Here is a 144179-nt window from a genome sequence, read left to right on the forward strand (position 1 = left end):
AGGCCTCCCAGCTTACGCAGTAATGCCGTAGACCCTACCTATTCTCCAGCTCTGTCTTTCCTCCTAGGCTGTGCGCTCTCCAGAGGTAGAACTATCCTTGGTTCACGGTTCCATTATTTCATTTGCTTTTTAAATTACATCCCCTTAGTTTAAAGAATTACAAAAAGCTTCCTGACGGCATTTGTTTTCTACCTTGGCAAATATGTATTTTTGTATTTTATTTGTAGTTAGATATAGCGCTTTATGCCAAGGCGCTGTACAATAAAAAATGGTACATCCAAAGTCGGTATGGGAAAAAACAATAAAGTCATGATGAGGAAAGAAAATGTTCTTTAAGGCGGGTTGGAAATAGAGGGTAAAAAGAAAGAGAGGGAAGAGCTAGTGGGAGCACATTCCAATGGAGAGGGGCTGAAAGAGTGAAGGAGTGGGACTGGGCACAAGGGGGTAGAGGGGCAGTAAGAGAATGAGGGATTGTGAGTGCAGAGAGCAGGACGAGGAATAGAGGGAGACTGGCAAAGAGCGATAAGGAGGAGAAAGGATAGTAGCCGTTCTGAGAAACAGACATAGAAAATGAAACTTACGTCGAGGATCAAGCCCTGTCCGTTTGACACCAAAGCCCCTGCTATATTGCCTCTTAACTACTGCTGTGATAAATATAAGACTGATCGAACAAGGTTTGAGGCCAAGAGTGCGATAACAGCGTATCCACCTGTGTCTAGTGCAAACGAGCAGGGTTGGGAATGGCAAAAGATCTTTCTCCCAAGGCAGTGTCATGCCTCCAAGTGAGGCCTAAGGCTTCTCAGCTGGAACACCAAAGGACACCAACACCTGTTTTCTGAAGCCGGCTCTCTGCCCCTAGGTTTAGGGCACAACATTATCATGTGTCAAGCGACATGGCTGACTGATAACGTTTACATCCAGGGCTTTGTTGTGCATCAGTCTTTGGCAAACAAGGGACCGTTTGGGGGTCTGTTGATCGGTGTTAAACACGCCATGGGGTCCGAGATGCTTATCAGTACCAATGATGATACTGTGAGGGTGGTTGAAGTCAGCTGGTGCGCAGAGGGAAGCATGAAACATATACTGCTAATAAATGTTCATGACCCCCCCAGGGGGATCTTGCACACATGACATTTTCACATGTATTGATGAAGTATGGGTAGACTGGGGAGTGGGACCAGATCATGATCAGATCCTCTTGGGAGGATATTTAAATGCTCATTGCAAGGACAGGAATCACTGCCCACTGTTTGAGAACATCTGCCCCACATCTAAACTTCTGCAGCAAAGTGAAAATGCACACTACGGGTTAATTTCCTCAGGGAATGGGAAATTGTAATGATTAATGGGGGGGAGTCACTGGGGACATGCCTGGTGTATGGACCTGGAGGAGTGGCCAAAAAAGGGGAACCCTGGACTATTTCTTCGGCAGCAATGCTAGCTTAGAATGCATCTGTCCAATGGAGATAGCTTGGAATCCCCACAGTGACCACTACCCCCTTAATGGTGACAGTGCAGCTACCGGTGCTGTCGCTCACTAAGTCCAACACTATTGGCTTTATACCTAGCCATTCAGGCAACCGAATCCAGTGGACCCGGCTAGCATAGATAGTGCTATGGAAGCAGTAACTAACCTTGGCAGAGATGATTGGCAAGCCTTCGCAGCCTCTAGCTCAGAAGAGATGGAGAAGAGGTTCAAAGCCCTTACCACCGATGGAGCATCTGTTGGCCGGAGAAGAGGACAGACTGTGGGAAAAGGCACAGAAAAACCATCTGACGCGGCTAATCGTGACTCTAAACGCCATATGCGCAAAGAGGTTAGGACAGTGAGAAGACTTGCTGCCCCTGGACCACTGCTTCATGCTGAAATAAATAAAATTAAGAACACATCTTCGGTGAGGGTGGCACTGGAGGAGCTCGATGTTAAACGCTGAATGGCAACACATGATAGGAGCCCTTAGTAGCGGAAACACAAGAACCATGTGGCAAGTGTTGGGCGCTGCCAAGGGTACTCAAGAAAAATTGATTTTAAACCCCATTGGTGAGACTACATGGTTGCACTACATGGGTGAAAAAATGAATCCGAAGGTAATGACACCACCGGCCCGAGTCTCAGAGAATCGTGAACCGTGGTCACTAGGTATCCCCACTGAGGCAATAATATAACCTCGGCAATAAATAACCTAAAGGCATCTAGGATACTAGGTCCTAATGGACTGGAAAATGCAGTCCTTAAGAGAGACCCTGAAGACTGGGTGCCTTGGGTAAAAAAGCCTTATTTGGTAGGGTCTGATATGAGCAAGCCATTCCGACCACATGAAGGCCGTCTATCCTGGTGCCTGTCTACAAGAAAGGAGACCGGACCAGGCCTAAAAATGATAGGCTTCCCTCCATGTTGGATGTAACTGGCAAGCGGTTTGCAGGCTTTGCACTAAGGGAGACCAAGGCCTGGGCTGCGTCAGAGAACATCATGTATTATTTACAGACGGGCTTCCGACCACGATCTGCAGCCACGCATAACATGCGACTACTGGACCGGCTTATATTAGAAGCAGCACAAAAAGATGCCCCTCATCTATACATAACCTTCGTTGACTTCAGGTTGGCATTTTGTCTTGTGAACAGAGCCAGGCTCTGGAGTAAAAAGGAGGGCATGGGATGTCCTTGGTGGCTCCTGGATATAATTGAGAAACTACACGAAGAGACAGGAGCTCGAGTTCGACTAGACAATGACGGGGGTTGTCTTATTTGATCAAGTTTAGCAGGGGAGTTAAGTAGTGTTGGGTGCTGGCTGCCCCGCTATTTAACATGTACATTACGGACCTCCATGCAAGGTTGTTGGCCGCTTCTAACTGCCCACCCAAGATTGGTCAAACGAGGATCATGAGCATGTTATATGCGGACAACCTCGTAATATTTGACCATACACTCAGTGGCTGTAAATCCATGTTGAACCGCTTGGCTGAATATGCAAGGGAGAATGACCTTGAAATTAATATAGATAAAACCAAGAGCATATTAATATCTGGGGAAAAGGGTAATCAGAATGAGATTAGTGTCATGTGTGGATCATTACCCTTACGTCGGGCTGGAAATGAGTGCAGGGCCCACGTATCCCTATATTATTGCAAATAAAAAGAAGAAAGCAGCACAGCTGACCCACCTCTTTCCCACCTTTGCCCATCAAACGGCAGGACATTCCCTTGAAGGGATTTGGGCCATCTACAGACAGTGTTTCTGCCCGGCTGTCCTATATGGATTAGAGGCGCTGCGGATAACAACCTAAGATGGCTTAATTGCCTTGAAGGGACATTTTGGAGAAAGCTGCTGAGATTAAGGCCTTCTGTCCCTATGGATGTTGTCCACTTGGAGTTGGGACTGATCTCGTCGGGAGGACGGGTCAAAAGGAAAAAGGCCAAGATGGCACCTGTATGCCCCCTATTAAACATTTTGGGGACAAACTGTGGGAGAAGAGGCGGTTTTATTAGTAAAATGTTCGACGATCTGGCGATGTCTACTTTCCATGCTATTAACTGGTGCCCAAACAGGAATATAATGAGTGGATATCAAAATTTGGAACTATCATTCAAAGCGAAATTCGATCTCTTTGATTGGAATAAAAACTGTGCACATATTTCCACCCTAAAAAGTTTAAGCAACGTAACAAATGTGGTACATAGTTATAAAAGACCTATATCACAATCTATAAGTGCGATGGTTTATGCTGCGACTTCGAATAAATGAACTGCAGTTGCTGTCCATTCTGGGCCCACAATGGAAAATACCTTTGGAAGGTAGACACTGCCAAGTTTTGTATGAAAAGCGAATTCTTGGAAAAATCTAAGCATTTGTTTACGGAGTGCTCAACGTTATGCACTGTATGTGTGCACATAAGAGCCCTCCGTCTACAACTATTATTCAATCAAATCTGTCGCATGTTGGGCCTATTGTTTAAACTCTCCTTCAGTGTCAGTGCACATTGCATTGCTTAGTAAAGATGTCATCTAGTGACACAGTTCCCCCTAGAAATCATAAGTAACGAAAAAACAGCATTGTTTAAAACAAATGTCTGGGTTGGTTTCAACCAAATGATTTTTTGTCCTATTGTCTTCTGTTTAGTGTGATTATGATAGCTATACCTTGTCATCCCCACAAATCTATATCTAAAATACAACAAATGAAATAGACAGCAGACAGTAATACACGGAGGGGAAAGTTAGAAATTTTGGATGGACGGGATTTATGCATTTTTAGTAGATTTTATTTCTTAGCTTTCGGTATTTGTTTTTAATGTTAAGATGTTTTCTTTTATCGCTATGTTTTTAATTGTGTGTTTTAGTGTCACTGATGAGCCACAGATTATACTAAAGAACATGTTCTAAATAGATGTGTGTATCTCGAACAGTCCGATCAAAGATTTCTATTTATGAATATATGTTTTTAGTGATTTGTCGGGATGGACTCTAGCTCCATGCGTTTTTCATTATTCTTGGCAATGTGCAGTCTAGCCAAAAAAGCCACAAGATCGTTCCAGATTCAAACCATTCATGTCTAGCCTTGCCCCTCCCGTACCTCTCCTCTGATGCTCACTCACACATACGCCCCCGCCACCCTGCACCCTCTGCCATCCCACCATCCCCCACCATACGCCACCCCGTAATCCCACTCTCCCGCCAACCCACTCTCCCCTTCATTCAACTTCCCCCGCCATACCACTCCCCCCACCAACCCACTCACCTGCCATCACACTCCTTCTGACATCCCACTCCCATCCCACTCCCCCACCATACCACCCCCCACAATCCCACTCCCCCACTCCCCCACTATTCCACTCCCCCCACCATCCCACTCCCCCTGCCATCACACTCCCCCACCATACCACCCACCACCATCCCACTCCCCTGCCATCCCAAGCCTCCCGCCATCCCACTCCCCCTGCCATTCCACTACCCCCACCAACCCACTCCCTCACCATACCACACCTTCTGACATCCCACTCCCTCTACCATCTCACTCCCCCACCATACTACCCACCACCATCCCACTCCCCCCACCATCCCACTCCCCCCACCATCCCACTCCCCCCGCCATCCCACTCCCCCCGCCATCCCACTCCCCCTGCCATCACACTCCTTCCGACATCCCACTCCCCCGTCATCCCACTCCCCCTGCCATCACACTCCTTCCGACGACATCCCACTCCCTCTGCCATCCCACTCCCCCACCATACCACCCACCACCATGCCACTCCCCTGCCATCCCAGGCCCACCACCATCCCACTCCCCCACCATCCCACTCCCCCACCATCCCACTCCCCCGCCATCCCAAGCCCCCGTCATCCCACTCCCCCTGCCATTCTACTCCTTACGACATTCCACTCCCTCCACAATCCCACTACCCCCACCAACCCACTCCCTCTCCATACTACCCTGCCAACCCTCTCTCCCCATCATTCCACTCCCCCGCTATTCCACTCCCCCCACCATCCCACTCCCCCTGCCATCACACTCCTCATGACATCCTACTCCCTCTGCCCTCTCACTCCCCCACCATACTACCCCCCACCATACCACCCCCCACCATCCCACTACCCCAGAAATCCCACCCCTCCCACCATCCCACTCCACCCGCACCCTCTGCCATCCCACTCCTCCACCATACCACCCCTGCCATCCTACTTCCCCCTGCCATCCCACCCCCCCCTGCCATCACACTCCTTCTGACATTCCACTCTCCCTGCCATCCCACTCCCCCACCAACCCACTCCGTCTTGCATCCCACTCCTCCGCCAACCCACTCGCCCCATCATCCCACTCCCTCCTATTTAGATGCCGCCAGAGTACCACTAGTCCCGTTCCTGCACTGCCACCACTGGACTACTCCCACGCTCCGCTCTGGCCCCTGTTGAGTTCTGTTACTGAATAGAAGTAGTGCTCCTCGCGTGCGCTTTTCTAAAGCTTGTTGAGAAACTACAGACAGTTTCAGGAGGAATAATGGCTCTCTTCTTTTGTTTGTCTTACAGGACTGCAAACTCAGTAAGTAGCTGCTTTATTATTCGACTACAGGTTGGTACACGCCTTATTTCTGTGAGCGCGAGGCTGCCCGTGATTGGGTCAGGGAGTGTGAACTGATGCTATTTAATATATGGTGTAACGTTACCTCCCGCCCTGCCCTGCATCAGGACTGGTCACTCGATCAATATCTATAGATCTGAAACCTGCACCACTGTCACCTACTGTGTACATGTCATTGCCACGTTTAAGTGCCCCGCAAACCTCTGCGTGAGATGCGTGCATGTCAGAGTGCTTGTGTGCGTGCATGAATGACATGCACTATGTATGCATGCCTCTGGACATGTGTGTAGGCCCATGTAAGCTCGTAGGGTGGATTATCGACGACGTGTACGTCTCCCTTCCAGGGGTGTGCCATCTTCAAACAACCGTGCCTACCCATAATTCAGGCAATCCATCTGTATTGCTGGAGAGTCGATCCAAGTAGATTACCCTGGCCAGTAGTGTGATCAGGTCATTGCACTATTGCGATCCTGTTTAACGGAAACGGGGGGATTCGTAATGTCACTATAAAGTGACCTAGTGTCAAATCAACATTGGTCAGTAAGGAGGCCTAGTATCAAATCAGCATCGTCCATAGAGACTTACTCTAAAATCAGCATTGGTCAGTAAGGAGGCCTTCTACAAAATCAGCATTGGTCTCTGTGGAGACCGTGTGTAAAATCAGAATTGGTCCATAGAGATCTACCGCAAAATCGGTTTTGGTCACTTAGGGGACCCACTGTAAAATCAGCATTGCCCCTATAGAGGCCTACTGTAAAGTCAACATTGGTCCATAAAGACACCTAATGCAAAATCAGCACTGATCCCTAAGGAAACCTACCATTAAATCAGCATTGGTCCATAGAGATGTACTGCAAAATCAGCTTTGGTCTCTAAGGAGACCCACTGTAAAATCAGCATTGCCCCTATAGAGGCCTACTGTAAAGTCAACATTGGTCCATAAAGACACCTAATGCAAAATCAGCACTGATCCCTAAGGAAACCTACCGTAAAGTCAGCATTGGTGCCTAAAGTGCCCTGCTGTAAAAACCGCATTGGCTCAAAAAGATACTTACTGTGAAATCAGCATTGGTCCATAGAGATGTACTCTAAAATCAGCAATGGTCCCTAAAGAGGGCTACTTTAAAATTACACCGTTCTCTAAGGAGACACACATCTCTATGGTCCATAAGGAGATTTACTATAAAGTCAGCATTGGTTCCTAGGGAGACTCATTGCAAAATCATCATTGGTTCCTAGGGAGACTCATTGCAAAATCATCATTGGTTCCTAGGGAGACTCATTGCAAAATCATCTTTGGTCGCTGGAAGGACATGCTAATCAAGAACTTTTTGAAAACCCTAAGTATTTCTGCTTCTTGAGGGAAAACGTGCAGCGCCTGACAATCAGCATAGTCCAGTTTCTCATGTGCCTATGGAGAACAGCTGACACGCGCCCGCCTCTTAAGTTATTACATAAATAAAAATATTTTGCTGTTTAAATCATTTTCAGATCAGTTAGCCGATGGAGGAAAAACCGGTGAGTAAAGATTTAGAACATGCATGCTGATGGACAGACTTTCAGTACAGTCCAGTAGATGGCGCCACGGAGCCATGTCTGCATTTCACCACAGCTGTGTTCGTCCACAAGCCTTTGGCTATGGCAATACCGGTCTCTGCTTGATCTTGCTAGTCTGAGAAGCTGAGCTGTATCTGCAACCTCGGTGTCCAGCCGGTGCTAATGGAGCTTTGCTCGCACGTGTACTCATTGCACTGCCGTGCAAGAATATTTTATAACGCACTATACAACGCAACTGCACGTTCATAGGCTGGACCGTCGGCCTGTATGCAGGGTTCTTTCACATGCTTCCAGTCAGCTTGGACAAATATGCCCCACTTAAACTTAGACCCAGCAAGCCTAAATCCCACCTGAACAAGTGCTTTACCCCACAGCTAAAAGAGCTACGACAACTAAAGAGGAGTTGTGAAACCTCTTGGAGACTACTCCCCTCAGAAATCAACAAATCTAAACTAACTGAAACTTCATCCCAATACAAAAAGGAAATTTGCCTGGCCAAACGCAATTCCTACAATAAACGTATTTCTAATGCCAATTCCAGTATGAAGGAATTATTCACCATCCTTAAGGAACTTGAGACTCCCATACCTACTCCAGATATCTGCACCAAAGATAAAACTTGGTGCTCAGACATACAACGGGCACTCGCCGACAATGTATCCAACCTGCAAAACAAACTGGCCTTAAAAAAGGCCTCAATCAACTGTTTATCTCACAAGCTCAAAACCACTCCGGACCATCCCACTAAAGAATCTTTAGCTGACTCACCTGCACAATTTAACTTTACCAAAACATCCATATTGGAGGCTGAAAAAGTTATTCTTTCTCTCAAGCCTTCCAAATGCCAGGGTGACCTCTGCTCAGCCCAGTTGATAAAGGATGCAGCAAGAGACCTTGCCCCATTCATCTCTAAACTCCTCAACGCCTCATTTGTATCTGGCACTATCCCCACCAATCTCAAACAATCATGGGGGCTCCCGCTGCTAAAAAGGCAAACCCTTGACCCACTTTATACCTACTAACTACCGTCCCATCACGGCTATGCCCTTTCGCTTAAAAATCCTCGATAAGATTGCTTACCCCCAAATCCAAAAATATCTGGAACACTGACAATCTGGATTCCGCCCATTACATGGAACCGAGACTTCCCTTATCGACCTCAAGTCCCAAGTCGATGAGTTAAGAGATAAAGGGAAAACTGCTCTCCTTCTACTGCTTGACCTCTCGGCTGCATTTGACCTTGTGGACCAAAGATCTTATGTAGCCAACTGGATTCAGCTGCCCACTTTTCCAAACTTGCCATCACTTGGATTGAGTCATTGCTGAGCGACAGAACCATGGGAGTTTTCTCCCCATCAGCAGCAGCAGACCCCATCCCCTTCACGTGTGGTGTGCCCCAGGGATCTTGTGTCTCCCCCACATTGTACAATATATTCACCAAGCACCTTTTCAATGATTTGGACCATCTTGGTATCACCTATATTAACTACGCAGATGATAGCCAGATTCTCCTCCCACTTTCAGGGGATTACGCAAGCATTTGGCCTTGCTGAATAGAGTGTACCTCATCATCCAGGCATGGATGGCCACCCATGGTCTATGCCTGAATGATGACAAAACAGTGCTCATCATCCTCGGTACCCACGCCAACATCAAGAAACTAAACCAGGACTACTCTTCCTTCCTGATCGATGGCAACCTCATTAAGGTGGCCAAAGAGGTAAAGACCCTTGGCTTCTACATCAACTCCACCCTTTCCTTTGCCAAACAAATGAATGCTATGGCATCTGCCATGGCCTACACCTGTAAGCTCATTAGAACTGGCAAACCCTTTCTTACCAATGAGAATTGCATCATCCTGGCCAGAGCCCTTATACTCTTGAGGCTCGATTATTGTAATGCCCTCTATATCGGAGCCAACAAATTGATCATCCAAAGGATTCAAACCCTTGAAAATAACACCTTAAGAGCGGCTCTTGGTGTGGACAGAAGATCACACATAATTACAATTAGGCGCCAACATAACTGCCTCTCAACCTTTAACAACATCCAGCTCAAAACCGCTTCCCTCACCCACAAAGCACTGAACAACGCTGTCCCCAGCTACCTCACAAACAGATTCCACAGGAGAACATCCACTAGACCCACAAGACTTACCAAGGGTAACTGCCTCACTATCCCCAGATTCAAGCTCTCAAAGGTTGGTTGCTGTAGTTTCCCGGTCAAAGCTGCCCAACTATGGAACTCCCTGCCACATCCTATCGGAGACGATCAACCCTACCTTAACTTCAGAACCAACTACATAAACTGGCTCAAATCCTCTGATCTATAAGACCCCCCCCCATGTGAGAACCCTCTGCCTTTTGCTCAAGCTGGTTGAATCCAGGCAAACTTCTGAACCAACCAGCACATCGTTTATCCCAACACTATATGTTGTGCGTCACGGGATCCTTACCTCCTGTACCTCCTTCCTGCCCACTTTCTGAAGTTGCCAATTATTTCTATTAAAAGGAAAGGACCAGAAAACAAGCCTTCTCTGCCTGCCCCCAAGACTGTGGAACATCCTCCCCGTCAGCATCGGACGCGCCCCCATACTCCTACAATTCAGAAAAGAACTCGAGACCCACATCTCCAGGGAGTCTATCCTCCTCAACACCTAGGCCATCACGTCGGCCCCACACTACTTAACCTCACCCGCCCCTTCACCTCCCTTGCTTCCCTGTACAGCTGTAGCCCTCCTCTGTGCTCCTCTGAATCCTACCCCCGTTGTACATCTGTTCTGTTGTTACCTCTGTAAAGCGCTCCATTGTGCATCTGTACTGTTGTATACCTCTGTAATGTGCTCTGCTATGCATCTGTACTGTTGTGTACCTAGATGTGTACCTCTGTAAAGCGCTCTGCTATACATCTGTACTGTTGTGTACCTCTGTAAATCGCTCTGTTATGAATCTGCGCTGTTGTGTACCTAGATGTGTACCTCTGTAAAGCGCTCCGTTGTGTATCTGTATTGTTGTATACCTCTGTAAAGCGCTCCGTTGCTTCTCGAAGACAGGTCCGCGCTCAGTAAATACCGTAATGATAATCATTCCTGCTATGCGTCCCTCCAGATTGCTGAGGGCTTGTCACGTACCAGAAAAGATGCCAGATTTGACATTTCCATTAAATTCACTGATCCGAATAGACCACGCCCCTCGACTCTGCAGGCCAATAGAAAGTGTAGGTGATTGCACTGAGGGACCAGCGCAGCTTCTCGCTGCTGTTGGCATTGCCCAGATGCCACTACCATGACTATGGATTTATCTCAGAATTGTGCTTTTCTTCTTGTGTTTAGGAAATGGCCTAAGTGGAAATGGATTTCTGAACCCTGCAAAACTCCGTGAGCTCCCACCAGGACGGCACGTGGCTCCACCTGAGCTCTCGCTTTCCACGGTGCACCTGTGCCCGGCCTCCGCGGAGTGCAGGCCGTGCGTCCGGCTCCAGATCGCCCTGAACACCTCAGGTATGGCAGCAAATCGAGTGGACCTGGACTTTAGCAAGCTGTGGGAAGGGCCTTTTCCTGCACAAGGGCATTTATTTATTTTATTTGTCTATTTCTAACGCGCCATAGCCCGCAGGCATAGGACGACTCGCCCCAAACAAGCAGCACTTCATAAGAAATTGGAGCGGTGACTCCTTAAGGGTCTGCTAAAGAGCTCAGTAGACCCTTCAATCCTCACAACAATCTCTCCCCCTCACCTCAACTATCTGTGTCATGTTATAAGCCACCATAGTTATGTGCGCTATCATTAATCGTTCGCCCTGTACTATGCTCCACTGCAATCCACACGTCTTAACACGCCTTAACATCCAATGTGTACATGCATACATGCTCACATACATATGGGGATGGCTGAATAATTTTGAGCTTTGCCATCTTCAATTGCAGTTGTTCTTTTGCTAATGAATATTTATGTAATTGATCCTCCTCGCTCTCCTTTATCTCTTCATTAACCTCGCTACTCCCCCTCCCGCGTCCTGCGCTCCCAGAACCAGTTCCTTCTCTCTGTTCCCAAACCACCCTGTGCTTCGTCCCACTTACACTCCTTTACCTTGATATGATATGATAGGTTATTTATAACGCGCTTAATACCCAGTGGTTTCTAAGCGCTGACCCGGAGATCGAACCTGTGTTGCTCCATGTTGTCTTGCTTGCAAGGCGAGCACATTGCCCCTAAGCTATCCTCCCTTTGCTTGCCCGTAAGCATTGTTAACTCTCCTCCTCCATCTATCAGTTGATCCTCTACCCTGTATATCTGTCAAAATAAACTGAACACCCCCTTTCTATCTGCTCTCCCTAATACCTGGTTTTACTTTTACCCTGCTCTTTGATTTGTCTGAAAAGTATTACCCACTTGGAATTTGAACCGTTTTATTGATCTTCTGTTTGGCGCTTTCGCAAAAGCACCATAAAAAATGAAATCAAATACAAAATATCCACAACATGCAATAGACAAATTATTTAATTCAAATTTAAATTCTAAACTATCTCTCTATATGTTGATTGTGATCAAGCGGCAAGTGTTGCTGCGAAACGCGTCAACTATTTTGTTTGGGAGGGGCGGGTCTGGCGGCGGCGGCTATATGTCCTGGAGCTATGATGTGCAATTTATTATGATTAAATAAAGAAGAATTGTTCACTGAATGTGAAGTACTGAACTGAGGATTCAATTTACTGAAAGGAGAGGGCTCCCCACTGACTGGCGGTCCAGCCAAGTCCTGGAGAAATAAATAAATATAAAATGCCTTTACAGACACTCCACTTCACACCTAAATGGAGTAACGTGCTGAAGCCATAGACGTCCCGGCACTTTTATCCACACATTCAATCCATTAATGGTCCCAAACACATTCATAATAAAATAATCAATAGAAAGATTGGGGCGAGTGCTGAGAACAATGAAATGCGCACCACACCCTTTTTCCATTCTGCACTTAGTGACTCAAGCACACAATCCTTTTTATCACAAATCTATTTATCAGATATAAAGCTGTGTGGTCATTCCTATGTTCCCACAATGAACCCTCATTTGTGCTATTTGTCTTCTTCCCCTTCTCATGGCAGCCTTTATTTTGAAAGGGATTAATATGATGGTACCAGACCATGCTCCTTGGAATAATAACACTCTGGCAGGAAATAATGAATGTGTTTTTTTCTAGATTTTGATATTGTGCTTTACTTAGGATGACAAATGCAACATTCGTCTTATGACTACAATACATACTGGGAGTGATCCTGAAAATGAGCACTGTAAACTGGCTCCTCCATCAGTAGTACAGTTAAGGCCTTTTTTAAATGGTTTCTCTTGCAGAGAATATGCACCATTTGGTCCCTCAAACTGTCCTTCCTTCTTCTAAAGGGCTGCACTCAGATTATTTGCAAAGGTCTCTGTCTTCTGTGAGCACCACCACAAAGTTTAAGTTTGCTTGCCGGCTACTAAATCAGAGCATTTGTTTCAGGATGCTCAAACAGTGTGTCCAAACCAAAGGCAGAAAATAACAGACACTGTTGTAGAGCTTGCAGCCTGTAGCCTGAGCCCCTGAGCCTGTAGCCTGAGCCCCTGAGCCTGTAGCCTGAGCCCCTGAGCCTGTAGCCTGATCCCCTGAGGGAGAGAATATAATTCGTTACCTATATATATATATATATATATATATATATTTCCTTTATTCTTCGAATTTCATGTCCACATCGAATACCTGGAGGAGGATAGCACAGGGTCAACGCGCTGGTCTTGAAAGCAACACCATGCAGAGCAACAGAGGTTCGAATCCCGGTTTTATATAAAAAAAAATAATAAAGGAACATCAATCAGCCCTCTTCAATAATTAACATTTCTTCATGTGTGGGCGCCTTTCTAGTAATTTTGACCCATGAGTTCCCCGAGCCCCACTATTGGCTATTCTGGCTAGGCATGGTAAGAGTTGTAGATGTGCTAGATACATTTCTATTATTAAATTGGTAAATAACACTTACATGACAGCGCTTAGAAGCAGGAGGAATCTGGCATAAGGTGCTTCACAAAAACATAACATTATTATTGGTTAATTATAGGCACTGCCACATGTTTAGTAGTTTTCACTCCTTTGGCAATGATTATAGTGCCACAGTTTCCCCAGAGAGGCCGAGTAAGAACACTCCCTCTTGCCAAAGGAACTATGATTGTTATTGTCTCATTTGCTTCCCCCCAGGATTCCCGAAGCTGCAGGGGTTCCAGGTGCATCTTCTGAACATCCGGTCAAATCACTTCCAGGAGTTTCGAATTGTGAAACAAGTCAACACGGATGCACAAGGAACGGGACACGACACTGTAAGCAACACAGATGGTTCAGTTTGATCTCAACCCGTTGTATTGGCGGTAATAAGCAGCGGTAGAAGTGTACCAAAAAAAAGCATGGAACTGTGTTCTGTGTTGTCTCGACAGGGGATAGGGTAGGTGGAAGCCTAGTGCAATACATAACAAGGTGCTGCGGCCAGGGGGGTGGAGGGGCAGTGCAATAGTCTAAGTGACTACTAAATAAGGCTTCTATTAGAACTTTACACTTTCACAGGGACACGAATGGGGAATATGGTCGTAAAAATTAGAGCAAGGGTAAACCTAAATAAAAATAGTGGAAGACCGCTCCCGACCGTTCCCGCTCACTTCGATCACTGGATAAGGGGAATTTGTTATCTATACCATTCACTTAGATAGCAGTGCCCCCCATGGTTTATAAAGTCTTGAGGCCTGGGTGGTCTGGTGGGCGTCTGCTTTGGCTCACTCCTGCCGCGTGGAAGTGATCAGCGAAGTAGAACAGTACAGAGCGGGAGCTGAAAGTTTACCCCATGACGTAAATACCCCAAGCAATCCCAACTCACAATTAGCAAGGAGTGTTTTCAATACCACCTGCTACTCATAATGAGGTCTTCACTGTTGACTACTCTGATATTTTTTAAATTTTGGATCTGCAGGTCCCCGTCTTATGTCAATCTCTTTCAATGGGACTTGAGGTTTGAGTGGTCGGAGGCAGAAAACATCTGATCACTTTCCCTCCCATCTGATGGGGCTTCTTGGCCTTTCAGCGGGAAGGCGGTCGGCATTTGCATTATGAGCTTACAGACGTTGTGTTGGTCACTAACACACTAACGTGAACACCGGGTAGGTGTATCTTTGCGGATATGCCCACTGCCTCCAAAACAACTGGCAGGTCTGGAACCATCGGCAGTAGGAGAAGCTACAGTCCACAAAACAACTGGTGTGGCTAGGGTTTACATGAAGAAAGGCCATACACCCAGGCTAAGCATATCCTGTCCTCTGGCACCCCGGTACGAGGACATGGGAAGGATTGGCAAAGTAGAAAGAGTGGCCGTATTCAAAGTTATGGTGGTGCGTAAACCTACAGCAGAATCCAGGTTCAGCCTGCGCTCCCGCAGAGCCACCACGGGCTGCAGTTTGGGATGGGTTCTCCCCCTAAAAATGTGGATATCCCACCTGGACCTTGAACTTTCACAACATCACTCCTGAGCTGCCTTTTCCCATTCTCCAAAAAGAGTCTGCTCTGTCCAATGCCTTTCACTCTTCTTGTGGGAGCCCTTCCACACATGTTTGAGGCCACTGGATCTCACCGATGTTCCCTCAGTGTAGCACCAACCTACTACTCCTCACTTACCCTGCTTCTCTCCAACTCTTTCCAGCACAACACCCAAGCCCGCCCCTCTGGTATTTCGCATATGGACCGAAATTAATGTCGGTTTCAAACATGGCTTCCTTCCCCTCATGTGGGTACAGGGTTCTACAGCCATGAGCGAGTGTGGTGCAAACCTACAGGCCTAACCCAGACCTGGTCTCCAGTACAGACCACCAGCAACTGCCAATTGGACTGCACCCTTTATAAAACGATTCACCCATTACACCAGGGAATTGGAATGATATAAGGCTGTCCTCCGGTGTTCACTGCACATGGCTTCTAAAGTCTCCGTCAGTTACTGTGAGCTCTGTCGAACAAGGCAATATCCGCCTGTTGTGATGCACACAGCGACTCCCATTCCGTCCACTGTGGAACAATGCACCAGAATAATTAGATATATAAGCCTTCACCCTAGTATCCCAAGCAGTCCCATCAAAGCCATTGCTGACTTGTTTCACGCGCTGTCAGGAACTTCCACGCTTGGGCAGCAACACTTTTTTGATTTGTTTTTCTCAGGCCTTTGAGAGTGTGCGCTCACGGGGGACTGGGTGCTCACCCCCGTTTGAAAAACTCAAATGCGGCCCGGCCACCCAATAGCTGGAGGGAGAAGGGCCTGAACGCCCAGAAACAACACAATGAAGGCCGTTTTGTATTATCTATTTCATGTTTTATAATGCACCCAGTGGTCGAAGTGGGTGGGAACGGTTGGAAGCGGTGCTCCTCTACTTAAATTCTTTTATTTTTTTTACTGTTGCTATACTTTTATTCTCAAAGGAACACATTCCGGAATGGTTTCGTTTTGAGATAAAAGTGTAGGAAGAAGTTGAAACTTGTATTTCAGTGCACTTTACTGAACATTTCCTTAAACAGCAGGTGTGCTTGTTTGGGAGCTTGGATTGCACGTGGGAGGGGGCGTGGCAATGGGTTTTGTGGGGAGGGGAGATGGACCACCAGGGAACATAGTAAAGTCAATGAAAGCTCTGGGTATACTTGGAGCACCCTAAGGATTAACTTGAGGATGGTTGTGAGCAAGGTCTTTGTGCTCTAATGGGTGCTTGTAGTGGTGGGTTGGATGGATCAAGGTGCCCTGGGAGGGATGCATGAGCTTTGAGTGTTGACGCACAAGGCCGAGAAGTGTCTCAAGAGTGAGTACTCTATGGTTTCTGAAGATTAAATTCTTTTGAAAGGCGTTGGGCAACATATCATCTTAAAAAGAGAGCCATGCTGAGTATTAGCAAGGCAAGCCCTATTCTGGTTGGGAGGGGGAAGAGCGAACAGCAGAGATGGAGCAGTTGCGTGAAGTCAAAGCCATTGAACCCAACTAGAGTTGTGAATGGTTGGCTCCAGTAGTCCTGGTTCAGAAACCCAACATCACAATATGCATGTGTGAGGATCACGAACATGTGGCTAGATGGGCACATGCTCTCTAACATTTCATAACATTAGACAGCCATGAGCTCAAAATAATGTTTTCAGCTTGTTGCCCTTTGGTTTGGCTTGTGGTGTGGCTGATATTCAAAGAATCATAAAAGAGCTGTTTGCTGGCATGCCAGAATACATACATTCCAGGATGACATACAGATTGCGGGTCTGACTGAACTGTGGCATGCCACTAGCCAGCAACACGCCCTGAGTATACTAACCAAGAAGCTTCAAGCTTATAAGCTAGACAGGTGTAAGGGGTCCTGAGTATGATGACCAAGAATCATCTAACATTAAGGCTAGACCGGTGTAAGGGGTCCTGAGTATACTAACCAAGAAGCATCAAACATATCAGCTGGACTGGTGTAAGAGGACCTGAGTATACTAACCAAGAAGCATCTAAACTTAAGGCTAGACAGGTGTAAGGGGTCCTGAGTATACTAACCAAGAATCGTCTAACATTAAGGTAAAAAATAAAAGGGTTTGTGCGCAGGAGTGCGGAAGGGAGACTAGCTGGAGGAGGAAACAGTGAGGAAGCGGGTGCATGGTAACACCGCTGAAAGTCCTGAGTATGCTTACCAAGAAGCGTCTAACCTTAAGGCTAGACTGGTCTAAGGGGTCCTGAGAATTCTAACCAAGAAGCATCTAACATTAAGGCTAGACAGGTGCAAGGGGTCCTGAGTATACTAACCAAGAAGCGTCTAACCTTAAGGCTAGACTGGTGTAAGAGGGTCCTGAGTTTGTTAACCAAGAAGCGTCTAACCTTAAGGCTAGACTGGTGTAAGGGGTCCTGAGAATTCTAACCAAGAATCGTCTAACCTTAAGGCTAGACTGGTGTAAGAGGGTCCTGAGTATGGTAAACAAGAAGCATCTAACATTAAGGCTAAACCAGTGTAAGGGGTCCTGAGTATACTAACCAAGAAGCGTCTAACCTTAAGGCTAGACCGGTGTAAGGGGTCCTGAGTATACTAACCAAGAAGAATCTAACATTAAGGCCAAAAAGAAAAGGGTTTGTGCGCAGGAGTGCGAAAGGGGAGACTAGCGGGAGGAGGAAACAGTGAGGAAGCGGGTGCACGTTAACAACGCTGAAGGTACCACATTGTTGCCCACATGATCCATTCCATTCTGTAGTTGCTTATCCAGTCCTGTTTTTTTTCCTTTGAATTCTGGGACTTGTAGTTCCACATTTCCCATGATAAAACTCATACTACAAGTCTCAGAATGCAAAGAAAAACCATGACTGGATAAGCACCAACAGATTGTAATGGATCATTTTGGCAACTATGGTACCCGAGAGGCTTGCGGGGTGCAGATGCCAGTGGGTGGATGACGGGCATGTGAGAAGGGTGGCGGGGTGCAAGAAAAACAGGAATGAATTCCTGTTCCATGGAATCATGACTGAACCATCGCCATGCGGCAGAAGGAGGATGTACATCCTGCAAAAGAACCAAATGGCTGGAGGCAGAAGGCCCTTAACGCCCAGAAACAATGCAGTGAAGGGTATTATTTATTTTTTTTAACATTTATTCCATGTTTTAAAATGCACCACATGCTCACAAGACACGTCAGGGTGCAGGGAGCTAAAAGATAATGCACAAAGCCTAATGGAATTTTGTATTATAGTGGGGAAAGGCAGGGTGCTCAATCTGAAAATAGAGAAAGGACTATGGCAGGGTAGATTTGACTGACTCTCAGGCCCACCGGTCTGTTGGGATATCTCCTATATTTGGAAAGGCCAGCCTGGATTGAATGAACTGAAGCTGCCAAGTGGAAATAAGAGTAGGGTCTTGTTTCCACCAAACGAGTCCAACAAATGAGGCCAGGCGGGTAAGTCAGGGGCAACACGTTTATCTTGGAAGCAAGACAACACAGAGCAACACAGGTTTGAATCCTGATCCCGTGCTTCGAAACTGGTCTCTGGTATTAAGCGCATTAGAAAAGGTGAGTTCATTAAATGATGCCAGCGGCTTATGCTGCCATCAGAGGCGGGCGGGATAGATTGGCTAAATGTCATTGAAGTGCCATGCTTGTGTAAGGTAACCGGCCTGCCTGTACTAACGCCCTGATTCTGTCCTTCTGCTCCCCCGCGCAGTGGCAGGTGCAGTATGACTGCTTCGAGGCAGAGCCAGGAAGCAACGTGTCCGCCTCCATCACTACCCTGCCGCAATACAGCGTCCCGGTCACTGGATACCACTTCATACCATGGAACGATTCTGGTGAGAAGATGAAGAGGAATCGCTATTATCCCTGATAATTAGCATTTTACCTGTCCAAAAATATGGATTGTTGACTGTCTCGCTCAGTATTAGTTTGCAAAAAGCAATTCTTAGTTTGTCCAAGAGGATTGGTTTCTTGGAATCATGGCCCTGTTTTTCCTTTAGCGGGCATACATTAAGCAACTTCATTTAATGTGCATATTTGACCACAATGACATTTGGTAAAATCATTCACAATAGTGATTTCGTTTTCTGATCTTAGAATATATGGTTTGCATCCTGACTTTATAACCTGAAGGAAAGGCCATTTTCTGCTTTCACTGTACGCAGGAATGGCATACTATACCGTTGCCTTGTTATGTTATATTTTCTAATATTTATTCTGCACCCATCACCACCGTAGTGGTTTTTACGGCACCCGGCCTTGTCCGGAAGGTGGCATATTGTGACTATGCCAGGGTGTCGTCAGACCTTTGTCTGTGGAAAGGAAGGTGAGGTTTGGGGAGGAGGTGATAGGAAAGAGAAACTAGACCATAGAATGGCCAAAATGAGAGAAGAGGGGTGCGAGGGAATGTGGTTGTCGAAGTAGGGATTTATGTTTCGCAAATGTAATAAGTTACCCTGAGTGTAGGTGCCTGATATTTAAATGGTTTTAAGGAATCAGGTTTATTTTTGTTGTCCTCCTGGCATTTTTATTTGAATAATTTTGTTAATTGTTCTTCTTGAAAGGTCGATGGCTCATCTGTTGACAGATTTAGGCTTTAAACTCGCCATACTCTGGAGGATAGCTCAGGGGCAACGTGCTCGCCTTGTAAGCAAGACGACGACGCGGAGAAACACGGGTTCAATCCCCGGGTCCCCACTTAGAACCTCTGGGTATTAAGCGCGTTATAAATAACCAATTACAATACTAGTGGAGAAAGATTTGGACTCTTTGCCTTGAAGAAGCTGTGGAAAAGGTGAAACATTTGCTCTCGATGGTAACAGTTCTTTAGAGTTTGGCTTCCCCCAAGTCACTGAGATGAGGTCACCACTTGATTTGTTGTTACAATAAGGCCATTCCAGGTGGCTGTCGTTTAGTATAGTTTTCCTTAGACCTACGTGTAGGGTAAAGAAAGATGGGCTCAAACTTGTTACCGGGCTTCTTCTTTGCCCGCGACTCTTCCCGGGGTAAACGTGGTGGAGTGGCAGTGAAATGAGGCAATACCTAATGTTGTCCAATGTGATGAAGTCCGAAAACAAGCTCTTTAGTTATAGGCCGGCTGACTTATCACATTTCCTAGAAGCTGCAGAAGTAACAATTGTGCGCATCTTGCCCCCAACAATATCTTTTGGCCAAGGATAGTCCCTCTGGTGATAGGTTAACAGAGCAGTCATGACAGTTCAACAAGGAAGGTGCAGGAAAGGCAGGCAGTGACCCCTACCTAAGAAGGTGACTTGGGGACCCATGTCAACGTCATTTCAGTGCAGAAGCGCTAATCCAACACTGCAGATACTGTCCAGCTAACACTGCATCTGTAAGTGCAATGTCCGTGGCCAGCAGTGCAGTGGTGGCCCATCGGTTCAGCAGCAGGTAAGCCAGGGGACCCGCAACATTTTATTTTATTGCTTATAACGCAGACCTAGCTTAAGAGCAGCATAGCGCTTTACAACGGGATTGTGGCAGAATTATGCCTGGAATTTACATACATTTACACAGTACTGTAGGTGGCGGGAGAGAGGGATTTTTAGTCCTCCTGCAGGTATTCTTGAAACAGCCAAATCTTTTGTTTTTTTCTGAACTCAAGGATGGTTGGGGCATTTCGAGCCTCTACCGGGATTGAGTTCCAGATGTTTGGTTGTGGCAGGAAAAGGGCTGCTTGTGAGTCTTCTCTTTGCGGGCTAGCTTTCACTCCAACCTTTTGATAGTTTTGCTACGTGAGGTGCGAGAGCTCCCCCGAGGTGTGAAGTTTAGCCACCAAGTCTGTAAGTGATCCTGGCGGGGAGGGGGGGAGCCAGTGAAGTGTGTGCAGTGTTGGGGAGATACAGTCGAATTTGTGGGCACTTGTAATGAGGCAGGCTGTGGCATGGTGTGTGGCTTTAAGAGGGGGGTGCATGCATGCAGCTGGAAGCCCAGTAAGGAGGGAATTTCCCCCTGAGGGCCCTTTAGGACGGGATCACACAGATATATTCTGTGTCCAAATAACCAAACCAACTCAGGAATATGGCCAAGTACTGTTTATTAACAATTATCTAAAAGGAGTTACAAGGAAACATCAACAGCATGTAAGCCCAGGCCCAGGTGAAAGGAGATGGGGCATGACACTACCTGGCCACCCAATTAGCCCAGCATCTTTCATCGCCCATGCCCTCTGCCATGAAGATTGTCTTTGAATTTGGCCTTGCAAAGTATCCGTCTCTCGGAATACATGGGAGTGAGGGCCCTCACTATTGTGTTCTGGGACTCCAAGTTCAAACTCTATTTTCATGCTTGGCTTATGTGACTGGGGACCATGATTTGGTCCATTTTGCAGCTTTTAAATGCTCTAAATGAATTAAACTTGGCACTCTTGGTGTTCTTTCTTTGTACCCTAACAAGGGATAATTCATTGTTTGCAAGTTCGTCCATTTCCAGAATAGATAGCTGACCTTGGCCGCTTCAGTCTTGACTCCAGGCCAGACAACCTTGTCTTGCAGCTCCGCAATTCCATTTATTCTTGCTGCAACACATCCCTCTCTTCTGCTTCACTGGTCCTGACTTACCAAATTCATGATACCGATGTCCAGGTTCTATACAATGGTGGCTTCGCCTGTGTTCTATTCACTACATATAACCAGCTTCTATGATGTCTTGGTCTATATTGTGTTTCAGCACCTGTACATTTATGTAAAGGTTGATTTTCTGTAGCACTTCGTGCACATGTAATCTTCTTCCTTTACATGTGAGAGTTCACTCGATTGCTTACTTCGTCATTAGTTTCTTTAGGATCTATACATCCTCTTCGTTCAGTATCTCGGCCCGTCGTGCAAACTTTCTGTGACGTCACTGGCTTCTTTTCTCTGCTCCTTTTCATATTCCCTCAGGGAGTTCCTCAATCAAGTTGTCAACCCTTCGGGAATACATTCGATAGGGTTGTCTTAATGGGTATCTTTTTCCAAACACACGCTGCAGTAGTGGCACACCTCTGGTGCCAAACACGGCACAATCTCCGGTCTCCAACATATGGGAGGTAGGGAGTAGGGTTTCCTGCAGAGGCAAGCAGCTGCTCCTCTACAGATGTGTGAGATAAGGTTTGGACCACCATATGGAATTCATTCAAGGGAATTAAGGGGTTTATTTTGTAAAGTGTGTGTATCTGTAGCTGAGCGTTTTGTGCCTTTTTGTCAATGTGCTTTTAGAAGGAAAGGCTACTGTCAACAATGAAGCTCAGGGATTTGCCCGGGTTTGGCTGCATAGGGGTTAATCCTTCCATGCACATGTTATCCAGCCATTGCTGCATGACTTGTTGTCTGGTGGGCGGCCCAATGAGGACAAATTCGGTCATGGTTGGGTTCAGTTTAAGGTAAGCATTTGGCATCCATGTTTTGATATTAGCCAGGCATTCGTGGAGGCGAGCAATGTCTGTGGGGTCACTGACCTTAAGGTACAGCTGAGTATCGTCAGCCTACTGATGGATGGCTATGTTGAGGTCATTAAGGAGGATTCCAAAGGGTTCCATGTATAGATAGATGATTCGGGAGAGAATGGAACCTTGTAGGACCTCAAATGTGACTTGGAGTCAGTTGGAACTAAGTAAACGCATCTGTACAACTTATTTAACGAATTAAGTAATTTAGCCTTAGAAAATACCCTAGCTGGTCAAAACACGTGTTGGTTGTTCTTTTGTATCGTGTGCTTATATTGAAATGTATATAAAATAATAATGTTGCTTTAGTTGCTTTAATTTGCCCGCCCCCCTCCCTCCACTTAAATGCTTTGACTTTGGCGCTTTGAGGGTTTAGGTTTTTTGTTCTTGGAATAACCATAGTTATATGCAGGGTGAGGGTTTCCATCTACATTGCCTACGCACAAGCAGCCCAGAGTCCTTGTCTTAGTCCACAGGTCAGGCGCAGTTTGAGAGCTGTTGTTACCCCACCCTCTTCACCCAATCACTGATAATGACACTCTCTGGGGCCTTTATATTCTGCTGGTTTGCATGAGTTGCCCATATGTTGGCCTCTGTGAACACCTCACGTCTCAGAATAGACATTAACTGTCGCAATTTCTTTGAAAAGGGTTTGCTACTCGAATGCACACATAAATCCCTCTATTACTGCAGTTCTGTTGGGGGGGTGCGGTGGAAGGGGTTATATAGTGCCTTCAGTGAGGTGCCGGCAACCTGCCCGAGCCGTAAACAGGGGGGTAATGGAAGGAGCACGAGGGGTGTTCATCGAGCTGTATGTATTTGTTGGAGTTTTGTGAAGCGCTTCACGCTTGCCAAAGTGGGTCATAGCTGAGAAGAGGAACTTTGGGTGAAAACAGGGGTGTTGCTAGGTCTGGAAAAGATCCGGGGCTATGCTAATGTCGGGACTGTCGGGACTGGGGGCTAGATATACTTTTGGCTGTAGCCCCTAAGCTTCTATCTGGGTCTACAACCAAAAGACCCAGGGCTATAGCCACCCCCAGCCCTACCCCCAAGCAACGCCTCTGGGTGCAAATCATAGCTGGGGGGACAAAGGAGAACAGTCTGACAGGAGCTTTCAAAGCTCAATGTAAAGCTACATTCCATGGAGGAATAGGTACCACTTATTTCCAGAAGATGCCCCCCCCAAACGCACACTAGAACCCCTGTACAGGCATTCAATAAAATCAGAGGCAGGGAGATGTGTTTGCAGCATGCAGAGTGAATGCACGCGAGAACAGCCGAGACCATGCTTGTGAACTAAAGTGCATGTTTACAGGATCTTTGGTGGAATTGCACAGGTCTGATTGCAGCCTCTTCAGGCCACACCCACTTAACCTTCGGCCACAGCCCCTTACTAGAGCCCCGCCTTGTGGCTGTGCATCCCAGTTAAAGCGCTGTCTATACACACTAAATGACCCTGCTATGGTGTTGTGCAGGTGACACGCGGCTTCCTTCCACTGACTGCCACACGTCGTTAGTGTCTGACGTGTATGTGTTTGGGCTCGAGAGCTCCAAAGTGGCCTATGACCGAGACGCAGACCGCAACTCACAGTTCTGCGCTACTGTTAAAAGACGCCGGCCCAAACACTGGCTCCCCACACCCTGTCCGGCGCTTCGCTGCTCTCGAGCTAGGTCTGCACTTTAAACAGGAAAATAATATATGAACCTGGAAACTTTATTATAATGAGAGGTCTGCTGCCATGCAATAAAATCCATAATTCATTAATTTGCTTATTCATAATCAAATGCTGTGGCGCTTTGCTCTTCCTCTCCTTGATCGCAATATAAAATGCCCCAGACCAAGGAACATCCAGTCATAGGTGGTTGGCAGGATTCTGTTCTAGTGCCATTACACGGTGTAGCCACCCGAGCTCTTCTGTGACAGGTGCAGTGTCTTTCGAACAGTCCCATTGGCTGAATCATTTCAGCCAATTAGATTAAGAGAAGTGCTGGGACAAAGAGGAAGTCGGGGATGAAACCATCTGGCAATAACTTTGAGTTCAGTATTCCTCCTCTGGGCAGAAAGAGGGGAATCCTATGAACTCTCTGGTGTTTCACAGAACAGCAACTGGCTGCAAGGCCAGGGATGGGGCATCGCTGATGGGCGGCCGGACTGCCACCTGCAGCCCATCCCCACATTATGAGGAGCCTGCAGCCCAGAGAAAATCAGGGAGAGGGCAGTGCAGGGGAGGGTTGTCTCTCTCTGTAGGAATCCTGTATGTTTGTAAATGGCAATAGAACATAGCTGGCTGGTGTTTACTCCTAGTTGCAGCAGCGTTGCATGTGGTATTTGTGCTCCATTGCTTGCTCCTGTGTAGGTTATTAGTGGTGCTTGCTCCTGTTTGGGTGGCAGTATTTGCAGTGTCTGGGATCCGTTGCTTGCTTCTCTGTAGGTTATTAGTGGTGCTTGCTCCTGTTTGGGTGGCAGTATTTGCAGTGCCTTGGATCCGTTGCTTGCTTCTGTGTAAGTTATTAGTGGTGCTTCCTCCTGGTGGATTGGGAGCACTGTGGTGCCTATGCTGTTGCTTGCTCCTGCATAGGTTATTAGTGGTGCTTGCTCCTGGTGGAGTCCGAGCACTGTAGCGCCTGTGCTCTTTTGCTTGCTCCTGCATAGATTATTAGTGGTGCTTGCTCCTGGTGGGGTGGCAGTATTTGTGCTGCCTATGATCCGTTGCTTGCTTCTTTGTAAGTTATTAGTGGTGCTTGCTCCTGGTTGGGGGGCAGTATTTGCGCTGCCTATGATCCGCTGCTTGCTTCTGTGTAGGTTATTAGTGATGCTTGCTCCTGGTTGGGTGGCAGTATTTGTGGTGCCTATGATCCGTTGCTTGCTTCTTTGTAGGTTATTAGTGGTGCTTGCTCCTGGTGGAGTGGGAGCACTGTACTTATGCGCTGTTTCTTGCTGCTGCATAGGGTATTAGTGGTTGTTTGCTCCTGGTGGAGTGGCAGCACTGTGGTGCCTGTGCTCTGTTGCTTGCTCCTGAGTCAGTTATTAGTGGTGCTTGCTCCTGGTGGAGTGGGAGCACTGTGCTTATGCGCTGTTTCTTGCTCCTGCATAGGGTATTAATGGTTGTTTCCTCCTGGCGGAGTGGCAGCACTGTGGTGCCTCAGCTCTGTTGCTTGCTCCTGCATAGGTTATTAGTGGTTTTTGCTCCTCCTGGTCGAGCAGAGTTGCATGTGGTGTCTGTTTTCTGATGCTTGCTCTTGCGTAGGTTATTAGTGGTGCTTGCTCCTGGTGGAGCCGGAGCACTGTTGTGCCTATGCTCTGTTTCTTGCTCCTGCGTAAGTTATTAGTGGTATTTGCTCCTAGGTTGGGGCGCGATCGCATGTAGTGCGTGTGTTCTGTTGCTTGCTCCTGCATAGGCTATTAGTGGTGTTTGCTCCTGGTGGGTGGAAGCACTTGTGGTGCCTATGCTCTGTTCCTTGTGCCTGCATACGTTATAAGTGGGAGTTGCACCTGGGTGGGCGCAGAATCACATGTGGTGCCTGTGTTTAGTTTCTTGCTCCTGTGTAGGTGGTTAGTGGTGCTGGCTCCTGGTGGAGAGGGATTACTGTGGTGCCTGTGCTCTGATGCTTGCTCCTGTGTAGGTCATTAGTGGTGCTGGCTCCTGGTGGAGAGGGATTACTGTGGTGCCTGTGCTCTGATGCTTGCTCCTGTGCAGGTTATTAGCGGTGCTTGCTCCTGGTGGAGAGGGATTACTGTGGTGCCTGTGCTCTGTTGCTTGCTCCTGTGTAGGTTATTAGTGGTGCTTGCTCCTGGTGGAGCGGGATCGCTGTGGTGCCTATGCTCTGTTGCTTGCTTCTGTGTAGGTTATTAGTGTTTGTTAATGGGTGGGGGTGCAGCCACATGTGGTGTCTGTGCCCTGTTACGTGCTCCTGCATAGGTTATTTGTAGTATTTGGTCCTGGGTGGGCCATCTGTAATGCTCCCACAGTGGTTCCTTTGCCTTTTAGGGGTGTCTTTTGTGATGAGGACACAGTGATTTGGAGTGGGATGCTTCAAGTGGGTTGGCGACTGCCGGTACCCCTTGCTAACCCGCTCAAACACCTACTGCCCACCATATACCAGTCACCCTGACTATCCTATTTAAAAACATCGATTGCGCACCCCGCTAATACACACCGAAAACCATCAGGACCCTAATTTATTGACATATTTGATGTTGTATTAGCACACCACTTGCAACATCACTCCCACCAGCTCATATAACACAGTTTAAGGCTAGGCATTTTCAAACTAAGGGGCATACATATCTCCCTTCTAAATACACATACCTCACGTGCTTCCAGCACTCATGACCTATACGCATACCTGCACACAGTGCCACACAAATCACCTAGAGAAATACCTGCACACAGTGCCACACAAATCACCTAGAGAAATACCTGCACACAGTGCCACGCAAATCACCTAGAGAAATACCTGCACACAGTGCCACGCAAATCACCTAGAGAAATACCTGCACACACAGCCTTGCAAATCGCCTAGAAACTCACAAAGCCATAAAAGTATCCTAGAAACGTTCCTGCATAGAGTTAAGCAAATCACCTAGAAACATACCTGCACACACAGCCTTGCAAATCACTTAGCAACATACCTGCACACAGAGATAAGCAAATCACATAGAAACATACCTTCACACAAAGCCTTGCAAATTACCTAGAACTTACAGAACCATGCAAACCTAGAAACATTCCTGCACACAGATGCAAGCAAATAGCCTAGAGACATACCTGCAGAGTTAAGCAAATCACCTGTAAGTATACCTGCACACAGTGCCACGCAAATCACTTAGAGAAATACCTGCACACACAGATTTGCAAATCACCTAGACACTCAGAGCCATGCAAATCGCCCAGAAACATTCCTACACACAGAGTTAAGCAAATCACCTAGACATACCTGCACACACAGCCTTGCAAATCATTCAGAAACTCAGAGCCATGTAAATCTCCTAGAAACATTCCTGCACACAGATGTAAGCAAATCACCTAGAGACATACCTGCAAAAAGAGTTGCGTAAATCACCTCAAAACATACATACACATGCAAACATTCAAGAACGTACTTGCACACAGAGCTGCCCAAATCACCTGGAAACATACCTGCACACAGAGACTTGCAAATCTCCTAGAAACATACCTGCAAAAAGAGTTGCGTAAATCACCTCGAAACATACATACACATGCAAAACATTCAAGAACGTACTTGCACACAGAGCTGCCCAAATCGCCTAGAAACATACCTGCACACAGAGCCTTGCAAATCACTTAGAAACTCATAGAGTCATACAAATCTACTAGAAACATTCCCTCACACACACAGCCTTGCAAATCACCTAGAACTTACAGAGCCATGTAAATCTCCTAGAAACATTCCTGCACACAGATGTAAGCAAATCACCAAGAGACATACCTGCACACACAGCCTTGCAAATCACCTAGAAACACACCTGTCCACACCGCCTTGCAAATCACCCAGAAACTCAGAGCTATGCACATCACCTAGAAACTCAGAACCATGCAAATCTCCCAGAAACATTCCTGCACACAGAGTTAAGCAAATCACCTAGAGACATACCTGCTCAGTCTTGCAAATCACCTAGAAACATACCTGCACAAAGAGTTAAGCAAATCACCTAGAAACATACATGTACAAAGAAACGTGCATATCACCTAAGAACGTACCTGCACACAGAGCTGCGCAAATCACCTGGAAACATACCTGCACACAGTGCCTTGCAAATCTCCTAGAAACATACCTGCAAAAAGAGTTGCGCGACTCACCTCGAAACATACATACACATGCAAAACATTCAAGAACGTACTTGCACACAGAACTACGCAAATCTCCTAGAAACAAACCTGCACACAGAGCCTTGCAAATCTCCTAGAAACATTCCTAACACAGAGATATGCAAATAACCTCAAAACATACATGCACAAAGAGGCATGCATATAGCCTATGAACGTACCTGCACGCAAGGCCACGCATATTACCCACAACCATACCTGGAAACACGCACATTCCTAGAAATGTACCTGCATGCAGAGCCCATACACTTCTGATTTGCAGGCATCAACAGCAAAGCAGTGTTGCATGTTTGCGCGGTCTCTCATAAGTAAACCAAACCCGATTTCTTTACATATCCCATAGTGCCAAGAGGCCATGCAGAAGGCAGCGGTCCGCAGTAAAAAAAAATACGTTTTCCGATACAGCCAGTCCCAAAGCACAGCGAGTTGAGTGCTCTCTTTGACATCTGTGCAGAACCTTCTGACGCAGGTTCGCATCCTGGCAGGGCCAAACTCAGCCTTTCATCCTTCCGAGGTTGATAAATGCGCACCACACACCGTGGGTAATAATAAGCAGCGCTCTGATGCATGAGGGTTCGTAGCGCTACATAAATGCTAAATGTATTATTATTAAGATAACATGAATGCAGACGCACAGACATGCACACATGAACACGGACACATTAGTAGCAACATCATTTAAGAACAGCTACGAAGACAATTGTGCGAGTTTTCGAAGTCCTTGAGTAAGTCGGTAATAAAGAGTCCTGAAGCGGGCACGGCTGCGCGATACACTGCAGCAACCTAGAAACCATGCAAAGGTGGTGTCAGTGATTCAGGAGGGCTGATGGTGGAGGGGAGTAGTCAGGGATTTAAGTTGGCTGGGGCCTGCCGGTGCCCACCCTGACTAGGCCCAGCCACGCCGACCTCTCAGGCAGCCGGGTGTCAGCATTTCGGATTCCTAATCCAAAATGCTGACACCTGAAGTCAGTCGTGCAACTCGGCATCGCTTTTGCTAAACCTGCTGCGTGATGTCATTTTTTTTAAAAAATAAAATAAAATGAAGCAGGAAGCCCATTAACCCAGCTTGGTTAAAGGGCTTCCACTGGGCGTTACCTCTTTACTCAGAAACAAAAGGAGAAGCTGGCCAACCCAGCCCTCCTCCTGTTTCGGACTAAAGAAACATCATGCAGCAGGCATCCCATTGCGTTGAAGGAGCTGTGTGGTTAAAGGGTTGCCTGGGAGGGTCAGCGACTCACGCAGGCAATTTTTTAACCACGGCTATTTGAATGCAAGGGCTAAGGTGGCTGTTGTTGGGGGGGATGTGGCCTAAGCACTCTTACTTATGCCATGCCCTCAAACCAGAGCGCCCCTCAATGTACCCCCCACTTAAAGCACGGGGCCCAGTTTTCCCTTTATGACTGTAAACGATGTGTATTTGCTGCTGTTTTTATGAAGCACGACATGCACGTAACCACTTCAAGGTTCTATGTGTGCCTCATTGTTCTTATCAAGGATAGGTAACGTAAACTTCGTGCAAAAGCGATCCAGAATCTGTGTTTTTATACCATAACGGAAGGCATGCCGGTATGTAGAATGTTCCTAGCATACACAATGTACGTGTGAGTCACACTGGACCTTCTGCCTCTCTTGCCCTCTGACCTGTGTTTCTCTCTCATCCAGGCCCCCATTTCTCTCATATCTTGGACGCCGAAAAGCGACAAATTAACATTTCTGTCCCCCCTGGGCCGGCATTAAAAGCCAGACTCTGCTACCAGAAGCTCAGAATTTGCGAGGCGCTCCGCAACCACAGCATTCAACGGGTAAGAAGGCCGCTGCTCTGGAACCAAAATGGCGTTGGTCGCGCGTTCCGCGTCTCCCTACAATGCTCTGCTGCGGTTCAAGCTTCAGTCTCTGAGGGGTCCCCCAGTAATTTTTGATTGTGGGTGATTGGAATTAGGCGGATGGGGAAAATTGCCCTCGGGGTATTTGCCTCCGATTGGCTGTTGAGGTTGTCCAAGTGACTCGCGCCACCCCAATGCCTCTGGTCTCTGATTCTAAAAGGCACCAGCTTTTTTGGAACGTCCCTGGAGCAAAGCATGACATTCCCATGAGCATCTAATCTTTGCACTTGCTCCCTTAAACCTCTTTTATAAAGACTAACATGGGAGCAAATCTGGAGATGCCTGCAATAGCTCCTAGAAGCCCTTCAGCACCTCTTTGTAAATCGCATATGCACACGAGCATCTCAAACCTACATCGAGGCGATGCGTCCTGAGGTAGTGGGCCCACTCTGTAGGTAACGTGCCCCCATCCATTTTATGGGCCCGATTGCAGCGCACGTCCCTTAACGCAGGTGGCGGGCTGTTACCTACAGTTGGGCCGCCACTGTTGGGCAGGGGAGTTGCTAGTTCTGGAAAAGACCCGGGGCTAAGCTGATGTCGGAACTGTTGGGACTGGGGGCTAGCTAGTCTTTTGGCTGTAGCTCCTGGGATTCTATCCGGGCCTACAACCAAAAGATCAGGGGCTATAGCCCCATTAGCCCCCCCCTAGCAACACCCCTGCTGTTGGGCATATCGCCATCAGCACCCGTGTAGTTCTCTACACGGGTGCTAATGGTGTTTATTTAAAATAAAAAAGAACCATGCCTTGGAAGCGTGGCCCAGCACCGGACAGGAAGTCTGTTTTTTATGTTGATCACCTTGGATGTCATCAATACTGAAAACGGGCTCTACCTGATCAACAGGATGTACGGCGGCCAGGCTGCGCTTCTAAGGTAAGCTTCTCTTTTTATTAAACAAAACCACACTCTTAGCACCCACGTAGGAAACTACGAGGGTGCTAAGAGATGAAGTGGGAGGGGGAGAGGAAAGGAAGGAGGCGCCGGCTGCCCAGGCAGCTCGTACCATAGAGTACAGCATGCGTTGTGAGCCTCCTGATTGGCTGGCGCCCCTGCAGTCTGCTAATGGATATAAGAGACGAGGTGTTACTCTGAAGGGCTCACGCTCATCTCCTCATTTGCATCTGTACCCCCGCCCCCTAATAATAACCAAAACCCTGCAGTGGAATCTCTGGAATGTGAGGAGTGGCCTTCTGCCAATCTGTGTCAAGAACGCCCTCTAGTGGCGGCCAGACGTTGTTCTCGACAGCCCGCCCTATGCCTCTGTGTACGCATCTACAACAAATTAAAATCTCATTGATTTTAATGCACATTATCTAATACAAATCAGCTGGGTTCAGATGACCCAAAAGTACAGCAAATACATGTATCACCAATTCTGCTGCTTAGATAACACAGAATGGAGCAAACAGATTTAGCCCTTCTCTGTATTACACTTATTCAATGTTTTCACTAGCACAGACGTTAAGCAGACACTTTTGTATTCACTAATTTTGGTATGTCACATAAAAAATATAAGCACATTTCGTTTTGTGTTATGCAGCAAATACAGTACAAAAATCAGCCTGCTTCATCTTTTGAAGCCTAGCGCAAGCATTTTTAGATGATACGGTAGGCGATAATACAGAATGGAGCAAAGAGGTTTTATCTAAACATTTTTATCACTGTGGATATGTTAGAGGATCCAGCTCCTGGAGGCGGCTCCATTCTTAGAGTGGCACTATATACATTTCCAGCATAGATATGGCACATGGGCTATGGCAGCAGGAGTGGGCTTTTGGACCAGGCAGGATCCACTAGTCGAGCGGGTGTTTGCATTTGTGCTGTTCCATGCTCGATTTAGCACTGTTCTAAGAAAGCTCCAAACTAATTTTTTTTTTTTTTGCTGGTCGGCCCTGTTCCTAAGACTATATTCAGTTGATGCAGTGTATGAATAGAAGTCGTGGAACTATGTACCCCGATGGCCTGCCCCAGCTCCCCACAAACCCCCTCGCTGTGCACATCCTACACGCAAATCAAACCCCTAAACAAACGCGCCTTCTGTTTGAGGGAACGTTCGGTGCAGTGCACTGGAGTGTGAGTTTCAACTTCTGTCTTCACTCCTATTTAACTGGCAGGCTATTATGCAAGTCTATGCAAAAAGGACGAGCATACTCGTCCTTGGCACTTAAGGGGTGAAAATGAAGCCATTCCGGATAGTATTGGAATGGTAAAACTTAATTTAAAAAGTAGAGGAGCACCGCTCCCACCCGCTCCGAGCACTGACTATGTTTCCTTTCATTGCAGATCGACACTTCCTCGACTCTGAGTGCCTCCCTACCATACGACTTCCTGGTGCCCTGTCTCTGCGTTGAGGTACAGTAATCTATTTGTCATTAGCCATACAGCTCAGTGGGTCGGGCTCCTGCTGCCGAGGTCCACAGGTCACAGGCTACAATAACTGCAGGACCGCCTCAGCCTTTCATTCGTCAGAGGTTGATAAAATGAGTACCCTTGAGTTTGCCAAATCGCAACCTTTATTTTTAAGTTGAAGGAGAGTTCCATTGTGTGTCTGTCTAGGCAAACTGAGAAGTGAAAAATGTTAATGTCGGCCATGCGTCAGTGTGGGGGCAGAACAGGGTGGGCGCGGGGGGCGCACATATCCTTATGGGGTCTTAGGAGACCAGGTATCTGTTTTATTAGTGGGCTGGGGGCAGCATGTGTCATTATCCAGGCATATGTCAGCAGAACTAAGAGCACACGGGTGCAGTGGCCTCATTTCAGCAAAATCACAGGGTTGGCGAAAGAAACCTCGCATAACCTTTGACTCCTATGACATCACAGGAAGTGCAGTCATGGGATCTTTGTTCATGGTCATTGCCCTTTGGACTTTAAAAAAAAAGCTTTATTAAAGGCACAATGCCAAAACATGACAACAAACATATACACACACCACCCTAGTAAACTAGCACGAACGGAAGGCATTTCTACAATTATACTTGTAATTTATATGTGGTCAGATTGTTAAAATCAAATGGGTTGCAAAGTTGCCCACCGTGGTTAGGGGTAGCAATCGCTGTCCTTAGCTATCCCAAAATGACTTCCTTGAATGGGTGATGTAGTGCAAGCCATTGACAAAATGGCCCCTCGCTAGGGTGACCAGACGTCCTGGTTTTCCTGGGACAGTCTGGGGAAATCGCCCTCCGTCACGAAGAAACCCCGTCCGGGTTTTGCATGGTTGGGAGGTTACTGTAACTAAAATTGTATGTATCTTTCGGAATGTTGACGTTGGAGGAGTGGCTCGAACCCCTAACCTTTCAGGTACTAGTCAAAACACTTACTGACGGTGCCATCGAGAATGGCTTGGAAATAATTGCACAGCAAGCCATGTAATAGCAATTAGAGCAAACACTTGTTTTGAACTAACATGTCAAGATTCACAGACAAAACTGCACAAATTAGAACATATACAGGTTATAGAAAGGAGAAGTGCTGGAAATATGGTTGGGTGGTGGTTGTGGGGGGTTTGTTGGGGGAGGGGCGGTAATTGGTGGGTTTCAATGGGGTAGTCCCTCTTTTATGTTGTTGGTCGTCCCGGTTTTTCGTTTTGGAAATCTGGTCACTCTACCCCTCGCACATGACCCAGCTCCAATTACAGGAGCCCCCCCAACAACAGGACGATTAATATTTTACAGGAACCAGGTTGTGGGAGGAGGGTACACGATCTACCCCTCCTTGCAAGACCCTTCCTGTAGATAAATTGACTGACCACACTCTGCTACAGAACACTAACCTCTCTCACTGCCAAGAAATTGAATAGTGGACAGCAGGCCTTATCAATACTGTGGAACACTCAACACCTAGGCCATCACGCCGCCCCTCCACCACACCACCTGACTAGCTAGACGCTGTCATACCTGTCCTCCCCACCACCCTGTAAAGCTGTACCCCTCCTCTCTGCCCCTCTGTATCCTACCCCCCCCGCTGCATATCTGTTCTGTTGTATACATCTGTAAAGCGTTCTGTTTTGCATCTGTACTCTTGCATAGCTCTGAAAGCGCTCCGTTGCTTCTCAGAGCTATGTCCGCACTCAGTAAATATGATAATAATAACATCAGTCTACTCTGCAAGCTATTACAGATACATTGAGGAACATTGTTAATGCTTGCAGCCTCCCTAATTTTTCAGGCCATTAAAGAGACAGATCTGTTTCTCACCACACACTTTCCTCAGGGCATCAAAGTGAAGGCTGTGATTCTCACCACAATCTCTCCTCGGGTCACTAAAGTGAGGGCTGTGTTTCTCACCACACACTTTCCCCAGTGCATGAACGTGAGGTCAGTGTTTCTCAGCACACACTCTCCTCGGGGTATTACAGTGAGAGATGTGGTTCTCACCATACATTTTCCTCGGGTCATTAAAGTGATGGATGTGTTTCTCACCACAGACTTTCCTCAGGGCAGGAAATTGAAGGATGTGTTTCACATCACACACTTTTGTCGGAGTAGTAAAGTGAAGGCTGTGTTTCTCATCACACTTTCCTCGGGTCATTAAAGTGAGGGCTGTGTTTCTCACCTCACACTTTCCCTAGGGCATGAACGTGAGGGCAGTTTCTCACCACACACTTTCCTCATGGTATTAAAGTGAAGGCTGTGTTTCTCACCACACATTTCCCCAGGGCATGAACGTGAGGTCAGTGTTTCTCACCACACACTTTTCTCAGGCCATTAAAGTAATGGATGTGTTTCTCACCACAATCTTTCCTCAGGGCATTACAATGAGAGATGTGGTTCTCCCCATACACTTTATTCAGGGCTTGAAAGTGAGGGCTGTGTTTCTCACCACACACTTTCCTCAAGGCAATTAAAGTTATTGATGTGGATCTCAACACACATTTGCCTCGGGCATTAAGGTAACAGATGGGTTTCTCACCACACACTTTCCTCAGGGCATGACATTTAGGGATGTGTTTCACACCACGCACTTTTCTCGCGGCATTTAAGTGACGGATGTGTTTCTCTCCACACTTTGCTCGGGGCATGAAAGTGAGGATTGTGTTTCTCACTACACACTTTCCTCAGGTCATTAAAGTGATGCATGTGTATATCACCACACACTTTCCTCGTGGCATTTAAGTGATGGATGTGTTTCTCACCAGGCACTTTCCTCAGGCCATTAAATTGTTTGTTTGTTTGTTTGTTTAGAATTTATTGTGCGCACCGGACCCTGGGGTATAAGGGCGCAGAAAGTAAGAATATGTACAGCTTAGAGCATAAGTTACAGGTTACAGTTACAAGTTACAGACATTACCAGTTACAGACATTACCAGTTACAGGTGCAAGTTTACAATACAAGTTTACAATCGTATGGTGCAGATACTGTGTAGCAAACAGGCGTGAGCATTATCATGGGTTCAATTAGCAGTTGCTGTCGTTAGCCAGTTGATTACAATTTGCCTGAATTTGGAAAAGGAGTGTTCTAGCCTCGCAGTAGTGGGTAATTCGTTCCACAATTGAGCAGCTTTGACTGGGAAGCTAGCTCCGCCTATGGTGGTCAGTTTAAAGCGTGGTACTTGTAAGCGATTGGTGTAAGCAAGTCTGGTTTGTCTTGTGGGGTGTGTTCTGGTGAATCTGTCCTTAAGATATTGGGGGGCTTTGTTGTGTAGGGATTTGTATGTGAGAGATGCAGTTTTGAGTCTGATTTTCTCATGGGTGGAGAGCCATTTGTGTTTCCTTCTTATTACTGTAATGTGTTCTTTCCTGGGGATGTTCAATGCCGCTCGGAGGGCCTTGTTTTGCTGTATCTGGATTTTGTTTATGATAGATTTAGTGGCTCCTATGTACAGTGCGTTACAATAATCTAGTTTAGAGATGATAAGGGCTCTGGCTAATGTTAGACAACTGTGCTGGGAAAGGAATTGTTTTCCTGCTCTAATGAGCTTACATGTGTAGGCTGTCGAGGAAGCTAGGGAGTTTACCTGTTTGGAGAATGATAGGGTAGAGTCAAGGTAGATGCCTAATGTTTTAACTTCTTTGGCAACTTGTATGCAGTTCCCATCTATGATGAAGGAAGAGTAGTTTGAGCTTAGTTTTTTGATGAGGGGTGCGGTGCCTAGGATAAGAAGCTCAGTTTTATCATCGTTCAGGCATAGGCCATGGGTTGCCATCCATGCCTGAACGATGCTGTATATTTTGTTCACCATTGCTAGATCTTTTTCGTAAACCCCTGTGAGTGGGAGGAGGATCTGGGTATCGTCAGCGTAGTTGGTATACCTGATACCCAGATGGTCCAGATCATCAAACAGGGGCTTAGTGAATATGTTATAAAGCGTTGGTGAAACGCATGATCCCTGTGGCACACCGCAGGTAATAGGGATGGGGTCTGCAGCTGCTATAGGTGAGAAAACCCTCATGGTGCGGTCACTGAGGAAGGATTGTATCCATGCTATAGCCTCAGTGGAGAAGTGTGCTGCTGAATCTAGGTGGTTACATAGGACTTTATGGTCCACTAAATCAAAAGCGGCCGATAGGTCTAGTAGCAGGAGGAGTGCTGGTTTTCCAGAATCTCTTACTTTGTCTATTTGGGCTTTCAGGTCAATCAATGCAGTTTCTGTACCGTGAAGAGGGCGGAAGCCAGATTGTCGGGAGCCTAGTAGTTGGTTTTGTTCCAGGAAGCTCTGGATTTGTATATATGCCACCTTGTCCAGTATCTTCAGAAGGAACGGTACCGTAGTAATAGGTCTATAGTTAGTGGGTATAGTGGGGTCTAGAGTAGCCTTTTTTAAGAGTGGGAGCACCCAGGACTCTTTTAAGTTACTGGGGATAATGCCTGTGGTAAAGGAGGCATTAATTAACTTGGTGATAAATGGTGCTAGATCTCGTGCGGCATCTTTGATGAGTTGTGCTGGACATAAGTCTCCTTTGCAGTTGGACGGTTTTAGACCGAGTATTACTTTCTCTACTTCTAGTATGGAGACTTTGGAGAAGTGGAATTGCGTAGTGGGTTTGGAGTTAGGAAGTGTCTTGATAGGCGGTAATATATTGGGTGCTAGGGTCTCACGTTTTAGTTCTATTTTCTTTTGGAGGTTTCGGACTTTGTTAGAGAGGGCTTGCTGGATTTCGGAGCACCACTTTTTATCTTTAAGACAGTTGTCTTGAGGTGTTATTGGGTTTTCCAGTTCTCTGAGTATGGTGAACAGTTCTTTAGTACTTGATTTGGCTTGTGTGATTCTGTTATTGTAGGTCTCTTGTTTAGCTAAGATGATTTCTTTTTTGTAATGAGAAGAGATTTTAGCTAATTTCAGTTTATTTTCTGGGCTGGGGTTAATTTTCCATGTATTTTCCCATTTCCTTTTTTCTAATCTCAGATTTTTTAAGAGAGGGGTGAACCAGTTGTTCAGGTGGTTCTTTGGCTTGCTGTTTCTGAGCTTGAGTGGTGCGATGTTGTCAAGAGTTTTGTTCATGATATTGTTAAATTCTTCCACTAGGCTGTTAGGGTTAAGGTTGTCAGGTAGAGCGTCCAAAGTGGGCATGATGCCGGGGAGTAGTTTGTCTAGTGTCATGTTTTTTTTGTTTCTGGTAAGTGCAGGAGGTGCACACGGTTGTTGCAGTTTGGGGGTGGCAGTGTCCAAGGAGAATGAGATTAGATGGTGATCTGACCAGATTTGGGGTGAGATGGTGAGAGTGGCTATAATGCAGTTGTGGTCAGCAATCCAATCAAGGGTTCTCCCTTTGATATGGGTGGGCTCAAGCACTCTTTGGGTGTAACCCAGTTCTGTTAGGGTGTTGGAGGCTGCTGTGGCTTGTAAGTCGTTGATATCATTAAAGCCAATATTGAGGTCGCCTAGTAATATTGATTGAGTAGTATCTTTAAGGTTTTCTGATAGGATGGTAGTTAAGTCTTCTATGAAATTCTTGATTGGACCTGGAGGTCTGTATATCAAGTGAAGGTTAAGGGTTTGTGAGTTAGCTGTAGGTGTCTTGGTGGACATTATCTCACAAGATTCAATGGTTGGTGAAGGGGTGAGTCTCATCTGGAGTTTAGTTTTGACGATGATGGCTAGTCCTCCACCTCGAGCTCCGCACCTATCCGATCTGAGGATAGTATAATTATTGGGCACGGCTAGGGATAGTGCTGGGCCTGATGCCTCATGCAGCCAAGTTTCTGTAATGGCTAGGAAATCGTAGTCTTCTGTCAGGATAACTTCAGATATTTCTATGGCGTGGGCGACTAAGGATCTAGCGTTTATTAAGGCTCCTTTGAGTTTAGGTGTGCGGTTAAGATGTGTAGTAGTATTTTTTGCAGCATTGGGAGTGGCAAATGTTTCTTTGTTAGTTTGGTAGTTATTGTGCTTAACGTGGTTATGGGTGAATGGTTTGCGAATAGGTTCTCGAGTGGTGTTAGTTTCGTATTTGATGAGCGGATCAAAGATTCTGGGTAGTCTTGCTCGTAATCTTAGGTTTCTGTCAGCTATGTTATATTGTGTAGTGGATTGTTGTGTTGTAGTTGCTATAAGAGGCGACATAGTGAGATGTTCCCATGGGGCGAGTGAGGCAAGTGAGGAGGCCAGGTATACTAGATAGGATAGTATAAGGAGCATTGTGTAATGTGTAAGCGTCCTGTATCTGGATAGGTGGCTAGAGTTTTAGTTATGGTATAGTGCAGGCAGAGTAACTGCTAAGTCTGCTATGTTGTTATCTAGAGAATGAGGTCAGGCACATAGTGTTAAGTTGCAGTAATCATAGGGCTCGTACAGATGGCAGTGTGGTGAATATATGGCCATGGGCAACACAATTGCTATAGTCTATGAGCGACCAAAGGGCACAACACAATTGCTATAGTCTATGAGCGACCAAAGGGCACAACACAATTAGTGTGGTCAATGAGCGACCAAAGGGCACAACACAATTAGTGTGGTCAATGAGCGACCAAAGGGCACAACACAATTAGTGTGGTCAATGAGCGACCAAAGGGCACAACACAGTTACTGTGGTCAATGAGCGACCAAAGGGCACAACACAATTAGTGTGGTCAATGAGCGACCAAAGGGCACAACATGATTGCAGCGACACTAGTAGGCGTGGCGCGATATGTTACCTGAGAATAGTAGCAATAGCCTGATGCACATGATTAACAAATAGTTAGCAAGAGTAAATTCACCAAGTTTGTGTGTATATACTAGCAGTAATCAGTAGACATTCACATGTGGATCGTAGGGTAGACTAAGCAACTAAGGGTGTCATGCTTTACTCACAATGGGTTGAGTCCAGACAGTGCAGGTAGAGAGTACTGCTTCCTCCTCGGCATAGCGGAGGCTGTCCCACGGTTAGAATAGTCTCTTTCTATAGGGTCCGTCAGGAGACCTTCTATCTCCTTCAAGGAACAGTCTAGGCGCTGTACTGGATTCTCCAATGCAGCAGAAACTTTTGGAGGGAATGTAGATTGGGTGTTGCGCTCACATGCGCTAAACAGGGGCAAAACAGGGCCTTGTACTGGCCTTCGAGTGGCCGCCGGCTATTCCGCCTGCCGGCGGAAGTGCGAGTTTGAAACAACTCGTTGCTAGGCGACCGGGGGAAGCCGAGCCTCGCTTTCATGCCGCATCGCGCCCGACATTTTGTTTCAGGAAGGGAATGTCGGCGCGGTGCGGTGCGTGCCCCGATGGGTCACCGGTGCTTGACTTCAAGTGGGGGCAGTGTGGGCAGATGGGGGGGCCCTGACAGGGCTGGCCGTTGCACCTCCGAGCCTGGGTGGGAGGGATGGCCCGTTGCGGTCGCGGTAGAGTTGCGGTCGCTGCCTCCAGGAGTTGGAGCGCGTGGGTGGCTGCTGGTGGGGGCTCCTGCCCGCGCCACTTCTGGAGCTCGTGTGGCTCCTACAGGGGCAAAACAGGGCCTTGTACTGGCCTTCGAGTGGCCGCCGGCTATTCCGCCTGCCGGCGGAAGTGCGAGTTTGAAACAACTCGTTGCTAGGCGACCGGGGGAAGCCGAGCCTCGCTTTCATGCCGCATCGCGCCCGACATTTTGTTTCAGGAAGGGAATGTCGGCGCGGTGCGGTGCGTGCCCCGATGGGTCACCGGTGCTTGACTTCAAGTGGGGGCAGTGTGGGCAGATGGGGGGGCCCTGACAGGGCTGGCCGTTGCACCTCCGAGCCTGGGTGGGAGGGATGGCCCGTTGCGGTCGCGGTAGAGTTGCGGTCGCTGCCTCCAGGAGTTGGAGCGCGTGGGTGGCTGCTGGTGGGGGCTCCTGCCCGCGCCACTTCTGGAGCTCGTGTGGCTCCTACAGGGGCAAAACAGGGCCTTGTACTGGCCTTCGAGTGGCCGCCGGCTATTCCGCCTGCCGGCGGAAGTGCGAGTTTGAAACAACTCGTTGCTAGGCGACCGGGGGAAGCCGAGCCTCGCTTTCATGCCGCATCGCGCCCGACATTTTGTTTCAGGAAGGGAATGTCGGCGCGGTGCGGTGCGTGCCCCGATGGGTCACCGGTGCTTGACTTCAAGTGGGGGCAGTGTGGGCAGATGGGGGGGCCCTGACAGGGCTGGCCGTTGCACCTCCGAGCCTGGGTGGGAGGGATGGCCCGTTGCGGTCGCGGTAGAGTTGCGGTCGCTGCCTCCAGGAGTTGGAGCGCGTGGGTGGCTGCTGGTGGGGGCTCCTGCCCGCGCCACTTCTGGAGCTCGTGGTATATGAGGTATATGTTTCCCACCAGAGTTGCACCAACACTACTGGGGACACTCGGTGCCAACAAACCGAGATCTGCACCGCAATCTTCACAACATGTTTGACACATTTACCTTTAGGGGCTGAGGGTGTGGGGATTTCCACACATGTGCATGTCGTAAAACACATGAAGCAAGACCATATTTAAAATGTCACTTCCAGTGGACCTCCTGTCCTGCTCTGCGAGTCGCGAGGGGTGAGGAAGTGGCCTGAGGGCTGGAGCCACATCAATGGCTCCTGTAGGCAAAGGCCAGTCCATAGGGGCAAAAGCTGGAGACTAGGTAGACCTCATGCGCTACAGTAGTTAGGGACTTAGCTGTGCTAGGTGAACCTGGCATCCATTTTACCTCTAAGCTGCACTGCTTGAGGCAGCGCCTGCCTCTTCCCTTATCTCCTCTGGTTAAAATGTCGCTGAACGACTTCTACATCAAGAGTTATCATGACTTTATTTTTATAATCCTAATTTGTCATTATTTTCATCAGATGTATTATCAAGCTCCTGACAGCAAACGCAGAAAGATTTGCCCCTTTTCCGAACATCCCAAAGCCTGTAAGTAACGCTGTGCTTTTATGTTATGTTATGTTATGTTATTTGGCATTTATATAGCGCTCTATATATCATTGGTATGACCTCAAAGTGCTGGTAGGTTGCACGCCCTCAGGGACAGTAGTCCAGGTCATTTCGGAGAGTAAGGTGTGCTTGGCTGCACCAGTTATGTGTGCAGCTGATGTGACGGTCTCATGGTAGCTGCACCTAGAATTAGGTGTTGTGGTATTGATATCAGTTGAATGTGTGCAGTCTTATCCTAAATATATCTTCTTTAAAAGGTTTATTTAAACCCTGTTTCTAAAAGGACATGCCTGGGTGGAGGCAGCCATTTTGGGAGTATACATTGCACACACCCACCTTTCTGGACTAAGAACTGAAGTGGCAAGTCCCTTGAATGGGTTCTGTTGGGCAGTTTGGCTCTTGCCAAGGTGCTGCACCCTCTTCCCTACCAACTGATTGACTGGTGGGTGGTATGGCATGGTCCAGCCAGTTAGACGGGGTGTGTGACCGTTTTCATCCTGGTCCCAGGGTAGAAGGACACAACTGCTACCACCGGGTTTTGGTGTTTTTTTTTTATTTTTAGGAGGATGGAGCTTGTATGAAGCTGAGTCTGTGTAGGGGTCATGAGGTTCACAGGGTTATTTGTTTTTTAACTGCACTGTTTTGTCAGAGGCTGTAAGCCATCACAAGACCACCAATTCTTGGAATATAGGCTAGAGTTTTGTAGCTGGCCCTCGAGGGCAGGTGGGGCGGAGCTTGGCAGAGTTCCCATGAGTGACAGGCAGCCTTACACTGCCACCCTGACCCGTGGAGGTGGTCTTTCTGTCCTGTGGAGGTGAGATGAGCATGGTTCTCTGAGCCAACTGCATCACATGTGAGCAATACAGGTTTGATATGGTCGCTTTGGGCTCTATAATTGGAGTGTCCCCACTCCACCTCACACACCTGGGGAGGTCTGGTCCTTCTTCATTCTGTAGCAGCTTGAGACACAAGGAACCGGTGAGAAGGAACCATACGACCAGTGCCTTTATGAGTGTTTTTGTATGGGTCTGTGTGGGTTTGTGTGTATATAGTGTATGGGAGCATGTGTATGTGGAGTTGGGGTTCCCCAAGAGCAACATGGGGATGGACCAGGCCCTGAGACCATCACAGGCAGCAGAAGTGGGCCCCAAGAGTGACAATGGGCAACACATGGCACTGAAGTGGCATACTGGGCATGAAAATGACATGAAGGCAACACTGGGTGCCCGCTATTGCCCGCAGAGTGATATAGAGATGAGGACTGGGCCCTGGTTGGGTAATGGGCAGTTGAACCAGACATTGACTGCGCCATGAGGGCATTATTGGACGAGAGTGACATGGGGGTGTTACCGAGCACTGGAAGTAACATAATGGCAGTACCTCCAAGAGGGTTGCGTGCCCTGAGAGTGACATGGGGGTCAGAACCGGGCCCTGAGAACACTAGGGGGCGACACTGGGCTCTGTCAGCATTATGGGGGCATTACCAGACCCTAGGCCTAGAACTGGGGCAACAACCACCAGGAACGTGCGTTTTCTAATGGCAGGGCTGGAATACCTTATTGAGGCGGCCTCTTGACTTTCTTTGGGCACAGCCTGGAGACTGCGCCTGGGTAGTAGTGGTGTGCGGTATCAGTTAACTTAACATAGCCAGAAAGCAGCTGTGTTTTGAAATGTTCCTGTGTACGTCTAGTTACCTGGCATCCATTCGAGCATTAAAAGAATTATCCCTCAGAACCAATTATAGAGTTTTTGCCATTACCCAATTTTTCGTAATTTAAATATGTTCTGGGGTGAGGGCATTCGCACATCCCGAATCAACCTGGAATGTTTTGGGGTCGCCCAGTCCTCCCTCTGGACCATTCAGGGGAAGCTTTTACACCCGACCCCTTTGAATACTCCCCATCGGCCATTGCTAAGAGCAGCACGGGGAAAGTGGGAAGCTCTGGTCTGAGCGCAAGGGTTGGCATGTGGGCTGATTAACTCCAGGGGCCAGAAACGTTGCACCGGTGCAAGTGCAAAGTTTGCACGGTATTAGCACTAGGGCAAAATTTGGCCTGATGCAAAAATGCATCAAAAATGTATCTTTTTTAGTACTAGGGCAATTTCAGCCCTGGTGCTTTTAATATGCCAAACTGCACTTGTCGAGGTGCAATGGTTTTTAATGTGTCCCAGTGATTTTAAAAATAGGGCAAACTTTGCCCTGGTGCTAATTCCGTGCAAACATTGCACTTGCACCAGTGCAAACCTTCTATAATCTGGCCCCAGGAAAGCAGACCATGAGGTCAGGTGATTATTAGGAATTCTCCAAGGTGCTTGGAGGGTGACGGAGAGTGTTATATTATATTAATTGGACTTATAATGCGTGCTATCACCCGTGGGCGTCATGGCTCTAGTGTAGAGGAGGCAGCAAACGCAGATATATTCCTGCCAGATGCATTGTGGGTGGTGGGATTGAGAAAGTGGGCTGATCGCACCAGATTGGTAACCCCCACCAGTAACCAGAAAATCATGGTTTGGCCAGAGCTGTACTGAGGGTGGCAGGACAGGTGCCTTGGCAAAATACCCCAAAATACATCTTGTAAATGTTGTTACCTGGGTACTGCTCATTTGCTTGAGGCATCTGTGTGAGAGTATTTCAGTGGCTTGAGGTAAATACCCTTTCAAATTTAAAATAAAATACTTGTGGTTGAGCCAGGTGGATGACGTGAGCTTGATACAAGTTTCGAGGCATGGGTGGTAGAAAACATGGACTCAAATCTCGGCGACACCAGTCATGGGTGGGAAAGCAGGTCGTCACAGATGTGATGTGGTGGGGAGCAGGATGTCCGGTATGTATGAATGCCAATATACCCTGCAACATTCAGATCCAGTCTTGCTTTTTTCATTGCATTCTGGAACTTGTAGTCGTAGATTTAGAAAATGAAAACCTGGACTGGATTTGCATCTCCCAAATGGAATAAGGCATGATGGCATTTTTGCAGCTAGCGGTTGTTTGCTGGCATGGATAGCGTTTGGCTCTTAGAGTCAAAGCAAGGGTTCCTGACTCGGGTTTGTTTTGACTCTAATCGTGCTTGCTTTCACTATCCACCCGCTACTCAAAGCAGAGCTTAGAAGGCTTGAGAGCTGTGGGCCCCTGTAGTATGGCAAGAGGGTCATGTATGGTGGGTGACCCCTAGAGTCCAGAGTTTGAAGTTCAAGAACCACAACTGCACGTAATAACGTCCTTCTCCACAGCTACTCTGTAATTCGTGAATGCTTTAACACTTCTGCAAGAGTGCCATCTTAAACACCTACTTCAGAGTCAAGTTGCATTCCAGTGCTTATTGGCTCGTTCAGCACAGTGGTGCACCCGAGCCAATGTAGCCTGAGAATACCAGCCTGGCACTTGAGCAGCATGGCTAGCCACCTGCAGGCAGTTCTTACGGTTCAGGTATGTTTGACCGGAAAAATATTGGTTGCAGGAAATTGATCGAAAAAAAGCTGACCGCATGCAACATCATATCGTATGATGTACGGCACAGCTTTGCGGTATTAAAAAAATATGGTTTGTTCCACAACCCCCACCACCCCATCCCCCACTTACCTGTTATCTCACCGCCTGGTCCACTTCATCCCTGCAGCGTCAGATCTTTCCCTCCAACGCAGGTCGAATCCGACGCAGCAAGGTCCCTTTTTCTTCTTTTTTTTTCAGTCCCCTGTCTCCAATATTGAGGCCCCTGCAACCCCCCCAAGGCTAATACATACCAACCATAGGGAGCGGGGGACACCCCCGCAACCCCCGCTCCACATGTTCAGTATGTATTAGCCTAATTGTTCATTTTTTATCGATCGAATGGCACTGACCAAATTCGGTCAAATGTATCATTAGATTAAAATCAAACGAACAGTTATGCTAATCCCAGTCCTTACATGACTTCTCAGTGTTCACACGCGGAGCCTCTTTATACACGTTCCCAACATGTCATCGAAATGACGTGGTGTGCTTCAAATCGCACAATTCTGCGGAAGCTGCGATTATAACCCACAAATGCAGGTTTCAGAGTCAGCAGCATAATCCCCAGTAATCTGCAACCTTTGGCCTACCAGATGTTTTGGACTACATCTTCCATCAGCCCTATCCAGCATACTAAAAAGTGAGGGATCAAGGGAATTGTAGTCTTAAAAATCTGACATGCAACAGGTTGCAGGCCCCTGAAGTCCCCACTTCAACACTCACCCCTCTGTTTCTACTTCATCATAAATTGGAAAGGGGGAGCCTCTTGCCAAGTAAGGTAATTGTTCCAATATTTTGGCGCAGCCAGTGCTCAAAGCATATCTGTATCTCACTTACTTAAGCCATGGACAGACCAAGCTCTGCTTCTGCAGTTTATTGTACACACTGTGCAGCAAAATGCTGGCTTGATTCATGTCTGTTTCCACCACCAGATGGCGTCGAACTCTGGGATTCCGCGAGATTTCAGGACTATGTCTCCACGCGTGCAGATCAGATGGAAGTTGGGTTCTCCTTCCTGTGTCTTTTGAAGCCAGCGGTCGCCCTCTGTTACATCCCCGCAGAGGACGATTACACTTCCTGTGAAGACATTCCCAACTCCACGGCACTGGAGACGGAATCCTCGCTGGCGACTGGATCGGTACGTTGGTATTATTATGAGGGTATTTGTTGAGTGCAGACCTAGCTTCGGGAAGCAACTGAGCACTTTACAAGTCATGGGGATAAGGGGGTGCACGGCGATGGAAGCAGATTGAAAGTCATCAATATGCGGGTGCAGAGAACTAAGATCGTCGGGCCAGAGGGACGGGTATGCGATCAACTTGACAGCAAGGGATCTCCAGGGAAACAGTGGAGGAAATGGGGGGGGGGGCTGAGGAACCAGTCTCAGATTAGGTGGAGAGTGCAGGGTGTGTGGACCTAGGTGTTAACCATCCCTAGAAGTGGAAGGTCTTGAGTTCCTTCCTGAATTGTAGAAGCCAGGGGGTGAGACTGGTTTAGCTGGGGAGGAGGTACCAGAGCCTGGGGTCAGGGACAGGGAAGGCCTGTCTTTTGGGTCTTTCTTTCCTGCACCGGTGGAATGTATGCATTGTATGAGAGATTCCAAGCTCTAGCAGCCATTTTGGAAGAATGCAGGCATACACTGGGCTGCCATTTTACATGCCAACAGATGCACAGTGGAGGAGTTGGAGCACTACACTCTGACTTAACCTGAAGTCGACACATTCCTGTCCACTCTCCATTTTGTCCATTGCGAGTGCTGGTAGTTGCTGGGACCACAGACACCTTCCACTGTATACTGCAGATATATAGTTTTGATGTCCGATCAGGAACTCCCCCTCCCATGTACCCGCTGTGACGGATCCACTTTGTCGTAACACTCTCACTTCTACGGACGTCCATGTGTATGTGGCACGGCACGTCGTCATGCCCCCTCTGCAATACTCATGCCAGCAGTGTCTCAGGTGCAGATGCCCAGGCGGCTGGCCACAATGTCTGAGCATATCGCACCTACCCAATCAGTGTATATGCCATGGACTATTGCCATGGCTTTAAGTGGGCCGTGGCTAGCCAGGGCTCATCCCCAGCAGTCTCCAAATATTGCCCTTGAGCCGGAACTCTCCAAAATGACTTTCCTGACCAGATCTCTTCCTTGCAGTAATGTAAATACAAAGCTGAGTGGCAAAACTGCTCTTCGCCAGTAGATGGCACTGTCAGTCATGTTTATAAGTGGACCATCATGTTTGACTATTCAAGTATTGTCATACAATGATGTTAATTCGTGCACACCAATGACGGTTTTCTTTCAAAGGATCTTTGGGATTGCATGGGGCAGTGACCTAATTGTGATTTAAAGCTCTATTTTATACACGCATATATTTATTTTGGTCAATATTTTTAAGCACATTCATTGTGTTTAATATATGGGGTGCGAAAAAGGGGCAGAGGGAGACAAAGATATTCATTTAGAAAAATCTAATTTAACATTTTATTAAAGTTCTTATTAAAGTGCTGGCTTGACTTTTCAAGCGATGCAGCATGAAGTGTTGGTGACATGAGTGTGAGCACAAGGGTGAAGCTGGAGACCAGGTTATGTCTGCGCGTTTTAGGTGGCGCTTAAATTAGCACTTTGGTCCGGCCTGCCGTGCCCCCCCCCCATGCCTTCAGTCATCGCGTATCAATGTATGTCTAGGCCACTCTTTGGAAGTGAGTGGATGCTGTTCACAAGCACTTGTGCTAGGGTTGCGCCTGTATCTGATTTGTTGTATACTGTCCCCTGGGGTGTATATAGGCCGGCTTGTCTCTGGAAAGAGATGTGTCTTTGTCCTGAGGCCAATGCGCTTCTGTTCCGTGCACTTTAATATACGACGGAGTTTCATGTTTTTTCACTTTTGTGTTTTTCACCATTATTTTAGGTCTATACAATTGAGAATGTGGACACGAATCCAAGGCTGTGCTTTAAGGTAAGGGAAATCCTCAGCAGTGGGAAGCTTCAGTGGGACCCTTGGAAGCTGCAGCACGCCCTGTATTTTTCTAGGGTGGGGGTGGAAAAGATTTGGTGAAGGGGATTGATGGTAAAATCCAAGCTTTCCGAAAGATAAAAAAAATGCGAATAATCTTCATTTTAATTGTATAGCAGTTATTCAACATCACTGAAGCCTATCTCCAAGAAGCAGCAGAGAGCTTTACAGAGACTACTTATTGTACAAGCAACATCTCAAATATGGGGTGCTGCACATGGAATGGGGGTTGTGCGGGGAACACGGGTGTCCAGCTTTCAGAATCCAGTATGCGATTGTGGGGGTAGGGAAGGAGGACACATAAACATGCAAATCTATGGACACCGCAGAGTTGGTATTACAAAGTTTGAGGCCCTTAGAGATTGGGGGAGTGAATTCTCCCCACAATGGGTCCTCTAAAACTAGCGCAGAGGATGTCCTGTTTTTAGAAGCGCCATTTTAGGAAACGCAAAGGTCCCCTTCTTCTTAAAGGGGATCTGCACATTTCCAAGAGACCGAGCTGTAGCACGAATGATGCACTGCCAGGCCCCAATGCAAACATTAATGCCAGGAGCACGCACAAATGATGCACTGGCCAGCCCCCATGCATGCCTAAGTGCTGGGAGCACGCATAAATGAGGCACTGGCTGGCCCCATGCATGCATTAGTGCTGGGAGCACGCATAAATGAGGCACTGGCTGGCCCCATGCATGCATTAGTGCCGAGAGCATGCACAAATAATGCACTGGCCGGCCCCCATGCATGCCTTAGTGCTGGGAGCACGCACAAATGATGCACTGGCCAGCCCCCATGCATGCCTTAGTGCTGGGAGCACGCATAAATGAGGCACTGGCCGGCCCCATGCATGCATTAGTGCCGGGAGCACGCACAAATGATGCACTGGCTGGCCCCCATGCATGCCTTAGTGCTGGGAGCACGCACAAATGATGCACTGTCCAGCTCCCATGCATGCCTTAGTGCTGGGAGCACGCATAAATGAGGCACTGGCTGGCCTCATGCATGCATTAGTGCCGGGAGCACGCACAAATGATGCACTGGCCAGCCCCCATGCATGCCTTAGTGCTGGGAGCACGCACGAATGATGCACTGGCCGGCCCCATGCATGCCTTAGTGCTGGGAGCACGCACAAATGATGCACTGGCCGGCCTCCATGCATGCATTAGTGCCAGGAGCACGCACAAATGATGCATTGGCTGGCCCCCATGCATGCATTTGTGCCGGGAGCACGCATGAATGATGCACTGGCCTGCCCCCTTGCATACATTAATGACAGAAGCACGCACAAATGAGGCACTGGCCAGCCCCCATGCATGACTTAGTGCTGGGAGCACGCACAAATGAGGCACTGGCTGCCCCATGCATGCATTAGTGCTGGGAGCATGCACAAATGATGCACTGGCCTGCCATCCTGCATGCAATAGCGCTAGCAGCACGCTCCCGGCACTAACACTGTACAGGCTCCACCGCCCGCAGGTGGCTGGAAGAGCATTTCACTGTGTTGGGCCCTTAAAGGGTCGGAACTTTGAAATGTTAACCGAAAATAAAAGCATTTCTCCACTTGTTTGAAAGAAGGAAACGCAAGTGGGACATTTGCGGCTTAGACTGCGATTGCCACACTTAAAAAAGAAAAAGCATGAATGGGTGAGATATGACACTGTCATGATTGCACACCCTCTTGGCACCCGTTCCAACAGGTGAAAGGGAATGTGCTTTATTTCTGTTCATTTCAATGCGCATCCCGTTTGTAAATTTGGGATGTGCTCTTAAATGCGCAGAAATGCCCCCTGATTTGCACAAACAGCTTAAAGGGGCATCTCAATGCGCACATCGAGATGCCTTTTGTGGATTGCACTGGTCCTTTTTTTTCTCTGCTCAAGCGATGAGCTGTGACCTGGGTTGGACACAGCGCTTCCTCTCTTTCTCTTCTCTACAGTGTCCCTGTCCTTTGCTCTCTGCTCTTATTTCTTCATGCAATCTTTTCTTTCACCGGTACGCAGGTGATATACAAACCTTTCTCTTTTTCTTCCTTTGACTCTATTCTGCACTCCACTGTATCAACTTGTCTTTCTGCTGTTCAAAAATGGATGTTTTCTCATTTTCTACACCTCTCTCCTCCTAAAATGGAGGTTCTGTTTTTTCTGGCTCTTTCTCCGCCATTCCTTTTTTCCTTCTTGCCCTCTGCCCTTTCCCACTCCTGCTTGCACTTTGGGTTATCTTTGATCCCTTGCTTCCTTTAAACTGCATATCTGTTCTATTTCTCGCTCTTGCCACTATGCCCTTTTTAACATCCATCGTGCTCACCCCTATCTCTGATTTCACGCTGCTAAACTTCTCCCTGGTCTTTTCCCTTATCACCTTCTGCTCTTCTCCCTTCTTGGCCTTCCTGACTCACATCTTCCTCTCTGATCTGCTTATAATTATTTGTTTCGTCTTCTGTTCTCTTTACCTTTTCGCACCTCTGTCACATCTTCTTTACTGTCTATTTCACTGCTTCCCTTTGAATCACGTCTACTCTACCATTTTCTTTCTGTTGTTTTTAAATGTACTCGCTGTCCCCAAATCCCCCTGTGCTTCTTCCCGTTTCCGATCTTTTGTCTTCTTAGCCCCGAAAAACACTGGAATTCTCTCCCCCTCTGCTCTCCTTCATCTCTTTGAATTTTTCAATCTAACCTGAAAGCTCATCTTCTCTCCCTTCTTTCTACTCAGTGACTTTCTGCTTCTCTCCCCCCCCTCCTTCTGCTTTTAGTTGCTTTTTGCATTGTCATGTAAATTGTACCAGTTTCGAATATTAGTGCTTGTGGTAAAGGCGCTTTACAAATTCAAATGAAATTAAATGCACTAAACCTGCGACAAAACACAATCCCAAAGTGATAAGTCCAGAGTCACGCAATTGTGTGGTCAAGTCCCAAGATTAGAACAATCCAGTTCTCCAGGTTTAGCAATGGGCCTCTCTTTGTACATCACTGCTTATCACTGTGGATAATCTGAAGCCTTGTTTGGTCTTTACAAGTTAGCATACATACCAACGTACACCAGATGGCAGTACAGACCTACTTGTTTCTTAGCTCTTTGACCTGGATTAAAAATTTAGGGAAATCTCAAACTACAAGTGACAGAATGCAAAGAAAAAAAAACAGGCCTGCACTGGGCTCTCCCAATTGGAGTGAGGCAAGTTGTGTATGAGTTGCCATTTCGGTGCCCGCTCCCCGGCACCCGCCCAGGGCAGGCCTAGGTAGGCTAATGATTGAGATAATGGCCTTTGTAGAGGTGGAAGCATCTGTTGTGAATGGTGGTGATCAGACCCTTAGATATGTGCACATCTGTCGAGGTGTTTGCTATACCAAGATAATCCTTTCCTTTAATGATATTGCTGTGAGTGTAGAGAGGTGAAGGGGTTACATGTGGAAAGAAGCCCACTCTTGGGTTTCACTTCTATTAAGACATGCAACCACCATTCCCGAGTTTGCGGATCTCGGAAATGCCCCCACTTACAGACACTGACATCATCCAGCTTCAGTTCAGTGATTGGGTCTTCTGGAGATGCCCCCACATACAGACACTGACATCATCCAGCTTCCGTTCAGTGATTGGGTCTTCTGGAGATGCCCCCACACCCACACCCAGACACTGACATCATTCAGCTTCAGTGCAGCGATTGGGTCTTCTGGAAATGCACCCACTTACAGACACCGACAACATTCAGCTTCAGTGCAGAGATTGGGTCTTCTGGAGATGCTCCCACTTACAGACACTGACATCATCCAGCTTCAGTGCAGCGATTGGGTCTTCTGGAGATGCCCCACTTACAGACACTGACATCATCCAGCTTCAGTGCAGTGATTGGGTCTTCTGGAGATGCCCTCATACCCACACACTGACATCATCCAGCTTCTGTGCAGTCATTCGGTCTTCTGGAGATGCCCCCACTTAGACTCTGACATCAGCGATTGGGTCTTCAGGCGATGCCCCCACTTACAGACACTGACATCCTTCAGCTTCAGTGCAGAGATTGGGTCTTCTGGAGATGCCCCCACTTACAGACACAGACATCATCCAGCTTCAGTGCAGTGATTGGGTCTTCTGGAGATGCCCCCACTTACAGACACTGACATCATCCAGCTTCAGTGCAGCGATTGGGTCTTCTGGAGATGCCCCCACACCCAGACACTGACATCCTTCAGCTTCAGTGCAGAGATTGGGTCTTCTGGAGATGCCCCCACTTACAGACACTGACATCCTTCAGCTTCAGTGCAGAGATTGGGTTTTCTGGAGATGCCCCCACTTACAGACACTGACATCATCCAGCTTCAGTTCAGTGATTGGGTCTTCTGGAGATGCCCCTACTTACAGACACCGACATCATCCAGCTTCAGTTCAGTGATTGGGTCTTCTGGAGATGCCCCCACTTACAGACTCTGACATCATCCAGCTTCAGTGCAGCGATTGGGTCTTCTGGAGAAGTCTATGATGAGTTTTCAAATTTAAAAATGTTCTGTCTTAGAGAAAAAATGTGTGTTGAGATGAGAGAATAGGAGTGTGGGTGATGAAGCAGAGGCGAGGGGAAGAATAACGCCCCCTTCCTACCAGTGTCTGCCACTCCTGACAATGCTTCTTCTGGTGGGGTAAGGAAGGCCCTCATAATATGTGGGCATCACAGTCTTTGCAGCTAGTCGATTGCACGATGTTTAAAATGTACCCTGCCATGCTGTGTAGTAATTATTTTCAATGTTCTGCTTCCTTTAATATGTAGTCGACTTCTTCGACTATTCTTAGCTATTTTGCATTAAAAGCCAAGATCCATGTTGGCGTAAAAACGTTTTCTTTTCATGTTCCATTTGAAATCAATAATAATCGTAATATTTTTGTATAGCGCTTCATGAGTGATTTCTCTAGCTTCCAGCAGCTGTAATAATAGGTCATGTTATGCCCCAGGCTCGGCCCTTGACCCTCGTCTCTTCTCTCTTCACTTTGGTATGGTCTCCTTCTCCAGCCTGGGTCGCCAGTTCTTTGCCAACAGTGGAGAGACTGCACTCTCTTTTTCCTCCTTCTCTGATGACATTCACTGCTGTCTGTCTCCCACTGTCTAAATGTCCTTCCTTCCCCGCCCCTCTGTTTCAGCTCGTTCTCCTTCTTCCATTTCCTTTCCGCTTTTGCACACAATATTTATGATACATTGGGCCTCATTCCGAGTATGGCGGTAAATAACACTAATTACCGCCATGGCGTAAATACCATGTACGATGTGGTTGGAAGGCGCTATTTCCACCATATTCCGACTTCGCATGCACGAGTATTCCGCCATGGCGGTAAACTCCCTTGCGGCATAGCGCAAAAGGTCCCGTCAAACCCCTTACCGCCATAAACCTAGACGTATTTAACACCATCGCCTTCACTGGAATCCGTAATTAGCGGAGACCGTAATTTACGCTAACCGTAAATTACGGCCACCGTTAAATACCGGAAACGGAAATAACGTCATCGCACAGGAACGGGAAGCATCACGGCGGCCATATTTAAAATCACAATCTATTGCAATCCTCTCCATACAGGACATACAGGACTCCATAAAGGACTCAGATCGACCAAATATACTACAGAGAACAGCATCATGCCTAAAGTTCTGAAAAAGGGTGCTGCGCGCATCCGAAAAGAAAAATTCACCCAGGATGAGTTACAGGTCCTGGTCGACACTCTGCATGAACATGCAGATATCGTATTCTGCAGCGACATGCGTAGGCCCACCATCCTCAGAAAGAAGGAGATATGGGAGTTGGTCGCACAGAGGGTGAGCGCCGTTGGCAACACCCCCCGCAGCACAACGCATTGCCGCAAACGCTGGGATGACCTCCGTCTCAGGGTGTGGGCCATCCTGTCAGCAAACCGTCAGCAGGCCCTGGAGACAGGAGGAGGCCCAGGCTCACCCATTAAAATGATGCCCTGGGAGGAAACATGTGCGGAGATGATGGGCACAGAAGCCATCGAAGGTGTTGGCGAAATGGATTGCGGTGATCCCTCATCCACTGATGCAGGTGAGTGTCATGAGTCCAAACAGTACATGCATCCCTAATGTAATTCACCGCAAAGGGCCGGCCAAAGAGTCACATCATGTTTGCTTCGTAGACCCCCTCCCCCCCCCTACAACCATGTCGTAACAAGTGGGACCCAGGATGATGTCAGGTGCAAGGCTGACACCCATATTGGCCATGCCACACAGAAAGCTGGTGAATGTCACTCACCACAGTACTCCGCCAACATGATTGACCCCGCCAACAGTATGCTTTTACCATCCAAGCCAAGTTCACTCACCGACCAAAAGATCACCAAGACGCTGCTCTCCCAATGTGTTACCATAGGCTTGAAGTCATGATGACCCCCAGATCATTGCTCATGCTGTCTCTCTTGCCCCCCACAGGTAGCGGTCATGAAAGTGAGGAGCAGGAAGGCTCCCGGCCAAGTACCTCCCGGGACAGGGGCAGGGTACAGCGCATACCTGCTGGCAGACATAAGGCCCATACTACACCACCTGCTCCAGCAACCCCCATGGAGGGTACACAACCCCCACCCGCGCACCTGGCATGCCTGCAGTTCCGCCGGAAACATGCCCCACGCTGCACCCTGAGGAATCCAGCATGTCAGGGGAGAATGCTGCCATGTGCCTCCTTAGTGTGCCAGACAGCCCCACATCTCATTCCGTGGTCAACGTGGAGGAGACCAATGACTACAGCCCTGAGTCACCATCGTACAGCCAGGTTGCACACAGCACAGTCGAGTGATGGCCCAGGTCTCACAGGCGAAGGGGTAACACCTGTCTCACATCAGCCCACTTCCCCTGCCGAAACACCTGAGAGGCCTGCAGGCCCAATACCAAGCCTGCCAACCACATCCCCCACATCGGCCGCAGAAGCTGTGCACTCCCAGAACCTCACGGCCATGATAGAGGAGTTTCTCCGGGACAACCGGGAATCGGGGTTGGTGCATCACAATGACCTGCAGACTCTGGGCGAGGTCATCACTACATGCACAAACCGGCTCTGTGAGGTGCTCGGCAGGATTGCTGATGCCCTGGAGGCAGCAACCCCCAGACCTCAGCCCCAGCAGGAGGAACCACCCTCCCAGTGCTCCTCCACGCAGACCAGCCCGGTCCGCAGGTCACAACGCACAATGCGAAAATGATACCCCAGGCTCGGGGAGTGCCCATTGACTATGAAGCCACACACATGTGGCCTATGTAGTATTGATGGGACCATTGTGGGGCTGTTGTGGGGGGAGGGTGAGGGGGGTGAGGGTGTGCGTGGGAGTTGGGGGGGAGGGGGGTGAGGGTGTGCGTGGGAGTTGGGGGGAGGGGGGTGAGGGTGTGCGTGGTAGTTGGGGGTTGAGGGGGGTGAGGGTGTGCGTGGGAGTTGGGGGGGAGGTGGGTGAGGGTGCGCGGGGGAGTTGGGGGGGTTGGTGAGGGTGTGCGTGGGAGTTGGGGGGGAGGGGGGTGAGGGTGTGCGTGGGAGTTGGGGGGAGGGGGGTGAGGGTGGAGGATTATTTGTACACGTTTTCACATGATTATACAATACACAGTTTGGTCTATCCTGGAAAACAGAGTGGACATTGATCATTGTGCATGTGTCTTTTAATGTCTCACAGTGCATGTAGTACATGTATCCCCACACCCAGTGCCCAATGTCCTGTCATCCTCACCCCCTCAGCTGACTTGTGACTCAGAAATATTGGTCAATCAATGCTTGTCGCACGTGACGTCCCTCCTGTGCATCGGCCCCGTGATGCTGTCCTGCCATTCCTTCCTCCTCCTCCTCATCATCTGGTGGTAGCAGACCCACGTCAGGGGGCAGTGGCACGTTCCGATGGATGCACATGTTGTGCAGCATTGCACATGCCATGGTAATCTTGGCCACCTTCTCGTGGCTGTAGATGAGGGCACCACCTGACCGGCTGAGGCAACGAAATCGTGCCTTCAAAAGGCCGAAGGTCTGCTCTATCACCACCCGTGTACGGGTATGAGATCTATTGTAGTCCTGTGGGTTGCGGACCGGGGTCATGAGCCACGGCTTCAATGGGTAGCCAGCATCACCTGCATGAGAGTGGAATGAAGGTAAGTGTTCGTGCAATCATGGTGGAGAACTGTGCTAATCTAACATTGCAGCAGGTGTTCACTGGCCATGCACACATGTCCCAGGATACAGTCACCCCATTACATCGTACAATGGCGTTGACTGTCCCACCCTTATGCATCTCTCTACCCCACCCTTTACCACCCGGGTGGAGTATGCTGACAGCCTACTCACAGCCCCAATGGACTGCCATGGCCCATTCCGGTTATTCACCAAGCAGCCAGGTACGTCGTTCAGCATGTCGCTCCATGTAGCGTGGTAGTGTAGAGTTCCGCAGGACCAAGGAGTCATGAGTTGATCCGGGGTATCGGGCATTGCATTGTGTGATGGCTTTACTGGCATTACACACCATCTGGACGTTGATGGAGTGATATTGCTTGCAGTTGCGATACGGCACCTCCATGGCATGGGGAACCACCAATTGTACGTGGGTGCAGTCGATGGCACCTATGCAATTTGGCATGCCTGCAAGTGCATGGAAGGCAGCTTTGGTATCATATGGCTCCTGGGGAGTCCGGGGGAGGCATATGTAGTCCCTTCTGTGCTTGAGGAGGGCATCGAGCACTTGGTTGAGTATCCGGGAAAATATGGGCTGTGAAATGCCATGCATGTGCCCCACTGTATGCTGGTAGGTCCCTGTGGCAAGGAAGTGGAGCACAGACACTACCTTTAGTAGAGGGGGGATGGCAGTGCTGATTTCTATTAGGCTCACTATGTCGTTATGTATCAGGGCCACTATGGTGGTTATGGTGTCCCGGTCAAGCCGGTACAGGGTGTGTATCTGCTCTGGTGTGAGGTTGAAGGGGGTGGGTCTGATGCGTGGAATTGGGGGCTGACGGCGTGGTAATGGTGGCTGCACCGGTAGGGCATGCTGGGCCTGTCTCTGCCTCCTTCTCCTCCTGTGTATCCTCTGTGGTGGGGGCTGTGGTTGCTGTGGTTGCTGTTGTTGATGTTGTCGTAGTTGCTGCCTTGCAAGCAGGGCCTCCAGCTCCATGAATGCTGCGAGAATTGGTATCATCTTGGTGTGGGAGGGGGTGTGGTGTGTGGGTGTGCTCCTTTTGTGCTGTGCCTGACTCTATGGACTCCACCTGTGCTGATTGGGTGCACCTGTTCGTCTTTCTGGCACTGTTCAGGGTTGTTAACACCTTCTCTGCGATGCCGGTAATTACGCCATGGCGTTAAGGTACTTTGCGCCCTTGTGGAGCCCGTTTTTACCGTGTCCGCTTTACTTGGGATCAGCACTGGTTAACGCCTTAGCGTTATTTCCGACGTGGTGTCTCGGGCGCGCGACACTGGTCCGCTATTTACGCCGTCGTACTTTACGGCGGCGGTAATTACGGTGTGATTGGTCGGAATAGTCCACGGCGGAAAAGGATGGCAGTATTACTTTACCGCCATCGTTTTTCCATTACCGCCGGACTCGGAATGAGGCCCATTCTCTTACTTCCTGTGTGCACTCGGGCTCACGCCCGCCGTTTTGAAGCCACTAAAGCTTTCGTCCTCACTCTCTTCTCCTCGGCCTCCCTGCTTTTGGTCTTACTCCTCTGCACTCTGTGCTTAACTCGGCGGGGTCCCTTCTGTTCCAGGTACCACTCCATTCTAACACTCCCCTCCCTGCAATGCCTTTTGCTCTTGTCTTCAGTTTTAGTTCTTTAAACTGTTGTCAAGTGTCTTCATGGTTTCACTCCTCCTTACCTGTTCCTCCTCACAATTAAGGGCCTGATTAACAGAAGCGTTTTATACTGGGGTGATCCCATAGGAAAACGCTCTGTAAATCAGGCCCTAGGTCTTTCATTGTCTCATCCCCTGTGAGCAGAATCTTGTTTCCGTTCCTTATCTCTGGAACTCCTGACCTTTCACCCTAAGTGCAGCCTCTACCCTTGCTCTCTTTTCTTAATTTAATTTTTGTATTTATTTGCAGCGCATATAACCTGTAGGTATCTAGGCGCTAGTTTCATTGAATTGTGGAAGTGCAGGTTATTTATAACTCGCTCGGTTTTTTCAAAACGCGGATCCAGGATTCGAACCTTTGCCTCCGGCGCGCTGCCAAATGCTGTGATCCAGTACATTATGGCGGCACTTTTTTCTGTAGTGTTATTTGCTTTATACAGCGCATTGGCATAAGCGCCCTATAGATAAAGTAAACTTTACTTAAATGAATGTACAACTACACAATCTATTGACTCCGGAAGGTTAAAATACTGAGTCAGCCAGGCCTGGATTCAAACTTTCAAACTACAGGTTTGCCACCTGTTTGCAGCAAGTGTTTAACTCGCTGAGCTATCCTCCCCAGACATAAAATGTCACGGTGTTAGCCATTGACGGTTAAGAGAGCTGCAGCTGTGTGATTACCCGGCCTCAGAGAAATGTGTCCCGCGCTTGGAATCAGCATCTGTGGATTATAAGTCATGCAGCATTTGGCGCTAACTCCAGCGCCTCGCTCCAGCGCCTCAGTATAATGGTGAGTCTGGCGCTAACTCCAGCACCTCGCTATACTGGTGAGTCTGGCACTAACTCCAGCGCCTCGCTATACTGGTGAGCCTGGCGCTAACTCCAGCGCCTCGCTATACTGGTGAGCCTGGCGCTAACTCCAGCGCCTCGCTATACTGGTGAGCCTGGCGCTAACTCCAGCGCCTCGCTATACTGGTGAGCCTGGCGCTAACTCCAGCGCCTCGCTATACTGGTGAGTCTGGTGCTAACTCCAGCGCCTCGCTATACTGGTGAGCCTGGCGCTAACTCCAGCGCCTCGCTATACTGGTAAGTCTGGCGCTAACTCCAGCGCCTCAGTAAACTGGTGAGTCTGGCGCTAACTCCAGCGCCTCAGTATACTGGTGAGTCTGGCGCTAACTCCAGCGCCTCAGTATACTGGTGAGTCTGGCGCTAACTCCAGCGCCTCGCTATACTGGTGAGCCTGGCGCTAACTCCAGCGCCTCGCTATACTGGTGAGCCTGGCGCTAACTCCAGCGCCTCGCTATACTGGTGAGTCTGGCGCTAACTCCAGCGCCTCGCTATACTGGTGAGTCTGGCGCTAACTCCAGCGCCTCACTATACTGGTGAGCCTGGCGCTAACTCCAGCGCCTCACTATACTGGTGAGCCTCACTATACTGGTGAGTCTGGCGCTAACTCCAGCACCTCGCTATACTGGTGAGCCTGGCGCTAACTCCAGCGCCTCGCTATACTGGTGAGCCTGGCGCTAACTCCAGCGCCTCGCTATACTGGTGAGCCTGGCGCTAAATCCAGCGCCTCGCTATACTGGTGAGTCTGGTGCTAACTCCAGCGCCTCGCTATACTGGTGAGCCTGGCGCTAACTCCAGCGCCTCGCTATACTGGTGAGTCTGGTGCTAACTCCAGCACCTCGCTATACTGGTGAGCCTGGCGCTAACTCCAGCGCCTCGCTATACTGGTGAGCCTGGCGCTAACTCCAGCGCCTCGCTATACTGGTGAGCCTGGCGCTAACTCCAGCGCCTCGCTATACTGGTGAGTCTGGTGCTAACTCCAGCGCCTCGCTATACTGGTGAGCCTGGCGCTAACTCCAGCGCCTCGCTATACTGGTGAGTCTGGTGCTAACTCCAGCGCCTCAGTAAACTGGTGAGTCTGGTGCTAACTCCAGCGCCTCAGTATACTGGTGAGTCTGGCGCTAACTCCAGCGCCTCAGTATACTGGTGAGTCTGGCGCTAACTCCAGCGCCTCACTATACTGGTGAGCCTGGCGCTAACTCCAGCGCCTCACTATACTGGTGAGCCTCACTATACTGGTGAGTCTGGCGCTAACTCCAGCACCTCGCTATACTGGTGAGCCTGGCGCTAACTCCAGCGCCTCGCTATACTGGTGAGCCTGGCGCTAACTCCAGCGCCTCGCTATACTGGTGAGTCTGGCGCTGACTCCAGCGCCTCGCTATACTGGTGAGTCTGGCGCTGACTCCAGCGCCTCGCTATACTGGTGAGTCTGGCGCTGACTCCAGCGCCTCGCTATACTGGTGAGTCTGGCGCTAACTCCAGTGCCCCACTATACTGGTGAGTCTGGTGCTAACTCCAGTGCCCCACTATACTGGTGAGTCCGACAGTGCACGTTTTACTCGATCAATGGTGAAAGTGCTGCATTTTGCCACGGATTGGGGAATTTGATGAGCTTTGCTAACTTGGGCGAAAGGCAATGCTTACCTGATATAAAGCGCGCAGTTGTTTTAGGAGGGGGGGGCGTGAAAAGGAACATTTGACCATGCAGGTAAAAATAAGATGTATTTTCAAATTGAGCATAGGTTTTCAGTTGGAGAGATTTTATAATATATGTTGATGGATGGTAACCCAGTGAGTTAAACACTGCTGAGATTTCTGTACGAAATGCAGCTCATAAGTTCAAACCTACCAGGACCGGCTCAACCGTCGTGACGGTGGCGTGCCATCCCTCTACGTTTTACTCCTGGGTGACCTCAAACTTTTCCAGATACATTCTGGAAACGTGCTCCAGGTTCGCGGGATTCCAGCCACCCAAAATGGGCGTGGCTCAAGTCATTTCCGCACAAATTCTCACCACCTATATTTAATAGCAAAGGAATTGGGAACGATGAGTTGAAACTGGTTTAATGGTAGGCATAGTTGCATAGTTGCAAATCATCGAATTCCCAACTTCTGCATTGTGACGAGCACCAAGTTGGCCATGGTTGATATTTTGTCTTGTGGCCCTCAACTTCAGCCGCCTGACAAGAACACATTTCAATATGTTAATGTATTTCCTGGACGCCATCCTAACAAGCTGTCATCCTTTATTTGCTCTCATTCATCAATGTGGCAAGTGCTGATGTTGCGCCCTTCGGGGTGCACTTACCGCTGGGCTGCAACACCGACATTAATCATTCATGCTAAGCACGTGTGGCGTGTGCAGGCTGTTAACACTCTCCATTATTGTATTACAGTTTTCCCTGGGAAACAGCAGTCATTTCCATTGCCCTCACAATAGAGGTAAGGAGACGTGTCAGTTTCATTTGTCATTTCAAACTACCTCATGCTTAATTCAGAAATAGTTCCAGTATGAAATTTGTTTCTGGGTTTCCTCGAATTAGTGAATTAGCGCATGCGTGTTACAGTCAGCCTGTGTTTTATTGCCCTGACTTGTGGGTTGGTATTTGCAGGATTGGGGTGGTGGGGGAGAGGGGGTGCCAGTTAGTGACCGGATCCTGAAATCAGTCTGCGTTTTGCTGTTAAAACTCTAGAAAAGGTGGGAAGTTAGTGAATGGGTCTTAAAATCAGGGTGTGTTTTACTGTTGTACCTTGGGAGGATAGTGAGATGCTAACCAGAACTTGCAAGGAATTGCTCTATCCTTTGATTGCAATGTAGATAATTTTACTTTTAGGAATTTCACCACTAACAATGTCCCAAAAGCGTAGAGACAAACATTTCACTCAGTTGGGAAAGTTGTAAAGATTTTCTGTCAATGCATTTCCAGAAATAGCTGTGCAAAAAGTATCCATTCCTGTAAAACTGGTCTAATTTTTCCAACATGGGATTTTTTTAAATTATCTTGGGCTGTGGCAGAAACTGGAGTGGAAAGCCGACATTCTCCCCCAGTTTCTGGCCCCGCCATTGTGAGGCGGGTAGAAGGATTGGAGGGGGGCTGTCGTTTTTCCTGCTGCAAAAGCTCATGCCATTTCTCGTCGGGGGAGCAGTGGTGGCACCCGTGTCACAACGAGGATTTCGAAAATGTCTGGCACTTTTAAGATTTGCTAAAGTCTCGTTGAGCATTCAATAAATTAGAAAAAGGCTGCTTCCCTGCAGGGAAACGCCTACCATTTAAAGGAAACAATTGCACAGAAATATTAACATGCCTCTCAGCTGCCATATTTTGGCTCCTTTTGTTTAATATGCCAAAGAAGTGTCTACAGAGGAGAATCGATCTGAATCGAATAGCTCAGTGGCAACGTGCTCGGCTTGCAAGCAAGACGACATGAAGCAACACAGGTTCGATCCCCGTATCCTCGCTTAGAAACCTCTGGGTATTAAGTGCATTATAACAGAGACATATTCCTGTGACAGCGCCTCGATGCCCCCAGGCTGTGTGAGTGCTTTAAAAATGCAAATCAATAATAAAAAAAAAATAGTGTCTAGGGCCAAAGTCAGGCCCCAAATCAGGGACATGAAAAAGCGGATGTTTTGATGCCCAGCCGCCAGCCACATTCTTAGTTTAACAGTGTAGTGTTGATTCTCTTGTTTCTATATGCAACACTTTTTTTATTTTCACGAGCACCTCAGAATTGAGCTTTGAGAGGGTTTACATTGCAAGAAAGTGACCTAAAAGAGAAATCACTTTCACAGCTGTAAAATGTTTAACCTCTTATGGTTAGGCCAAATTAATAAGCACATTCACTTCTTGGATCACTTTTGAGTAAACAAATTCAAATATTTGAATAATGGATCTTACACTTTTTTGCCAAATTAGTACATTTTTCTACACTGTCAACCACCGTTGTGGCTTTTCAGTTTGCAATGTCCACTTTTTTCCAAATTAACTTTTGAAACTTCTAACGAACAATTCCACGTTTTTAAAATTCCTAAATATATATACCAATTTATTTTTTAAAAAGTTGACCTTCGTTTTGCACTTTTAAAAGTCGGGATTGTTTGTTAAAAAATCATAAATAACTGGGAACACCTTGTTAAAAAAAATATTTCTATTAGTTCCTTATATCTCGGGTTTGCCAGATTCCTAATTCTTCGTAATTGTTGTGCTACATTTTCTTTGTGAATTTGTTTGCTTTCTCGTACTCTTTTACTAGATACCTTTTCCCTGATTAAATAAAAATTCTGTTTGTCTTGCTGGTGCTCAGTCTTAATGCCCACTCCCCTTTCAGGGGCGGGGAGCCTTGTATTTCCTCCTTACACTGCCGCTTGAGTTTGGCCTCCCTTGCTGTTGCAGTGATTGCCTCTGCCCCCAGATTCTCATAAATGGGCTGTGTACATGTCACTGGGTGCGTGCACCCCTAGAACACGCCTGTCCGCTCCATTACCAAGGACACAAAGGACACTGGGCACTGTGAAGGGACCACCCTGCCCTACCCCATGTGTAACTTCAAGAAAGTCAAGGTCGATGATGTATATTCTTTCCAGCGTATTGTCTTTTGGAAGGCATGTCTGCTCTACTTACTAGTATCTGATGGCTGTTTTAGCTCGCCACTGAGTTCCCCAGACCCGGGGGTATCAGGGCGCAGCAGCTACAAGAATGTGCAAAGCTTAGTTACAGTGAGTAAAATACAGTACATACACAAGTATGACAGACAATACATGAATTAGAGTTCTTCCCATAGGGATCACAGGCAGGCAGTGCAAAATTACATTTTAGTGACAAAGACCTATGGTCATCCCAGGGTGGAGGTTATAGCACCCAGGTTTACTGGACAGAAGATTTGAACCATGTGATAATGTTGGATCTAAAGTTTTGGTAGGATTGGTCTTCACTAAGTGAAGGGGGCAAGGAGTTCCAGAGTTGGGCCGCTGTGACGGGGAAGCTAGTACCTCCGATCTTGGCTAGTTTGAATCTGGGAATGGATAAGCAGTTCAGGTTAGCTAGTCTAGTCTTAGCTAGTCTGGATGGTCTTGAGGAGGTCTGTCTGAGGAATCTCTCAGGGAGGTAAGTGGGTGCGGCATTCTTTAGTGATTTGTGGGTGAGTGATGCCAGTTTTTAGTAGAATTTTGTCATTGGTCGAGAGCCAATTGTTTTGTCGCCTACTCTGAGATTTGATCTCTTTTGGCTATGCTTTGGGCAGCTCTTAAGGCGTTATTTTGGAGGGTTTGGATTCTCCTGATGATGGATTTGGTCAAGCCTATGTATGGGGCATTACAATAATCTAAGCGGGACAGAATGAGGGCTTTGGCCAGGATGATGCAGCTATTGTTAGAGAGAAAGAGTTTACCAGTTCAAATAAGTGTACACGTGTACGCGGTAGTGGACGCTAATGGACAAGGTGGAGTCGAGATAGAATCCTAATGTCTTTACCTCCTTAGCTACCTTGATGAGGTTGCCGACAATTATAAAGGGGGAGTATTCAGGGCCTAGTTATTTTAGGTTGGTGGGGGTGCCCAGGATGATGAGTTCAGTTTTGTCATCATTCAGGCATAGACCGTGTGTTGCTATCCATGCCTGGATGATGAGGTACACTCTATTCACCGATGCCAAATCCTTATCATAATCCCCTGAAAGTGGAGGAGAATCTGCATATCATCTGCATAATTAGTGTAGGTGATACCGAGATGGTCCAGATCATCGAAAAGGGGCTTGGTGAAGATGTTGTACAATGTGGGCGAGACGCAGGACCCCTGGGGCACCCCGCAGGTGATGGGTATAGGGTCTGTCGCTGCTGATGGTGAGAAGACCCTCATTGTTCTGTTGCTTAAGAATGACCTAATCCAAGTTATGGCCTCTTTGGAGAAAAGTGCTGCTAAATCGAGATGGTTGCATAGGACCTTGTGATCCACCAGGTCAAAAGCAGCTGAGAGGTTGAGGAGAAGTAGGGCTGATTTCCCACTGTCTCTGCCTTTCCGTGTCCCACGTATCACCTCCCGCCTGCACTTACGTCTGCCATGAATGTGGCACCATCCTTGGCTCCTCTTCTTTACCCACCACCATCAGTCGCTTCACCACCATTTTCCTTTTCAACAAAAGGGAAATGTTGACTGCCCAGTCGCGTCCACTAAGTGCCATTTGCTTGGCAGCCATCTTGGTATGGGATGTTTTCTCTTATTGTCCCTCTTTTCCCACCTTTGCGCATGTTGCTCAAAGAAGAAAACATTTCTAGGCAGGCAGTCTCCAAAAGCAGAATGGACTAAAGAGAGAGGGCCTGATCACGACTTGGGCGTTGCTGGCGGTAATACCGCCGGCACGAATAGCCCTACCGCTGAACTCCCCAGCGCTAATAGCGCCGGATCACGAGTTTGGCAGTAAAGTAATTCCCCATTCCCCATTGAGCCCATTCGGGAATGCCCCATTCCCCATTGGGCTCAATGGGGAATTTTTGCGCTCTTACCGCCGGCGGATTTCCCGCCGGTGGTAATAGCGTGAATTTTCAGCAGATTTCCCCCCAGCTCAGAGCTGGGGCGAAATCCGCCGAAGCCCTGATTCGGCGGACCATTAAATCCGGCAGTATTAGTGCTACCGCCGGATTTAAGGGTTACCGCCGAAGTCGTGATCAGGCTTATCACTTGCGGTAATTCCCTTTTCTCGCCTTTGCATCAGGAAATACCGCGGGGACTGGGACGGGCATTATCTAGCGATAACCCATCCATGGGTTCATAATATATTTTTTTAACCATTCCTACAGTTTTCTTTTCTAACACTAGGCACAGGTGACGTCCTCCGCTGGTCAACCACTACACAAGCTTTCACTTAAAGGTGTACATTTAAACATCTGGATGTCCCATCGGGTCATAGGGTTGGTAACATGCTGTCAGTTTCACTGGCCTTCAGTTTCAGGCCAATCATCTGGTCTTCTATTAATATATTTAGTGTGTGCGAGTTGCTGATGTGGATGTGTCCTTCACTTGCTCTTTGAAAACACTTTTGGTTTGAGATTCTTTGGATGGTCTCATCTTTTCTGGTGATCTGTAATAAAGACAATGCTAGGTTTTTCAAACTCAAAGACTCTTCCTCTGCTCCTGGCTCAGCCTGTCCCTAAAACCTGGTCCAGGAAATAGACTCTTGCACATCCCACAGTGGTCTTCCATTTTCTTGATGGTTTCTGACGGTGTCTTCTCAGAAGGGCCCTCCTGTGCCTTATACCAAGACCAACCTTTCTCATTAGAGGGTGGTCTGCTAATGTCTTCTGGCCCTGTGCCTAGGACATGGTAGAAGCTCTGCCAGCCTGATTGCCTTGTCAACAAAGCTCCTCCTGCGCAGGCTTCTAGTCTAGCTCCTCCTGCGCAGGCTTCTAGTCTAGCTCCCCCTATGCAGGCTTCTAGTCTCTCCGAGTTTCTCTAGCTCCTCCTATGCACGCTTCTTGTCTAGCTCCTGCTACGCAGGCTTCTAGTCTCTCTGAGATTGTCTAGCTCTTCCTACGCAGGCTTCTTGTCTAGCTCCTCCTATGCAGGCTTCCAGTCTAGCTCCTCCTGCGCAGGCTCAGGGCTGTCAGAAGATGTGGTGAGGCCCGGGGCAAAACATTTGGTGACGCCCCCTTACAATTTTTTGCACTCGGCCAGCGGCGGCACCTCTGCAATCAGGAGACTCGAGAAATCTCCCCTTGAGTTTGTGTGCAGGATCCCAAATATGGTTTATTACTACAACTCCAAATCAACTACAGCAAAGTTAGACTTCTCTACTGAATAAAGGTTTATGCCAGACTAACTTTTGTATCATATGCAAAAATATATATATAGGATGGCATGAGCTCTCCACTGCGCCACCTCCAACTCTCTGAGGGTCAGTCACTTTTCCAAGCAAAGAGTTGAGGGCAGATCTCTTTCTTTGGCTGGGGCCTCCCTCTGGAAACAGCCTCCCTGCCTCTCTGAAACTTGAGCAGAACCATATCCGCTTCCGAAGCAACTCAAGACCGGTCTCTTTGCTTCTGCCTTCTCTTTTCCTCTCCCTTGCTGACCACCTGCCTGATCCATGCACTGGTCACCTGGTCAAGCTCTGAATTCGGGCCCAGGTACCTGCCTGTCCTGTTGCAATCACCCCCTCCCTCTTGGCTCCCCTGCACTTGTGGTCTGTATCTGTAACCCTACAGTCCCCTCCCTTGCACTTATTCTCCACCTGTTGGCTGCACTCTTGTTTCTCCTTTGTTCCTGCACTTCTGCATCCTACCCCCACTTGGCACTTCTCCCCTCGCCCCTTCCCTGCTCTTGCGCGATCTGAATTACACAAGGCCTAGTAAAATCAGTGCTTTTTACTACTCTTGGTTTGGTACCTGAGCAGCTAATAGCAGTGTCTGGCAAATGCCTAATACATATACACAAGCCAAAACTGTTGGTTTTGCCAATGCTTGTTTTTAACAGAACTTCAGCGAAAGACATGCCAGGGACGTCATTTAGGGGTTGCCAGAGGTCGCAACTGCGACCTCTGAGGTCTCCCTTGCGACCTCTATCTTAAAAAAAAATTAAAACTTTTTTTTTGGTAAAGCAAGCTCCTGGGCTGTGGCCAGCACCATGTGGCTCTTTACTTCTGGAGTGGCTGGCTTCCTTGATCAGGCCCATTTAAAAAAAAAAAAAAAAAAAAGAGTGCCACAAGTCTAACACTTTCAGCACTGATCCTAAGTAAGAAAGAATAGGAATACCAAATAATGTGTCTTTCTGGAATTCTATACAATAATTGCTAGACTCATTAAAGGTTTATTTCAGGCACACTTCAGGGGGTGAGTCACTGATTTAGTCTGTTCTTAAATGCCTCAACTCAGCCTTTCATCCTTCTGAGGTCAATAAATGAGTACCAACACAGGTTTGTATATAAAGCGCTTAAGCATAAGCGCTATATTATAACACCTAATTATCGTTTGGTAATGGACGTCTGCTTGCATTCAGTCATTAATTAATATGGGCCTATATACACTGATCTTAATGATACATATGGCGACCCATCACATTATAGTGATATCATAACCATATTTTTCGTAGTGTACAATGCTATGTGATGCCACTTCCTGTTTTGTCAACGAGTGAAAGGTCGTATTCCATCGCTTCCCGCAATATCACTTTGGGGTGGGGTCAAATCACATCACTTCCTGTGATGTCATCATGGGGGGGTCAAGGGTCGTGTGATGTCACTTTGGTGAAATGACGTCCCTGAGACACGCAGGGTGTTTGTAAATCGAGTGGCCAAAGGCAGATCTGATTAAGACATTTTTATTACACCAGTTCCGTGTTTACAACTCCAATGAAGTCATGAACTCTCAGAAGACTCTTTTGAGGAAACACTTGCAGGCACATTGAGGGCAAAGTTTGATGGCAAGGCATGTTTAAAGGTAGCTCAAAGAGTTCCAGTGAGGAGGTGTTTTGGGTGGGCAGGGCAGGAACTGGGTGAGAATTGCCATAGGGATTAGAGTATGGCCATGAGAAGAAGAGAAGTGGCGACATGAGACATCTCATTCTCACAGCAGTCTGTCCTTGAGTGTGACGTTTCAGAAATGAAGGCAAGAGGTAGCTGCTTGTAAAATTCAAGCTTCACCAGAATAGTCTCATTCGAATGTGGAAAGATGTTCGGTGCCCCCACACAAGGAAGTCTGCTCCTCCCTCACAGCCTCTGATGTTAGCGCCTCTCCTAACATTTTAAGTGTTAGTCCACCCTACCCCCTGACATTTTAGCCTAGGTGCACCTCGGATGCCATGAACCCACCCCTTAATGAAGTGGCCCCCAGTGCGGCTAACCGTAGGGGTGAGGGCTGAACACACTCACATAAAACACTTTCACCCATGCATTCATCCACCAGTTACACAACTCCATACATAAAACCAAACACAGCACTGACACAAACACCAACATGCACACATGCATTCATACATACACATATACATACTCATTTAAATACACATATATATACACTTTTAATTTAAAATAAACACTTACCTTTCCTCCATGCACTCCGACACATAGACATGCTGCCTGACAAGAGAGAACTCCTCTCTCATCAGTCACTGTGGTCACACTGGGAAACGTGAACACACTGACTGACAGGAGAGGAGTCCTCTCCTGTCATTCAGCATGTCCACGTTGTCAGCTGAACAACAGGAGGCAGCAGAGCTCACTTCTGAGCCCTGCTGTCTCCCATTATTTTGCTGTTTGTTGTGGAGCCAAACGGCTTCACAACCAACAGCAAAACCATTTCAGGGGCAGAGAGGAGACGGCACAGTCCCCCGTGTGCGAGGCTCGGCCGCGAGGCCCCCCGCAAGTGCGAGGCTCGGGGCAGTTTGCCCCCCCCTTCCCCCCACTCGTGACGGCCCTGCGCAGGCTTCTAGTCTCTGTCTATTTCCCTGTGTTGCCACTCATAGCGTATCCGTATTGAGATCTTTTTAACATACCAGTGCATCAGTTTGCCCCACCTGTCTTGTCCCGCGGCTCCCAAGTTTACCTTTATGAAGACGAAACCTTGGTCAGCCTCATCAATTGGGTGTCAATAATTAACTAGGTTAGTGCTGTTTTCTACACTTGCTGAGAAAAGCTCTCTCCTTTCCTCAGTGATCATTGCCTCTGGTAAACCCGAATACCCATTATTTTATGTTTAGAATTTGGGGTTACCCTTGACTTGGGGCTTCATGTGCAGCTCTTCCTTGAATTGCGAAGCATCCACGGTCTATCCTTAAAGGCATGGTCTAGTAAAATGTTTTATTGTCCCTACGGGTCGGCCATGTTTTTTTAAGCCTAAGTGGCTCGATTTTAGAAAACTTTCCTATGGACCTTACCCGAATTTTCGTCCATTAAACGCATGCGAAAACAAGCACCAGGGAGCCGCCATTTTCTGATAATCCTATCTTTTCCCCGATCGCCCTGGCTGACCTGCTTTTGCGGCACTAAATCAATTCCCCCGCCCCTGAGCCTGACATTATCAAAACATTCATATTCCCCACCTCTCCCCGTGACGTTACTGTGCTGCGTAGGCAAACGCGCCCAGTCGTCTTCTACGCGATTCCACACAGAACCCGGAAACCAACACAGACCATCTCACAACACAGCGCGCCACAATTCGGAATATGAAACTTTACTTTAAAATCAAACAGCAACACGGTACATTTGGTAAAGTACATTTATTTTACATTAAATGTTTAGAGAATATTCAGCAATTGCCATATGAACTCCGAAAGCCTTTTATTTTATTTTATCTGTATCCGCCATGGTACACAGGGTGTTGCTTTTCGTTAAAAGAAGCACTTTGGAAGCACGGTGAACCGCAAGGCTGTTCCATCAACTAGGCACTAGTCCATCGTATGATATGATATGATATGGCATTTGTAACGCGCCTATACACAAGTGTTTCAAGGCGCGACGAGGCAGGGAGGGGGGAACAGGGGGAGGACAGACAACGATCCTACTAGGCCAGGTGTCATTCAGACCGCGCAAGTGCAGGGGTAGGGGGAAGGGAAAAGTGCAGTACAAGGTAAGTAGAATAGAAATAAATAGAAAAATAAATAAATAGGGCCAGCTGGTGGCAAGTGCAAGGTAAGTGCAGACAAGTGCTGGGAAGGGGGGGCTGTAGGGATACAGAGAACAGTCCCGCAGTGCAGGGGTTGCCAGGGAGGCAGTGCAAGTGGAGAGTGGGGGAGAGTGGCCAAGTTTCAGATTCAGTGCAGAATTTTGTGAAGAATTAGCAGAGTAGAGGGAGAGAGAAAGCAGAAGCAAAGAGGAAGGTTTTGAGGTGCTTCCGGAACCGGAGATGGTTCTCCTCGAGTTTCAGGGAGGCAGGAAGGCTGTTCCAGAGGGAGGCTCCTGCCGCGGAGAGAGATCTACCCCCAGCTCGTTGCTTTGAGAAGCGGCTGACCCTGAGGGAGTTGGAGACGGATGAGCGAAGGGCTCGGGAAGGAAGATATTTAGGAAGAGAGAGTTGCAGGTATTTAGGCCCCAGGCCCCAGAAGGCCTTGTGGACAATGCAGAGGGTTTTGAACTTAATCCTCGCAGCCACTGGGAGCCAGTGTAGAGATTTCAGTCCTGGAGAGATACGGTCCCTGGGCTTGAGGCCAAGGACAAGTCTCGTAGTTCTGTTCTGGATGAGTTGCAGAGGGCGGAGAGTGGAGGCAGGCAGATTAAGATAGACTGTTACAGTAGTCCAGCTTCGAGAGAACCAGGGCTCGGGAGACAGTGGGCCTCATTACGACCTAGGCGGTAAGTTACCGCCTGGGTCGTACCTTTACCGCCATGGCGTAAACTATGTTTACGCCATGGTGGTTGGCGGACGTACCGCCCCATTCCGAGGTTGGCGGGGCGGTAAGTCCCCAACCCTCATTTACCCTTCCCCATTCCCATTTTTGCCCCATAGGGCATAATGGGAGTGGGGAAGGCGTTAATTACGCCACCGTAAATTACGGTGGCGTAATTAACGACAAGGACCTTAGCGCCATGGATTTTAACACCTGCTAAAAGCAGGTGTTAAATCCTCCATGGCGCTAAGGGACCTCGGAATCAGGTGGTAAGGGTCGGCGCTGTTTACGCCGCCGTAAACCCCTTACCGCCTGGGTCCTAATGAGGCCCAGTGAGCTTCTGGGGGAAGGAGAGGAAGGGAAGAATACCTCTAAGGAGGTGAAGCTGGTAGTGTGACTTCTTAGATACGTCAGATATATGAGGAGAGGAGAGTGTGGAGTCAAAGATGACCCCGAGGTTTTTTGCCTTGCAGGTAGGAGCAGGAAGAGGCCCAAGAGAGGCTGGCCAGAGAGCTGCAGGGAAGGAGGGAGTGGGTGTGCCGATGAGTAGAATCTCAGTCTTACTAGCATTAAGGCGGAGGTCGTTGGCAGCACACCATTCCTGGATAGCAGACAGACAGTCAGAGATGAGGGCAGGAGAGGAGGAGGTCGAGGGTAGCCTGAAAATGAGCTGGGTATCGTCCGCATAGCACTGAAAGTTGGGGCAGAGGGCGGCGATGCGGTGGGCAAGAAGTGCCAGATACGGTTGAAAAGCCAGGGAGAGAGATTAGATCCCTGGGGAACACCACAGGTGGAGAAAAAGATGTCAGAGAGGAAGGACCCAAGTTGGACCTGGGAGGGTCGATTGGAAAGGAAAGAGGTCAGCCACGCCAGAGCCTGACCAGTGATACCCAGGTTATCGCGGAGACGGTTGAGCAGGATGGCATGGTTGACAGTGTCAAAGGCAGAAGAGAGATCGAGCAGAATGAGAACACATGAAGTGTTGGAGTCGAGGTTCAAGAGCAGGTCATCACGGATGTTCAGGAGAGCAGTTTCCATGCTTCTGGCCGCTCTGAAACCGGATTGGTGGTCATGAAGACTACCAACAGCTTCAGCATGGAGGTTAAGCTGGGAGATGGCCAGTTTCTCCAGGAGCTTGCCCAGGAAGGGAGTGATGGAGATTGGGCGATAGTTAGCCGGGCAGGAAGGGTCGGCAGAGGGTTTCTTAAGAAGAGGGTGCACAAGGGAGTGCTTGAGGGGGGATGGGAAGACTCCAGAGGCGAAGGAGAGGTTACAAAAGTCAGCCAGGGCAGGAGCCAGGGAGTCGATGTGGTCCTTGATAGTTTTGGAGGAACAGGGGTGAACCTGTTTAGACGAGACTTTCATAGATCGGACTTGTCTGGAAACTTTGTCAGCAGAGAAAAGGGGAAAGGCAGAGAAGGAGGGAGGAGGGGTGGCTGCAGAAGGGCCGGAAGAAGAGCAGGGAAGCGAGGGAGGGAGGTGATAGGAGGAGAGTGAGGACAGGATGTCCTGAGTTTTAGAGATGAAGTGAGAGGCCAGTGCAGTACAGAGGGCCTGGGAGGGGACAGGAGAGGTAGAGACTGCAGCAGGGGTGGCAAGCTCCTTGCAGATTTTAAAGAGTTCGGCCGAATTGTTAGATGCCGCAGAGATGCGGGCTTGGATAAGGGCTCTCTTCTTGGTGAGAACGGAGAGACGGTATTGCCTTTGGAGCAGGCGGCAGGCCAGTTTGTCAGAGGATGAACAAGAAGCACGCCATTTCCTCTCTGCCACCCTGCACTTGCGTTTTAGGGTGACGAGATCCGAATCATACCAGGAGTTACATTTGGCTTTGGGCTTCAGGCGGATTCTCATGACGGGGGCAAGGATATCAAGAGTATCAGAAATAGCAGAGTGGAGCAAGGAGAGGGCTGTGTCAGGGTGGGAGTCAGCCGAAGGGGGAGGGGGGGAGAAGGTGGCAGCGAAAGCCTCAACTGACACGCGTTTCATGGGTCGGATGACCGAGAAGGTGGGTGGCAATGATGAGGGTGGCTTGGCCTGTGGGGTAGGGAGGGTGAGGTGGGAGGATAGGAGAAAGTGATCACTCCAGGAGAAAGGAGTGGAGAGAGGGACTGAGAGGGGAAGGTCAGAAGAGATCAAAGCATCAAGAGTGTGCCCTGCAGAATGAGTAGGCCCAGATGGGAGAATAGAGAGTGAGAGAGAGTCGCAGAGGTCACAAAAGAGTCCAGTGGGGGGACAGGAGGCATCTAGGTGGATGTTGAAGTCACCAAGAAGGAGGAGTTGAGTGGTAGTGGACAGGAGTGAGGAGGAGAGGTCAGCCCACTCGGAGAGGAAGGAGGAAATTTGACCAGGTGGCCGATAGATAGTAGCCACGGTAAGGGAATGGCTAGGAGGAGAGAGAGAGTCGGCAGACAAGACATTCAAAAGAGGAATAGGTCTGCATAGGAGTGACAGTGGCAGGAATCCACTCAGGGAAGATGAGGGCAATACCCCCCCCCCCCTGCATGGTTGGGCCTGGGCACGGAGAGGATCTTGTAACCGTCAGGTAGGAGTGTGTCAAAGCTGGTGACAGAGCTGGCTGCGAACCATGTCTCAGTGAGACCGAGGACGTCAAGGTCCAGTTCCTCAAGAAGGTGACAGATATCAGAGGAATGCTTGATGGCAGAGCGAGAGTTAAGAGTGGCAATGTGGAGAAGGTTGCCATCCTTGAAGGACTTCCGGGGAGGGGTACAGATCAGAGGTACGCCCTGCGGAGGTGTAGAAGGAGGTGAAGAAGGAGCAAGAGAGGGGGCAGGGAGGGAGGGTAGAGGCAAGGTAGCCGAGGACAGAGGAGGGGGGACAGCAGGAGAGGAGAGTAAGTTGATGAGGCGAGGGAAGCGTCTATCAAAGAGGTGAAGGTTGGCCTGAGGGCCTTGGACCAAGACGGTCCCATTAGCGTAGACATTAATGATGGCCTTAGAAGAGTGGAAGGGGGCCAAGAGGACATCCCAGCGATTTCCACCTTTAATGGGAGAAGAGGAAAAAGGAGAGAGCACAGAGACCATATGAAGGGTCCATAGGTCAGGCGAAGGCACAAAAAAGAGGATGTCAGTGAGAGTTTCCTTAGAGCAGGCACTAGTGTAGGTGTCAGCGATAGGAAGGCCTGGGTTGGAGACCAGGATGTCCTTTTTAAACTTTTTAAACTTTTTAAAGGTTGATATGTTGCTTCTAGCCACTAGTACAGCGTAAGGGCATGTGGGCCCTTGGCGATCGTCCCATAAAATTGTCAGTGTGCTCCTGTTGTTCACACGAAGCTGCAGGTGTCTACTGTAAAAGCCATCTGCTGGTGTCTCAAACCGTTGGCAGTAGCAGAAGGGGAGCAAATACCTGTTATGAAAACAAAAAAATTATAATTCGTCTCGCCAGCCGATCTTCATTAATATTACTTATTTTATTTATTACAGCCAATCAGAAACTATTTGCTTGCAAGGATAGTTCAATGGAGTATGTTCGGCTCCAAAATCAATGCGAAAAGTAACGAAATAAATCGAGGCAACACACAATGATAAACGACAGTCTACATGCGTGAGGAATGATATGATATATGATATGGCATTTGTAACGCGCCTATACTTAAGTGTTTCTAGGCGTGACGAGGCAGGTGGGGAACAAGGGCAGACAGACAACGATCCTACTAGGCCAGGTGTCTTTCTGATCGCGCATGGGGAAGGGCTGTACATGGTTAGTTGAATACAAATTAAATAATCGGGCCAGCTGGTGGCAAGTGCAAGGTAAATGCCGGGAGAAGGGGCTGAAGGATACAGACAGTCCCGTAGTGCAGGTAAGCAGTGCAGGGAAAAGTGGCTGGGCCAAGGACCGAGATCGGTGAGACCAGTGGACCTGCATGCCCATGTGCCCACTACGAACACGTTTTACTTGCTTTTCCTAGCTCTTCTTTCATTCATTTATTCATGCATCCATTCATTAAATCTTCATTCCGGTAAAAAAGTGTGTAAAGATTTACTTATATTATATTTGAAATTCCCATTGTGTCTCTTCGTAATGCAGTCTAACGGACCGTGCTCTTGACAACGATTTTTCGTATACTGAACTAAAATGAAACTCGGTCTAGTTTCTGAATTTTCTGCCTTATCGTCTCTTACGTTATTGCGCACTCCCTTCAAATGTAGTTCTTTCGGCATGGTCCCTGTCTCAAGGTCAAAAAACAATAGACCCTTATACTTCCAGTGCGACTTGTGGGCCTCATCTGGGCGCTGTCCTTCGCATTCTTTATTTGCAACATCACGTAGTATAGGCATCTGTGAGAACTTGAAGTTTAGAATCCGTCTATGTAGTGCGCCTCAATGTGCAAATGCGAACTGGCTTCTCTCCCAAATGCCACGGCCCGCTTGGCTGGCGCGTTCTATGTGCCCCAATTTTGTCCCCATTGTCTGCGAGCTTTGCAGCCCAAATGGAGACATTTAATTTTTGGCGGAAGGTCAGGGAAAGTATAAAGTACCACAGGAGTTGAGTTAAAAGTGAGATTTATTGTTTGTTTGTTTGTTTTATTATTTGCAATATGCAAGCCTCCCCTCCGTTAACAGTGCGCAGCATTTACATTTACATGAGAAAAATATATACATACACATATGTGAGGTGAATAGAGAGAATTCAAAGACGACACCCAGCTTGTTCGCCACCCATGATGGTGAAGTTAGGGGTTAGGTTTACAGGTACACTGTACAATAACATTTATTTACAAAAAGACAATCGTATTGCAATTATTTAAACCGGGATTTGTACTTCACAATCAGCTGTGCTTCGGGTGGGCATGGCACAGTCGCAATGTTCGGTGGCAATGGATCACTGCTCTGCACAGAAACGTCCAAAATTCCATATCTGTGCTTTTCTAACACAGCAACAATAAGGCCTTTCACAAAGTCGAACTGCATTTCATCATAGACTGGTTTGATCACCCATTGCTTACTTCGTTTTGAAAACACCGTAGTGTAGCAAGGCATCCTTACTTTACCCCTAGTCCTAGATTGTTCACGTCCGACTTTGCTGTTATGGGCCAAGACCGCTAGTAGAGTGCGATGTTTCATGCCCCGAAAGCTAAAATGCAAGCGCTTTGGCCTGTACTTTAGGCACATATTGTGGAACACCTCCAAATCTCCCGTGTGACAGAATTCTGTCAGTCCTCTCAAATCTCTTGATAGAGTTTTGTCGAAAACAATCTTCTCAATGGCTTTGTGTGTCGGTGAAGATGGAATCAACCACTTCTTCTTCCGTGCCTCCTCTGGGGACAAAGGGTCATGTTCACATTGGTGGAAATGTAGGTTTTCTGTCCAGCGGTGAACGTTGGTACAGTGGTGCATCAGTGACCGCCATTTTTCAAGTAGTATTTCCACTGACCCCTCACAAGTTTTTGAGCTCCACCAAAGATGGTTGGTGATAGAATGTGACCACTGCAAATTACTTTCAAAACCTTTTTTTTCCCTGCAGCCGAGATTTTCTTATTGATTGATTTAGCAAGATGCCATACGTCAAATTGATGATTAATATGTGGGAACTGCTCTCTCATTGTCTTGGCAATTGAAACGTGTCTATCCGTGGCTATGAGGTCGATGTGCATTCCCCTTGATTGTAGATATTCCACTGATTTTATAAATCCTAGTTTCTCCATGGCCACTGACGATGTACATTGTGTTACCTGCACGACCACCGAACTCACAATTTTCTTACTATCCATGTCCTGAAAGTGGTAGGTGCAGTACTTGGCAGAAAATCCAGGGCTGTCGCACTGTCCATCGCCGGCTAGCCTGAATCGTTTGCCTTCAAATGTTCTTGCTAGAGACAATTGTAAAACTTTCCAAGCATCACTAATGGCCGGAAACAGATAATCACGTTGGTATATGTAGTACAGCGCTTTAGAAATGAAATGGGGTCCCACAAACTGAAAGAAAGCCTCTAACATTCTAAAACTGGAGCCACTAAAAAGTGATGCAGCTGCACACAGTAGATTGCCTGCTGGCAGTTTCCCCAGCATCGGTTGTGCAGACCATGAGAACCTATGATTTAATCTACAGGCAGCATTTTTTTTTACGTTACTGCATTTTATTTGACGAGTCACATTAATCAATGGTTTCCACATACTTTCCCTCTAATGGAATGCACACATTTCAGCATACTTATAATTTCCATCAAACAACTGTCGAATACAATGTATTTGCTCTCTTTCATTAGACTGTCATCCTGCGTCAACGTTGTTTCGGCCTGTGACGTTGTGGAGATTTCAACACATTGGAAAGTAATATCGCTGATATCAAGTTCTGATGCATCTATGGATGCTGCGGCTGGTCCATTCTCTGTCATTTCGACATGTATTACTTCAACATTGATGTGAGAACACAATTTCGACAGGTTTTTTGGTGGCAAATTTTTGGCGGGTGTAGATTGTGTAAATTGATTTGCAACTACTTCAGAGCTATCTTCAATACATTCAATAACATCTTCTTGTGGTGGTGCGGTCGCACTGTAGCTATGGTCCAATGCAACTTTGCTGAAGTCTCCAAACACAATTAATTCATGTTCTGGCCATTGGACATGAGCATCTCGAGCCTGAACACGCCTCGCCTGAATTAATAGTTCCTCCATAGTGTACACGGTCTGGCAAGCCACATCTCTCATTCGCTTCACTGTCTGTGTGTGTATAGTTCTGACACCCACGGGTAACTGGAGGAGAGATTGGAAAAGGGATGTTCAGTTTAAACACAAGATGGAGTGTAGTAGAATTGACTGGAAAAAAACATAAAATAGTCCCCAGCACAAACATTTTTTTAAAGTTATGAACTGTTTGTAACTAACCTTTTTTTGTTTTTTTTTCTTTGCAACTTTTTTGACTCGACCTTCAACATCTGCATCGCTGTAGCTCCGATTCATTTCCGCATGTCCTCTCTTCCTCTTGCGCTGCAACGACTATATTTTCTGTATCCGCATAGACAGCACGGAATGAGGCTCCATCGTCTCCCTGAAACATAGTACTTTCATTAGTATGTATCAAAATATTGTTAGCATAAAACACACGACAAGTATTCGACCAGTGATGATCTATTTCGATGGAACTGTCAGTATCCATACCTCTGGCTCTGCATGGACTGCCATGAATGGTTGTATTGGAGAGGAGGCATCCGCATCTCCCTGAAACACAGTACTTGCATCGACATATTTCAACGATTCCTTTACATCTGCATCATCTAAATGAGATGTTGTGATTGTGGTGGAAGCTCCGTCGTCTCCCTGAAACACAGTACTTGGATTAGTATGGTTTTCAATATTGGAAACATAACACACACTTGGGGTCGAACGCACAGGTACATATAAAGAGATAATCACAAATGATGCATTGTCCAAAAGAATCAAGGAAAGTCTAAATATGATCACATTTCATCAACTTATTTCTCCGATTTATTTACATCTGCATCATCTAAATTGGATGTTGTGATTGTAGTGGAAGCTTCGTCGTCTCCCTGAAACAAAGCACTTGCGTTAATAGGGAAGAAAGTATAGCAAATGGAATCACGTTATATGATCACGCATGATGGAGCTGGAGCTGTCATTATCCATACCTCGTGCTGCTGAAGAATATCTATGGATGTTGCAAATGTAGTGCGCACTTCCGAAAGCTGTTGCGCTGATTCGTATACGCATGGTCCCGCTTCCACTTCCCCTGGATTTACTTGAATGTCAGGCTCTGCATCAAGGGGGTTGACGCTCCATCAACTGCCTGAAACATAGTACTTGCATTAGTGAGGATTACAATAGTGAAAACATAACACACACCTGGGGTCGACAGCACAGGTACATATCAACGGCTAACCACGAATGAAACATTGTGTAGAACAAACAACAAGAATTCCAGCTCTGATGATGAAGCTCGATGGAGCTGTCAGTATCCATGCCTCCTGCTGTTGAAGAACATCTAGAAATGTTATAGATGTGGCGGGCGCCTCAGCATCTCCCTGAAAGACAGTACTTGCATTAGTATGGATAACACTAATTAGAACTGAAAACAAACACCAGTGGACGATAACTAAGGTGCATATCAATTGGAAAGCACTAACCAAACATTCGGTAAAATGATTACACGATAAAATAAAAATATTACTTGACATGCATAAAACAAGTCTGTAGCGGATTAGCCTAGTACGAATACCTGATACGCGCTAGAAGTGGTTGATAACTGCGACCACGTCAAGGATGTAGAATGTTCTTGCTTCAGATTCAAGGGATAGTCAAGAAGTTGTAAAGGTAAATTAATGATTGATAATGAAATGCCAATATTAAAAATAGCCATGTAAGGCGACAGAATACTTGTAAAATGCTCAATACAGCACAGTTCCCTGTTCCCATATATATACATTGCGTTTGTGGGTTATGAAATCGAAAAAGAATATATTGGTAAATGTCATTATTCAAAAAACTATACACTCATATCAATATCGAAATTATTACAAGGGATAGAACACCTACAATATCAATTAATCCGTTCGAATACCTACACACTACCGCAAGGCCTAAAGCTAAATCCGAACACTTGACTCACCTGTGGCGGAATGTGGACGAATAGAGTGGGAATAGCGTTTTCGAGCATTTCTGTGTCGTTCGCCGTTTATTCTTCTTTGTTACCCAAGATGTTGTGTACATGTCCAAGGAAAAGTGCCGGCTGCAGATGCGGTATCGATCACCCCTCTTGTCCTGTAAGACTTGTTGGACTCTACTTTTCAGCTCATCCAATGGATATCCGCAATGTCTGACCCATTCTCTTATTGGATCAACAGTTTTCGGGAATACATGCATTGTAGTGCCTTCAGATTTAGCATGGGTCTTCGAAGGGCAACCGCTAATCGAACAAGCAGGCATTGTTGATAAATCTGAAAAGTAAATATCGACATTATTATACAATCTTCAAGAGTAAAGATTTGATACAAAAGTAAATGAAACATACCATGCTCAATGCAAGGTTTGTTTTGGTCGCAGGAACTATACCAGTTCATTATGTGCAGCTTAGTATTTGCATAAATTGCAGAAATGTATAAATGATGTTACTAAAAACTGAACATGTGACTCATCCCTTGGATGTTCTGTATTGCACGAGAAGGAAACATGCTTACATTATAGACTGGACCCCCGAAGGGTGCAATTCGATGACAATAGACACAGATGAAAATAAATAGATCTATTGATAGCATAGCAATGGAAGCTCAAGTCAATAGCAATGAGACCAATGAACCTAGCACTATTGTGTACTCAACTTGCAAATAGATAGAAATTTAAAAATCTGCGAAATATGACTAGGATACATGGCCTTACCTTGACCAACAAACAGTTGGATTCAGCAAGCAGAGCAGTATGTTGCAGGAGAATAGGTGGGTGGCCACAGGTAGCACACTGATGGGTTTGCTCTAAGCGGTCACAGAAGTTCACGGATAGCACGACGACGAGCAGATTAGCGTAGATCTCAGTGGTTGCCAGGTAACACGTTCAGGAGTTGACTTGCAAAGCACAAAGATGTTCTCACGAGACATCAAGTGGTTTATAAAGTATTAGAAACGGGGGTGTGTTTGTGAATGAATGATGTATGTATGTCATGGTTTTAGGGGTGTGGCCTGCTTCAAGGGGAGGCCTGGCTGGAGACACGGGGTCTGAGGAGGCCATGTGACCGATGGCCCCTTGGCGTGGGATACCTTTTGAAGTGTACATGTAGTTTTGCACCTTGGCCTTTCGCGCCCCTGACAGCCCCCCATGCCAGCGCGCATCCACTGGCGCAAACCGCCTTTGATACAGGGGGGTGGGATGAATGGGCCTGGGGCGTGCAGATAAGGCACAGGAAGACTGCTGAATGGAGACACACTTATGTGGATTGCAGGGGGGCGGCCTGCCTCAGGGGAGGCCTGCCTGGAGACACGGGGTCTGAGGAGGCCATCTGACCGATGGCCCCTTGGCGTGGGGCACCTTTTGAAGTGTACATGTAGTTTGGCACCTTGGCCTTTCGCGCCCCTGACAGCCCCCCATGCCAGCGTGCATCCACCGGCGCGAACGGCCTTTATATCAATTTATAGTATATCGTCGTTAAATCAATGATAGTATATCGTTGGTTATCAATAACAAATGCCACATACCGGAGATTCTTGTGAGCACAGACCCACACTTCAACCGGTGTATTATAGTGGTCAAGACCCAAGTGCTGTATAATCCAATGGTAATTGTTAGTATAGACATATGTGTGACTTTTATAGAGACATAACCCACTGAAAGACTTTGAACAAGTGTTATTTATTGCATGCATTATCGAGAATATGTTATGTTAGCTTAGATAGATAGTGACCACCCTGCTTCACAGCGACCAGACCTTCACCCATTCGGAGCACAGATGTCTAACGTCCATCCTTGAATGGAGACACACTTGATTCATTTAAAAAATTGAAACAACCGTTGTTAAAATATATGTGGTGTTTTATTTTGTATCTTATTTTGATGACACAAAAATACAAGACTTTAAACATTGTACAGTTCAGGTTGCAGCACAGCGAGAGAAAATCCCCTGTACTGACCGCTGTCACTCAGGAACGTTTCTCTAATGGCACGAACGGCACAGGCGGGTATCACTCTTCGAACGCGGTGTCCAAGCCTGCCGTGGAGCCACCATGTAAAGGAACGATAGGCCACCAGCCTGTGCCACCTGTGAAAAGGAATGAAACAAACTGTTTTTAAATGACCAAGATAAGTTTAATAAACATTTGTTGTCAATGACAATTCTTGTAACTAATGGCATTCTGCACGGACAAATGCTTTCTAGACAATGCACACTATTGATCGACTTACATGCGTTACAAAGATATGTAGATGTAATTTTGGATATAGTAGAAGAACATGAAATAGGAGTGGCATGACAAGCAGAGTATACTTACTCGTTACTCGGATTACGAGGAAGAACAGTTGCGCGAAGTTCGTGCATAAGCACCATCATTATTCTCAACACGGCCCGTGTGAGGCAGGCTGCCCTGAAGTCTGGCAGCTCGGTGATGCATTGCGGTCGTGGCTCGCCTTCCGAAATGTAGGCCAGGCATCCAGAGTTTTCTCGGCAGCAGCAGTTCTCGTCCTCAGTTGGCATTAGCTCGCACCGATTGCATGTGCACCAGGTGGAGACGCCGTCCATTCGACTAGGCCCAGGCTCTTCATCTGTTGATTCGTCCTGCCAACTGCCGTCCGAATCCCCATCGTGTTTGCGTGCTTCCCTTTCCAGTAGTTCCTCCTCGGTATACTCGGGCTCGTACATGTAGGGCATTATTGTAGCTATTGTGTGTTAAACAAACTAAAATAATTTATAGCGGTGGTACTGGTATCTGTTCACACGGGCTACAAGTGGCGAAGGTAGCTGACCAGAGCACTGAAACGAGTCACAGAATACTCAAAGTGACACAGAGAGAGGAATGGAATCGAAAATCTGCTGCTGTGTGTTGTGAAACGGTCTGTTTATACTTATTGAGGAAAAGGCGTCCTGCCATTTCCATAGCGACACGTCATTAGCTGAAGCGCAGAGAATGTTGACACGAGACGTACTTTGGCGTTGGGAAATGGGCGGTACGAGTCTGCTGATGACAGGCTCAGGGGCGGGGGAATTGATTTAGTGCTGCAAAAGCAGATCAGCCAGGGCGATGGGGGGGGGAAAATATAGGATTATCAGAAAATGGCGCCTCCCTGGTGCTTGTTTTCGCGTGCGTTTAATGGACGAAAACTCAGGTAAGGTCCATAGGAAAGTTTTCTAAAATCGAGCCACTTAGGCTTAAAAAAACATGGCCGACCCTTAGGGACAATAAAAATGTTTACTAGACCATGCCTTTAACATGTTTCACGCTCTCTATGTCATTCCTACACAAACCGGTCTATATTCAGCCAACCCGAATTAGGGAGCAAGGGGATGCAAGTGCAGCGTTCGTCAGTGGTCCCTTGTTGCCATATGGCTCTGGAACACGGCAATGTTTATTTATTTATTTTGACATTTGGATAGCGCACCCAACCCGGAGGCATCTGGGCGCTGCGTCAAGAACCTGACTCGATGGTTGCGCTCATCAGTCTTGGATAGTTTTGTCTCTTTCTGGGAGGCATCATTTTTAAATGTTTGAAAAATAAACACATGTAAATAAACAGCTTTCCCACACTGGTATACACATGACTTTTTAATCAGTAAATATGAGGTGGAAAAATACATTCTGCACAGCAGTGGCTTGAAGAAAAGTAAAAGGAAGACAGTGAAAAAAGATCAGATGCAGGCACTTGTGGATCTTTGGCATCTCAAAAAGGGACCAGGGGTTAAAATATATTTTCATTTAAAGATGTAGAGACCATCAGATCGATAAATTGGATTCATTACAATTGAAATAGAAGCAACATCCAAATGCACACTGTGTGATCTTAGTAGTTCCCACTAATGCCATTTTACCAGTCGTTGGTACGCCCCCAAGAATCCTGAATGGTTTTAAAGCAGCCTGCTCAAATGATGAGACTGTGTCCTTATTCTGTCCGTTCCATGTGATAATATCCCCGCAAAAATATCACCATACAAGAACACCCTCAAACCCCCATATTATTTTTAAGGGAGCGGGGTACACCCTCGCAGTCCCACCCCCATTTACCCCATAAATTACCCCATGAAAAATCTCACCTATGCAGTTTCCCGGCAACTATATCTTTGGAAACATTATTTATGGAGAAGATATTACCTGATACCATTCGGTTCCCTTCCTTGTGCTTTGCTCTTGTGTTCAAGGATAATGGCGTTTTGATTGCAATGCTGTCGCACGTTCTACCTTAGGTTCAGTGTGGACGGTCACTGCTGAAGCGCAACTACTCCACCTCGTCTTGACCTTTAGCACCAGAATCAACACCTCAGCATCCTTCAGCGCGACAACGTGCACAAAGAGCGAGCATGGGCAGTGCCCACCAACGGAATCCATTTACACCGTCTCACGGGTAAGGGGGACCACCATGGCGTCAGGTCAGCAGGCGGCAGGACGTGTAACTATGGTGCAGTATGGAAGCACAGCGGAGAAATGTATAGATTTTAGTGGGGACATTACTTCTGCAAAGTGTACATTTCTTGCTGCCATATGATTATATCTTTGCATGGGGTATTCATTTCATCCAATAATGTACTAATTCAATGTGGTTTTGAATTACACTAACATGCCTTCAAAAGACCACTTATGATGTCTCAGGAGGATAGCTCAGGGGCAACGTGCTCGCTTTGGAAGCAAGACGACACAGAGCACCACAGGTTTGATCCCCGGGTCCGCGTTTAGAAACCTCTGGGTATTAAGCACGTTCTAAATAACCTATCATATCATAAGTATGCACTGACCCAATGAGAATTGTGCACAGAGGCCGGTATGCCTATGGCAAACTGAGCCGCATTGCCAATGGATTGGTGGGCCTGAGAACCAGGCACACATTGTGGCATACACTTTCTGGAATAGGATCACTTGCCATGTGCCTGATTCTGAACCAGACCTACTGGCTTTGGCCTGTCAAGGACAAAGGTCTCTTTGGAAAGTCACTTTTCCTTGTATTCATTCCTTAGTCTATGCCCTTGTGGGTGGGAGCAGACTTGGCAAGACATACTGAGACCCTCGTGAGTGGGAGCCAAAGTTTGACAAAAGTGGGTTTCAGTTATTAAGGGTAATCTAGATGTGGACCTCTTGCTCATTCTGCTTAGAGAGTGACAGCATTGCAGACACATCCCCTGATGAAGCCATCAAGGCAGAAACATGTGCATACTTGCCAACATGACCCATTCCAATTTGTAGGTGGTTATCCAGTCCTGTTTTTTTGTGTGGTGATACTCTTGTCTAGAGAAGAATAGCTGAGTAATTCAGTGCTGGACTGTTCCTTTGGGTGGGACCTCTCTGATAGGCAAATGGATATTTGTTCTCTGGTAAAATACAGCCTGGTTGCATACCCTCATGAGTGGGGACCATTGCACAGAAACGGCTCATCGGCTGTGTTTGTTCTCAGTAGAGGGGCGCAATATATTTGATATAGTTTATGCTTGGCCTTGTTCTGGGCTCTTTAGAACCACCATGATGTTATCTATTGCCTCCAAAGTACTTTGTGCCCTTTGTGATGCTGTCCAACATGACTTTCTGGGGAAGGGTGTGCCATGTATTATGAATAGCTCAGCATTGTAAGAATATATACAAACTGAATGATTCCTCACAATAAGGGACTTCATGTATGTTTTAATAGGCCAGTGGTTCCAGCCGAGAGAAGTTGGTGTTGATCCTGCCCTTTCAGTTTGGTGAAAGCTGTGTGCTGGTAAGGCCCGTATAAATCTCAACTTTCTCCTTCCTTACAGGCCCGGGTGAAGGTTGGTTATGGGTGAAAGATGCATTTATCCTCATTTTGTAGGTCAAGCCCTAACGTCATTTAGAGAGTCAACCCGCGATTTGGAATCTTCCTTGGGATATGAATGCAGCAACCTGCAGCTCTGTGGTTATTGTGTACTACAATTCCCATGATGCCTCATCATTGACTATGCTGGTTAGAGCTGATTGGAGTTGTGGTCCAAAACGTTAAAGATCTGTGCGGGAGCATAACATTAGTTTGTAATTAAAGATGGTTATCTTAACTCCAAAATGAGAGCCAAATCACATTAATTCAAGTATCAGAGAGGCGCTCTAAAATAACTTGTATTTTTCCTCGACGAAGGTTACTTATGACATTGAAGTGAATTGCAATTTATGAAAAATGCTGAATCTGGACAATCTGCATTCAAATTTGCACAAACAAGGTGCAGCATCATGCTAACCCTACAGTGTTTGTTGTATGCCAAAATTGTAACTCACTGCCTTTAGAACATAAGGTCTGGCTACCTAGATGTTTTGTACTACAACTACCATCAGCATTAGCCAGCAAAGGCAATGGTGAGGGATCATGGGAGTCATAGTCCTAAACATTTGGATAGCAGCAGGTTGCAGAAGACTGATTTTGAGATTGGCGATCAGGTTTAATTTAGTTCAGAAATTCCATTTGCATTTCTAATGAGACATCACATTAGATGTATGACAGATTTTGAATTTGGAGTCTCCAACCTTGGTTGTCTTTTGCCCCAACCAAACCAGGTGTTCAGGGTAACAACGGACTATGTCAATAATTGCCCATATGGATTCACTGTATTCAAATGAATTCTGTTCAAAGATCCTGAAAGCATGCAATGGATTAGAGCAGAGGTCTTCAAACTGTGGGGCGCGTCCCCCCAGGGGGGCGTGGCTGCATCCCAAGGGGGGGCGCCAGAGCCTAGCATTTTTTAGATTGGAGGAAATGAGAAGGGGCTGCTCACATGGTCAGACTGGGCCATAAAACGATCTTAGGCACCAATGAAAAAATGGCCAGCAGTTGCAAATGGATATTCAGTGTTTAGTCACAGACTGTTTGAATAGTATCAAAGGGGTTGTTTTTTGTTCAAATGCAAACAAATGGTGATATTTAAAGAATATTTATTCAGCAACAATGGTCAAAACTACTAGTTGCATAGTGAAGTAACTCCTCAAACTGGCCCACATTGGCCAACAAAGTGGCCCATTTTTACTGGCATTTTGCATTTTTGGTACAGTCATCGCCCTATTGCCCTATGGGCCAGTTCAAGCCTGCTGGCTCATCCATAATGGGTGAGGGGGCGTACACCCACTGGCCACCTCACCCATTATGGAGGAGCCGAGGAGCCAGCCCAGTGAAACACTGAGCACTCCCTCAGCTGCTTTTTCCAGCTGAGGGAGTGCTCCTGGGCTGGCTGAACTGTCAAAGGGAAACTGTTTGCCTTTGACAGTTCATTTCCCCAGCCGCACATGATCACTGAGCCATGCAAGGCTGGGGGCTTCGCCAGCCTTGCATAGCTCATTGGAAATGCTAGCTGGGGCACTGCATGTATGTGCAAGGGGGTGCTCCTGCGCCTCCTCGCACATAAGGGCAGAGCAACCTGGAGCGGGGCATTTTAGAAACCACACGAGGTACGTTTATGGCGATTTTATTTTTTATTTAAATGTGTATGGATGTGTGTATGCTTGTGTTATGGGTCTGTGGTGGGAGCAGGATGGGCGGCAGCACTGGGATAGTGGTGGGAGTAGGGTGGGGAGAGCCCAGGGTCTGTACTGGGAGTAGGGTGCGATAACGACACTCAAAAGTTCATAGCGATTTCTACATACTGTCCATCTGGCACTTTTGGGGGGGCCCGGCCTGCCCAAACTTTCCTCAGGGCGGGCCCAGGCCAAAAAAGTTTGAAGACCACTGGATTAGAGTCTGAAGGGCTGGACTTTGAGACCCGTGTTCTACAGCCTCAGAAACAAGCCTAAAACCATCTCATTTGGGCACTCTCTTCTTTGCCTCCCCAGGTGTGGCGGTCCGATGTTCGCATCGCAGTAAAAGAACTCATCTGTCCTGACTGTGAGTATTCCATTGTCATTACATGTATGTATTTTAACAGGGTCCAGTGCCCCTCGTCTAGGTGACTCTCTTTGATTAAGGTGGGTAAACACATACCTTATAGGGGATATTCCAAACTTTCCTATTGCACTTTATAAAAAGCTCTTTTATCATCAGAGGTGGACTGGCCTAGGTGGGAATTTCCGAATAGGTCGGTGCCTCTGAAAAGCTGTAAAGAGCCAAGCACATGTCTACTAAGTGTGAAGGATTCGGCCCTCAATAGGGAGATCTTTTGAGTGGAACAGGGCTGACTGGGCTTCATCCCATCTCTCGTAGGATAGCCGTCCTCTCATTGCCGTTTAGCCAAATAATAAAGTATTCATTAATCCCAGAATTGTTGAAGGTTGGGAAATTTTAAGTGGTGGAATGTAAAGCTTTTTAAAGAATTGTGCTCAGAAAACATGAACTAATGGGTGTGTTCTAATAACAAAGGGTCAAAATTGGGCTTTTTACAGCACAAATTTCACGGAAAAATGTGTAAAGGCAGTAAAATGTACTATCTGTTTTAAAGGTAGAGCAATGTAACACTTGGATAGTAGATGCTATGCATTCAACAATGCATTTTGGCTGTGACCAAAGAAAATACGGAGGCCATGTCACAATACATGCCAGCATTGCCGCTGTAAAGCCAGTTCCACAATGCTTGTGACCAAAGAAAAATTGTCTGACCAAAATTGGACGGTATTTATTTCTTTGGTGTTTTACAATGTGCCACATGCATACAACACTGCTTCAGAACTTTGTCATTGTAAAAGACACGTTTATGCTGTGTGTTACCCCAGTGAGCTTCACCCAATGCAGCTTTCAGTACCAGGTTCTGGCCTCCTGTGGCTCTTAGTACCTAATTGTGCCACATGTGACTCTCAATGTACAATCATGTGACCCTTACACACACATATCCGTGCTCAGTTCTGCTGCCATGTGCCTCTTATTTCCCAGGTATAGCGCCTTTCACCATAATTATGGTCTGAACGTGCTGTTGGTTGAACGCCCTTGGTGGGACCAAAGTCCCAAGAATGGGAACATTGTGAAGTACTATTATGCGTGTGTGCATTTTGGCCATTAAAGTTATGAGTGGGTGGCCAAGACTGTGTCTACATGTCTGAATGCCACAAGAATGGGTGGAGGCGGTATACTAGGAGATAAGCGGGAGGGGGGTATGTGAGAGGATAGGTAGTTATGTGTGTAGCTACAGTGCACATTTCTGTTGTGAAAGGTAGCTGCATTCTTATGGCAAGGATGTTTTGCAACAGTTTTTGAGTTGTGTGTGAGAGCAGAAGTGTGTGAGAGTGTGGCCGTGCCTTTGGCTAGGTTCTGAAGGTGTGGAGTTCAGAAGGAAAAGTGGGTTACCTGTACATGCAACATTGTCAACCCCTTGAGTTCCATCTAGGTAGCAGAGCAGTGCTTTATCTCACATAGGATTTAAATACAATAAATACCCACTCTGTGTGGATCTCAGAGTGATACCTTGCCCGTCCCCGGTCCTTCAAGTGTGCTAAAACTTCCAATGAAGCGGCAATGCCCACCCGCATATGCCTTAGGGTTGCTTGCAGTGCCAAGCTCCACTGGTGATTCAATGCAATTTCTTATCCTCCTCCAAATTGGTAAAATTGCTTGACCTAAAAGTACGTTTAAGTGCGATACGTTCCCCACCCTCAGAACCTATGTGAGTGCAATACCCGGCCCCCCTCTCAGAATTCTTATCAAGTGCAAGTTACTGGATGCCCTCTTGACTCCTCCGGACGCCGAGCCCTGTCTTCGTTGCTGGGGCGCGAGGGTGGCGTACTCCTATCAGGGGGAAAGTGTGTAGGGCAATTGTACAATGCAAATGCCTTGTGCCTACCTGTCCAATCAAAATACTGGTTTGCTTTCTCTCTGTGTACGAGTTCGGTCCCTGCCTGCAAATGCCCCAAATTCCGTTACCATATAGTCGTTCCCCGGTTACGGAGGCTGCGGTCATTAGATTAATGCAGAGGGCTATGGCCACCATTGAGGACCCCACTCCCATGCACACGAGCAGGCCGTTCTCAGCCTTTCTTTTCTAGACCTTTCAGTGCGCAGGGGCGGGGTTGTGCAAGAACTGATCCAAGAAGGAATTTGAGAGGGTGTGATGCTGGAAATGCATCAGAGGGACAGGGCCTCCGTATCCTTGTCCTTTACTGCTTTTTATCGTGTGTTCTGTCGAGTTCATGTGGGACTCCTGGCGGTGCAGCTCTCTTTCTTTTGGTTTGGTGAACGGACCCGTGGGATACCCTTATGGAACCCACGGGTGGGGGGGGTACAACCCTGTGCCTCTAGTGTATGTTTTTGGGCACCTGTGGGTGGCCCACAGAGAAGGGTATGGGCTGGTGGCATGCTTCATGCTGAATTTGACAGGTGTGCAGAGTATCCTCCATTTTGGGATACCCCGGCCCTGCCATTGGGATCAGTTGATTCCTGATGGAAAACGAGATGGCCCTGGTGGCCTCTTGCTTTCTATTACCCATTACCTTGTTTTCCCAAAGTCCTGGGAAGCCCTGACTCTGTCCCTTCCCCTTAACTGGCTGTTGGATGGAAGTGCCATATATGGTGTTGTTGTGAAGGCCCAGTCAGACTAGCTGGAGCCTTCCCAGTGATGTATGTTGTGGGTACCTCCTGTGGGTGGGACCTGAGGGAATAGTGTGTGATGAATATACATTCTGTGTTGTGGGTGTCTAGAATCTGATGGTTGAAACCGGTATGAATGCAGCTTGGAGTGTTGAATGGCTCGGTACTTGACCCAATACACACAACTTGTTGTGAGTGTCTGGAGAGAAGTGAATGGCCTGAATACCTCGTGTGCCTGATTGGCTGCCTGCCTGCATGAATGCCCGTAGTCGTGATTGGATGCTTGAGTGTGACCCAGCGAAATGAATGGGAGATCAACAGTATATCTGGGGACCTCTCACTGCTAGGAATCGTGTTCAGAAACTGAAGTCCACTACGACGAGTAACTGGATTAACTGACTCTTGACCTTGAAGTCCTGCTGGACGAGAAGAATTGCTGTTGCTCTCCTTCACAATCTGAAAGCTGTTGTGCCTCTAAGGACTGACCCAGAGAGGACCTGGTAAGGCGCCCTCTTCCCGAGCTACGAGGGACCATCGTGCACAGCTGATCTTTGCCAACGCTCCCTGGTAGACAGACCTACGACAGGCTGTCAACCCGATACGGGGACTGCTGTGGAACTCCAAGGAGAAGCACCCGGACTGTTGTCAGCCACTGTCGATGACTGCCGTTGCCGACCGGAGCCGCCGTGCTCCCGTTTGCTTAAGAACTTCCATTGATCATCGGACGCTCTCGTCTGCATCGTCCGCTTGTCTCCCGCTGGAGAAGGCCCGACCGTCCACGCGCCGAGGAGCATCCACCGGTGGGTTTCCCGCCACCTAAAGACCGCAGAGACGCCGACGACTCGACGCCCTTGCTGGGCCACAGTTCGTCATCTCCTCTTTGCGGTCCAGAACTATTGTCACTGAGGTGCCCCGCACACCTCTTCCTTGCAGGACGCCAATGCTCTGTCGTCGACGAGCACCGTTAGGAACGCAGCTGCCACTTCCCTGTCATAGTTCACCCTGTTCACCGTCGGACGTTCGACGACCCATGACTCCTGCCTTAAAGGGAGGGCACTCAAGAAGGGCCGTCGAATCCCCGACACCGAACGCCAAGTTCCCCAACACCTCTCGACGATCCATGGCTCCCGCCTGAAAGGGAGGCACTCAAGAAGGATCGGTCGGTGCATCATCTGAGAACTCGACTCCACCATGTACATTGGGGGGGTAAAACCTTAATAGGAAGAAGTAAGGCTATCGAACAATATATGGACTGGGCTTGTGCTATATATCTTTATTTACAGGTTGCCCAGGTGGGGGGGATATCCACACAGAACTGTGCCTAGGGGTAGGGGTCAGCATTCTGCCTATTGTTTCAACCATCTTACGTTCCTGCCTAACTCTATTGCTGGTTTACTCGTTATTAAAGTGCATCAACTGTACGGTTAAAATGTCACACAGATCAATGAGATTTGATAACATTAGTGGTACCACTCTAGACGTGTATATATTTATCATTATTGACTTCCAAGTACAAAGTGCGTCATTGTGATCGTGTACATACCTTTGAATATTATATAAAGACTGTGTTTTCAGTAATACAGTGTGTGGACATTTCTTTGTGGGGGTTCGGGGACTACACTGTACTTAAGAACCAGCCCGCATCACCTCCTGAGAAGCTAGGCCTTGATTGCTCGTCCATTGCTACCCTATAGAGAATCTTGGCTAGGCCTCTCCTCTACCATATAGAGAGCAGAAGTACAGACACCCCCTACCAGTCTTTACACTGTTGGCAGCGGTGGGATGCTTATGGTTTTAAGACTCAGTGTATAACCATGCCACTTACAAAATATCGACACTTTATTCGATTAAGGTTTGGGTGTGTACAAAATAACTGCATTACAAGCAATGGAGTCTATTGCGAATGGTAAATTGACTCGGATGAGCTTAGAGGCTCTCCAGAGTGCTTGTGAAGCCAGGGAATTAGACTTTGTGGATAATTCTAGGGCTGAGCTAATAGCTGCCCTGGTGGACTACCAGACCGATGGTGAAACTCTTGATGAGGGGGGGGGAATGCAACCAATGAGGACTCTGCCCCTGGGGTTTCTACTGAATCTGTTTCTGGGAATGCCGCCATTCCTGCTGCCTCTGTTCCAAACCCCAGCAATTCCTTGGAGCTTGAGTTATTAAGGATGAAATTGGCCTTTGAATATCGCAAGTTGGAAATAGATGCTGAGCTTAAGAAAGAGGAGCTGGCGCAACAAGTGGAACGCAAGAATAGGGATTTTGAACTCAACGACAAGGACACTGAATGTCAGAGAATCCAGCTAGAGAAAGCTCGAGTGGAGACTTCAGCGAAACCCAGTGAGAGTGTCAGGTCCCCAGCCACTAAATTTATGAAGGATTTGGTTGGTGTGTTTTCGGAGGGTTCTGATATCCTCCAATGGATTGAAGCGTTTGAAATGGCTTGTGCAATTCATGATGTTGACAAAAGAGATTGGGCTAAGTGTTTGCAAAGCAGAGTGCCTCAAACTGGATATGACTGTATTCTGAAGCTGAGTGTGGAAGAACGGGGTCAGTATGAGTGTATGAAATCTGCTTTGATTGCCAAGTTTGGCAAGACACCTACCCAATACCTTAAAAAAGTCAGGGATTTTAAGAAAAGAGAGAATGTGTCTTGGGTTGACTGGCTGAGTGCTGCACACATGAATATGATGGGGTGAATTGATGTTTACAAGGTGAAAACTTTTGTTGAATTGTCCCACCTGTTGTTTTTTGAGCATTTTTCTGAAGCCTGTTCACCGGAGCTGCGTCAGTATGTTGCTGACCAGAACATTTTGGATCCCTTTAAGCTGGCTAGGCTGGCTGACAAGTGGGTCTCCCACCAGGTGTCCCCTAAGGAATCCAGTGGGAAGGACAAGGACAAAGAAAAGGGGGCCTCTCAGAAAACTGAGGAGTCCCAAAAGCAGTCACAGTCAAATAAACCTAAACCTTCCTCTCCCAAGACCCAAAAATCTAGTGGGGATAAGTCATCTGTGGGTGGGAATAAGAGTAGTGGTCCACCTGCTGCAAAGCAGGCTCCCGGTGGTTCCAGTACCGTACCCCTACTCCCGGCACTTGTTGGGACTGTGGGGCTCTGGATCACAAAAGGGGTGACTCCAAGTGTAAAGGTAAGGCACTCGGAGTACAGGCTGTCAGCCTGACCTACCCTTAACCCATGTCTGAGGTGGAGGCCACTGTCCTCCCCTCCTCTACAGGGACCACCTTTGGTGCTCCCGTAGAGATTTCCTTAGTGTCCCTTGGGGCCAGGGACCAGTACGCGGAAGTACTGGCGATTATCCCACAGAACACCCATAGATTTTCGAGAAGTGTCCTCCTGAATGGCCAGCCTTCTACTGGTTTGAGAGACACTGGGGCAAGCATGACAGTGGTGGACAGGACCCTGCTCAAGCCAGAGGACTATGTAGATGCTCCTCTGAGAACCACCAGGTTAGCTGGTGGGCCTCCCAAATTATCGCCTGTAGCCTGAGTCACACTCGTAATTGGAGACAAGACAGCAACGTGTCCTGTCCTGGTTCAGGACAACGTCCCTGCTAACATTCTGTTAGGTAACGATCTAGTCGAGTTGGGATTGATCGCAGATGGTCTTCCAATGACTGCTGCTGCGATCACTAGGTCACAGGTGACACCGGGTCTGGCTGTGAGTCAGGTACCCGAGCCGAAGGCATGGCCTAAGGCACGATGAAGGAAGAGCAAGAAGGCCACCTCTGTGGAGGGAGCCCCTTCTCTTCCTATTGTTCCTACAGCACCCATTGGGATCCATGCTCCGGACGGGCTGGGTCCAGTGGTAAACCCCATCTCAACTCCTGTGGGAGAAGAGCCAGAAGACTCTCCTGTGGGAGAGGTTCTCAACCAGGAGTATCATCCCGATCTTCAATGCTTGTTAGCTGAAGGGGGACCCTCCCGGGCAGACTTCTGTAAAGGACAGAGAGAGTGTCCATCTCTCGAGGGTCTGAGGAAACAGGCCCTGTCCCAGGCACAAGGCAAAGTGCCTAGGACTTTCCGGATTTATTGGGAGGGTGAGCTCCTTGTTAGTGAGCCCACTAAGCCTGAACCTGGTGTCCTCAAGAGGTTGGTGGTACCCCCGGTTTTCAGGCCCTTCCTACTGCAGTTGGCGCGTGAGGTGCCCTTGGCTGGTCATCTTGGTACCAAGAAGACTAAGCAGAGGCTCTCTGCCCATTTCTACTGGCCCCGGATGGGAGTAGAAGTGGAGTCCAACTGCAGGACCTGCCCAACTTGTCAGTTGTCTGGCAAGACTGGAGGCAGTGTCATCGCCCCACTGCAGCCATTGACAGTGGTTGGCACACAATTTGAGAGGGTGGGCATCGACATCGTCGGAACCCTTGACCCTCCCACGTCAGGTGGACATCGGTTCATCCTGGTTTTGGTAGATCATGCCACCAGGTACCCTGAGGCTATACCCCTTCGGACTGTTACTGCCAAGGTGGTTGCCCAGGTCCTCCTGGGCATTTTCACCCACTTTGGATTCCCCAAGGAGGTTGTCTCTGACCGAGGATCCAACTTCATGTCTAGTTACATGAAAAACATGTGGAAAGAATGCGGGGTAACCTAAAAGTTCTCCACTTCTTACCACCCCCAGACCAATGGTCTGGTTGAGAGATTTAATAAAACTCTCAAGGGCATGCTAGGTGCTTTGGAAGAGCTCCTAAGGAGGAAATGGGATGATCTCCTGCCATGCCTGCTGTTTGCTTACCGAGAGGTACCTCAAGAGGGTGTTGGTTGCAGCCCCTTTGAGTTGCTCTTTGGACATCCCGTGAGGGGGCCCCTCGCCTTGATCAGAGAAGGCTTGGAAGCCACCCCTCCCGGTCCCGCCAAGCAAGTGGGGGACTATGTGTTAGGCCTCAGACGGAGGATGACACATATGAGAGGTCAGGCAACAGCGAATCTCAAGGCCAGCCAGGAATCGAACTAATACTGGCATGACCTTAAAGCATCGCAAGTCGATTGGACTCTGGGACAGAAGGTCCTCGTGATGGAGCCTACCAAGCCTCGGGCATTGGCAGATAAATGGACTGGACCCTTCCGGATAGTCTCCAAGATGGGTGAGGTCAATTATCTGGTTGACATGGGAATCCCAGGGGTAGCCCCTCAGGTATTCCATGTTAATAGGCTCAAGCCGTTCCACAGGCGAGCAGAAGTCTCATGTCTCTTGCTGGCTTCAGAGCAAGAAGAGGATGAGAGTGAGCCCCTTCCTGATTTGCTGTATAGCAACCCTCAGGATGGCTCAGTGGAGGGAGTACAGCTCTCTCCAGATTTGACAACCGAGCAGCAGAGGGCCTGCAGGACTTTGCTCCAGCAGTATGCCTCTCTGTTTTCGCTGACGCCAGGCCTTACACCGTGGTGTAAGCACGAGATTGACACTGGTGACAGTGTGCCTGTCAAGAGCAGGAGCAACCGAATGTCAGATACGGTTAAGAACCACATCCAGGCTGAGGTCACCAAGATGTTGGATCTGGGTGTTATTGAACCCTCAACCAGTCCCTGGTCCAGTCCAGTGGTCCTTGTCCCCAAGGCAAGTTCCCAGGCCGGTACCAAGGATTGGAGGTTCTGTGTGGACTACCGAGGAGTCAATGCCGTCACCAAAACTGACGCGCACCCCTTGCCCAGGGCTGATGAGCTTGTGGACACCATAGGTGCTGCCAAATTTGTGAGCACCTTTGACCTCACCTCAGGCTATTGGCAAATAGCTCTGACGGACCATGCCAAGGAAAAGACGGTGTTCTCTACACCAGAGGGACTCTACAAGTTTAGGGTCATGCCTTTTGGGTTGAAGAATGCCCATGACACCTTCCAGAGATTGGTCAATCATGCTCTCAGTGGGCTGGAAGCCTTTTGTGGGGCTTATTTAGACAACATTGCCGTCTACAGTTCCACTTGGGAAGAGCACTTGACACATCTGGGTAGAGTGTTGCAGGCCTTAAAGAGGGCTAACCTCACTATCAAGGCTACCAAGTGCCAGATAACTCAGGGGAAAGTCACGTATCTTGGTCATGAGGTAGGAGGGGGTCAAATCCAACCTCTCCACAGTAAGGTACAGGATGTACAGGACTGGGAGTCTCCCACTACTCAAACCCAGGTGAGAGCCTTTTTGGGTCTCACTGGGTACTATCGCAATTTCATGGCGGACTATGGAACCATAGCTGCACCACTGACAGCTCTGACTTCATCCAAGCAGCCTAGGAAGGTCAAATGGACTGAAGACTGTCAGAGGGCCTTTAAAGGCTTGAAAGAAAGTCTGTGTCGGGCACCCGTGTTGTGTGCGCCTGACTACAGCCGACCCTTTATCGTCCAGACGGATGCCTGCGACACCGGAATTGGAGCTGTCTTGTCCCAGTTAGATGACAAAGGGAGAGAACATCCTATCATATTCATCAGTAGACAACTCAAGGGTAGAGAACTTAGGTGGGCTACTGTTGAAAAGGAATGTTTTAGTATAGTTTGGCGCCTTAGGTGTTTTAGGCCCTACCTTACAGGGTCTACCTTCAAGGTCCAAACGGATCATAAGCCCCTAAAGTGGCTTATGCAGATGAAGGGTGAGAACCGAAACTGCTCAGGTGGTCCATTAGCCTGCAAGGGCTAGACTTCACCATAGAGCACAGACCAGGGAAGAGTCACGATAATGCAGATGCCCTTTCCAGAAGGTATGTTGACTGTCTGGATGAGGGTGCCTATCCCGTGGGAGATTAGGCACCCTCCACCTCAGTCTGGGTGGGGCGACTGTGATGCTGGAAATGCATCGGAGGGACAGGGCCTCCGTATCCTTGTCCTTTACTGCTTTTTATCGTGTGTTCTGTTGTGTTCTCCGCGCAGGAGTTCAAGTGGGACTCCTGGCGGTGCAGCTCTTTCTTTTATTTTGGTGAACTGACCCATGGGATACCCTTATGGCACCCATGGGTGGGGGGTACGACCCTATGCCCCTAGTGTATGTTTTTGGGCACCTGTAGGTAGCCCACAGAGCAGGGTAAGGGCTGGTGGCAGCTCCATGCTGAATTTGACAGGTGCGCAGAGTATCCTACATTTTGGGATACCCCGGCCCTGCCATTGGGATCAGTTGATTCCTGATGGAAAACAAGATGGTCCCGGTGGCCTCTTGCTTTCTATTACCCATTACCTTGTTTTCCCAAAGTCCTGGGAAGCCCTGACTCTGTCCCTTCCCCCTGACTGGCTGTTGGATGGAAGTGCCATATATGGTGTATTTGTGAAGGCCCAGTCAGACTAGCTGGAGCCTTCCCGGTGATGTATGTTGTGGGTACCTCCTGTGGGTGGGACCTGGGTGAATAGAGTGTGTGACGAATGTACATTCTGTGTTGTGGGTGTCTAGTATCTGGTGGTTGACACAATGACTGAGACAACCCTGCCCGAAACGGGTATGAATGCAGCTTGGAGTGTTGAATGGCTCGGTACTTGTCCCAATACACACAACTTGTTGTGAGTGTCTGGAGAGAAGTGAATGGCCTAAATACCTCGTGTGCCTGATTGGCTGCCTGCCTGCATGAATGCCCGTAGTCGTGATTGGATGCTTGAGTGTGACCCAGCGGAATGAATGGGAGATCAACAGTATATCTGGGGACCTCTCACTGCTAGGAATCGTGTTCAGAAGCTGAAGTCCACTACGACGAGTAACTGGATTAACTGACGCTTGACCTTGAAGCCCTGCTGGACGAGAAGAATTGCTGTTGCTCTCCTTCACAATCTGAAAGCTGTTGTGCCTCAAAGGACTGACCCAGAGAGGACCTGGTAAGGCGCCCTCTTCCCGAGCTACGAGGGACCATCGTGCATAGCTGATCTTTGCCAACGCACCCTGGTAGACAGACCTACGACAGGCTGCCGACCCGATACGGGGACTGCTGTGTAACTCCAAGGAGAAGCACTCGGACTGTTGTCTGCCACTGTCAACGACCGCCGTCGCTGACCGGAGCCGCCGTGCTCCCGTTTGCCTAAGAACCTCCATTGATCATCGGACGCTCTCGTCTGCATCGTCATCCGCTTGTCTCCCGCTGGAGAAGGCCCGACCGTCGACGCACCGAGGAGCATCCACCGGTGGGTTTCCCGCCACCTAAAGACCGCAGAGACGCCGACGACTCGACGCCCTTGCTGGGCCACAGTTCTTCATCATCTCTTTGCGGTCCAGAACTATTGTCACCGAGGTGCCCCGCACGCCTTTTCCTTGCAGGACGCCAACACTCTGTCGTCGACGAGCACCGCTAGGAACGCAGCTGCCACTTCCCTGCCATAGTTCACCGACCCATGACTCCTGCCTTAAAGGGAGGGCACTCAAGAAGGGCCGTCGATTCCCCGACACCGAACGCTAAGTTCCCGGACACCTCTCGACGATCCGTGGCTCCCGCCTGAAAGGGAGGCACTCAAGAAGGATCGGTCGGTGCATCGTCGGAGAACTCGACTCCACCAGGTACATTGGGGGGGTAAAACCTTAATAGGAAGAAGTAAGGCTATCGGACAATATATGGACTGGGCTTGTGCTATATATCTTTATTTACAGGTTGCCCAGGTGGGGGGGGGGGGGTCTCCACACAGAACTGTGCCTAGTGGTAGGGGTCAGCATTCTGCCTATTGCTTGAACCATCTTACGATCCTACCTATCTCTATTGCTGGTTTACTCGTTATTGATCTGTGTGACATTTTAACCGTACAGTTGATGCACTACAATGAGATTTGATAACATTAGTGGTACCACTCTAGACGTGTATATATTCATCATTATTGACTTCCAAGTACAAAGTGCGTTATTGTGATCGTGTACATACCTTTGAATATTAATTATATAAAGACTGTGTTTTCAGTAATAGTGTGTGGACATTCCTTTGTGGAGGTTCGGGGACTACACTGTACTTAAGAACCAGCCCGCATCACCTAATAAGAAGCTAGGCCTTGATTGCTCGTCCATTGCTACCCTATAGAGAATCTTGGCTGGGGTCCGCTGTGCCTCTCCTCTACCATATAGAGAGCAGAAGTACAGACACCCCCTACCGGTCTTTACAAAGGGAGAACATTTTTTTCACTATCTTTTTTACTGCAAAGTGCAGGGGGGGGGGCCTGCTGCACCCTCCGCAAACACCGCGCAACCGCCCTTTCCATATGCCTAATTCCAACCGATCACTTACCTATTTGTGGTACAATACGTTTTTAAAAAGTGCTAACTAAATTCAATGAGTTGGCATTAAACCTAAACACCTGAACATGTTGTATTTGACGTGAAGCAAAGTCATAATGCAAACATAACATGTTATCAAGTGCCCTGATGCCCACGGGTTAGGCGCGCTGTACAAATGGCAAAATAAAGAAATTAATATATCTGATGGCCCTGGAGAGTGAGAGTGCTCTCTTATGCGAGTAAAAATTATTGCTCCTGAAACAAAAATACAATCATTGCATTGAAAGCGAATGGACTTTTACCTACATTTTGCACTCTAAGATCACATTAATAAATAGAGTGCGTTGGGGTAGACTCCGTCATTTGTCAGATTGCAAGTTTCATGTTTTTCAAAAGACCCAAGGGTACTTAGCTGAAGACCTCATTTTAGTGACCCATCTACCCAGAGCCTACAAAAAGGAGAACCCTCAAAGAGAGCCTTTATGCTCCCGCCCAGCACTCCGCCTTTTATCCGATTGCCAATTTAAAGCATTATATGTATAATTCCCTCATGCTTTGTATATCTTTGGCCCTTAACCTCCTGCCAGGCCTCTCCTGCATAAGGAAAAGGTACTGACGAGTGGTAGTGCACCCAAGACTGGCACCACCACCTCATAACCAGGTGTCTGCCAGTGTGCCAGCACCACAACAAAAACTATCAGTAGCACACACGTGGACTTTAGGCGATTCACTTCTAAAGCAACTGTTTGTAACGCCAGGCGTTACCAGGGACACGCTACCCTATTTAAAATAATTGAAAGAAGAACATTAAATAGTTTAAAATCATTGTTAAGCCTAAAAAGAAGGCTAGGTTAATCAGTTGTGTAACTGATCAAACTCCCTATTCACTAAGGCCTTAAGAGGAGCCACCCAGGATAGACGATGTTTATTCCTTCTGAATTTGCCTAAATGTATTTTATTGCACAATATGACTCTATGTAGGCCCAATTGACCCTGAATTATTGAGGCATCTCCAAGAGTTGGAGAAGCTGGAGGTGGAGGCACAGAGGCGAGAGGGTCTGGACGCTTGGAGATCTCCTTGACTAGTCATGCTGTTAGTAATTTGTGGTGGCCTCCTGCCTATTAGTGGTTCCCTGTCCAGCTAAGTGGTTGGCGAGTGTTAATGTTCAGGCCTGGAGGCCTGTAGGATTTACATTGCCCTTTTCATGTCGCTCGTTCAGGAGGGAATAGATTTCCCTTGTCCCGAGGTGTTTGCCACTAGTTTTGGTAGACAGAGGTTTTGGTACCTTGTGGGTGTGGGGTGTCCAGTTGGATCCTATTATTGCCGCAACCCCATGTTGATTGAGATGTTGGTCATTAGGTAACTGCTGGGGTGATTGCATTGTCATCCATTGTTTTGTCTGCTCAATCTGTCCTCAGAAATTGTCAGGTGAGTTCCTTTGGAGATTATCATAAGTTTGGGCATTTTGATTAATTGTACACTAATGTTGTGGGATATATTAGCTGGGTGGGATGCTTGTGTTGGGCGTGCCACTCGCCCTCTGGTTCACTGTGTGGCTCCAGGGATATCCTTGCTTGTGCCTAGGTTTGCACCATGCAGTATGTTGTGTGGGTGACGTGTTCCAGTATTGGGGATGTTGCCATCTTCTAGAATGGCTTGGTGGGTTCCATAAATGGTGGTTGCTTGCCTTTTGCAGTGTGTTGTGGGTTCCTGGGACTGGAATGCACTCCTCCTCTGGAATTGACAGGTTCGATTCCAGGAATTGTTGTGGTGGCCCTTGTGTGGTATGTCATCTCGGGAGGATAGCTCAGAGGCAACGTGCTCGCCTTGGAAGCAAGACGATATGGACCAACACAGGTCCAATCCCCGGGTCTGCACTTAGAAACCTCTGGATATTAAGCGCGTTATAAATAACCAATCATATCATTTCGTGATGTGCGATGGTGGGTTCCAGGGTTTGGTGTGCCATCATCCTCTGGAATGGCCAAGTGGATCTCACCAATGTTTTGTTGTTGTTGTTGCTGCGTCTCTAGGTATGCAGAAAAGTGGTTGCTTTGTCCTGCCTTGTATGATATGATATGTCATTTATAACGCCCCTGTGCTCAAGTGTTTATAGGGGCGAAGCAGAGGTAGTCAGTTCTAGGCTGGGATGGATTGTACTATAGTTCATTGTCTTTTGGGTTTTGGTGGGCTACCGTAACACCAGGTGGGCTAGGTGTGGTAACAGCGTGGTTGGCGCTGCAGGTGTCTGATGCGGTTCCATGGACCGCATAGATCGTTTTCTGTTTTGTTACGGATGCAGTGGGTTGGGAGCCGCATGAGTCCTGTTGGTGAGCTCCAGATCAACCATTGCAGTTGTTGGAGCGCTGCCTGTGCACATCATTTTAGTGTTACTGTTTGATGTTTTTCAGCTAGTCATGGGTTTCTGCTTCTAGCCAGTTGTGGACCAACCGAGTCCTTTGATGTCTTCTCTTTCAATTGTTCTGTGTTACCTTCTTTGATGACTTGCTTTTGGCCAACTTCATTGTCGAGGAGGGTTCTTTGGGTGTGTGTTTGAGCTTTGGTTGCTGAAGTAGATGTGTCTTCTTCCAACTTTGACTTGTTTGCTCTCTGCGTGGCTTTGTGTGTGCGCGTGTGCATGTGTGTGGCTGTGGAGGTTGTGCCACAGTCTGTGGTGGTTTGGTGTTTTCCCCAGGTCTGTCGTATTGTTTCTGTATTCCTCGGTCTCTCTCTGGGAGGGAGGGTACGGAGGGAGAGGAGTGGTGGTCTACCTGTCTGCATGTCCAAGTTCGTGTCTGCATGCGGTGAGGCATGCAGGGAGCCTTGGTGTGTAATGTTGGATGAGTGCTGCGTGTTCCGCCGTTGGGCAGTTGGAGAGTGAATTGATTTGTCTGTGGATGCAGAAGTGGTCGTTTACAACTTTCTTTTGTGACCTACTAGAATTGTGCTAGTGAATGTACCGGATCATACAATCATGGATGGAGCATTGCAATTTCCCATGAAGAACCAGATCACTTTACACTTAGAGAAAAGATTTTTGTATTTCTTGTGAATATTAATTTGTTTTAATGTGATATATTGTGGCATTTATATAGCGCCTTTCATATGACCTCAAAGCGCAGTAGGTGAACGCCCTTTGAGGATCGAGGCCGGAGGTATGAGAGATTGATCGGTTCGAGGGATTTAGAATGCGTGTGTGCATTTCAACCCATATGAAGGTAGGCAGGGGTGGCTAGCGACCCAAGCAGAACAGGCTTGTGGTTGGCTGCTGTGAAGGTTGTCAGAGTGTGCGAGTCAAGGAGACTGATTCTGAATGTTTATTGTGGTTCTCAGCTGCATTCTAGTGGCAGAGGTGATGTGCGATGTGAGGTTGTGTGCAGGCGGGTGGCTGTGCCTTCAGAGGCTTACAGCCAGATTCCACAGGGATCCTTTCTGTGCATGCTCTGTACTTTCTTGGAGATGCTCATAGCCGCCTAATGAGCAATCGAACCCTCTATTTAGGCCTAAGAAGCCATTTTGTAAATTCATAAGCTGCTTTTCATTTATGCCACGACCACATGTCCTATTTTAAGGTGCGTCCTTCTTTTTAATGACATGCTCCAAGTGATTCACAGCAGGGGGTTGTGAAACAATTAAAAATGAAACAGATGAGAGGTTGAACAGCATACAATAGATGCCACTTCAGCTCCATTTAGAACAGGGTTGTCCAGCTCCAGCCATCGAGGGCCAGATCCAGATCGTATTTTCAGCATGGCGCCTCATCAATATTCATGAGACAAATTTGCATACAAGGGTTCTAAATGTATGCACATTTATTCTCATGAATATTAATGAGGGATATCCTGAAAACCAGTCAGGTTTCCAGCCCTCGATGCCTGGAGTTGTAAAACCCTGATTTAGAACATGCATGCTAGGTAAAAGAGAGACATTTTGCAAGTCAGGCACCCAAAACTAGACCATACAGCAGCAGTCTGGTCAGCTGGAGACGGCGCCTGCAAACCCTTTGGTCTGGTCTAAATCCGGCGAGGAGGCCAGGCTAGCAGACAGTGCCTGCACCTTGTGAATGAGGATTGACTTCGGGCAATGGTGGTGAAGGGGAAAGGAGGTTGGAGGGTGGATCATCCAGTCTCACTGTTTTTGTGTTCTTTTTCAGACTCCCGCAGGCGGGACGGGCTGTTGGCCATTGCGGTGCTGGCTGTCATCTTGTTGGTGATCGTCGGCCTCCTCCTGAACTACCGCAGTTTACGGAAAGCAGCGAGAGGTGAGGACGGGCGCTAGTGCTCTGAGGAAAATGCAGGCTGGTGTTGGATCATATAGTGGAAAGAAGCAAGAGCTGATTTAGATTTTAAGATGGCATTGAAAAGGCTGATGATTGGAGTGTTGTGGTGGTAAGAGTGAGGCAACGCTCGAATGCAGTATTCGCTTGACATGTGTCACAGCCAGGGACTGACTGGGGGTCAGGGCTGTCTCCCTTCCAGGCCACACCTTTTCCCTGTTGGTTTCTGAAACAATTGAAACCTCATGGGATGCATACAGTAGACTGTGATGTAATTTGTTCTTGTTCGAAGCAATCACACTGATCACTCACCAGACCAGTTCTGTGGCACTGTTCAAGCGGAGGACTGGTGTTGGACCATGTAGAACGGCTGGGGCTCCATTGATCAGCACTGCCATGCAATATTCAATCTTTAATTGATAAACCCTGATTGGGGGGGCATTATCAGACCCTGTAATGCCCCTGCTGGGAGGGGTTTATTGCTATTTGCCCCCCACACCCCAGTGCTTTTCCGGGACGCAAATCTTTTTTTGTTTTGTTTTAAGTGGGTAAACAGCATGGTTGATTGGGTGTATGACTTATGATTGTATAGCGCTCGAGTGTATTGGGAATTAGTGTGCGTTGCATTTGTTTATGCGAGAGTGTATAGCGCATGAGTGTATAGCCATGAGTGTATAGCCATGAGTGTATAGTGCATGAGTGTATAGTGCATGAGTGTATAGCGTATTAGTGTATAGGGTATGGAACATGAGTTTGAAGTGTATGAGTGACTTATGAGTGCTTCGTGTGTGAGCATGTGGCAAATGAGTATCTGGTGTCTGAATATCAGGTGTATGGTCTATAGGCATATCACTGTTTGCCATAAGAGTGTGCAGCGCCAGTATGCAGCATAGAGTGTAAGAGTAAGTGGTGTTTAGAGCGCAAGAGTGAGTGGTGTTTAGAGCGCGTGGCATAAGAGCGCATGACGTACTAGTGCATTGTGTGTGGTGTAAGAGCACATGGCTTAACAGCGTGCGGCATAGGAGTGTGTGGCATACAGCCATATGGCCTAAGACGTATGCGTTTTTGGTGTGAAAGTGTTTGGCATGTGTGTGTATGGCGTATAAGTTGCTTATGTTATGTTGAAATGCTAAAGGTTTGTATGCCACTGTCACTTCCACCACCTGCGTGGTCCCTTCCTACTCTTATGAGTGTTTGGTGTAAATTCACAGAAAAACACATGTCCTGTATGCCTCCTACACGTTTGAAAGAAAGAGGCATAAAAGAGTTTTACATTGTGTACATGTACGCAGTTTGCGTTTTCTTTGAATCTTATACACGCATGAGAACTCACATCAAATTTAGACCTGACTTTGATGTGAGGTTTCCTAGGTGTAGTTGTGTAAATGTACAAAATTAACATCTCCTAGACATATGTGTGCAGTTTGCATAGGAGAGGTTGTTTAACTTGGTGCATGCGTGATATAGCGACACATCTTAACAGTCAAATAACTCAGAATCAGGCAGCTCAATTTAAAATTCCTTTGGCGGACCCCTAATCCTGATCTAGTGGCTTTGAGATATTTCGAGTGAAAAAAACCTTTGTTTTCCCTGTGGGAAGACCCCATGTTGAAAGCTTTTTCTTTTAAAATATGAAGCTGTCCATGGACATTTCTGAAATGTGCCATGTGGGAGCAGTTGCCCCCAACATTTACAGTGGCAGTTTTTCAGAATTTGCCATGAAATGGATCAAAAGTTATTGTGAAATGTTATTTTCTGAAAAACTTTAGATAATTGAGTCTAACTGTGCCTATGCTAGGCGCCAGCGCGGTCGCCTAATCTGTATCAATCTATGCATCCATTCGGGCAGTGGAAGGGCCATCGCGGCTCTTCACAAAACCATCATCATGTCTCTGCTGCAGAAGTATCATGGGCTGGATTATTGGAACGCCATAACTTATTTTTGGTCTAGAATGAGTTCTAAAATAGTCTACAAGACTGCACATTTGTTCATCCTGAAGCCTCATATTGACTGTTTCTTACTGATTGTGTTTCCCCCACAGCTCCCCTCTGGCACCGCACCGTCCTGCTGGTTTATTCATCGGATTCCGAGCAGTACAAGATCGCCATTTGCGCCTTTGCTGACTTCCTGCACTCCACTTTGGGTTGCAACGTCATTCTGGACCTCTGGGATGTGGGGCGCGTGACCCAGATGGGCATCCTGCCGTGGCTCTACAGCAAGAAGGAACTTGTGGAAAGAGAGAAGGGGAAAGTGATTGTTGTGTGGACCCAGTACAGCAGCAAATTGTACCAGCTGTGGAACAGCAAAAACACTAGTAGCAGCTACGCAGCGGATCCCCACAACCTCTTCGGAGCAGCAATGTCCTGCCTCCAGAGCGACATGAATACGCTCGCAGGCAAGGAGAGGCTCCGGGACTACGTCCTAGTCTACTTTGACGGACTCTGTGAAAAGCAGGACATCCCAACGGCCTTGAAAAGAATCCCGCGGTATCGTCTCTTTAAGGACCTGCATCGACTGGTGAACGCGCTGCAGCACAAACCACAGGGCCCACCCTGTTGGATCAGAGCCAGAGCCAAGTTCCTCATCCAAAAGTTGGTGAAGTCGGACAAAAGTACAAGCCTGCAAGGGCGGATGGAACTCTGCCGTCTCCAGCAGCCGGACGGCTATGGGTGGCATAAGGAGATCCCAGAAACAAAAATTGACTCTTGCCTTTACTAAAACACTGAGGAGTGTCTGATCTGGATTCCAGATTCCAAGATCCATCTTCCAGCGGCAATCGACCATCTTAGTTTCAGGGACTTCCCTTAAATTTTCCCGCCTCCCAGAAGGAATCATGAGTGATGAACACCAAAGAGAGTTTTTAGATGTTCGGTGACAACTACATGTTCTATTCCGAGTGGGAAACTGAATAACAACTCCCCAGGACTTGGACAGTCTCTGGGAATCTGAGTGTTTCTCCAACAGGTTTTTGTCCCTGAATGTTCTGTTTACCGGCCAATGGGAAAGGGTGGCCAGTCGAAGACTGGATGCTTTGAAGCTTCTCTTCTTCTGGTATCCAGCACAGAGCACCCTGTGCCGAACCGCAACAAGTAATAGCATCTTGTGTTTTAATTGACCATTTCCTACCACAATTACTGTGACTTTTAACCTGATTAATTCATGTTTGAAAATAATTGTGGCAAGCACAGTAGGGAAAGGGAAGGACATCTGCCTTTTCAATCTGGAAGAAATACCAGGGATATGTGTCTTTTAGTCTCCAGATGTTTTGGACTGCAATTCCCATCAGTCCTCCCCACAACAATCACTGGTGTGGGATCATGGGAACTTTGGTCCAAAGTATTTGGAAATCAATACATTGCAAACCCCGGAATAGGTTGAGAAGATGCATGTTGTGTATGTTTGGTTTTCAGGGATTAGGATGACCCCAGTGCAATCATCACCACCCATGCCCTCGAGAAGTTCACCACCATTTAATTCTCCATGGATAATTTCCACTGTAGGTTCCTGAGAATTACATGGACACAGTCTTGCAGCCTGTGGACACGGGCATTAGGTACTACAATGTGTGCTAGGCTGGTTTGCAAGATCCTGAAATTTGGGAACATCTCTTGGCCGGTCAACGGAAGCTGATGCACCTTGGCATTGATGTGAGTGGAAGCAAGTTCAAAGGTCGACATAGAAAAGGGCACCCTCTAAAGTGAGACCACAACTTGTCAACTTGGTCAAAAATCAACCGGGAAAATGGTTTAGGGCGCAAAAGTCAACAAAAAAGAAAAGAAGGTTCATTGAAGGGATACAAAAGAAAGCTGGGTAGAGGGACTCCCCTATATTTAACAAAACCAAAACATTTGTGAATATAATATAAAAATCATTGACTTTCACAAAGTTCTACTTATGGAAGTCGACATTTAGACTCCAACAATATACATTGAAAGGGGGGGGTGGACTTTGTACGGTCCCATCTTAAGGAGTCGCAATTTTCAAAACCAACCTTTGGACGTGTAACTCGGCGGCCATTTTCTAAATTCATAACTCGGCGTAAATGTTGCACAGGTCGCTACAATCGTTCTGTAAAGCAGAACAAGTTTTCCAAAAGGAGTCACAGCTACATCGTTTGAATGTGTGTGTGTTGTACATAAAAGCAAATATATATTTTTTAATACTTTTCAAAACTCGTACATTTTATCCATCGAATAATTAAACTTTCTTAACTTGTCCAGTCGGGGGCCTTTCAAGTGGAACAGCTTCCTCTCACCGCCAGCTGTGCCCTTCCTCAGCTGAGGCTTAAACTAGAGGTGAATTGAGTTCTAGGGAAATGAGTGAGTGTGGAGGGTAGTCCCAAATCCTTGGGAACTCAGGCAGGCTTAGGAAGAGACAGTGACCTGTCCAGAGCCAGCCATCCAGATGTAATAGTATGTACCCAATATATCCAGTTTCCAATAAACACATTTTACTGAAAAGAGTAACAATGGGGGGGGGGGGAAGTTATCGCAGAGAGTCACTTTTAAATAATTTCGTAATGACTTGTTCTAGTGTTACAGAATGTTACATTGCAAACACCGGCTCTCTAAGTGTTTTGGACTACGACTCCCAGGATCCCTCACCATTGACCTTACTCGATAGGAATGATGATGAGAGATGTATCCCAAAACATCTGGAGAGTCAAAGGTTGCAGACTCCTCTCAGCAGGTGCATTTAGAAGTAAACCAGTGCTATGCTCCTGGCCTCTTGTTTTCATGTGCTCACTCTGTGCACTGGTTGGCTGAGAGGACCTGGACTGCAAAGCCGCCCCAGTCCATCTGAAGAAATTACAATGAAATACCTCATTTGAAGCACATAATAAAAATATTTTAAATAAGCTACATGTTTAGACACTGTTTTTTTAAAAAAACATGTGTTTGTTTCCACTGAACCATGTTGAAATGCAACCATCTTCATCAGCCTGAAGTGGACAGGCAGAGCTAATAATGAAAAGCTTGTACAGGCAAGAGTAGGTAAGTAATATCTGTTATCTAATATATAATATGAATGAAAAATATTTGATTAATAACTGAAATTGCTCTGGGCATCTTCGCTTCTTTAGTGTTTCAACTCCACAGCACCAACACAGACTGGCCATATGCAAATCAGTTATGTTATGTTATAGAAATGTACATAGCACAACATCCGCCATCTTGGCACTATGCAACAATGAGAGAGCAGGAAAAAACAAAGGATGGACGGTAAAAGCAGGATTAAAACAAATGAGTTTTAAGGGAGCACCTGAAAGACACATAATTAACCACAGATGGGAGTGGCAGAGGGAGGGCGGCGTTCCATAGCACAGCTGTGGTGATCGAAAAAGCTCTATCCTCAATGCGAGAGTTTTTAGCCCGAGGAACAGCAATCGGGCAGGCACTGGCAGAGCAAAGAGAGCGAGTTGGGACATAATGGCAGTTGTTTGCCTGAAGATACTCTTCCCCAGTGCCATGCAAAGCACAGTGTACCAAACACAACCATTTCAATTGAACACGTTTGGCCACCGGGTGTCAATGAAGGTGGCGAAAAACAGGTGTTATAAGGGCACGCCTGGATGTTCCTGCGGTGATGCTTGCAGCTATATTCTGCAAGACCTGCAAACACTGCATCAGGTAAGCAGGTTGGGCCAGACAAAGAGGATTACAGTAATCCAGTGAGGATGGCACAAAAGAATGCAGATGTTAAACAAGACCGGTGAGATAAGATGCCCTTGAGGGACACCACAGAGAAGAAGAACAGTAGTAGGACAAAATGGGAGAGGAGAAAGTGATTGAGTCCGGTCCGAAAGAAACGATGTAAACCAGGCCAAGACGGCACCTGAGAGGCCAGCATTCGCCAGACGCTCCAACAGGATGACATGATCGATCGTGCCAAAGGTGGCAGAGAGCCGAAGGAGAATTAACGCTCCCACGCTGCCCTGATCCTGCAGATGCATCAGATCACCAATAACCAACACTAGGACTCCCTCTGTGCCATGGCCAGGTCGAAAACGGGATTGGGAAGGAGCCAAAAGGAAGAATCTTCTAGAAAAGAACTAATACAGGGCCCCATCCAAGATTCTAACAGTTTCATGAAAAAGGACAATAACGAGATGGGTCAGAAGGGTCCAAAGAAGATTTCTTCAGGAGAGGAGTAACCAAAGCGTGCTTAAGAGTAACAGGAATGGAACCGGATCTAAGTGAAAGAAGTCCTGTGTGACCATTGGGGCAGCCAAATGTATGATGTCCTTACTTATCAAAGGAGGGAGGGAATCCACTGGCCAGGCAGATGTGAGTTTAGCAGTGGCTGTGAGAATATAACTAGTAGAAAACACCGGAAAGACGAACCACAAAGAGGGGGAATTACCCATGGGAGAAGGGTCGGAAAGTTCTTTAAGAGAAGGCCCCAGGGCGTTAATCTCCACCCGAATGTTCTGAATCTTTTCCACAAAATAGGAGGATGAAGAATCCCGTTGGTGTTTGGACGGGAGGGTCGCTTCTACCGGAGGAGAAGGAAGAGAGCGTTCAACTCTATAGCGTTCTCTGGATTGAATAATAGAGACCTCTACCTGATGTGCAAAGTGAGTGAACGCAACTTCGCAAATTTTTTGTGATATGAGACGTTCGTTGCCAGACAAATTTAGCCTCATGGCAGTAGGTGGCTCGCCATTTTCGCTCCGCCGGTCTCAGTTGGCGGCAGAGGTCCTGTAGATTATCATTAAACCAGGGCTTAGAAGGACAGAGCCTAGGTTTAGAAGATTTGAGAGGGGCAAGGAGATTAGCAATCACAGTGCCAGCTTGAGAAATATGATATAAGTCAGGGGCCGGAGAATGGATTTTTAGTTGGGCAAAGATATCCGCACTGGGGCCACTCCTCCAATTGTGTTGGGGGCGCTTAGAAGTGCTTTTGGACTAGGGCAACAGATTTAAATTCCCAGGTAAAGGGGATAAAAAAATGGTCAGACTAAGCAATTGGCAGAGAGGGATAAACCATAGTTCGAGAATCAGTGATATGCATTTAATACCCAGAGGTTTCTAAGGGCGGACCCGGGGATCGCACCTTTGGTGCTCCGTGTTTTGCTTCCAAGGTGAGAACGTTGTCCCTGAGCTATCCTCCTGAGGCAAAGATAAGGTTCAAGGTGTTACCACCTTGATGGGCCTGCCCCTCTACCAATGGAGGCAGGCCTAGATCATTCATTGACATAGAAAGCGGTTATCTAGTAAATTAGTTACGTCATTGGCCTTCAGGATAAAGTCACCCAGAACCCAAAGATATGTAAAACGTAGTTGTAAATCAGCGACGAGCTCCAGAAAGGCATTGGGAAACTGAGTCATTGGCAGGAGGAGGAGAAACAGGCAAAATATGAATGGACAGAGCAGGGGTCAAAGCAACACGTGCACAAATATTTAATGTTCTAGACAAGGGGAAGCATAATCCCGGACAGGCTAGATTTGAATATTATAGCAATTCCTCCACCAGGATGGATAGCATTCTTGTTAACATTGAGAATGTTAAAATTGGAAGGTAACGTTTCAATGAATCACCCAGCCAAGTCTCAGTTATACATGTCGGGTCAGGCAGATACTCGGTCAGGAATTCGTAACAATAGACAGAGCTACCAAAGAGCGGGCATTCAGAAGAAAACATTTCAAATAAGATGGCAGAAATGAGCCCAAAGGCTCCGCAGCCACAGTGAAGCTAGGAGGGAATATTGTATCGGAAGGGGAATGTTTTAGTAGTGTTTCCCGTGAGAGACACTTCCTTCCAAACTTTTTCCCACCTACAGACCCATGGATCGCCGCTCCTCCGTCCCTGTGCGCCACGGACGAGCACAGACAAGCTTGCCTTAAGTGCTCTCTCGCGCTCTATGCACGCTCGCTGTTCTCATCCGGCTTGTTCTTCTTCTTGCTGATAGATTTTTATCCATCAGCGGTGATGTTTGGATACCGAGGCTTGAGCCTCATTACTCCATCTTCTCGGGTTGAGTGTGTAGTCGTGGGTTTGTATTCTTCATGGTCTGTGTGGTCTTGTCACAGTAGGGTTCTCATCCGCTACCACCGACATCGGAAGTACTGGTAATCAGGGGGAGTGGCACGAGAGCAAATAGAGATGGAAAACAGACTTTGCGAGCGAAGCCTGCTAAAATTAAGCAATCCCCAAGAGCCCAAAAGTGATTACAAAGCCCAAAGAGGCCTAATAACAATGGCGTAGTAATTCACAGCTAAAAATCTTTAACTTTTCAATTTTTATAAAATGCTTCTAAAATGCACTAATACCACTAGGTTAGCACCACAAACAATGAGAAAATAAAGTAAAGCTCAAAACGGCACAGAGTGCACCAAGCACCTCACTCAGAGCGCCTTGGTCCTGCTGCCAAAAGGAAATGTTCTGGCACCAAGTGCTAGGCTTTGCGCCCTCTTCAGGGGAATCTAAGCAACCTTAGACATTTCTAGCCCTGCTGGGACTCATTATCAGCAAGGAAACATCCAAAGTGAACAGCAAGATTTGCATTAGTCATAATCACTGGCATTGTTCTGGATTGCCACCAGTCCATTATTTTTTTTAGCCCAGCTGCACCAGTACAGAAAGACTAGCCATATAAAAATCAGTCTTGGCCCTGATACCAATGGAAGCAGAAAAGACAGATCTGGAGACTTGTTGGAGCTTATACCCCGTTGAATGAGGGAGCTGGTTGACCTCCTGATGCTCATCTACTCCCTTCTCGTATGTCCATATGCATTTTTTGTATATAAATTAGTAAAGAGCTGGACAGGTTCAAGATATTGACGGCAGGGGTTATCGCAGGGAATGGACAACAAGAAATGGTGGTTGACCAAATTCCTTCTGATCCCAGGGAGCAAAGCCAGGTGGCGTCTTCCCAGCACTTTAGTTTCTCAACTGTAACGACTTCACAAATTGAAGAAATTCTACAGGCTATGCATCCTACAAGTTGCCCATGGGGTCTATTGACATCTAAGAACCTTCTGGAACATTATGGCGTTTTTGCACAATTTCTGTGCAGAGTCCTAAGGCCTCCTTTAAACACTGCGTCATACCTCAAATCTTTAAAGATTCCCCAAGGGAACTGCACAGGATTCTGCCTAACATTGGGCATTGCAAAAAAACAACGCTCCAGAGCTAGGAATCCCAGAATTCTCCTGTTGCTCAATGGGAGGACTTGGATGGTACCCGGGGGAGTCCAATAGGGATTTGGGAGGAGGATGAACCTTGAGAAACCCTAAGGAAGACCCCGGAATCTAGAAGGATGTCAGATAACATATTGCTAACCTGGGCAGAACGACTACAGGAAGTACCCGAGCCAGAGGGGCAGAAGGAAGTGCACCTCACCCCTCCCCCCAAAGCAGCAATGGGACCCTCAGACCCTCAGCTAGTGCTGCACATCTCACCACCATGAGGAGAGCCCTGGAAGCTGGAAAGTTCATCTCTTGCTTACAGCTGCAGGCCCAATGCGGAAAGAGACCCATTTATTTTAGCATTTCTTTTTATATAGCCCAAACATGGTTAAGAAGAGCATCAGAGTACTAGACAGAAAACATGGACAATATAGCAATGAACACAATATAACACAAGAATTAAAACAATCCACATAACATCAGAAGGAAAGCCTAACTAAACGCCTAAAATTCAATAAAAGCGACACATGCTAGCATTGCATAGCTATTAACTTTGAGAAAAGAAGATTTTTCATAAGAATAAATACATGAGTCCTGATCACTCAAAAGCCGGTACCCAGGACAAGGTTTTTACTTTATTCCAAAATGTGAGGACGTTTTCAGTCTGTCGGATGACTTCTGGGAGAAGGTTCCAGAGTTTAACGGCCGCTCCAGAAAAAGATCTTTGCGTGTCAACGAGAATTTAAAGCCTGGAACCTCGAGCAGCAAACGTTCTTGACTCCGAAGCCCTCTTTGGCCTCCAGAGCTTTTTAGTTTTTGTGTTAAATGCTCTGTAGAATGTATATAAAGTGCTTTATGCACAAGGCATAGCAATTTTAAATGTAACCTGGAGTCAATAGGAATCCAAGTAAAATAAAAATAGGAGAAATGTAGTCAAATTTACACACTCTGATTTCAAAGGAGCATAGTATTTTTGGGAAGGCCACTTAGCAAGGAATTTGTTCTAGAAAGTACCAGAGACTGAACTAAAGTGCGAAAGTGCGACTCAGGCATAAAAGGCTTCACAGCTCTTAATGTTGATATCAGAACCTAATGGTTTTGCCAAAAAGGCAAACTGAAAAGAGGTACCTAAAATGTTTGTGTGTCATGAATCATCCCTCATGGGCCCTCTGGCATAGGTGGCGCTTACATTGTCCAGGACATCCTTTATACTCCCTGTTAAAATGGCCGCCACCTTACACTCTGTTTGGGACTTGTCTTTTCCTTCCTGCAAACATCCGCGCCATGGGATCTGCAGTGCGTCTCAACGCTAAAGTTTTGTTTCCTCTGATTCCATAGCTTAGCGCTTGTGTTGTCCTTGCCCTTGCTGCCTCGCTTCCTGCTTTTCTTCTTCCTTTCCTTGTGTTTCCTGGTGCTTTCCTTTTGCGCTGCAATGGACCCCGCTGTGCTTCACTCTGCTGCCATCTGTTCCCTGCCTTTTGCATTTGCAGCCTTTCCAGTTGCTTTGGACTATTCCTCTATTGTTGTTTTTTTTTGTTTTTTCTTGCTTCTGGATATTTGGCATCCCGTTATTTTTTGTTGTCTTTGTTAGGCAGAATCACCTGCGGTACCCTTTGGGAACACTACAAGCAATTAGGATTACAAGTGTAAGCACAATTTCACCTTTGGTACAAGCCTGTACTACACAGTAACGTGGTAGGGATGGCTGAGCAGCCAGACTTATCTCAAGAGTTTAAGTGAGCAGTAGAACAAGTTCCACAAAGGACCGACAATTACAGTGATTCAAACAACCACTTACTCAAGGTTTCTTGGTAAAAAAATATACATTTATTTACTCAGTCAGTTAGAAAACATTACACTAGCATAAGCAGCTCAATATCACCCACTAATAAACCACAAAAATCCAACCGGTAAGTAAATGAACAGGTTTAGCTCCTATGAAGTCGGAGCAAAATGGCACTTCAAATATTTATTAAAAGGATAAAAAGACAAGGTTATAATACATAATAGACAGCCCAAATACATTCATAGGCAGGACAAAGGGCTTCAGTTAAATACAACCAGCAATTCTTCTCATAGGCCTGGGCCAAAGTCAATGGTTCAGAGTCTTTGTATAGGATAGCACAGTTCCGGTAGATAACGGTTAAGTCTTTGCCACAGAGTTTAGAACAATTTGGCTAGGTGAAAAGTTTGATGAATGTTTAGGGAAGGGCAAGCCTTCGAAGTTTAGGAAAGTTTCACACACTTTCTCGATGGCCGAAAATAGTTCCGGACCGCGTTTGCACAGTACCTTGTTAATGAAGAAAGCTGTAGCTGAGGCAGTTGTTCCTGGCAGTTCGAGCAGATCTCGCTGTTCCTGAGCTTCAGTTGTGGGCACAAGAAGGAGGACATTGGGAGGTTACTGCACTTCCCAGGGAAGAGGCCAAAAGCTGAAGTAAGACGTCGGTTTAAGGTTTAAGTGCCTTAAAGTCCACAAGCTGGTTTCCTTCCCTCTGGTTATCCGGTTTTCAACAGCACTCTGATGAAAATTCAACCAGATAGAGACAGTGTCCAGGTGGCTTACGAGCTGGTTGTTCCCACCAAACCCAAGGGAAGAAGTTAACCTTGAAAGGCTTCCCTGTCGATTGCAGTTTCACACAATTCGGACCTGCAGCACGGCGTCACCGGTCGTCCAAGAGTTGTAGAAGTCCTCTTCCTTCAGCTCGTCTTCGGTTCTTTTGTTCCAGTGGTCGACTCTGCTTTCCAAGTCCCAGAGATCTGCTTTGGCTGTCACTCACACAGTAGGGAGCCTGTCCTTGCCGGACAGCCAGCCAGCCAATCACGCCAGAGTGCATTCAGGTCTCCTAGGAGACTAAGCACAGGGAGTTTCGGGCACCTCCCTCACATCCTGTCCATCCCAGACACTCAGGCGCCAGAGGAGGGCTTCAGCACTGAAGCATGCCAAAGACCAATGAACAAAGGGACCAAACCTAGTTTGGCGCGCAGAGACAAACACAAGAAGGACTTTTCCTAAAAGAAATGGCGAAAAAAGATGACCAGAGTCTGTTTTTACAGATGGGTCTGGGCCGCCATATTGAAAAACCTGGCTGACCCATTTTTAGCTACCGTTGTTAGCAGTCGGGGAAAATCATGGTAGTTGAACTAAACCACTGCCACCAGCCATTTAAAGTAGGAAAAGGTAACATTTTACTGTTACATGAGTATTTTGACTCAGGGGAAGCTAAGCAACCCCTCCGGCATTCTATAGGAAGATAGTGTGTGCTGGGCCAGTACATTTAAAAACACTAGTAAAGCCAATTTAACTTTACATACTCTGTGAGATGGTAGTCCATCCCAGAGAAGGTATTTGAACCTTGGGGAGTCTGAAAGACACCCCTGTGCCATTGCAATGAAGGTGCTGTGTGACACACAGAAAAAGATTATGCCTGTGGAGATGTTTTAAAACTCCATAAAAAAAGAACACAAAAGTAAAACACACACAAAATACATGGAAGAGTGGGGAAAAAAGGTTCACACTCCTCCCAGGCAAAAAAATAAAATCCTAGAATTCCAGAAAAGTTGCTGGCGGTCAAAAGGTAAGGGAAATTAGCACAGATTGAGAATTCTCCCTAACAGTCTTTTCTTCTCAAATTCCCTCCAGACATTATTCTCTGGGCTACCTCCACTCTGGAGCTCTTCATATTGCCTCAGTCCTCTGCACATTCAGGACTTGTTTGCTGCAATTCTCCTGCTGGAGTACAGACTTTTCCCTCATTTTACAACCCCTCATCACATCGGAAGCTGATCAAACAACATTCTGCTGTGAGTTTTTTCCCTGTTGAGTGTTTTTTCACCCACGTTTTACAAGGAGCCTTCCTCCAGGAGTCACACAGCCCATGTACTACCACTCTGGGCAGTGCGGAACTCAAACCTCCGGCAAAAACACTGTCAGAAGCAGATCTCCTCATCTTCATCATACTCCTCGACAAAAAACCTAACATTGTGTCCTGTAACTTCTCAATGAAAAGAGGATCTGGTTTAGTCTGTAAAAATAAAAGAAATTGGGTTTTTGATGGAAACAGCATTAACAAGTTTAATGCCACCCACCTCTCAATGTCCAGCAGACATTCTGCCATCTGTGGAATCCACGTCGGAGGATAGTTTTAAATAAAGCTTGGGGTCCATGGCATATGGATGCATCAAAACATCGTGTTGGGTTACACTGTCGCCTTAAGATTCCAAATAAAGGTTAAACCGAGTTGGGGCTAAGATCGACCCCTGCAGAACTCCAAAAGGGATTTGTTTGCGAGATGAGCACTCTTGATTATTGCAAACTAATTGAAGGCTGGATTTTAAAAAGGACTCAATCCATGTTAGGACTTACCTTTTAATGGCTATTATTTGACTCAGTGTGTCAATAAGAATGGCATGATTGGTAGTGTCGAAGGCCGCTGTCAAGTATAATGAGACTAAAGCACAGCAACGCCTCTCATCTAAAATCCTCATAATGTTGTCAGAAAATATACAAAGTGGCAGTTTCAGTACTGTGACCTGACCGGAAACCGAACTGAGAATTAGCCAGTTAATCTAGAGATCAAAAGTCATTAATTTATTTTAACAGATACAGCTCTTTCTAGGAACTTGTCCAGAAAAGGGAGAGCAGTAACATATCTATAACTAGCCAGAAGATTAACATCACGATTGGCTTTCTTTAATGAGGGACATACCTGTCCAATTTCAGAACATCAGGAAAACAGTACTAAGTTAAGGACAGATGAAATATCTGTGCAAAGATGGGAGCAAAAACAAAGAAACATTCTTTTAGCTTTTTTGCTGGGTATTGGTCATCTGCAAAATAATGTAGGTTTTAAATGATTCCTTAAGCCTCAACCTCCTTTGTGTCTGGTAAAGAAAGAGAGACCACATTTTGTGCAGTGTTTACAAATAAGATCTGCCTTTACTGAATATGGATGGCAGATCTCTTCCATAATCTTAGATATGTTATCAATAAAATATTGAGAAAAATCTCGACATTTCAAATTCAAAGGCTTTCCCTCCCAATCTAATCTTGGATTAGCTATCACTTTGACTAGAGAGAATAGGAATTTTGATGGGTTTATAGCCTGGCCAATAACATCTGTGTAGTGATCCCTTTTCACTTTTTTAATATCTCTTGCATAAACTTTCCATGTAATATTCAATGGTACTAGATTCTCCAATAATGGGTTAATTCTCCATTTCTGCTGCAGTTCTCTCATTGACTGTTTCTGGGAGTTTAAATCCTCAGAGGACCATGGTGTGGAAGGTTTATTGCATATTGTTTTGGACATGACTGGTGCAATTCTATACATGGAGCTCAAAGTCATATTGTGAACATTTTTGCCATTGCATCAATAGTACAGCCTGGATCAAGTTCTAGAGAAAGGGGAAGAGCATCGCTTAATGTTTCAGTATTAACTTGGTGCAAGTTTCACTTTAAAGAAATGTCTCGTTTCTTCTGGCCTAATAGCCCTACACAATCAAATTATTGTATTAGGCTATTAGGCGTGCCCTATCGTACGATCAACGATAAAATCATGTGATCTAACCCGGCAACGTCCTGAGTCACTGCTGACAATTTAACACCATAACGACTAATGACCCCATCTAAAATATTCCCTCTACCATGAGTTCTGTATGTACAGTTTTGTCGAAGTTTGATTGAATCAAAGAAAAGAGTTAGCATATTAACATTATTACAAGTCGCATTCCTCCACGGTAAATTAAAACCTTGCATACAAAAATGACTGTGAATATGTCATACAGTAGGACACTGTAAAATCCACCAAGTCATGGGTAAACACATCAAAGTTACCTGGTGGATGATAAATCACAAAAAGTTGAAAACAAGTAGATTTTTTCCTGAGGATTATTCGCTCCAGACACTCGAAATCTTAATTATTGTGTAAGACGATTTGCGAGCAATTCAAATAACTCCTAATACTAATAGCAAGCCCACCACCAACGTTGCTCACTCTTCATGGTAAATTGCACACTCCTCAGGAACTAATACATAGAAAATATGTTTGGAAACAGTATTAAACCAAGTTGCAGTGATTGCAAACACATCAGCCTGGGAGCCAGAAATTTGCTCTGCAATCGCCTCAGCATGAGCTTCTGCAGACCGTCCATTTAATAACAAGCATTTCAATTCTGAAAGACCTGAAGTTTAAACGCCACTGCTCTCTTGCTGAATTTGAATGAGGTTTTATTTATTACAACCCTTTCTTCTAGAATCACGTTTAATTCAAAACTCTGAGATTTGAAGAGAAACTCGATTCCGTTGTTCATTTCTCGCAAGAAGGCACATTGTGGAACTTTTGAGTAGACTGGACTTCCATGCGCTGCTTCAGCAAACACACAGAGGGTGGTGTCTTAAATAAACGAGTTGGCTGATGGACAATCAAAAAATAATAGTACGTTTGGCGGCAATCCGGTCTGCCGAACTGCTTAACTGTAGACTCCTCGATTTGTCAGTGACTCCGACGTAGGACCACTTGATGCAGTGGATGAGCTGTGACAACACCGTCCTGAGATGCGGCAAGGGAGGCCGCAGCTTTAAACCCATTTATCTCTATGAGAGAAAAAACCACACAACAACACAAACAGAGTTTTGTCAGCCTCCCTCCCACTCCAGGGGGAATTCATAGTACACCCACTGAACTTTTTCAGGTCTCAGCCAAAACAACTGCAGTATCAAGGACTTTAAGAAACAGGGAATGAGGGAAAGCAGCACAGCCAGCAAGGGGGAAAGTTGACTAGTTCAAGATGGCTGCTGGCTTATTTGAAGACTTGCTCCTAGAGTTCAGAACTACAAGTCATCACAGGGACTGATCCTTCTCATATAGATCACCTCGCCCATTCAGTCAATTAGGATGAAGACATCCATCAACAGCACCCCTGTAGAAGTCAGCGTCCAGTACAGCAGGGAGAGATGTCCTGAACACATAGCTGATGAGTTGCACATTGGGAGTTTCAAGGTGGAAATGGGGCTTTGCAGAGCGCTGCAGGCAGAAGGAGATTATCAGAGCAGGAGGAGGGAAGCTTGAGGGAGGTGGCCTGAGGGCACGTGACGAGGAAGGAGTTGTTAGAAAAGGAGGGGAGTAGGAGGGATGCCAGGAGGAGTGTGGCGGTGGTGAAGGAGAATAAAGTTGCTGTGGAGGAAGATCTGTAAAGGAGAAGAGGAGGGGGAAGAAGTGGTGAGAAGAAGAGTTGGAAAGCCAGTAAAGGAGACGAGGAGGGTGAAAGGAGTGAAGCGAGAAGGAAGGTGAAAGACCAGCAGAGGAGAGGCGCAGGAGGAGCAGAAGATCTTCAGGTGGAGTGTGGGGGTAGATAAAATGGGTGGTGTGGAGGCTGGAGGTAAGGTGGAAATGTGTTCCGGTAGTGGATTGAGGTGGCAACAGAGAAGATGAGTGTATAAAGGAGTAGGTTGGGCGGAAAATCGAGGGGAAGACTAGCTGGGAGCATGTTGGAGGAAAAGAACATACAGAGGTGAGAGAGGAGCAGGCATGCACTAAGACAAATGGGTGTAAGTGGAGGAGGGGTGGAGCAACGTGCTTGCAGGGAAGCATTGAGGTGATGGAATGAGGAAAGAGATAGAAGAGGGGTTAACAAGGAAAAATATCCACTGAGGGGCAAGACTTGCGGTACAGATAGACTTATACAGGCTGGCAGGGGCTAGAGGCAGAACCTGAAGTCTGGGAGGAAAGAGCGGCTGCCTGACCACAGTAGTAGTAATGCACTAGGTAAGCAACCGCATGGAGGGAATTTAAGACTCGGCTCCTCCTCATCCCTTGCCAGTGACCAGGATTAACATGCAGGCACACTCAGAAGAAATGGTCTTCCTGGAGAAGCAGAGGACTTTACTTTATCTACTGAGCATTTGTTTGGTGCCTATACAGCAGAAAGGGTTTCCAGGCGCCACAAGTCTACGGGTAGAGGGGGCTAGAGGAGGATCAAAGCGATAAACGGTCCTACTAGGCCTTGTGACATTCGGATTGTGCAAGTGCAGCAACAGAAGTGCAGAGGGTTGGGGAGCAGGGCAAAGGGAAGATGGTGGGGATGAAGGAAGGAGGAGGCCTAGGGGTTGGGTAAGTACTACGAGTAGCCTGGAGGGCAAGTGCGCTCAGGGACAGGATAAGGGCCAGCTACAGTGCGGGGACAAGGGGGTGGACTTGACTGAGTAGTCAAGCAGGGAAGTGTGCCCGAAGCAAGTGCTAGTAGGGAGGTGCTGAGGCAGACTGGTCGAGGGAGGGCCTGGCGTCTGCATAACACAGAAGGGATCAGGTTGCCAGACGCAGCAGCAATGGGTGTGGGGCCTTAGCAAGGAAGGGGAGAGGGAAGGAGGAGGAGAAGAGAAAGGTCTTGAGAAGCTTCCGGAACTTAAGGAGATCCGGCTCAAGTTTGAGAGGGGTAAGGATGCCATCCCAGAGGGAAGCACCTGACGAAGAATGAGATTCCCCCCCCTCCCCCCAAGCTGGAAGTAGAGTGACTTCAGGCCCCAGAAAGCCTTGTGGATGATGCAGAAGGTCTTGCATTTGATCCTTGTAGCCACAGGAAGCCAGTGGAGAGATTTTAGGGCTGGAGAGATGCGGTCCCTAGCTTGAAGCCAAGAATCAGTCTTGCAGTCCTGTTCTGGATTAGTGAAGAGGGCGAAGGGAGGAAAGAGGCAGCTTGAGGAAGAGGCTGTTGCAGTAGTCCAGCCTGGAAAACACCAGAGCTCTGGAGACATTGAGCTTCTGGAGGAATGTGAGGAAGGGGAGAATGCCTCTGAGGAGGTGAAACTGATAGTGAGCCTTCTTGGCAAGGTTAGCGATAGGAGGTGAGAAGGAGAGAGAAGAGTCGAAGATGACACCAAGGTTTTTTGCCTTCCAAGAGAGTGAGCACAGGGGCCCCAACGAGAGAGGCCAGAGAGTAGGGGAGGAGAGAGGGTGGCGGGGATCCAATCAGAAGGATCTCAGTCTTGCTGCCGATAAGACAGAGATTGTTTGCAGCACACTATACCTGAATAGCAGTCAAACAATTGGGAATGAGAAAGGAGGGAGAAGAGCTAGATGATGGAATCTTAAAGGAGAGCTGAGTGACAACCTCATAACACTGGAAGTCAGGAGAGAAGGTGGAGATCAGGTGGACAAGATAAATGTTAAAAAGCCATGATGATAGGATAGAGCCCTGAGGAACGCCGCAGAGCAGATGGAGAGTGAGGTAGAGGAGAGAAAAGGGCCCATTTGACCTGGGAGGGCTGATTCAAAAGGAAAGAGGTCAACCGCACCAGTGCCCTTATCCGTGATGCCTAGAGTATCATGGAGTCAGTTTAAGAGGGTGGAATGATTGTGTTGAAGGCAGAAGACAGATCAAGGAGGATGAGAACAGAAGGTGAATGGAGTCAAGGTTAGAGAGCAGATCTGCACGGGTGTTCAGGAGATCAGTTTCCGAGCCTCTGGCTTCTCTGATGCCAGACTGGTGCTCGTGGAGGCAGCCAACAGATTCAGTGTGATGGATTCATTAGGAGATGTCCAGCTTCTCCAAACGTTTGCTCAAGAAGGGGGTAGTGGAAGCTACCACAGATTACTTTTTTAGAAGGGGGTGCACACAGGGGAATGCTTGAGAGGTCATGGGAAGGAGCCAGTGGCAAAGAGTGATTTGCAGAGCTCAGCCAAAGAGAGAGCGAGGGAGGCAATATTGTCCTTGATAGTTCTAGAGGAGCAGGATGACACCTGTTTGGAGGAGGCTTTCTGCAAGTGCAGGTCTCCTGTTCTTTCAGGAGACCTGCACTTGCGCGATCTCATTGTGTCTGGGCCTAGTAAGATTGTTGTCTTGTCCCCTCCTTGTTTCCCCTCCCCTGCCTCATCGCGCTTTGAAACACTTCTGTATGGGCACGCTATAAATAACATATATCATAGAGCAAACAGTCTTGGTGACCTCGTCCGGTGCTATGGGTTAGAAGGAGGAGAGTAGGAGAGATGGAGAGAGAGGGAGAGAGAGGGGCCAATGGAGGCATAAGTGCAGGTGAAGGAGGGTGGGCAATAGAGGAGAGTGAGGACAGGATGTCCTGAGTTTTGTTTGTGAAGTGGGAGGCCAAAGCCGTGCATAGGGACTGTGAAGGAAGAGGGGAAGTAGAGACAGAAGTAGGATTGGCAAGTTCCATGCAGATTTTGAAAAGTTCAGCCGTGTTGTTTGTTCCCCCAGAGATGCGGGCTTGGATATAGACCTGTTTCTTGGAGACGATGGGGAGTCTGTCTTGCCTTTGGAGCAGGTGACAGGCCAGTTTGTCAGAGGATGTGCAAAAAGCCAATCATTTTCATTCAGCGACTTTGCACTTGCCTTAAAGCGAGGCAAGGTCGGAATCATACCAGCTATTGCACTTGGAGGCAGGCTTCATGCGGATCCTCATGGCAGGGCCAAGAATGTCAAGGGTCTTGGAAATGGATAGGTGAAGGTTAGCAAGGACTGAGTCAGAGTTATTCAATAACAGGAGTGGAGGGGGGAATAAAAGAGGAAACAAAGGCAACTGAAACTCGCTTCATCGGACAGACGACAGAGAAGGAGGCTTGCAGTGCGGGTAGATTCTAAGGCCAAGCAGGGGAGCTGAGGAGCTCCAGATGAGAGGAGAGGCGAGAATGATCAGACCAAGAGAGAGGTGTACTTAGAGGGTTAGAGAGAGCGAGGTCAGCTGAGATGAGTACATCGCCCAGTGCGTGAGACCAGAGGGAAGAATAGGGAGGGAGAAAGAGTCACAGAGGTTGTGGAAGGGTAAGGCCACATCAGGATAGTCAAAATGAATATTGAAATTTCCCGGGAAGAGGAACTTAGAGTTAGAGGTCACGAGAGAAGAGGTGAGGTTGCCCCACTCAAATAGGAAGAGGGAGACTGGCCCAGGGGTCCTGTAGATGGTGGTGAGAGTGATCGACAAGGTAGGAGAGATGCAGAGCTTTCCGACAGGACATTCAAAGGTAGAGTAGGATTGAATGGTATGATAGAGGCAGGGATCCATTCAGGGAAGACCAGGGCCACTCCACCTCCAGGATGGTTAGGCCTGGATTTGGAGAGGATCTTATAACCCTCAGGCAGAAGAGTGTCAAAAGCAGTGACAGAGGTGGCATTGAACCACTTCTCGGTGAGCGCAAGGACTTCAAGGTCAAAATCTTCAAGGAGGTGACATATGTCGGAAGAGATTGTGACAGTAGAGCGCGAATTAAGGGTAGCTAACTGAAGCTGGTTGCCACCTTTGAAGGTTTTCCGAGGGGGGGTACAGGGTCGAGGTACCACCACCGGAGGGGGTGAGGAGGAAGCGGGGAGGAAGACAGAGAGTGGCAGGAGAAGGGAGGAGGTTAATGAGAGATGGGAGCCGCCTATCAAGAAGGAGGAGGTGGGGCTGAGAGCCCTGGGCCATGACAGTGCCATTCAGGTTGACATTAATGATACACCTGGATGATGGGAAGTCTGCCAAGAGCACTTCCCATCTGGTACCACCATTAATGGATGCCAAAGAGAAAGGGGCGAGGATAGTAACCATATGGGGAGTCCATAGATCAAGGGAGGGAACGAGAAAGAAAATGTTGGTAATAGTCTGCCTGGAGAGAGCATTGACATAGGTATCGGCAATGGGCAGACCTGCTTTTGAGACCAGGAGACCCTTTTTAAACTTTTACCTTCCAGGCAGATGGCGAGCACCAGAGGGAGAGGGGGACAGAAGGATGCGCAGGGGTGGGAGACAAACTGAGATCCACACAGTGCATGAAGGAACTCGCCAGGCGGCCTAGCAGCCAAGCAGGAGAAGATGTGTTAAATTTGAGATTCAGACTATGCACTCCAATATAGGTTTAAAACGTATCTAAATTTGAGATTCAGAAAAAAGCACCAAACTCCCCGGCGCTATTAGTGCCGGATCACCGGTTTGGCGGAACGGTTATTGCCCATTCCCTGTTGGGCCATTCGGGAATTCCTCATTCCCCATTGGCCCCAATGGGTAAAATTTGCGCTATTACCGCCGGCATATTTTCCGCCGGCGGTAAACGTGCCAAAAATCGGCAAATTTGCAGCGGATTTCCCCCCAGCCCAATGCTGGGGGGAAATCCACCAAGGTCATGATCTGGTGGACCCTTAAATGTGGCGGTAATAGCGCTACCGCTGCATTTAAGGGTTACCGTCAGACTCGTGATGAGGCCCCATATGTTGATATTCAGAATGAGGAGAGAGAGGCGTAAAGTTCATCATGGGAATAGTGGGGGAAGGTCGGCACACATGCAGAGAGACATTTGAGGCAGTCTGGTTAGCCACCAAGAGAAGGCGGCACAAGGAAGGCATAGTAAATACAGATGAAGAGCGGAAAAGGGATACGTTATCCCAGAATGTTGTCCCTGGATACAGGAGTATAAAACACAGAGCCTTTTCCTTTGGACACAGAGACTTTTCCTTTGGACCCAGAGACATTTCTCTGATGATCAGTAACTTTTTTGTTTTTGCTTTGGAATTGTGAGAAATCTGAGGGTGTTCTCACTCCTATTCTCACTCCTACTCCCCTTAGATCCTCAGCGCCGGTCGCCAGGAAAAGGCATTCGCTATTGGATCCTGACCCTAGGGGTGGAGAAGCGAGGGGGATCACCTGGGAGGAGGGTCTTTGAAGACTGGGAGCGGGGGTACCCTTGGGAGAGACATGGTATCCCCCGTTTCCTGTTAACAACCAATCTAACCCTCAATCTTCCACATAGAATACTTGACAGTACTGAGACGAAGAAGAGACCACTAAGAGCAGTGAAGATTACACCTATTGACTACTTTGATACTGGGATGAAGAAGATGCCTGCCAGGAGCTGTGAGGGTCAGGAATGTCCCTTTAATTGTGGCCAGACAGGGCTAAGTGGATAAACACACTTATGGCCTGTCAAGGGGCTGCAGGTGTATAAAAGTGAATCAACCAGAGTGAAAAGGAGAGTGAATGGGGAAGTAGCAGGTAACTCTTATGAGGAGGCAGCCGTGGTGGACCAGAGTCAGAGCCGGGATGGCGGCAATCATCCCAAAGGACTTGTGGGACCCAAAGAAGGTGGGCTGTATGTTTTCCACAGGTCTGGGAGCCTGCCTCTCCCAGTACGAGCAGCAAGAGCTGCTGACAAGAGGCCAGTGTTGTGATGACGCTGCCCATGTTCAGGAATCAGCCTAGGAGATGGCGTGTAGCGAGAGAAGCACACTGCAGACAAGCGGGACTCGCACCGGCTGGACTACAGAAAGACAGTGAAAGTCACGGGAAACACCGGGAGGACTTGTGAGAAGCCAGTGAGTTTCGGGAGGGTGGCTAAGCACCGGGGTACTCCTGAAAGAACGTGAGTGAATAGTGGTCCATGTATTGAAGATCGAAATAAATGAAACTTGACACAAATCAATGAATTTTGAATATCGAACTAACTGAAAACTTAATCACGAAGCAAAGGAGTGCATACACACATATTGAAGACCGAACCAAATGAAAACGTAACCTTGAAGCAAATAAGCGCATATTCAATACCAGACTGAATGAGATCTGACAAATTAAGCAACACCAATGCACATTAAATATTGAACTGAAAATAAACAGTACCAAAAGTATGTTACACAAGGATTTCACTTAAAACCTGAAGTTAAAGACATTAAAGCTAAAAGGAGCCATACAGTGAACTTTAATGAGCAATTGCAGTGTGACAAGGCCACAGCTTGGCAGGAGGTGTGTGACACGTGGTGGCAGGACCCCAAGGTTAACAACAAGGAGCCAACAGAGGGCAAGAGCCAAGAGGCTGACCTAAGAAACTAAGTGAAGGTGACATGGTGCACAGGAGCAAGTGCCAAGGAACCTGTGGCTGTGTTGAAGAGTCCCAGGCACTGGCTGCATGACCTGTAATGGGTGAACCGTGTGGTCTAACAACTGAGCTTAGACCAGAAGGCCCTGAATTGTAAAATATAAGGAACAGCCTAATACAACCACTGCAAATGAACTGGAGAAGCAAGTCGGAAGGAGGGTCAGATTGACCTAATGTTTTGTTGAGACTTTATTTTGGTCTGCGCTTAGAAACATCTTCGGTATTAAATAAACTATTATAATTATAAAGACTGCTACAAATATACTTGGTGCAGTTGAAGTCTTGGGGAAGGGAACCCTGAGACTTAAAGGAGCCAAACTTGCAACTTGTGAACGGAGTTGAACACTATTTCTTTTGACTTTGAGAAACCTACACATTTGTTAGTTGTAATTGTGAGAGCAAGGATAGGTTTTGGACACAGACAGACCTTTCTGTCGAACTCTTTGACTGAGACTTTCCTTGGTTGTGTTCAGGTAGGGAAATCCCACCTTATTATAGGGCACACGTTAGGCCTTCAATCATCCTGACATTTAAGTTATTAAATATCTTTTATTTCAAGTTGGAGTCTTTTGTCTGTGTCTTTGTGATACCTTCTCGGAATAGAGACTTGTTTGAACTCCGAGGCTATAACATTAAGTAAAAGCCACCCAGTACAGTGTTAGGGTGGTTACGTAAAACCTCCCCCACCATCTTGACAAAGACAATAGGCAACCTGAACCATATTTATTATCCTGTTATATTTTCATTGCAGCGCTAAAGCAGAGGAAGGGCGAGGCGACCGCACAGCGCCTTGTTCTGCAGCGGACGACTTCCTGACCACTAGGTCGTGTGTCCCTGCTAAGCTGGAAAGATGAAAGTCCCAATCCAAAAAGCCGAATGATTTCCCATTTTACATGATAGGAAGTGCCCCCTTCTGCATAGCCGCAGGCCTCATGCAAATAGCACATCGGATTATGTACAGTCCGGCAACAGCGATGCCCATCCTGTGGTCTGATCAGATGCAGGAGGCTAGGGGATTAAGGCAGGGGAATGCACAGGCCGGGAACTGCCCCCCGCTCTGGACGCGTGCCGCAGAGATGATATATTGGGGATCCTCCATATCCACCCCCCATCATAGTTTGCTACCACCCCGAGAACCCTGGTGCAGCTCAAGAAACCTATGATAGATTCTGGAAGGGAAAACTGAAAAAGTGGCAAGTTGCTCCTTGACCTGCAACTGGGGGACTCTGCGCAACAGGAGTTAACCATAATAAGACTTATCAGTCAGGTAAACGCAAGCTTCTGAGCACTATGGATACTGCCTTGCACCCCCCTCACCTTAGACCACCAGGCCAATGTCTCTGTTGAAGAAATCAGACTCAACATTGTATCATAGATGAAATTCAGTCAAAGAGACAAACAATCCCATTGTGGAACATGACAACTAATTCCAAGTCCAACACCCAAAGTGAAATCGCCATATCACCAAGCCCTTTTGACTTGCACACAGCTGAAACAGGTCTCAGACTCACAGGGCCCAGCCCAGAACCCAGAAGAGTATAAAAACAGAACCAAGCAGCGGCATGTGTGGTAGTTAGGAGTCAGAGTGTGAGGATGGAGAGTAGGCGTAGAGTGCAGAGTTAAGTGTGGCGGTACAACAAGAAGGCGGACATGAGAAGGAGAGAGAAAAGAGAAGGAGAGATGGAGGTAAGGGGTGGAGTAGGAGAGCGAGAGGAGGGAAGAGAAGAGCGAGGGGAGAGGGGAAGTAGGCCGCACACACAGAGGGATATTAGGAGAGGTGGAGGAGTAACATCAGATGAGAGAGAAGGGCGAGAAGGAGGAGAGTCATTTCTGGAAAGGAGTGAAAGTAATGGGTAAGGAACAAGCATGAAGAAATTATGTCAAGGAAAGGAGGCAGAGCACCGTAGGGGAAAGGAAGGCAATGAGTTCCAAGACCTGCTGGTGGAAGTAGGAAAGAAAGCCAAATACACATACCAAGAGGGAAAGGGGGGAGTAGGTCCGAGGAGAACCGAGTCCTGAGGATCTAGGAGTACCCAATGGGGATAGCGACACATGGGGACTAGGAGGACCAGTGCGTATCCTGATGACTTGAGTCGTCTGATAAACCCTTGAACGTGACACTCATGTGTGTCCAGTTAATGCCTTCATTGCATGGCAGGCATTATTGGGGCACATGTCTATATTTTTGGGGTGTTTTACATTGCAAAACAGATATTCTCCAGGCACTCTGAGGCTGCATTGACTTGGGCAAAGTATTGCCTATTACATTATTGGAGAAGGTGGGTTTTGCGTCGGATGCAGGTGCATTCAATAACGCAGGATCGATTATTGCATGTAGTGTCCGTGTAGTTCATTTCATGACCCAGGGCTCGAAGTAACACTGACGTAGTATCCTTTTGGTGCAGGGTAAGGTCTTAGACCAGGCAAGGTTACACAGCCGCTTATGCCATGACTAAGGGAGGGCCAGATTACACGGTTAGCATGGAAGGGGACCCAATTCCTTTGGACTGGAAGGTTCTGGGTGGCAGCGATGGTCTCCATCCACTGGCTCTGTCTCAAGGCTGAGTCTTGCTTGGGGCTCGGTGTGCCATCATGGAGATTGTTTTTGGATGTGGGTGCTCAGAGACATACAGTAGACTTTGCCTACTAATTGCACGGTAGGGTTTTGCCCTCTTTGTGGGGCGCGGTAGACCCGGGACAGATCAAATGTGAGGTAAACGTAGAAAGGTTGGCAGTTGTGAAGCCATCAGTTTATCAAAGTAATAAGAAAATAGAGTGTTAATGTGGCTATTTCCTAACTATCTTGTGTAGTTATTGATATTCATTAGTCCTACCAGGTTACGCCACAGTCATGATGTTACTAAAGGCATGGAGGCATTTCTTATCATATTCAATTCTCACCAAGTTATTATTTTGGGAAGAAAATACTACCACGCCCACAATCCAATCTGTTGCCACTCCAAAAACCTTTCCAGTTCCCACAAATAGTGTTTCCTGTAGAAAATACCATCAAGGCCACCTGTGCTTTTTCGCTCTTTAGACAACAGCTCAGAATGGATAGACTACCACTGAAAAACATGATCCTTCAAGCATTACTAAATCAGAAATTATGCTTGTGACAGATGCTTGATGGACTCTAAAATGAAACAGTAACCGAACTTTACAGAGAGGAGATGATAAGGAGGGGGGATAATACTCACTGCTGTGCCTTTAATAGAATCATGACTATCCATGGCAACCTACTAGAACTAACCAATATCTGTAGTGTGCCCCAGTGATCATAATAAACACACTTCAAGGCTGTCCCTCTAGACCATTCAAAGCATTGGCAATATGCTTCTAAAAATATAGAAAAGGTTGAAGCATTTGGACCAATCAGCTTCTTTGAAAATTCTTTCCAAATTGGCTCTAGGACAATAGTCTTTATTGGAAACACATGCTCAGGTGACATGGTGCCCCCTTGCCACAGCTCTGCTCTTTAATGGGAGGCAACAAAGGTTTCAGTTGGTAGGAAAATAAGCATTTATGTTACCCATTATTCTCGTGATGCCCTGTAAGATTTAGCAAAGGGGTCAGGAGTTGGTCAAATGAAAGTTTGAAGGCTCAGGAGATTACTTCCTTTGTGGGGGGGGTGTTTTATTTAATGTGGAAAGGTAGGACACATTGTGACAACAATGAATGACGCAGGCAGCAGTGTTGACAGCAGTGTTGACGTGTGTTGTGAAAGGTCTTCTTTGTTGCTACTGTAGGCCTTGCAATCACATGTCTATGTACATTCATGAGTTGTCTAGTGTTGCAATTGCATGTCCAAGTTTCCATCATTTCATAGGTTTTGTCAAGACATGTTAACAACAGACAACTTATTACATACAGGTATTTTCATCATACAGTAAGGAACTTATATCACTGCCGGGTATTCACAGAAATATCCAGCTTTTTCCATTGGACAACAGCAGCTAGCACAACATATCAGGCATTTCAATATATTGGCATTGAACTTGCATCATATAATTATAATTTGGTGATTTCTATAGAGCCTCATGGGGTGGGCCACTTCTAAGGAGCAAGGGCATAGTCGATGGAACCAGGGTTTAAAATGTGTCGCATGATTCTAAGATGACCGCCTACCTGTAAGGACACAGCCAGTCGAGCTCTGTCCCCACAGAAGTCCATCTCGGTCCAGACGACAACGGAGGAAAAAAACGAAACAAACGAAAGGGAGCTTGAAGATCTGGACCTCGACTGTATGAAGACGGGTGAACTGCTAGAACACCTGGCCAAGACAATGCATCACATCGAACTGCACTTTGAGGGCATAGAATATAGATTGCGGAGATCCAACATCCCCATATGGAATCTTCCAGAAAAAGTGCATGAAGGTGACTTGAAAGACGCAGTGACGGGTATTTTCAAGGACCTTTTGAATTTGAGGGGAGAGGTTGACATCTCAATCGACAGGATTCAGAAAGTTGGTCCAAAATGTCAGGACCCAAGCATATGCCCCAGAGATATTCTGGCAGCACTGTCATGCTACCCCAAAAAGGAGCAGATCCTGAGTGCAGCCACATGGGTGGCACTGATCACCTTCAATGGTAAAGAAATCCAACTCTTTCAAGACCTCTCCCAACTGACGCTGCAGAAGTGAAGGGATATGTGAGGTCTGCTGGGTCATCTACAATCCAAGAAGATAACATACAGGTGGACCTTCCCATTTCGCCTCTTGTTCAACTGGGAAGGCAGACAACACAGGGTAACATCGATGGAGGAAGGAACCCAGTTACTGCAGATTCAACTAGATGGCCATCCTGTTGCAAACACTGCCTGGTCATTTACCCCCAGGGGCCTCAACCTTGGGAATGGACTTTAATGGAACGAGGTAGCAGGAAACACTTCAAATGTCCCCCAGGCCAAGGAACTTTGAGTTCCCTGACCGCAAAAGACAAATCTGAAAAATGAAGATACGACTGTTGTAGGTAACTGATCACCAAGCTAGTAAACATTTCCTAGTTAAGGTGGGGTACGGCTGAAGCTCAGTAGTAAGAAACGTTTAGAGATAATATTTGCGCTTCAGGAACTGTAATCATTAGAGAGTTCTTTAGTCTTTCATCTTCAATTTTTCTAGTAACACATATTTCTTATATCTATAGGGTTTTAACCCTATCGGGACGGCAGTTTCGTTATTTGATGACACATCAATGAACACAGCGCGAATTATATTTTCAAAACACATTTGCCGGAAGATTTTCACGAAGACTGCATCCAAGTCTTCCAAAGTTCGGGCCTTGAACGACCAGAATTGGTCGAAACACGTGTCGGCTGCTTTGTTGCATATTGGAAGGAACAGAGAATAAAACCAAACTTTGAAATTGGAGATTCAGTGATTATATGTCAAAGAAATGTGTGTTACCAGAAAAATTGAAGCTGAAAGACTAAAGAACTCTCTAATGATTACAGTTCCTGGACCGCGAATATTATCTCTAAACGTTTCTTACTACTATACTCATATTATATGAACCTTGGGTGGGTTCTTTGTTTGAAGACTTTCGCTGCCAGGTTCCACCGATTTGGTCAATGGAAACTAGCGCACAATATTCTAGTATCTAACCCACTGTCTTTGATTACGGCTGAAGCTCGTCTTGGATTCCATAAAAGTCTTATGGTTGGTGCTCCTGGTATTATTGGTAGGCCACCTCTGAGGACGGAGTCCGAAGAGAGATCAGCAAGTCTGGCCTACCCCAGGGTGAAAGGGTGGGGTGTTATGTTACAAGAGGGGGCCATTGGGGCGAGATGCGGAAAGGGATTAGTAGGGAGTTCTGGGAAATGTGTTGTGGGGAGACGCGCAGTACATGGGAGGCCTTTAAAAGATGTCAAAAAATGGCCTTGACAACCAGGATAGCCCTTAGCTTGAACCCCATAAAATGGAATCACATTCCATTGTTTTGACACTTAATATAAGGGGCTTAAATACCCCTGTCAAGAGGTGGAAACTGGAACGCCTTCTCTCCTCACATCAGCCCGATCTAATTGCATTACAAGAAGTAAAGATTAAACTCCAGGATCAGCACAGATTAAATATAAGACAGTACCCAAAAATTATACAAGCTAACGCCAAGGGAAAAATGGCAGGGGTACTCCCTGCTTTTAAAGCAGGCACCCAGGTAACAAACCTGAACACAAAATCTGATACAGAGGGCTGATATCTCTTTCTCCTTATACAACTGGGACCGCTGACCCTAACACTGACCTCTATATGGCCTCTATATACCCCAAATACCGACCAAGAGGGGTTTCTAAAAACAGTCTGTTCGAACCTAGAGCAATTCAGCAAAGGTGAGACCATACTGACGGGAGATTTCAACTTTGCATGGGACCCCCACGGGATAGAAGCTCCAAAATGAAGTTGCCCACCCCCACCATCACACGTTCTCAAATTGACGTTTGAACAACTGATTCTTAGAGATGCCTCGACAACCCTGAAAGGCAAAGACAAATCTTACTCTCATTAGCCCCTCGTCCATAAATCCTTCTCTAAAATTGACATTTGGTCCTCAATATAATGGCCCACATAGACATCCACACTATAACGATCTCAGATCATGCGCCGATAACTCTTGCCCTCAAACTTCCCAGATTAAAACCTAAACTATGGAGTTTGAGATTGCCTAATGTGCTATTAACAGACCCGGTCATCTGCAACGACGTAGTACACAAAATTATAGCATACTTCAACACCAACACTACTGGGGAAACAGGAGATGATGTAATCTGGGATGCATTTAAAGCAACACTCGGGGGCAGGGGGAGCTCATAGCGGTAGAAGCACACAGGGAGAAACTCAATGAAAAATTAGAAGTAGACCTTGAAGGTGAAGAGAACTTACACTGAAACGGATGGAGACAGATACTAGCCCGGTTCTCCACAGATTATATAGGAATGCAAAGGGCAAATTAGACATTTTTCATATGAAACAAGAAGAGATGAGCCTAATTTACCTAAAACAGAAATATTATATTAAAGCAAACCAAGCAGATAGACGTCTGGCAAAGCAGTTAAAACAGAAAACTACCACCCATATAATTCTGGGGATGGAAGACCCATCTGGGAAATGGGTGACGGTGACAGAAGGCATTACCTTACAATTTCAGGCCTTTTACTTGGCCTCGTACAAGTTGGATCATCCTGAGCAAACATCCCAACACAAATACATAGGCAATCCCACTAAACCAGATCCTCGCAACTGGGGAGCAGATGGAAGTGGATAAACCCTGCCCACTTGGTGCCATCCTGCTTGCTGCTCTTTTTCACCACTTAGCAAGCTCCGCCCACCTGGTTCCTTCCTGCTTGCCGCTCTTTTTCACCAATTATCAAGCCCTGCCCACCTGGTGCCTTCCTGCTTGCCGCTCTTTTTCACCACTTAGCAAGCCCCGCCCACCTGGTGCCTTCCTGCTTGCAGCTCTTTTTCACCACTTAGCAAGCCCCACCCACCTGGTGCCTTCCTTCTTGCCGCTCTTTTTCACCACTTAGCAAGCCCCGCCCACCTGGTGCCTTCCTGCTTGCCACTCTTTTCCCTACTTAAGGAGCTCTCCAGCTTCTTTTCCTTTGCAGCTGGGAAGCAGGTGGAAGTGGATGGAGGTCACCTGGCCTAAGTCCTGCCCACCTTCTTAGCCCTGCCTCTTCCTTCCTGCTCTTAACTCTTAAATCAAAGGCGTCTCTCACACAGGCGTCCAAAATGAAGGGCAATTGCTGTTTAGACCTGTTCGGACCAGAAGGACCTAGGGCCTGACCCCCTGCTCAGACAGCAGGTAAGCATGCACCAACATGTGTTTACACCCTGTCCCCACAGGCCATCCCCACCCTCTCTGGTCCCCCCGTGTTGTTCCCTTGTACCCTTGTACCCCACCTCCTTCCCGCACACAGGAGTCGGTCCTGATAGTCCACTGTCCTGATGTCCACTCACTGCGGTACTTAAATACCCTGCTCACTATCAGTTACAGTGCCCACCCTGCCACACCTTGGGTTGCCACCTGCTAGTGGCTAACGTGCACAATCACAACGATGCCTCCACCAACCAGTACCTCAATGACCCTGCTTTCTGGCTAGAACACTTTGCAAGGAAACCTATACTGAATCAACCTTGTGCCCTCCACATTAGAAACAAGAGATTAGGATCCAGGTTCTGTCACGTGAACAGGCGCACTAACTCTTTGGCTTGCACCATGCCCAAACTCCCCTCACCTAGAATCAGCCCCCTTGCCATATGTACTCCCAATACCATCAACAGCCCTAAAACTGCAGCCCCAGTAGCTGAAGTTGTAGAGATCAATGGCGCACTTATCAATGCCAGATCGGTCACTGCATACGCACTTGACATTGCCGACCTTATCACAACCCAAAAGCTTGACTTTATTGCCATATCCGAGAGTTGGTTACATGCAGCATCTGGACCTTCACTCTATCTCTAGCCATACCTCCAGATTACAGTATTAAGCGCTGCGACCGTAACACTGCTCAATCTAGAAGGGTGGAGTTGCCTTCATCCACAAAAACTCACTTGGATTAAGAGCTGTACCTAATGTCAATTTGGAGTCTGCGGAATTACTCTGTCAAGCTACCTCTTACGCCCAACCAAACTGCCACCATACACCTTATTTACAGACCACCCAGCCCAGCCTCCTCCTTTTGTGGAGGAGATCTCTACCTTATTACTAGATAAATCCAAAACTAACTCGCAAATCATTCTCCTAGGAGACCTCAATTTGGGCTTCCGTGACTTCAATGACCCTCCCGTCACTGACCTTGCTAATACTCTAACCGACTTCGGATTTACTCAGCACATCCAAGAACCTACCTACATAAAAGGAAGGACACTTGACTGGCTAGCCGATACCAATTGTAACATCACATCAATGTTCTCTCCAATGCAACTTGCATATGGTCAGACCATCATATCATTACGTTTAAGATTGAAGCATCCTCACGCCCTCTACCAACAATTGCTCTGGCCCTGCCTACTAGAAACAAAAGGGACATAATTAGAGAGAAATTACTCCCTCTCTTACTCCCCTCCCTTAACAAGGTCACATATTCCTGTTCCGATCCTACTATCCAAGCAGACACCTACAGCCAAGCGATGCTCTCAGCTTTTAACTCTATCGCCCCCATTTAACTGAGAAAGCCTAAACCACATGCGCACCTTAACTCCTGGTTTACACCTCAGTGAAGAGTGCTCTTCAAAGCTAAACGCTGTGCTGAAAATCGTTGGAGAAGCCATCAGTCATATGCTCACAAGGTTGACCTCATCATAGCCACCCTTAACTATAAAGAAGCCATCTACCAGGCCAAAAAAGAGTCTCTCAATAATCGCATCTTGCAAGCAGACTCCAATACCAAAGAACTATTCAAAATCCTAAAGGAACTTGAATCTCCTGCCCACACCTCCTGACACATGTATTAAAGATAGCAAATGGTGCGCTAATATCCAGATAGCCTTATTTAATAAAACTTCGTCCCTCCAATCTAAAATATAAAGATAAACAAAACGGACTGAAGTTGGACAATCGTCAGCCCACTCCTATAATGACTGTTCCCTTGGCTTCACCTAAGATCAAACCATTTGCCTTCTCTTCACTCACCATTGCTGAAGTAGAAGTCATCAGCAATAGAATTAAACCGTCCAATTGCCAAGGTGATTCCTGCCCTGCCTCCGTAATCGAGGAATCGGCTCATGACCTCGCCCCTTTTAAAAAGGCCTTTATCAACTCCTCCTTTAAAACAGGTATTGTTCCTGACAATCTCAAGGATGCTTGGGTGATCCCATTATGAAAAAAACCTTCCTTAGACCCGAGTATACCAACTAATTACAAGCCCATCACAACTGTCCCATTCATGCTCAAAATACTTGATTGTGCGGCCTACCTGCAAATTCAAGACTATCTGGAACTTAACCTCCTTAGACTAAGACAATCCAGCTTCGTCTCAGGCATGGGACCGAAACGGCTCTGATAGATCTGAAAACTCAAATCGAAGTTCTGAAAGATAACGACAAATTAGCCTTGCTACTACTCCTAGACCTGTCTGCGGCCTTTGATCTGGTCAATCACAAAATCTTATGCCAGCACCTCCCCTCTGCCGCCTACTTCTCCAATTCAGCCACCACGTGGATCAGCTCCTTTCTCAGCAATAGACCACATGAGGGTTTTCTCCCCATCAGCAGCCGCTGACCCCGCCCCTATCCAATGTGGGGTCCCTCAAGGCTTGTGTGGGTCTCCTACACTTTACAATGTGTTCACCAAACCACTCTTTGATGTTCTTGATTATCTGGGTGTCTCTTACACTAATTACACTAATTATGCTGATGACACCCAGATACTCACTCCCATCACAGGTGACCACATTGCGGACACCAATGCATTGAATGAAGTATATCTGTTAATCCAGGCTTGGATGGCCCAACACGAACTTTGCCTCAATGATGATAAGACATAGCTTCTCATCTTGGGCTCCTCTCAACGGCTTAATAAATTAGATCACTTGTATCAGTCCTTCATCATTGATGGCAATGTCATTAAACCTTGGGTATCTATCGGGACTCCACGCTGCCCCTAACAAAACAAACCAATGCCGTCAGATCAGCGTCAGCATATACCTGCAAACTCATCGCGGCTTGCAGACCTTTTCTGACCACCCCTAATAGCATCTCTCTAGCTAGAACGCTTATCATGTCTAAGATAGACTATTGTAGTGCCCTTTATCTGGGGACCAGCCAGGCCAACCTCAACAAACTACAAATCACCCAGAATAACGCCATTAGAGCGGCTTTAAATATTCCAAGAAACCAACATATTTCCGATATCAGGACTAACCTGCATTGGCTCCCTGTCAAACAGAGGAATGCGCTGAAAATACTTGCCCTTACTCACAAATGCTTGACTAACAATGCCCCCCTCTACCTATACAACCGCCTTTCCCGCCATACCTCCTACTGACCCCAAAGAACTGCTCAGACACGCAGCCTATCTCTGCCGAGATTTAAACTCCAAAAAGCCGGGGAAGTGAGCTTCCCTATTCTGGCCACTAAGCTTTGGAACACTCTCCCGTCCACTATCAGATTTGAGCCCTCATTCAATTCCTTCAAACTGAAAACGAAATCATGGCTTCTCGCTCAAATCTGATTCAGCCTTCTGCCTGTAGCATTCACTTAGTTATCTGCCTCCACTAACTTTGTCTCGCTTAATATATGTTCCTATGACAAACTGCCCAATATGATTGGCTATGTAACACTATGGTTTTACTTACCTCAGTAATTATGTCTAATATACCTTATATATACAATTTCTTGCACTATACTGTAATTTACGCTATGTTGTATTTTTTCTATATGTTGTTCAGTTCTGTAACTTTGCCTATTAAGTTTTCATGCCCGGATGCCTCTGGGCCTGGTGCACGCTACACATAAAATAAATACAAATAGAAATAGATTCTGGTTTCACCATCACCGTCTTGTGGCCAATGCTGGACTTGACTTTTATGGACTTCATTGATTCACGGTGCGTCACCCTTTCTCAACTTTCATGCTGGACTTCCTTTGCATCTTGTACTCATGGTGGACCTGAATCATGCTGTTCCCATCTTCATCTTGTATCGTGGCTTGCAACATTATGTGTTACTACTGACTCTGCAATTTTATTGGCTCTCCCCTCTTGCTTCTCCATTATTTTTGACTACTTACTCTTTGTTTTCTCCTCCCGTCCTCCCCTTACGTTCTTCAATGCACTTACTGTGTCAGAAGTGTCCCTGGACCTAGTATGATAGCAACCTCGTCTCTCATCTGCCCTCCACTTACTTGTCCCCTACAACCCCTCCAGCACTATCTGAAATATTATCAGGCCTAGTACGATAGTCACTTGTTTTGTTCCTCCCCTCCCTTTCTGCACCCCTCTGCCTCACCTTTTGTTTTTCTCCGGCTCTACCAGAAATGTCGTCAGGCCTAGTATGGTAGTCGCATGTCTGTTTCCATGTCCTTCCCACTCTTCCACTCCCTCTCCCTTCCTTATCTATGTCTTAGCTCTTGTACTATCTGAAATGTCATCAGGCCGAGTACGATAGTTAATTTCACATCCTTACTGTTCATGGCCTGTAAGAATGTCGTATTTTCCCTTGTTCCCTCCCTTGCCTTGAAGCGCTTTGAAACACATTGGGCCTCATTAGGACCCTGGCGGAGAGGGTGTTACGCCAGCGTAGTGCATGGCGTACCTCTCCGCCATACTACGAGTTCCCGTAGCGCCATGGCGGCCTTTTCCGCCTGGTTTTACCAGGCGGAGAAAACCATGGCGCTACGGGACCTCGTTGTTAATTACGCCACCGTATTTTACGGTGGCGTAATTAACTCCTTCCCCACTCCCATTATACCCTATGGGGCAAAAATGGGAATGGGGAAGGGCAGAATGGGGATTGGGGATTTACCGCTCCGCCGAGGTCGGAATGGGGCGGTAAATCCGCCAACCCCCATGGCGCTATCGGCGGCTTTCCGCCATGCTTCGCGGTGCATTTAGCACCGCGAAGTCCGCCTGGGTCCTAATGAGGCCCATTGTGTCTAGGCGCTATATAAATGACCTATCATATCATACCAAATCAGACAGGGAACGGCTTGAGAAAGACATCACCCTGGAGAAAGTTCTACATGTGATAGCGAACCTCCCGGGAAAAATAAATCACCATGCCCAGAAGGGTACCCAGCTTACTTTTATATAAAGTTCCGGATGGCCCTAACCCCAAAATTAACCAACCTTTTCAATTGTCAAAATAACCGCCTCAGTGGAGGAAGCCAAAATAATTCTCTTCCCTAAACCAAGTATCCAGCGAAATGTGGATCATATCGCCCGATTGCGCTTATAAACATAGATGCTAAAATTTACACCAAAATTCTTGCAAATCGGCTGGAACATCTGATGCCCCTACTGATTCCCTTTGACCAAACGGGGTTCCTAAAATCTGCCGAATCCATTATAATATCAGGAGTATGTGCCATCATTTGGAAAAAGTGCCCAGGAAGGGCAAAGCCACGGTATTTGTGTCGCTCGATGCCGAAAATTAACAAGGGGGTCCTGGGAGTGCCTCTGCCAGACCTTAGTCCTGGTTACGAGAGCTTAACCCAGATTCTTTAGCTCACTATCTTTCACGGAGGAGAAATATCCCAAACATATCAGTCTTTGTCCTGCCCTGGGGCAGTCCAGCACCGAAATGCTAGGCAATTCTCCTCTGAACAAGAGTACCAACAGCATCCCCAGACACATGTTTCAGTCTGGTTGGACCTCATCAGTAGGGAGGAGCTGTGCCTCTCTAAGAATAGTGAGCAAGGGGTCCACGTCTGGATTCCCCTAGTAACTTAGGATGAGACCCAAAGTTACTCAAATATGCAAATTAACAAGGGGGGTCCTGGGAGTCCCTCTGCCAGACATTAGTCCTGGTTGCGAGAGACTTACCCAGAGTCTTTAGCTCACTATCTTTCACAGAGAAGAAATATCCCAAACATATCAGTCTTTGTCCTGCCCTGGGGCAGGCCAGCACCAAAATGTAGGCCATTCTCCTCTGAACAAGAGTACCAACAGCATCCCCAGACACGTTGGATCTCATCAGTAGGGTGGAGCTGTGCCTCTCTAAGAATAGCGAGCAAAGGCAGGACAAAGACTGATAAGTTTTGGATATTTCTCCTCTGTGAAAGATAGTGAGCTGAAGAGTCTGGGTAAGGCTCTCGTAACCGGGACTAATGTCCGGCAGAGGGACTCCCAAGGCCCTTTCTTTTTTGCTTGATGCAGAAAATGAATTCAACTGGGTTGAATGGTCCTTCCGCTTTAGCACCCAATGAGCAATGGACATCAGCCCCAAGTTTATTTCCATGATCCAAGCTAACTACATCAACCCTGTGGCCAGACTTCTATTAAACAATCGGCTGTCCCACCCCATCTCCCTCACCTCTATGCTTTAAACCTGGAACCACTGCTTAAACAATGTTTTCATTTGGTAGCAGTTAAGGGAACTTAACACCATTTGGAGGAGACAATCATAAACCTATGGCATATACAGAGGACATGCTTCTCCCTATTACCAACCTGGTTGACTCGCTCCTTGCGGCACTACACAAACTTGAAACGTTTGGTACAGTTGCCAGCTTAAGAATTAGCATCACTAAATCCAAAATTTTAAACTTCTCTATCTAACTAGAAGAGCTACTAAAAGCTAAAGAAGCAACACAGATCTGTTAGGTCTCCAAGGGCATTACAATTCTGGGAGTGAATATCACACGCACACTCTGGGAACTAGACTTAGCACATTTTCAGCCACTTACAGTGAATATACAGAAGCAATTGCAGACACGGAGCCCATTCTGTCTCGTGGCTGGGGTGGATTAATACTATCAAAATGGCCATTTGACCCCAGGTTCTCTATCTGTCTCAAGCCCTCCCGGTCCAGGTTCCAACCACATTCTGCTGCACCCTGCACAAGATGACATCCACATTTATGTGGAAAAACAAGCCTCCCTGCATAGCGTTGAAAACCCTAATGCTTCCTCCAAAGAGAGCGGGCGGGAGTCTCCCAAACATCCAAGAATATTACCGAGGATCACGCTGCGAGTGATCAAAGACTATACACCTTAGTGAGATTACAAAAGTCGTTCAGGACTTGTGGGATCAAGTGATATGACAACATCATATCACAACTCTTCCCTCCCCGTTTACCGCAATCTTCGCTAACCCACAATTCAGCCCGGGTTTAGATGCCCATCATTTTCGCACTGGAAAACCGTGGGATGTTCAACATTTCGCAACATGTTTCTGGGGAAGGACATTATATCATTTATTGTATGCAAAGAAGAATTAGGACTACAGGAGAACCGGCGGATCCAATATTTTCAGGTTCGCCACCGGCTCATGGGGCCCCCCCTAATAAATCAGCAGCACAGAGAGCCCTTACACCATTTCAGAAATTCCTGACCACTATCCCTGGAGCCAAACATTTGAGCTCAAAGATATACACATTTCTAACAGATGAACCTCGGCAGACGAAATTACCTGACAAATCTAGCTGGGAAAAAACACTTGGGTCTATGCGCTTGGAAGAAACTTGGTCAAACCTTTGGTCGGACATCCCCCGACTGACTAGATCTCTCCAGACCAGGGTTTTCTGGCTCAAAATGATGATTCAATGGCACTATGCCGCTGCACTCTTATACAAAATAACTCTGATTTCTCCCGGCTCCTGTTGAAGAGAGTGCAGTGGAATTGGGGGCTGGTTACACGTCAGCGGAATTGGGGACTGGTTGCACGTCAGCGGAATTGGGGACTGGTTGCACGTCAGCGGAATTGGGGACTGGTTGCACGTCAGCGGAATTGGGGACTGGTTGCACGTCTGGTGGTGTTGCCCACATCCCAGCCATGCTGGGAAGAGGTAAATAGTAACATGCAAGCAATGTTTGAGTCTCAATCTGAGAGGTTCCTCGGTGAACGCCTCCTGGCCATGGCTGAACAGGACAATAGACTATGACCAAAGCATGAAAGGAAAGCATATTATATTTTACAGATGGTGGCCTTACTTGTGATTGCTCAGAAATGGAAATATATAGACACGTTGCAGGTCAAGGACTGGCTCTACAAACTCTGGAATGTTGTGTTCTTAGAATGGGTCATGTACGCGATCCAAGGGGAGGAGACCAGGCTTTCGGCAGAATGGGCGACGATCCTGGAATTCCTCCATGAAGACTTTGTAGAGCAATATTGTCTACACAAATTACGGCTATTGGGCACATCCTGAATACTTTCATCTAATAACCATCCCTGTGTACTGGGAGCGGGAGGGGCAGGAACAGGGGTGGCGGGGGGTGGGTCAGGGTGGTGAACGGATGGGGGAAAGGGGAGTTTTGTAAAAGTATTTATGGTGTATGTTGTGTTATGTTTGAAAATCCAATAAAAAAGAAAATTAAAAGAAATGTGTCGCATGGCATTGTCCAATTCCCAAAACCAGGACGTTGCTTTACAGCTATTTGCCAGAAGTTGACCTTATATCCCGAGGACACTCCCCATTGGGAAACGTACCAAAATGTCACCACTATTGTGGCGACAATACAAATACTGCACCCTTGCACAGAACAGAAATCCCGACCTTCATTACACTGGCTGAGGGGAGCTGGGTTTGCAGGGGTGTCTCCGGCGCCTCGTAGTCGGTGTAATGGGGTCTGGGTTTGCAGAGGGATACCCCGCTTCCATTAGATGGTAGAGGGGGACAATAAAGAAAAAAAAAGTAAAGAAAAGAAAAAAGGACCCTGCAGCACCAGTTCCAACCCACGTTAGTGGGAGAGAACTGACGCTGCAGGGATAAAGGGGAGATGGCAACACACATAGAAGTGTGCAGCCGAAAAGATTAGTGGGAAGGGTGGGAGTCGCATAGGGTGATGCAGGGCACAGTGATCTTCGTGGCCACTGCGCTGCGCCTTAATGGAAGTTGGCTTTTTGATAATCGAGATTATGGGCGGAGCAGTAATCACACAGATCCCACCATTAACCGACCAATAGGCAACTAATCCCACCACATGTGAAAGTATTCATGCTATTTTCTAGGTATAGCCATCCACTACTCTGGCACTGCCACCATACCAGGGTTTCCCATTAGATGCTCGTGCACTCGCGCCATTTGGCAGCTATTGCCATCACAACACGCCCAGGTATTAAAGCAATTTTCTAGGTATTGCCGTCCTATACTCGGGTACTCTCACCATATACCAGGGTTTCCCATTAGATGCTCGTGCACTCTCACCATTTGGCAGCTATTGCCATCACAACACGCCCAGGTATTAATGCTATTTTCTAGGTATTGCCGTCCTATACTCGGGTAATCTCACATTATACCAGGTTTTCCCATTAGATGCTCGTGCACTCGCACCATTTGGCAGCTATTGCCATCACAACACGCCCAGGTATTAATGCTATTTTCTAGGTATTGCCGTCCTATACTCGGGTACTCTCACATTATACCAGGGTTTCCCATTAGATGCTCATGCACTCGCACCATTTGGCAGCTATTGCCATCACAACACGCCCAGGTATTAACGCTATTTTCTAGGTATTGCCGTCCTATACTCGGGTACTCTCACCATATACCAGGGTTTCCCATTAGATGCTCGTGCACTCGCAGCATTTGGCAGCTATTGCCATCACAACACACCCAGGTATTAACGCTATTTTCTAGGTATTGCCGTCCTATACTCGAGTACTCTCACCATATACCAGGGTTTCCCATTAGATGCTTGTGCACTCGCACCATTTGGCAGCTATTGCCATGACAACACGCCCAGGTATTAACGCTATTTTCTAGGTATTGCCGTCCTATACTCGGGTACTCTCACCATATACCAGGGTTTCCCATTAGATGCTTGTGCACTCGCACCATTTGGCAGCGATTGCCATCACAACATGCCCAGGTATTGACGCTATTTTCTAGGTATTGCTGTCCTATGCTTGGGTACTCTCACCATATACCAGGGTTTCCCCTTAGATGCTTGTGCACTCGCACCATTAGGCAGCTATTGCCATCACAACACGCCCAGGTATTAACGCTGTTTTCTAGGTATTGCCATCCTATACTCGGGTACT

The 144179-nt window shown here is 47.3% G+C and overlaps 1 protein-coding gene across 1 annotated transcript; it reads left to right on the forward strand.

Annotated features, from left to right (window-relative positions):
• The first annotated feature begins 5987 nt into the window (after positions 1-5987).
• IL17RE (interleukin 17 receptor E) lies at positions 5988-108417 on the forward strand. The gene is made up of 15 exons (XM_069643262.1): positions 5988-6036; positions 10964-11131; positions 13858-13976; positions 18848-18971; positions 30088-30227; positions 32591-32659; positions 41473-41539; positions 45986-46191; positions 47966-48013; positions 61101-61146; positions 83862-84019; positions 85292-85360; positions 87433-87484; positions 103436-103543; positions 105601-108417. The coding sequence occupies exons 7-15, from the start codon at positions 41473-41475 to the stop codon at positions 106275-106277; spliced, it is 1431 nt and encodes a 476-aa protein (XP_069499363.1). The 5' UTR covers positions 5988-6036; positions 10964-11131; positions 13858-13976; positions 18848-18971; positions 30088-30227; positions 32591-32659; the 3' UTR covers positions 106278-108417.
• Positions 108418-144179: the final 35762 nt, after the last annotated feature.

Source organism: Ambystoma mexicanum, chromosome 2p, assembly GCF_040938575.1.
Source record: "Ambystoma mexicanum isolate Mex_15411 chromosome 2p, UKY_AmexF1_1, whole genome shotgun sequence".
Classification (NCBI taxonomy): Eukaryota; Metazoa; Chordata; class Amphibia; order Caudata; family Ambystomatidae; genus Ambystoma; species Ambystoma mexicanum.

What these genes read in the sequence shown, in the direction of transcription:
- IL17RE (XM_069643262.1), top strand. Translation starts at nt 41,473, where the DNA reads ATGTATTATCAAGCTCCTGACAGCAAACGCAGAAAGATTTGCCCCTTT. An exon ending in ATCCAAGGCTGTGCTTTAAG is followed by an intron (nt 48,014 to 61,100) that starts GTAAGGGAAATC and finishes ATTGTATTACAG; the next exon opens with TTTTCCCTGGGAAACAGCAG. An exon ending in CCATTGCCCTCACAATAGAG is followed by an intron (nt 61,147 to 83,861) that starts GTAAGGAGACGT and finishes GTTCTACCTTAG; the next exon opens with GTTCAGTGTGGACGGTCACT.